Source organism: Lithobates pipiens, unplaced genomic scaffold, assembly GCF_037356315.1.
Source record: "Lithobates pipiens isolate NorthernLeopardFrog02 unplaced genomic scaffold, aLitPip1_a1.2 Scaffold_23, whole genome shotgun sequence".
In the NCBI taxonomy this organism is placed as follows: domain Eukaryota; kingdom Metazoa; phylum Chordata; class Amphibia; order Anura; family Ranidae; genus Lithobates; species Lithobates pipiens.
Window position 1 is genome coordinate 196902114 of NW_027507785.1, and position 130394 is coordinate 197032507.

At 41.8% G+C, this 130394-nt stretch overlaps 1 long non-coding RNA gene across 1 annotated transcript; it reads left to right on the plus strand.

The window, feature by feature from the left end:
* The first annotated feature begins 43789 nt into the window (after positions 1-43789).
* Positions 43790-116038, plus strand: LOC143928105 (uncharacterized). Its single transcript, XR_013262372.1, has 3 exons — positions 43790-43926; positions 92758-92811; positions 115978-116038. It is a non-coding gene; the product is annotated as an uncharacterized LOC143928105 (long non-coding RNA).
* The last annotated feature ends 14356 nt before the right edge of the window (positions 116039-130394 follow it).

The following is a 130394-nucleotide window of genomic DNA, read 5'->3' on the forward strand; positions in this document are numbered from 1 at the left end:
GGTAAACAGGACAAATACAGAGGGTGAATCTTCCTAACGAGATCACAGTCAGCAATAAAAACTGGGTTGTAATCAATCTCCACTCTATCCAAAACTAAAAAAAAAGTTTTGCCTTTAAGTCATACTGTACTTAAGGGTAAAACAGCAAAACAACAGAGTGTAAAATATATTCATATATGATTATACCATCTTCAGTGCTATAGTGAAACTAATCATTAGACATACCGTATGTAAACATTTAAAGACCTGTCCCTTCTGCAATTCACAAGTAATTAAATCCAGGAGATTCGGCTAATTTCCAATGATCATAGTTGCCTTGATTTCTTTTCCAAGTTTTTTTTTTCCACAAAAGTATTGAGTTCTAAAAAAAGAAAGGTGACTTTTGTTCACATTTCATTTCATTTTATTTTGGAATCTCACAAGACAGACTAACTACATATGAAAAATAAGGATTAGTTAATGTATTAGGGGTAGCGATATTCAGGAGATATGACCTTTTCATTATAGTTGAAATCGAGCAAAATCACAAGTTAATTTGTTATCTCAGTGTACATGTTGTAACGCATACAGTTTACCTAGTATTAGGAGTCTATTTATATAACAGCATTATGGCCTTAGCAAAACTATAAGGCTGCTTGAAAAAATGGACAAGCCCATTTATAAAACACAGCTGTATGTTTAAACAATGTGCCCCTCACTTTGCTTACTTCTAGACTCTGAAGCAACCATTTCTATTCTATTTCTAGAAAGAAAGAGTCGCTATGCATTGTTAATGCACTAGCATCCTTGTTTATTGTGTAAAACATCCACAAGCTAGCAATGACAGTCCCCACCCTAGGACCTCCACCTCCCCTCCAAAAGGAGCAGTCCTAGGGAAGGGACTGTCACTGTTATGCTTGTGGATGTCTTGTACAATTAATACAGATGCTAGTGATTTATCCAGTGTGCACATAGGCAGGTAATGATTAATGCTGCCTGTTAATGCTGCCCTAGCAGGAAGTTAGGGGTTAACTGTTTTCTTGGTGGGTTTTTCTGGGTCTGCCCCTCAGTCCTGTGTAATATAAAAGGGAAGGAGGTTCGGACCCAGAGAGAGATATGGTGTGGAAACATGGAAAGGGGAAAGAGAGGAAGGAGTTCGGTTTAGGCCTGGCCCACTTTGTCAGGACAGCCTGATGCCGTTAATGGAGTCTGGGTGACCAATAACATGCCAAAGTTGGAGCTAGATTCCAGACATGGACTCAACCAGTATTGGACCCTTTTGTAAGCAGGTATCCTGGGTCAACCACAAGCCTGAAGTTAGGTACTAGGGATTACGGATGAACTTCGAGTCAAAGTCATGTTCAACTTGAACATTGCCTGTTCGCCTGTTCGCCAAACAGCGAACAATTTGAAAAGCCGCGGAACATCCTGTAAAAGTGGGAGAAATCTAAAGTGCTAATTTTAAAGGCTTATATGCAAGTTATTCTCATAAAAAAGTTTTAAAAACGTCAGTTTTTTCTGGAGCAGTGATTTTAATAATGCTTAAAATGATTATTTTATTATTATTCTGAAACAATAAAAGTGTAATATTCCTTTAAATTTCATACCTAGGGTGTGTGTATAGTATGCCTGTAAAGGGGCGCATGTTTCCCGTGTTTAGAACTGTCCCTGCACAAAGTGTAATTTCTAAAGGAAAAAAGTCATTTAAAAGCCCTCGCATCTATAATGAATTGTCGGCTCCTGGTAATACAGAGAACAGTCATTGAAATTCATTGATAGAAAAAAAACGGAAACCTGCGTTACATCAGAGGCCAGTGGGGTCACCCGCATGTCACTGGGGAAGCCCGGGATTCCCCTTGCATCAGAGGGGGGTGGGGTCAGGTGACAGGTGGCCCCGTCTTCAGCTAAGAGACCTGTCATTCCCGCGGTGTCTCCAGTGGAGACAGGATGAGCTGCGCTGGACATCATCATTGGACCCTGGACCTGGAGAGGAGACATCATCCATCACTGGACCCCGGAGAGATGATCAGCCATCGCAGGATACAGAGAGTGGATTACCACCGCTGGAATCTTTTAAAAAAAAAATATTTTTAACAAAGGACTTATCCCAATGGTGTCTGTGTGTTTTTTTACAATTTTTTACACTTTCTTTGTGAAATGGTAGGGGTACAATGTACCCGTTACCATTTCAAACAGGCGGGACTGGGATCTGGGGCTTCCAGATTACGATAAGCCATCCGCCTACAACCACCAGGCAAGGGTTGTGGGGATGTGGCCCTTGTCCCAGCAACATGCGGACAAGGTGCTTTGGGGGGCTACACCCAAAGCACCCTCCCAATGTTGAGGGCATGTGGCCTGGTACGGTTCAGGAGGGTGGGTGCTCTCTCATCCCCCCCTCTTTTCCTGCAGCTTGCCAGGTTGCGTGCTCGTATAAAGGGTCTGGTATAGATTTTTGGGGGAAACTCCATGCCATTTATTTTTTAAATTTGGCGTGGAGTTCACCTTAAAATCCATACCAGACCTGAAGGGTCTGGTATGGATATGTGCGGGGGGAACGCCACGTAATTTGAAAAAAAAAAAATTGATGCAGGGTTCCCCTTAATATCCATACCAGACCTGAAGGGCCTGGTAATTGAATTTGGGGGGTCCCCCATGCATTTTTTTAATCAATGACTTTCAATGACTGTTCTCTTTATTACTGGGAGCTGACAATTCATTATAGCCGCAAGTGCTTTTAAATGACTTTTTTTCCTTCAGAAATGACACTTTGTGCAGGGACATTTCTAAGCACGGGAAACATGTGCCCCTTTACAGGCATACTATACACACCCCCTAGGTACGAAATTTAAAGGAATATTACACTTTTATTGTTTCACAATAATAATAAAATAATCATTTTAAGCATTATTAAAATCACTGCTCCCGAAAAAACTGACGTTTTTAAAACTTTTTTTTGCATTGATTCATGTCCCCTGGGGCAGGACCCGGGTCCCCAAAACTTTTTATGACAATAATTTGCATATAAGCCTTTAAAATTAGCACTGTAGATTTTTCATGTTCGAGTCCCATAGACTTTAACAGTGTTCGGATGTTCAAATTAATTTATTGCCTGTTCGCATGTTCTGATGCAAACCGAACTGGGGGGCGTTCGGCTCATCCCTACTAGGGATGTTATGAAATGTTGGCACTTTACCTTGGACTGTCGATTGTGTCTGTCATTCTGTTAATTTACTCAAGTAAAATGTTTGAAGCTTTGCATTTGCCTGGTCTGAATTTACTAAAGGGGTGCAACGTAAGTAACCGGCACACATAGTGTACAGCTTTAATCACTAGACACACTGGGGTATGAAGACAAAGCTACAAAGAGTTCATACAGGGTGAAGATACAAGTGGTTACCGAGGGTAACAAAAGTTTCTCTAGCAGCTTTTCATTAAACGTGTACATGTGACAGTAAGGGAGATGTTGTTGCACTCTTTCCGCAGTGATCTATTTGCCATAACAAAGGGAGCAGATTTGCACTACTGGGGCCCTCATCCTGTACACAGGTACAGAAGAAAAAGAGTTAAGTGAAGAACGCATATGGAGTCCATGCTATGTGCCCAGTGGGACCCCATACCTTTACTGGGAGTGAGATAGCAGAGATATGCTGGACAGGTGGAAGGGGCATTGGCTCTGCGTGTCCCTCATAAATGCACAAATAACCGTGGTGATATTTAGTACAACAAGTAGTGATGGACGAACGTTTCGCCCGGCGGTCGTTTCGCGGCGAATTTCCGACATTCGCGGTCCGCACGTTCGAACGCCTTTTTCCGTCGTTCGCCGCGGCGGACTTACGTGTTTAATGTATACAAGAACTTTAACCTTTGGTGACACGTTTATCATGTGATACAGGACAGCCAATTGAGACATGACAGCACATGGACACTTGTACATTCCCCCTAACCTATAAATACACCCGATCCGGTGGCCATTTTACATTCTTTCTTCTGTTACGATAGGGACAGGTTCCTGTGTGGAGTAGGGAGAGATAAACCACTAGCTATTTGGTACACAAAAGTTCTTTTCAGGACTGGTATAGGTGTTAGGTGTTGATAGGTTTGCTGTGCTGCTGATTCTTGCAGCAGCCTGAGTGTCTTTTGTTAGTTTAGAGAAAGGGAAAGGACGGTGTATGCTACAGGGACAGCCAGATTAGTCTTTCATCATCATCATCATCATCATCATCATTAGCTGTTACTATCAAGGTCCACAAAAGAGCTGTTCCAGTAACCACTAATCGTTCTCTTTTTTTGCCAATTTGTATAGGGACAGGAAGGAAGCAGTGTTGTCAGGCAGTGAGGGTAATTTTAAAGACTTGCTGTTATTATTAGTTCCACAAAGGTTCTTTTCAGGACTGGTATCAGTGGTACAGTAATAGGCTTGTACATGTATAATATTCTTTCTTCCAAATATAGAAAGGATATTATACTTGACTGCTGCCCTTCTGCTGCAGTCTGCTAAACATTCACAACTCACTTGTTCCACAAAAGTTCTTATAAGGACTGGTAACTTGGTATAGGGTGCTACGGTACATAGGCTTGAGTGCGGTACAGTCTGCTGTTCTGTAAGGACCGCTATCGGTCCACAATAGATAGGGTTGACGTGCACCACTGCTGACCGCTGCCCTATACTGCAGCAGTCCTTCAGCGGTATAGGGACTGACGTACAGTCTGCTAATCACTAACACACAACCTGCTTGTTCCACAAAAGTTCTTATAAGGACTGGTAACTTGGTATAGGGTGCTACGGTACATAGGCTTGAGTGCGGTACAGTCTGCTGTTCTGTAAGGACCGCTATCGGTCCACAATAGATAGGGTTGACGTGCACCACTGCTGACCGCTGCCCTATACTGCAGCAGTCCTTCAGCGGTATAGGGACTGACGTACAGTCTGCTAAACACTAATACACAACCTGCTTGGTCCACAAAAGTTCTTATAAGGACTGGTAACTTGGTATAGGGTGCTACGGTACATAGGCTTGAGTGCGGTACAGTCTGCTGTTCTGTAAGGACCGCTATCGGTCCACAATAGATAGGGTTGACGTGCACCACTGCTGACCGCTGCCCTATACTGCAGCAGTCCTTCAGCGGTATAGGGACTGACGTACAGTCTGCTAAACACTAATACACAACCTGCTTGGTCCACAAAAGTTCTTATAAGGACTGGTAACTTGGTATAGGGTGCTACGGTACATAGGCTTGAGTGCGGTACAGTCTGCTGTTCTGTAAGGACCGCTATCGGTCCACAATAGATAGGGTTGACGTGCACCACTGCTGACCGCTGCCCTATACTGCAGCAGTCCTTCAGCGGTATAGGGACTAAGAGTTTTGTCACAGGGTCATTTAAAAAATGACAGGCAGAGGAAGAGGCAGGCCCTTCCGCAGGGGTGGTAGGGGTAGGGCAGGAGCAACAGGCTTGAGCCAAAGTGGGAAGTTGCAGAAGGTGCGTTCAATTACTTTAAAGGATGCACCAGACTTGGTTGAGTGGCTCGCTCAGCCTTACTCTTCTGCACCCTCCTCATCCTCTCGATCTGCACCCTCTTCTTCACTCTCTGCTATGTGCACCCCCAAAGACACTACCACCAACAACACGACCACCACCACCACCACCACATACCTTCCGCTTGAGTCACTGGAATTATTTTCCGATCCATATCAAGAGGACATTTCTGATGCGCAGCCACTCTTGGTATTGGATCAGGAAGAGGAGGTAGCAACAAGCGCTACTCAGCAGTCTGACGCCAGTACCCAGATCAGCCCAAGGAGGAGGTTGGTCCCCGGTGTTGCTGCCTACTCCGAGATCTCTACTTATAGCGGTGGGGAAGGTGACGTTGATGATGACGTGTCTAGTGATGTCACGTGGGTGCCCACAAGAGAGGAAGAGGAGGGGAGTTCAGAGGGAGATATGGACCAGCAGATAGGGAGGAGAAGCAGCAATGACTTACATTGCACAGCAGGGACAAAGCAGACTGCAAATGTATCAGGAGCGAGTCATCGACCATGTACGGTCACATCTGGCGCTCCCAGGACACCGGCACATGGCTCCGCAGTGTGGGCTTTTTTTAACGTGTCCGCTGCTGACAATAGCGTTGCCATCTGCAATCTTTGCAGTCAACGCGTTAGTCGCGGTAAGCCCAATACTCACCTAGGGACGACCGCCTTAAGAAGGCACATGAGCAGCCATCACCGAGCCCAGTGGGAGCAACGGAACACACAAAGCCACACTGCAGGCTCTCACCGTCCAGCCTCGTCTTCTACTTCTCCTTCTCCTCTCTCCTCACAATTGTCCTCCACTCCACCTTCCATCACGCCAAGCTCACATTTTTCTGCAAAAAGGCAGGCTTCCGTGGGCCTAATGTTTGAGCGTAAAAAAATGATGACGCCGGATAACCCTCTTGCCCAACGGTTGGCGGCTGGCTTGTCAGAACTCATAGCCCGCCAACTACTGCCATATAAACTGGTGGACTCGGAGGCCTTTCGCAAATTTGTGGCCATTGGAACACCACAATGGAAGGTCCCAGGAAGGAAGTATTTCTCAGAGAAGGGCATCCCAGAGCTATATGGCCATGTTCAGCGGCAAGTGAATGTATCTCTGGCACACAGTGTCGGTGCCAAGATACATCTGACCACAGACACGTGGTCTAGCAAACACGGGCAGGGAAGGTATATCAGTTTTACTGCCCACTGGGTGAACCTTCTGACGGCCGTCAAGCATGTAACCCGTGGCACCCGTGTAGATTTGGTTTTACCGCCACGGATTGCATGCAGGCCTGACTCTTCTTCTCCTCCTCCTACTCCATCCTCCTCCCTCTCCTCCTCAGCTGCCTCCTCCTTTTCCGCTGCTAGCGTCTCTTCCACTGCACCGCCCAAGCTCCCCAGAACCTATTCCACATGCCAGGTGAGACGTTGCCATGCCGTGCTGCGTCTGTTGTGCCTGGAAGCAAAGAGCCACACTGGCCCGGCACTCCTTTCAGCTTTGCGTTCACAGGCAGATGAGTGGCTAACACCGCTCAATTTGACAGTTGGTAAAGTGGTGTGTGACAACGGTGCCAATCTGCTTAGCGCATTGAAACAGGGCAAAATCACGCACGTGCCGTGCATGGCACACGTCTTAAACTTGGTCGTGCAGCGATTCCTTGTCAAATACCCTGGGGTCCAGGACATCTTGCGGCAGGCAAGGAAAATCTCGGCCCATTTCAGAAGATCTTACACGGCCATGGCTCGCCTTGCTGACATTCAGCGGCGACACCATCTGCCGGTCAGACGTCTTATTTGCGATTGCCCGACGCGATGGAACTCAACCTTCTATATGCTTGATAGGCTGCTCCAGCAGAAACGTGCAGTTAACGTCTACCTGTATGAACTCTGCGAAAGAAACGGTTCTGGGGAGCTGGGTTTTTTTTCACCGCGCCAGTGGCTGCTCATGCGCGACACATGCAGACTTCTGCGGCCATTTGAGGAGATCACCAAACTGGTCAGTCGCAGCCATGGCGCCATCAGTGACATGGTACCTTATGCCTTCTTTCTGGAGCGTGCATTGCGTCGTGTCATTGATCAGGCTGTGGAGGAGCAGGAGCGGGAAGATGAGGAAGTCGCAATGCTGGATGAATTCCCAGGGGGGGCTACTCTATCTGAGACAAGTCAACAACAGGAGTCTGATGAGGAGTCAGAGGAGGATGGTGCCGGGGCGGATGAGCAGGAGCAAGAAGAGCATGCTTTAAACCTTTCTGGGATCCCTGTTGTGCGAGGATGGGGAGAGGAGAATGAAGAGGACGACATTATCCTGGATGATGAGCAGGAGCCAGGCCACCACACCGCTTCCACTTTAGTGCAAATGGGGGCCTTCATGCTCCAGTGTTTTAATAGGGACCCCCGTATAAAAAGCATGAGGGTCAAGGACCAGTACTGGGTGGCAACGTACTTAGACCCCCGGTACAAACACAAAATGGCGGAAATGTTACCGCCGTCGCAGAGGGCTGTCAGAATGCAGCACTTCCAGGCCTTGCTTCGAGAAATGCTGCATTCTGCTTTTGCGTGCGCTGGCAGAGGAGCAATTCCCACTCCCAGAGAAGGATTTGCGGGTACCAATCCAACAGCGCCTGCAAGAAGAGGCCGGTTTGAAGATGTGTTGGTGACTTCGGATATGAGGTCATTCTTTCAGCCGACCCATCGACAGGTGTCATCCGGATCCAGCATCAGGGAACGCCTAGACCGTCAGGTGTCCGACTACATTGGGTTAACGGCCGATGTGGACGCTCTGAGGAGTGATGAACCCCTAGACTACTGGGTGGGCAGGCTTGACCTCTGGCCAGAGCTTGCCCAATTTGCAATCGAACTGTTGGCTTGCCCCTCATCCAGTGTCCTGTCCGAAAGGACGTTCAGCGCAGCAGGGGGGATTGTGACCGATAAGCGTACTCGCCTAGCTCACCACAGTGTTAACTACCTCACATTTCTAAAAATGAATGAGGCATGGATCTCGGAGGAATTCAACACATGTGACCAGTAGACCATGTATATGTCTATAAACTATTTTTTTAATCAAGCACACAGACCTTCTTAATTCATTTGGCTCACTTCCTTGACCCAAAAAAGCACACCGTACTATATGCCCCTACCCTCCTCTTTGAAGAGGTTGAGCGGTGTCATATTTCTACTGGGGCTGCTTATGATATCCCTGTGCTGTGCTGACTTCCTCCTGGGGGTTCTTATTATGAAGGGATCACACTATCCCTGTGCTGTGCTGACTTCCTCCTGGGGGTTCTTATTATGAGGGGATCACACCATCCCTGTGCTGTGCTGACTTCCTCCTGGGGCTGCTTACGGTGCTGCTGTCAGTGCTGTATGTCACGGTGCTGCTGTCAGCGCTGTATGTCACGGTGCTGCTGTCAGCGCTGTATGTCACGGTGCTGCTGTCAGCGCTGTATGTCACGGTGCTGCTGTCAGCGCTGTATGTCACGGTGCTGCTGTCAGTGCTGTATGTCACGGTGCTGCTGTCAGCGCTGTATGTCACGGTGCTGCTGTCAGCGCTGTATGTCACGGTGCTGCTGTCAGCGCTGTATGTCACGGTGCTGCTGTCAGCGCTGTATGTCACGGTGCTGCTGTCAGCGCTGTATGTCACGGTGCTGCTGTCAGTGCTCTGTATTACGGTGCTGCTGTCAGATGCCTCTATCACGGTGCATGTGTCATTCCGGTATGTCACGCTGCTGGTGATCATCTCCTGCACCCTCTTCTTTGCCTACCCTGGTCCCTGACCTTCCCTCTCCTCCATTGCCTTCATTAGCTCCATAGTCCTGAATTGTTAGAACAATTTCCCAAATAAAATAAAAATGCTTGTAGTTATCGATCCCAAATTCACCTCATACATGTATTATGTCATTGTCCAGATGGTGGGACTACGTTTTACCCCCTAATAATTACCACGTGGCCGCAAATTCGACATGAAGGTTTGCAAAGTTCGCCTCCCATTGAAGTCAATGGGGCCCGCGGCGAACGTTCGGTTTCGCGAACGTTTGGGTCCGTTCGCATTTCGCTTTCGCGAAACGTCCCGTCGGAAGTTCGTCCATCACTAACAACAAGAGGGTTTAATCAAGTTTAATTGCTTATTCAAGTAAAGGTACCTCATGTATAAGGCAGTGACCCTATTCAAAGTGCCTAGCGTAGCCCAGAAGAACTCACCCGGGGCAGGCCTCTCATGTGACCCTTGATTGACTCCCAATAAGGAGCGAAAAAATGGAGGACGTGACAACTACACCTATCACCCTGTATTATAAACTGGAATGGATTGGCTTTGTCATCAGTAACTGGAGTTTGAGTGATGTGGGAAGGAGCTACCTGGAGTGGAGCTGCTCAAAGTGGAGTGCTGCTTGTTCACTGTCATCTTACAGCTTTTCTTAAATGGGGGAAAAATGCACTGGGAGAAAGAGAGTTCAGTCACATGACCTGTTAAAATCACGTGACCAAGCTCTCCTCCTATCACAAAATATTATCTGCAGTGTTATGCAGAAAACATTCTGAGGGACACCACAGACTCCATACTGTTTCCTGCAATTTTTTAATAACCTGAAAAATGCATGCACGATGTGGAGTAAATGTTATCTGCTTAGATACTTACACAGTCCCACAGTGTCACTCTCTCTCTCTCCAATGTTCTGCAGTCAAGTACTGTAGAATACCCTGAGTATACAGTAATAGTCACAGATTGAAAGAAATGGATGCCTTTCATTGGTTTACTCAACATGCGGCCAGTAACCAAATGTCACCAGACTGTCTTACAGTCAACTCGCATTGACAACATGTTTGCTCCCCAGGGTGCTGCTCCCTCATGGAGAAAAACAGCTTTGTGCGGCCTACCGATTTAAGTTTACATCACCCAAGAGGCTATAGTACAGTCTGGCTCTCCATAGCTCATCTTTCGTTGGCAACTGCTCTACACCAGAGTACAGAAACTCATAGCTTCAGGGAGAAGAGTCTCTGTGACAAAATGCTTATAATTAACCCCGCCACAGCTGATTCTCTGATAACCATCTCACATGTCTTCATGTCAAGCAGACTATTAGCCTTAGAGATAATTAAAAAAAAATGTAGTCACTCAATCAATGTGAAGCCAATATAGGAAGTGCACATAGAGAAGATTCAATGAACACAAAAAAAAAACATAGTTTCCCTGGGTTTAGTAGCACCAAATACAACTGAGGAGATGGAAGTCACTCATTTAAATAAAGTACACGCTTTGAGAAACATGCACACAACCCAAAATTCCACCCTACGCATCCCTATCTTTTATCAAAGAGAACCTTTCTAACTAGCTTGTAGTTTAATCTTTTGCTGCCAGGCACTATCTCTCAATTTTTACCTCAGGTGGCCAAACAATGCACAGCCGTAAAAGAATTCAAAATATCCCCCATCTTTCATGTCATATGTTTTCCTAAAAAAAGGGCCTAAAGAATTTAAAAAAATATCTTTCAATCAACCCATGATAGTTGTACAAAAGTTCATGAATATTATCAAAAATAAAAACCCCAAGACACTAAGTTGTTATAAAAATATATGAACAGAACATAAGCTCAAATATCTCTACTAAATTGAAAGTATACCAATATACTATGTTATCATCTAATACAGTATGTGTACATTTGAAATTGTAAAAATGTGAAAACTGACGGTGCACAAAGCTATGTATAAGCGCATTACACTAAAAATCCTTTACTTCTTCAGTTATTTAATATTAACACAATGCCTTGGAAATTATTCTTAAACCTATAACATGTCAGTTGATGCCTATTTGTTGTAGTGAAATAAGGAACTTATGTGTGTCCTAGTTTTGTATATACGTGTAGCGGTGCCCCCATGCCCCGTGTTTCAGCATCCACACATCACCCTGCTTGGTCAGACATCCATTTTAGGCACACTTTCTCCAGTCAATGAACAGTCTCCTGCTTGTTTTTGTTGTTTTTATTAGAGAATTAAACTTGGATGGGGAAAAGGGACATGGGATGCCCAAATGATGAATCTTTCTTTGTGGAAATAAAGGTAGTTGAATCTAAATTGACAGTATATCCTACTACACATATCCTCCAGCATACTACTTGAGATCACTTGCTTTCCTCTACTATCCAATTCTAGATTCCTGTCACTGTTAGCACATGCCTAGGCCTCACTTTGAAAAAGTCCTAACATTTGCAGGTGGCGTTCTGCAGTCCCTTCTGTAGTAGCAACCATTTTAGATGAAAAGGATAATTGTGCTAACTGATACTTGGTGGACTACTGCTTCTAGAAAGTTTGCTGCAAATCCTACCAACCCTCCTGGCTGCAGCGACTTGAATTCAACAACACCACATTCTCTCCCTCTGGCTCCACATCCAATCCTGGCAAAGCTTCTCACTGTGCTTCTCACTCACCGACCACGGCATGGATCCCTCCTGAATGTCTCCCCCCCCCAAAGTTCACCCCCAAAGAAATGGGGTTCCCTCAAAGGCCACGACAGTCTAACATGCCAGCATCTCAGTTCTTCCATCCAACAACTTCTCCCTCAGCAGGTTGACCATGGATATGCCCCCTGACAATCCTAGTTGGGGATTGACCAGAGCTCCAAAAAACACCCCATGCCACACCAACTCTCTGCCATGCCTCTTTTCCAGAACCTTTTCACTGGAAACAAAGGAGGCGCCAGAGAGCTGAAGCACATGTCAGTCACCTGCTGCTACACTACACCACTCCCCTGCCCCCAGATCAAAAACAAACAGTCCTAGCTCACAGCTAGGCCTACCTAAATGTATCTGTACTGGCAGTACCCACAAAAACAATACTAGGGATGAGCCGAACACCCCCCAGTTTGGTTCGCACCAGAACCTGAGAATGGATTGAAAATTCCTACGAACTTTAGAACCCCATTAAAGTCTATGGGACTCGAACGTTTGAAATCAAAAGTGCTAATTTTAAAAGCTAATATGCAAGTTAGTGTCCTAAAAAGGGTTTGGGGGCCCGACTCTATCCCCAGGGGACATGTATCAATGCAAAAAAAACTTTTAAAAACTGACTTTTTTTGGGAGCACTGATTTTAATGATGCTTAAAGTGGAAAAAAGTGAAATATTCCTTTAAATATCATGCCTGGGGAGTGTCTATAGTATGCCTGTGAAGTGGCACATGTTTCCCGTGTTTAGAACAGTCCCTGCACAAAATGACATTTCTAACGGAAAAAAGTCATTTAAAACTGCTTGCGGTTTTAATGTAATGTCTGGTTACAGAAATACGGATGAAAATCATTGAGAAAAAGGGCATGGGTAGCCCCCCCTGCCCATTACCAAACAAGACAGGGACTGTGTAGGTTTGTTGTGTTAAGTAGAATCTGTTTTTAATTTTGAACTGGTACATTTTTAACCACTTGCTTACTGGGCACTTAAACACCCTTCCTGACCAGACCAATTTTCAGCTTTTGGTGCTCTCACACTTTGAATGGCAATTACTCAGTCATGCAACACTGTACCCAAATGAATTTTGTGTCCTTTTTTTCCCACAAATAGAGCTTTCTTTTGGTGGTATTTGATCATCTCTGGGGTTTTTATTTTTTGCGCTATAAATGAAAAAAGACCGAAAATTTTGAAAAAAAACGCATATTTCTTTGTTTCTGTGATAACATTTTGCAAATTATAATTTTTTTTTCATGAATTTTGGCCACAATTTATACTGCTACATATCTTTGGTAAAAATAACTCAAATTAGTGGATATTATTTGGTCTTTGTGAAAGTTAGAGAGTCTACAAGCTGTGGTGCGAATCATAAAAAATTGATCACACCTGATGTACTGGTGGCCTATCTCATTTCTTGCGACCCGAACAAGTCAGGAAAGTACAAATACCCCCCAAATGACCCCTTTTTTGAAAGTAGACATTCCAAGGTGTTTACTAAGATGCATGGTGAGGTTTTTTATGTTGTCATCTTTTTCCCACAATTCTTTGCAAAATGAAGATTTTTTTTTTTTTTTTCTCACAAAATTTTCAATGTAATATGTTATTTCTCTCACATGGCATGTGTATACCACAAATGACACCCCAAAATACGTTCTGCTACTCCTTCTGAGTATTACGATACCAAATGTGTGAGACTTTTACACAGCCTGGCCACATACAGAGGCCCAATATTGAAATAGCACCATCAGGCGTTCTAGGAGCATAAATTACACATTTCATTTCTCAACCACCTATTACATTTTTGAAGGCTCTGGAGCACCAGGACAATGGAAATGCCCACAAAGTGACCCCATTTTGGAAAGCTAACACCCCAACGTATAATCTATGAGGCATATTGAGTCGTTTGAATGGTTCATTTTTTTTCCAAAAGTTTTGGGAAAATGTGGAAAAAAAATGAAAACGCATTTTTTTTACGCAAAGTTGTCCATTTATAAGATATTTCCAACACATAGCATGTACATAGCAAAAATGACACCCCAAAATACGTTCTACTACTCCTCCTGAGTATAACGATACCAAATGTGTGAGACTTTTACACAGCCTGGCCACATACAGAGGCCCAATATTGAAATAGCACCATTAGGCGTTCTAGGGGCATAAATTACACATCTCATTTCTCAACCACCTATTACATTTTTGAAGGCCCTGGAGCACCAGGACAATGGAAATGCCCACAAAGTGACCCCATTTTGGAAAGCTAACACCCCAACGTATAATCTATGAGGCATATTGAGTCGTTTGAATGGTTCATTTTTTTTCCAGAAGTTTTGGGAAAATGTGGAAAAAAAAAGAAAACACATTTTTTTACACAAAGTTGTCCATTTATAAGATATTTCCAACACATAGCATGTACATAGCAAAAATGACACCCCAAAATACGTTCTACTACTCCTCCTGAGTATAAAGATACCAAATATGTGAGACTTTTACACAGCTTGGCCACATACAGAGGCCCAACATGCAAGGAACACCATCAGGTGTTCCAGGGACAGATAGCATGCACATACCAAGAATTACACCCCAAAATACATTCTACTGAGAAAAGAGTAAACAAAAAATTACCTGTGGTTTTAGCAGCGCAGTTGTCCACAGGATGATAGCACTGGTCCAGGCAGCAGGCAGGGACTTGGTCAGCAAAAGTGAACACAATTTTCCAGGCAACAGGCAGGTATACTGTCCATAGTCAATATTGGCAGCAGGCAGGGATACTGTCCATATACAGTCCAAGGTCAGTGCAGGCAGATATCGTCAGCATTGCCAAAATATTGGTCCTGGTAGTAGGCAGGAACATGGTCCAGCCATTGGTGGGGTCAGTTCATGCGACAGGCAGAGGCATGATGGTATAGGTCCTACTGGCAGCAGGCAGAAGTAGGGCCTTGTTCAGGACAGAATGGGGATAGGGGTAGAGGCTTCTCCCACCCAAATCTCTTTGAAGCCTCCGAGTCTCCAGACCCTAATCTAGGAATGAGAAAACAAAGGAAATTGTCTTCTTCATCCATAAAAACTATTCTGGAGCCCCTCACATATGTGAGACCCCTGTTATGAATCCCACTAGTCCACAGAGGGTACAAGATCAGTCCAAGAGGCTGGCAAAAGGCATGGTCAAACAGTCCAGGGTCAGTTCCAGATCAGGCAGAGGTATGTACAGAATCAGTAGGCAGAAGCGTGGTCGAATAACAGTCCAGGGTCAGTTCCAGATCAGGCAGAGGCATAAACAGAATCAGTAGGCAGAAGCGTGGTCGAATAACAAGCCAGGGTCAGTTACAGAGCAAGCAGAGGCATAAGGGGTTTGAAGGTAAATGGCAGGATGGTTACTATACTTCACTAATAATTCACTGAAGTATGGTAACGGCGGAAACAGTCACCTATGCAGAGGCCTGGTTGGGAAGGGCATTGGGCACAATGATAAGTGGTGTCTCTTCTCACTCCTCGTTTGCTGCACACCCGACATTTTTTCTGATGTCTTCGGCCTGTTGGTCTGGGAGGGATTTTATCAGGAAAGTGGCGTTTAGAGAGTCTGCTAATTACATCGGATCAAATGTTTTGTGGTGGGCCGTTGGGGTATATAAGCGCAGTGGTGATTTCCTCCTGGTAGCCAAGGAAGGGTATGGGTCTTTCTGTGGACTTACGATAAATTACATATGTGTTGTATATGGCCAAATTAAAGAAATACATTGAAATTTTTTTATACCACTTGTATGTTCTTCTCGTGGCAAGATAGGGTTCGAGCATCTGGTCGTTCAAGTCGACACCCCCCATGAACATGTTGTACTCATGGATACAAGTGGGTTTTTGTATTGGGCCATCCCTCCTGGTGATCTCAACAAAAGTGTTGTTGTGGATCGAAGAAAGCATGTAGACATCCCTTCTGTCCCTCCACTTCACAGCCAAAATTTCTCGTTCCGTAAACTCGCCGCTTCGCCTCTTCTTAGCCTTTTGTTGACGAGGCTTTGAGGAAAGCCCTTCCGGTTCGTTCTTACGGTGCCACATGCTGGAGTTTGCTTTCTATGGAGGTTGCGGAACAGGGGTAAACTGGTATAAAAATTGTCCACATACAGATGGTAGCCTTTCTCCAGGAGTGGGTTTATGAGTTCCCAAACAACTTTTCCACTCGATCCGATGTATTCGGGGCAATTAGGGGGATGTAGCTGGGTGTCCTTCCCTTCGTATACCATGAAGGAATATGTATACGCTGTGGCTCGATCACATAATTTATACATTTTCACCCCATAGCGGGCCCTTTTGGAGGGAATAAATTGCTTTAGGCCCAGCCTGCCAGAAAATTTTATCAGGGACTCATCCACACATATGTGTTGGTCTGGGGTAAACAACTGGGGGAAAATCTGAGAAAAATAATTTATTAGCGGCCGAATTTTGTAAAGTTTATCAAAATTTGGGTCATTCCGGGGAAGGCACTGGGTATTGTCGTTAAAGTGTAGGAATCTCATTATCGTTAGATATCTGGTCCAGGACATTATTGAGGAAAAGATGGGCATGTGATAGATGGGGCGGGATGACCAATATGCACATATTTCATTTTTATTGTTTAGTCCCATACAAAATGTGAGGCCCAAAAATGTTTTAAACTCCTCCACTGTTAGGTCTCTCCACTTGTAGGGACGGGCATAAGAGGACGTTGGGTTGCTTTCAATAAATTGTTGGGCATATAGGTTGGACTGGACCACAATGGATTCAAGCATGTCCTCTGTAAAAATTAGGTGGAAAAAGTCCATCAGGGAAAAATTGTGTGTGTCCACCTGGACTCCTGGGTTGGCAGTGAAATGGGGAACGTTGGCTTCTCCTGAGTTAGGAGGAAGCCACAAGGGGTTCTGGAGGGAATAGGGAAGGCTGGCATGGGACCTAACCCTTTGGGGCTGAGTTGACACCCCACTTGTACGTGGCCTTTGCTGAGGTACTGTGGTGCCGGTGGATGGCACTGGGTTGCCGGTGGATGGCTCTGCGGTGCTGGTGAATGGTACCGCTTCCTCACCAGTGCGCCTTCGTCTAACGGGCGGACTATCATCTTCCTCCTCTGAGGCTGTCATGGTACCGCTGCTGAGGACAGGCTCGTAGTCCACGTCAGAGTCACAATCTGAATATGAGGAGGAATCCGAAGCGGAAACCTCCCCATTGCTCTCGTCGGCTGCAAGGATATCATATGCCTCCTCAGCTGAATACAATCTTTGTGACATTTTTATTGATCACAAATGGCACTGACAGGTGACGCTCATCTGGCAGATGACACTGACAGGTGACGCTGATTTGGCAGATGACACTGACAGGTGACGCTGATGTGGCAGGTGACACTGACAGGTGACGCTGATCACAGGTGATACTGACGTGGCAGGTGGCACTGACGACACGTGGCACTGACAACACGTGGCACTGACAAATGGCACTGGAGGCAGATGGCGCTGGAGGCAGATGGCACTGGAGACAGATGGGGCTGACAGATGGGGCTGACAGATGGGGCTGACAGATGGGGCTGACAGATGTCGCTGGCAGATGTCGCTGGCAGATGTCGCTAGCAGATGTCGCTGGCAGATGTCGCTGACAGATGGCACTGGCAGATGGCACTGGCAGATGGCACTGGCAGATGGCACTGGCAGATGGTGCTGGCTATTTGCTCTGGCAAATGGGGCTGGCAGATGGCACTGCGGCTGGCAGGTGGCACTGGCAGGTGGCACTGGCAGGTGGCACTGGCACTGGCAGGTGGCACTGGCGGCACTGGCACTGATGGCACTGGGGCTGACGGCACTGGGGCTGACGGCACTGGGGCTGAAGGATGGCACTGGCGCTGGCAGGTGGCACTGGCGCTGGTGCTGGCAGGTGGCACTGGCACTGGCAGGTGGCACTGGCACTGGCAGGTGGCACTGGCACGTGGCACTGGCGGCACTGTGGCTGACGGCACTGGGGCTGACGGCACTGGAGCTGACGGATGGCACTGGCGCTGGCAGGTGGCACTGGCGCTGGCAGGTGGCACTGGCACTGGCAGCACTGGCACTGGCGGCACTGGCGCTGATGGCACTGGCGCTGACGGCACTGGGGCTGACGGCACTGGGGCTGACGGATGGCACTGTCGCTGGCAGGTGGCACTGGCGCTGGCAGGTGGCACTGGCAGGTCGCACTGGCGCTGGCAGGTGGCACTGGCAGTACTGGCACTACTGGCAGATGGCACTGGGTTGACAGATGGCACTGGGCTGACAGATGGCACTGGCACTGGGGCTGACAGATGGCACTGGGGCTGACAATTGGCACTGGGGCTGACAATTGGCACTGGGGCTGACACTGAAACAATGTATCACTCACAGATCGCTCTCCCTCCTCACACGCTGTCTCTGTGTGAGGAGGGAGAGACACGGCAATGGGAGATGATCTCATATGTTTACATTTGAGATCATCTCCCATTGGCAGCTGCGATCGCTCTGTGAACGGACGCTTTGATTGGCCGTTCACGGTGATCTGTATTTGCCTGTCTCCGGGAGACACGGCGAATACAAAACTTCCGCGATGTGCGCCCCCGGCGGCGCGCATTGCGGAAGTAAACACCATGCCGTCCAGGGACGGCCAGGCGAAGGAACCCGCCCGCTCTAAGGCCGTCATTCGGCTATAGGGCGGGCGGGAGGAGGTTAAAGTGTAGCTCTAGTCCAAAAATCTATTTTTAAGCTTTTTGGAAAACATAGGGAAGGGTTATCACCCCAGTATAATTTTTTTGGGCCGTCTGTCTTTTTTCATCTCACTTCCTGTTGTCTCATTCCGTTTTCAAGTAGGAGACATTTGTAAGTTGGATGTTTGAAAGTAGGGGCCTGCCCTATATGCGCTGCAGAAATTTGGTCCTAAGGTGTTTGTGTTACCACAACACTGTAAGCCCTCACAGTTACTCTTGGTGGGGGCTGGAACGCCCTGCTGTGAACTATTATATCAAGAATTGTAATTACATGCCATTGTTGAACAGTGGTAGAAAAATTGGGCCTTTGGTGGTGGTGGTGCTGGTGCCACAACATTGTAAGTCCTCACAGTTACTCTCGTGGGTGCTGGAATGGGCCCTGCTGTGAAATATTATATCAAGAATTGTAATTACATGCACCTGTTAAACAGGGGCTGAAAAATTGGGCCTTAGGCACTGGTGCCACAACACTGCAACACCTCACAGAAACTCTAGTTGGAGAGCAGGAATGAGCCGTGCTGCAAGGTATTGCATCAAAAATTGTAATTACATGCCCCTGTTTAACAGGGGCTGAAAAATTTGGCGTTAGCCACTGGTGGCGGCGCCCAGAACCAAAAATGTTCTTCCAAGCTATCAGCAGGATCATTGAGGAGGAAGAGGATAATCAGTCAGCATAACAGGATAGTCACTCGGCATCAGCATAGGGAGTCTTGAAGGGATGTGACATTTTAAAAACAATTATTCGGTTACATCAGCTTCAGGTGCTTGATAGTTGGTGGTGATCCAAGACTGATTCATCTTTATGAAGGTCAGTCGATCAACCAAGTCGGTGGACAGGCGCACCCTGTGATAAGTTACAAAGCCTCCAGCAGCACTGAATGTGCATTCCGAAAGAACGCTGGATGCAGGACAGGCCAGTAGCTCAATTGCATACTGTGCAAGCTCTGGCCAGTGATCCATCCTCAAAACCCAGTAACCCAGAGGATTTTCGGTGGGAAAGGTGTCCAAATCTGACTTTGCCCCTAGGTATTCCTGCACAGTGTAAATCAGACGCTGGCAATGGTTGCTGGAACCGATCATACCTTGGGGCTGCGGACTAAAAAATTGTCTGAACGCATCGGTCAGGCGGCCACCTTCTCCACCGCTCCTTCTGTGACTGACCGAAGCCTCAGCAACACGTTGTCCAGGACCAGGAATTTTCCCTGATCATGGCCCACTGGTGTGGGGAAAAAAACCTAGCTCCCCTGACTCTGTCCTGGTGCCATAGTTGCACAGGTACTCATTGATGGCCCTCTGCTGCATGTGCAGCCGCTGCAGCATGGCCAACGTTGAGTTCCACCTGGTGGGCATACCACAGATTAGGCGGTTCTTGGGCAGGTTCAATTCCTTTTGGAGATCAGCCAGCCAAGCACTTGCATTAAATGACTGGTGGAAATGCACACAGGCTTTCCTGGCCTGCCTCAGGACATCCTGTAAGCCCGGGTACCTTCCCAAAAAATGCCGCACCACCAAGTTAAGGACGTGAGCCACACAGGGCACATGGGTCAGTTGTCCTTGTTGGAGGGCGGAGAGGAGGATGGTGCCAATGTCTCAAACCACAATTCCTGGCTTTAGTTGGCATGGCGATAACCACCTCTCAGCCTACCCCTGCAGAGCTGAAAGAATATCTGCCCCAGTGTGGCTCCTGTCCCCCAAGCACACCAGCGCACGCACGGCATGGCATCTTTTTACCTGCATACTTGCGTAGCCCCTTGAATGCCTACGGAGCACTGCTGGTTCAGAGGACAAAGCACAGGAAGAGGCCATGGAGGAAGAAGAAGAGGAGGGGGTGGAGGAGAGAGGTGTGTCACAACCAGTAGTAGCATTTTGGAGGAGTGGTGGCAGAACAACCTCCAACACTACTGCACCTTGTCCTGCATCCTTCTCAGCTGCCAGAAGAGTGACCCAATGCACCATGAAAGATAGGTAACGTCCCTTTTCCATGCCTGCTGGACCATGAATCAGTGGTAATATGCACCTTACCGCTGACCGCCCTGTCCAGCGAGGCATGGACATTGCCTTTCACATGCCGGTAGAGAGGCGGAATCGCCTTCCGTGAGAAAAGTAGCGTTTGGGAACCTGTCACTGAGGAACTGCACATTGCACAAACTCACGGAAGGGGGAAGAGTCTACTAACTGAAAAGACAGCAGTTGAAGGTGCTAGCAATTTAGCCAAGCTAGCATTCAACCGCTGGGCATGTGGATGGCTGGGAGTGAACTTCTTTTGACGGTCCAGCAGCTGGAGCAGGGGGATTTGCCTGGTATAATCGGATGTCAGTGTACTGCTAGCAGAGTTCCCGCAAGTTCTTGGCTGTGACACACCTTAATTCCTCTCATTGCAGGTTTCAGAGAGGACTGAAGGTATAGTGGGGTTGGAGATCCCAGGTGATGAGGAGCAAGGAGAGGTCCGCTTAGTTCTTTGGTGTGTGTCTTTAAGGTACGCTTGCCAACTAACTGCATGGCAGGTCAACATATGTCTGGTCAAGCATGTGGTGCCCAAGCGGCTGACGTTTTAGCCACGCGAGATACGCTTGAGACATATGTTGCAAATAGCAGCGGTGTGATCTGATGCACTCGTTTAAAAAAAGGCCCACACGAAAGAACATTTGGAATAACACGCATAGGCAGCACCCTGCACAGACGGAGCTCTGTGGTGTGATTCGGTCAGTGTGCTGCCCTTAAGCTGGCCCCTGGAGGGCATCCTGGAGATGTGTCTCCTCCTACTCTTCCTCCTCTCTCCTATCAGGCACCCACGTGGAGTCAGTGACCTCATCATCCCCTCCCTCATCATCACTGGAGCAAACCTGGCAGTATGCTGCAGCTGGTGGAACATGACTGCCAGATTGCTGTCCGTCTTGGGCATCCCCTCTCTCTGGGGTCACGCTACTGCCTTCTTCTAGCTGGGTATCATCATCAGAACCTTCAAAACGCTGGGCATCCTCCGGGAGCATTTACCCAACACTGTGCTCAAACAGTTTGGGGGACTCCTCAGGAGGGTCTAGGGAAGGAGAGACGAATGCCATTGAGACGAGGGAAGAGGCCGCGTTGGCAGCTACTTTGCCAGTACCTTGAGCCTGGGTGAGAGAGGATGAGGAGCATGAAGAGGGCTTGGTCATCCACTCTACCAAGTCTTCGGTATGTTGCGGCTCAACACGTCCAGCTTCTGAAAATAAGGACAAGCGTGTCCCATGGCCACGTGCTGATGATTATGCACCGCGTCCACGACCAGCACTGTTGCCTCTAGACACAGAGCCTGCTTGCACTCTTTTATTGACTCGTGACTGTCTGCCTCTCCTTGTTGGCCTTCCAGACATACTAATGGCCTGCAGGGAGATGAGAACACCAGCAATTGGGGTAGCTTTAGTTGCACACCATGCAGATGACACAGTACACCGACTGTAATTACTGCAGATGTCTGCCTGTTGTATAGGATTTGAAGAACACAAGCAATTGGGGTAGCTTCAGGTGTACACTGTGCAGGGGGCACAATACATTGACTGCAACTGCTGCAGCTGCCTGTGGTATAGGACTAGAACAACATGAGCAATTGGGGTAGCTTCAGATGTACACTGTGCAGGTGACACAATACACTGACTGTAACTGCTACAGCTGCCTGTGGTATAGGACTAGAACAACATCAGTAATTGGGGTAGCTTCAGGTGTACACTGTGCAGGTGACACAATACACCGACTGTAACTGCTACAGCTGCCTGTGGTATAGAACTAGAACAACATGAGCAATTGGGGTAGCTTCTGGTGTACACTGTGCAGGTGGCACAATACACCGACTGTAACTGTTGCAGCTGACTGTGGTATAGGACTAGAACAACACCAGCAATTGAGTTAGCTTCAGGTGTACACTGTGCAGGTGGCACAAAACACCGACTGTAACTGCTGCAGCTGCCTGTGGTATAGGACCAGAACAACACCAGCAATTGGGGTAGCTTCAGGTAAACACTGTGCAGGGGGCACAATACACCGCCTGTAACTGCTACAGCTGCCTGTGGTATAGGGCTAGAACAACACAAGCAATTAGGGTAGCTTCAGGTGTACACTGTGCAGGTGGCACAATAGACCGACTGTAACTGCTGCAGCTGCCTGTGATATAGGACCAAAACAACACGAGTAATTGGGGTAGCTTCAGGTAAATACTGTGCAGGGGGCACAATATACCAACTGTAACTTCTACAGCTGCCTGTGGTATAGGACTAGAACAACACGAGCAATTGGGGTAGCTTCAGGTGAACACTGTGCAGGTGGCACAATACACCGACTGTAACTGCTGCAGCTGCGTGGGGTGTAGAACTAGAACAACACCAGCAATTGGGGTAGCTTCAGGTGTACACTGTGCAGGTGGCACAATACACCGGCTGTAATTGCTACAGCTGCCTGTGGTATAGAACTAGAACAACACAAGCAATTGGGGTAGCTTCAGGTGTACATTGTGCAGGGGGCACAATACACCAACTGTAACTACTGCAGCTGCCTGTGTTATAGGGCTAGAACAACACAAGCAATTACAGTAGCTTCAAGTGTACACTGTGCAGGTGGCACAATACACTGACTGTAACTGCTGCAGCTGCCTGTGGTATAGGACCAGAACAACACCAGAAATTGGGGTAGCTTCAGGTGTACACTGTGCATGGGGGCACAATACACCGACTGTAACTGCTACAGCTGCCTGTGGTATAGGGCTAGAACAACACAAGTAATTACAGTAGCTTCAAGTGTACACTGTGCAGGTGGCACAATAGACTGACTGTAACTGCTGCAGCTGCCTGTGGTATAGGACCAGAACAACACAAGTAATTGGGGTAGCTTCAGGTTTACACTGTGCAGGTGACACAATACACCGACTGCAACTGCTGCAGCTGCGTGGGGTGTAGAACTAGAACAACACCAGCAATTGGGGTAGCTTCAGGTGTACACTGTGCAGGTGGCACAATACACCGGCTGTAATTGCTACAGCTGCCTGTGGTATAGAACTAGAACAACACAAGCAATTGGGGTAGCTTCTGGTGTACACTGTGCAGGTGGCACAATACACCGACTGTAACTGTTGCAGCTGAGTGTGGTATAGGACTAGAACAACACCAGCAATTGGGGTAGCTTCAGGTGTACACTGTGCAGGTGGCACAATACACCAACTGTAACTGCTACAGATGCCTGTGGTATAGGACTAGAACAACACCAGCAATTACAGTAGCTTCAAGTGTACACTGTGCAGGTGGCACAATACACTGACTGTAACTGCTGCAGCTGCCTGTGGTATAGGACCAGAACAACACGAGTAATTGGGGTAGCTTCAGGTTTACACTGTGCAGGTGGCACAATACACCGACTGCAACTGCTGCAGCTGCCTGTGGTATAGGACTAGAACAACACGAGCAATTGGGGGTAGTTTCAGGTGTACACTGTGCAGGTGGCACAACACACCGGCTGTAACTGCTGCAGCTGCCTGTGGTATAGGACTAGAACAACAGGAGCATTTTGGGTAGCTTCAGGTGTACACTGTGCAGGTGGCGCAATACACCGATTGTAACTGCTGCAGCTGCCTGTGGTATAGGACCAGAACAACACGAGCAATTGGGGTAGCTTCAGGTTTACACTGTGCAGGTGGCACAATACACCGACTGTAACTGCTGCAGCTGCTTGTGGTATAGGACCATAACAGCACCAGCAATTGGGGTAGCTTCAGGTGTACATTGTGCAGGGGGCACAATACACCGACTGTAACTACTGCAGCTGCCTGTGGTGTAGGACCAGAACAACACCAGCAATTGGGGTAGCTTCAGGTGTACACTGTGCAGGGGGCAGAATACACCGACTGTAATTACTGCAGCTGCCTGTGGTATAGGACCACAACAGCACCAGTAACTGGGATAGCGTCAGGTGTACACTGTGCAGGGGGCACAATACACTGACTGTAATTGCACTAGGTTCAAAAGAAATGAAGACACTGTCTCTGCTTATCTGTCTCTCTGTGAGCCGCCGCAACACACTATGCAAGGCCGCAGAGCAGGTGGCCTTATATAGTGTGGGGCGTGTACTAAGCCCCCTGAGCTATAATTGGCCACAGGCATCCTGCCTGTGGCCAATTATGGCTCTCCTCGCTGCCGACGCTGTGATTGGCCAAGCATGCAGGTCATAGTGCATGCTTTGCCAAGCCTCAGCCAGCAATGCACTGCGATGCCACAGTGCATTGTGGGCCTTGAGCACCACATGAATATGGCACGAACTGCCCATAAAGTTCTGCGTTCAACTCAAACACCCAGCTCATCCCTACCCCCCACCAGAAAACAGCTGGTCAAGCTTAGAAAAAATAATATAGAAAAATGGCTCCTGGGCCCAGGAGCAAGGGCATCCCATGTAATAGGTTGGATGGGGTAAGGGAATCAACTTGGACCGGGCTATAATTACAAATAAGTTACATACAAAAAATAAATATGTACATTTTGTCACGTATATACACTGTACATTACTAATATACAATCCTAGTTACAGGTCCCTGCAGCTAGACATATGAAACACTTTTGAGCCAGAGCATTTCTCCCACGGGAAAAATAATCTTCTCACAGAATTCTTGTCCTCTGGAAGGATGGGGATAGACAGTCATCCCATCCCTGAACACCCTAAAAGAAGACATTACTTATAACACCCTACACTTACTGTACATGCTACCTGTACACTGTACATCACCACTGAAAGGGGGTTATGATCCTTCCAGCAGAAAAAATCACGCCACCACATATAAATTTCTGCTTGTATTGTTTTGTCAGAAGGGAACTACTAACCTAAAAACAGAACAGTCACAACAAACACATATGTATAATTTGTGAACAGTCCTTCTTTTTTTCTTGATAGGAGTGGCCCCTCCTAGGAGAACAGGCTCCAAAAGAGGTGAGCAGAAACAGTACACCCAAAGTGTCCATGATTAGACAGTCCCTCAAACAGGCACACTGGGTGGCAGTTCCTGTAAAATGTCAGAAAGAAATAACTCTGCCACTTCCCTGCAGTTCTTGTGGATGCTTCTATGGTTGCTGTACAGCACAACAGTCCTCCTCACACATAGAAGCGGGGATCCGGCAATCTCCTCCTGCTATCCCCTTCCTCTCTGGCAGAGACCGAATGGCTCCTGGTAGGCCGACTGCCTTTACAAGCAGGACTCGATACCTGTATATGGCACGTCCCAGCTTCCATTCCTCCTGAATGTCCATAAACCGGACCCAGACATCCCTCTCTGGCTCCCGCAAGTGCTTTGGGACGTTCAGAAAATCTCAGACAAGGTCATCCTTCCACTCTCCCCGGGAGTTCTCCACGATGTCCATTATCTGGGAGAGAACATATGGGTAATCCATACCCCACTCCAGAGCAACCCTTCTCTGTATCTCCCTCTGGAAGTGAAAGAACCTGGATAATTCTTTAGGCTTCCTCTTTCCCGGGAAAAACACATGCATCCCGGGGAAGGGGATGCATCATCACCCACTGTCTGGAAGTGGGCACTTTGGTCTGGGTAGTGGAGGGTCAGCTTACAAAGAGTTTAATGCAAGGGACAGGGGTCTATACTGTGGGCTGAGCATCTTCTCCTGCCTCTGACTGGGTCTCTGTGGGACGGGAACGTCCTGTCTCCCACTCCTCCTCTTCAGGAACTTTCCTCAGGGGATGATCACTTATATAGTCCCTTTCCAGTATTCTGGGGGAACCCCAATCTATGACCCGGCCCTTGCTTTCCTCATCCAGCTCTCTTGGAGGCACACCTCCCTCTAGCATGGGTTCCTTCCGGAGAGGCATAGCAAGGGATTTAGAACTGCCTGGCTCTTCAGGGATGTCACCCGGCTCCTGCACACTAGCACATGCAGTCGCCAGGCTCCTGGCCAGGCCACAGGTTGCGGCAGCCTCCTCTTTGCCACATATGTACTTTATCTTCACGGAGAGGGTGCTAGGCCGCAACACCTCTCCACCTTTTGGAAGTGATCCCTGGCCCTCCCTGGCCATCCAGGTTCTCTGTGGCTGCAATACACAAAGTCCTGTGAGCAGGTTCAAAGTGTAGACCCTACCTAAGGTAAATAGTTATACATACATACAGTCTGTGTATGTGTGTGTTTCTTGTATTTTTCAAAATGATTTTCTTATATTTTTCTTAACATTTGAATTTTTTCCATTTGATTTTTTCCAATTTACAGTATATGGTTTAATACTGTTACTACATGAATTTGCATCATACACAAGAGATGACAGGTGCACTTTAAAAAGAGATCAGGAGTAAAGGGGTCTTGATCACCCCCCCCCCCCCCCCCTTTGTCCAACAAAAGTAGACCGAAAGTCCTGCACACCTCCAAGTTTATTCCAAGGGAACTGGTGAACGTGAGACTAATGTTGAACGATCTCCTTTCCCATCTTTCTAAATGCACACATCAGCAATAAGACCAAGAACAGGAGGGGGAGGGGAGGGGAGGGGGGCTCCTGTCTCATCGCCAGAGGTAAATGATGGGGAGGGCACCCATATGTTTGTTTTGTGATCAGCAGATTCTATGTTCACGTCTACATTTGTGCAGAGGCCACAGATTAAATTAAAACAAGCTCATGGCTGCGTTTTTTTATTTAACCCTTTGATTGCCATGCACTATTGTACAGTATATATCTTTGGCCATCTAAAAGAGGGCACAGCTATGACATATGTTAGGGAGACCCTGTACTGACAGAGATACAGAAGCTGGTATTTTTGTATTTCCTTCTGAAAACGATAGTTATCTGGTTTTGAGTCACTGACCTGGAGCAATTACAGTATAGGGTGTGAAGTCAGAACTACTTATCTACATGCTCTTTCCAGATCAGTTACCTAAAGAGTATTTAAGCCAGAGAGAATAATTTGGTAAGCATTTTCTTAAAGTGACCCTGTGAGAAAATTATTAGCCAAGATGCTCTTCCTGAAAAAGAGAGTTAATTCCTCTTCCGCCAACCTCGCTGCCATACAATCAGCGCTGGGGCTACCGGTAGGGAACTAGGCAGCCACCTAGGGTACATTGCCCTTTCCTCAGGGCCGGGATAAGGAGGGGGGCAGTAGAGGCGGACTGTAAAAAGAAAAGGACAATTGTGAAATGTATTATTTAAAAGATGTATAAGTTATCCTCACAAACTAATACTTGTGTCAGAGCTCTTCTTCAGAGGCGGACTGGGCTGGGTGGCAGGATGGCAATTGTCCCTTGATTCACAAAAAAAAGCTGCCACAGCTCACTCACAGTATTAGTACCTGCTTTTTCTACACTGGCCACTACTGCCCACTGCCTGGTTGCTAGGACCACATGGCGTCTAACAACCAGTGATGTCACTTGATGCAGGCTCCAGCATTCAGAGCCAAGGTCAGAGGAGGATGTAACTTCCTCCTCTTCTTCCTAATGCTTAGATCCCCTCACCAACTCCAGCCTCTGTGTCGGCAGTCCCCCGCTCAGAGGGAAGGGAACTGCATTTGAGAGTTTCAGTCTACTCAGTCTGAAGTAAGGCACACTGGGGATGAAACCACATGTCATGAGGGAGCAGGGCAGAGACCCATACAGAAAGGATGGCAGCTGAGCTACTGCTGGAGGAGGATAGATGACACCCACACAGGGATGGGGGAGGAGGTCACATCCTTAGATCTCAGGGGTTCATGCTGGGGCATATAGTCCTTCACTTAGGGAGATATGACCCCTCAAAGGTGAAGAACTGTAAGTCCCAGCATGAACCCCTCAGAGCTGAGGATGTGACACATACCCCCACCCCCCAACTAGTGAAGGATTACAGTCCCAGCATGAACCCCTGAGATCTAAGGACGTAAACCCCCCCCCCCCCCCAAAGTTATCAGTAGTTGGACTTCAACTGCAAATCATATCCTTTTTTAATAGAATACTGTTTTAAAAAAATGTAAGTGGGGAGGAGAAGGGCGCAAGCAGCTGGTCTGGCCTAGGGCACAAAATAGTCTAGCACCGACCCTGCGTACACTACTATGCTGAAGAGAAATCTTCATTAAAAATCTTTGTGGAACCAATACTTCTGACACAATCAGTCCCCTGATCCCTCGCTATACTGACCAGCATATTATTAAAAGACAAACAAGTGATGTGGAAACTGGCTGGAGGAACTACACAGCATAGTGAAGGTCCAAGAGACACACTAGAAGTATTGTTTTCTATGCATATTTTAGACATTGATTCAATGGCATTTGACAGTGGGGTCAGCAGGGATGGTAAGTATTTACTATCTTCTTTTCCAGGGGAATTTTTTGACAATTTTAGAACTTTAAAGAGGGATCAGCAATCGCAGACTGTAAATCTCTACAAACTCAAATTTCCTATAAGAACAGAGGACTATATGTGAATGTATCATAAGCAATTTCCATTTTTTATTGTTGTAATATATCTTTGTTTGTCATCCTTTTTTTCTATTTCAGTGCTGCTGCTCTTCTCCAGCCTCTTTCCAACACTTCCTGCCTACCCTTCCTGTCTAGTTGCAAAATTACATAGTTGGTAAAGGCTAAATAAAGACAACAGTCCATGCAGTTTTCCACATCTGTGTAAATTGTGTTCACCAAAAAACACATCCAAAAATGTTTGCATTTATTTACACTCTCTGCTCATGGAAGGGAGTTGTGCCTTAACAGTTAAGAACCCCTTAAGCAGTTTAAAGCAGGATCCTGTAGCTGCTGACTTTTAATAAAAGAACACTTACCTGTCAATGGGCTCAAGTGCCACCCTCAACTGAGCCGATTCTTCAATCAGCTTCAGGTCCAGGCACTGGCATCCTAACTTTGGGCAGATGGCTTTGCTATTTTTCGCTTCACAGCCAGCTGTCCACTGCACTGAGCGAGCTGTGCTGCGCTTTGTGAATGGTCCTGCAGTCTTCTGGGATCTGTGACATGTCCCGGAGGACTTCATGGAGGGAGGAGAGGGAGAGAATTTCTGATCGGACCGGAAGTGGGAGAAGGTACCTGTCAAAACTAGCCTCCCCCCCCCCAAAATGATATGCGAAAAATGGCAGAGCGAGGGGAGGAGGACTTAAAGAGTAACTTCCCCTTTTGAGAGAAGTTCTGCTTTAAGATTGAACTGCTTCTCATCCAACTTCATTGAGTGACCATGTGTCTTTTTTTTAAATACTGTAGTTCCCTCCAAATAATAAAGTCATCATTTAAATATTTGTATATCATGATCATATTCCCACTTAAGCACCTCTTGTCCACAGAGAATAAGTTAATTGTTTGTAGTCGTTCTCATAACTGTGACCAGAAGCGACCAGAAGCGGACCGCAAGATGTGACCCAGAGGTTTGTAAAGTGGTAGAATAATAGTTTTATCTCTTGAGTACAACCCTCCTTTTTTTTTCCAATAGAATTTATTGAAAAAGATTTTATTACAAAGACATAGTATAAGCAATTGGACAATGTCCAAGTCACTGAGTACCATTTTTTTTTGTAATGTTTACAAAGAAGAAAACAATAATAATATTAACTTAGGTAAAACAGGATGTAGTACAGTTAAAAAGAGTATAGGCATAGGCAATACCATACAGAAATGGTATCAGTATCAATATCAATGGATCAAGTATCAATGGATGAGCAGTTGAAGAGGACTGGATAGATCCACCTTACAGGATTATCATAACATATGGAGGGGGGGGGGGGGGTACACCAGCTTCTTTAAGATAAGGCACCTGGGCCTATATGAGTGCTCGAAAGTAAATGTATGACCATCTGAGTCATTGAAGCAGACAGGTGAGTCGATCTTTGCTTTGTTTTATGTCCATATCCCTGGAAAATTAATGAAAGAGGGAGGATTCTCAGGAGGTTTCCTCCTTTTCATAGAGCATGATGAGTCCCTTGTAGTAGGAGAAAGATCTTTTGAAAGTCTCCTCCTCAAGTTCCTCCTGGGACAGCGTTGAGTTCATAAAGGCTTGCCAGGGGTTCCTTAAAGTATTGTGGTTGAAATCAGTAAGGATTTTTTCCTTATAGAATAGTGACACTAGTTCCCATTTGACTTGTGAAATATTTGGGCATGAGGAACAGGTCCAGTTTTTTAGAATAGCTTTCCTAGGCACTAGGAGAGAAATTAGTATCCAGTCCTTGTGTCAAGTATTGTTGTTTGAGGACCACATCAGGAGTTGTCCCAGTAGACGAAGATTAGAAGGAGAGGGTCTTTTGGGTGTTGAAGCAGAGTAATCCCAGTAAAATAAATGACTTGATCCCAAAAGGTTGAGATATATTTACATGTCCAAAAACGATGGGTTAAAGAGGGTCTTGGCTGGTGACAGAGGGGACATAAAGCAGACTGGGGATTGTTTTTTTCCATAAAGAAAAGGTATGTGGGCCTGATGGTCTGTGCTAAAGGATTTCCAATTGCAGTGCAGAAGAGCCACAAAAGATTATGGGTGTGTCATTGTTGATTCCATAGGGTAGTTAGAGTAAAGCCTTTGAAATCCAGTCCAGGCATATTCGAAGTAAACAGCCTAGATTATAAACCCTGATATTTGGGAGACTGATACCCCCTTCTCTTCTGGGGAGATAGAGTTTTGTTATTGCTATGTGTGGTCACCTTTTCCGCCAGAAAAATTTGGTGATATCTCTATTTAACAACTGGATATCTTTGTGTCTTAGAAGTAGTGGTATCGTTTGGAGGGGATATAGTAGGCGGGCAAAGCCGACCATTTTAAATAAATGGCATCTCCCCAAAAGTGAAAGAGGCAGATCCATCCAGTTTTCCAATTACTGACAAATTGTATTTAATAAAGAGGGATACTTTAGTGTGCATAAGGTAGATGGGATTTTGTCTATTTTGCTACCCAAGTAGGTTATGTGTGATTTAGCCAATGGCCACGATAAAAGGAAAGTGAGATGTCCAGGGGGGGTTCGGTGATAAGCCTAGTGGGAGAATTTCAATCTTATTATGGTTGATGCGAAGGCTGGAACATACAGTCTAAACTCATCAAAGGTTTGTTTTATGGTGATCATGTCAAGAGTGGGGTTAGCTGAGAATATAAGCACATCATCAGCGAATAACGCTGTGCGCAATCCTAATTTCGCTATATGTATCCTGTGTAATGGGGCCTGTTCCGTTAGCTATCTGGAGAGGGGTTCTAGCTCTAGGTTAAAGAACAACAGCGAGAGGGGGCACCCCTGTCTCATTCCTTTATAGAGGCAGAATTCTTCAGTGAGGAGACCTGCCACCACCAGTCTGGCTGCAGGGGAGGTATACATTGAACTGATGAGGTGATTGAAGGGACCAGTAGAGCCCATTTTAGTTAGGACTATCAAAAGCCAGTCAAAAATGACATTATCAAATGCTTTTTCAGCATCCAGAGTGATAATGGCAAAGTCTTTCCCTGGGTTAATTTTGGCATATTCCAAAACCATCATGACTTTCCTAATATTTAATGTGGCTGTTCTTCCTGTAACAAAGCCTGACTGAGCGAGATGTATCAGGGAGGGTATTATATTCGTCTGGTGGCCGCAATTTTTGAAAGAATTTTTATATTTATATTCAAGAGTGATATAGGCCTATAGGATCCTGGCTCCAGGGGATCTTTTCCTTTTTTTGAGAGTAGCTTAATGATAGCTAAGCAGTGTAGGCTTTTGTAAAAAATAAAGAGAAAGTTTAGCAGCGATGTTCCCCAGACGATGTCATTGTATTGACGAAACATGCGTCGGGAGGAGTTTGACGTGCTGACGTCTCTGCGTATCTGGTCTCTTGGATGGGCATCCATACAAAGCCGACCGCTATTTCGCTCTTTTGTTAACTTTTTACTGTAAGTGCAATACTTTTTTATCATACTATTAAATATCCATACGTTATTATGCCATGGTGAGCTTCTCTTTTTTGGGTCTTCCTTGACTGCCTTTGGGGTCTACGTCTGTGCTCTAGTGAGCCGGCTGAAATTTTCCATTGTTGGAGAGAGGTGTTCAGGTGATTTTCACTAGCCTCGTCATGTCCCAGAGAGAGAAATCTTGAACAAGAGGTATTTGATACATCCTCGAAATATAAAGGCCCTGACCAGGTTTAGGTCGCAAACCCAAAAGGCTTTCTAGCTGGTAAGCCTTCAATTCTCACGTGATCACATTGGTGGTGGATTTATATGGTTTATTACTAGCTCTATTCTTTTCACCATTGAAGGCGATTTCGCGTTTGATTTATAGGAGTCATTTCAATTGGACTTATGATACTGCATGCATAGGCAGTGCTGTAGTACTAGCTGCAGCACTGCTTCTGACTATTTGACAGTGACTGTTTAGATCCAAGGGAAGGCTCTGGTCACATGAGATATACAAGGAGAGGAATTTCCTGACTCTGAGCTACTTGCATCTATAAGTAAATCTGCTCTAAAAGGGAGCCTGTTCTGAAAGGGTCTATATTGGAACTACCTGTGCTGGCAGACTGCTTGTACTAGGAGTGTGTCTGTACTGAGGGGTGTTTGCACTGGAGGGGTCTAGACTAGGGTTGCCACCTTTTCTTCAAGCCAAACCAGAACACTGGTGCGGCGCATATAATTTTTTTTTGTAGTATACATTATAGGATTGCAAAAGCATCTTTGGGTGAGCAGCAATGTGACCAACCTACTGTGGGTGTGGCCAAATTGCTTTAACAGTGGGGGGGGGGGCTTAAATGGGCATGGTTTCACAAACTTGCCTAGCTTGTGAACGATCATCCCTTCTGTGACAGCTGGCCTCTCTTCGATTTGGGGGGGGGGGGTAAGAGTATATTTGCTAGAGGGCACTTTGGAAGGGGAGAGGGCTTGCACCAGCAGGGGGTTTGGATATGTGCATGGAGGGCACTTTGGGAGGGGAAAGGACTTGTGCTGGTAGGGAAGTGGATGGGTCAGTTATGTGCTGGGGGGGCTTTGGGTGGGGAGAGGACTTCAGCTAGCAGGGAGGTAGGGAGGTCCATTATGTGCTGGGGGGGCACTTTGGGAAGGGAGAGAACTTGTGCTAGCAGGAAGGTGGGGAGGGGGGTTCATCATGTTACATAGTTACATAGTAGGTGAGGTTGAAAAAAGACAAGTCCATCAAGTTCAACCTATGTGTGTGACTATATGTCAGCATTACTTTGTATATCCCTATATGTTGCGTTCATTTAGGTGCTTATCTAATCGTTTTTTGAAACTATTGATCCCCCCCCCCCCCCCGCGGAGAACAATGCGTGTGGAAGGGAATTCTACATCCTTGCTGCTCTTACAGTAAAGAACTCTCTACGTAGTTTAAGGTTAAACCTCTTTTCTTCTAATTTTAATGAGTGGCCACGTGCCTTGTTAAACTCCCTTCCGTGAAAAAGTTTTCCCCTCTCAAGCATCTCTTCTACAGAGAGAATAAGTTTAGTGCTCACAACCTTTCTTCATAACTAATGTCCTCCAGACCCTTTATTAGCTTTGTTGCCCTTCTTTGTACTCGCTCCATTTCCAGTACATCCTTCCTGAGGACTGGTTCCCAGAACTGGACAACATACACCAGGTGAGGCCAGACCAGAGTCTTGTAGAGTGGGAGAATTATCGCTTTATCCTTCAAGTTAATCCCTTTTTTAATGCATGCCAATATTCTGGTTGCTTTGTTAGCAGCAGCTTGGCATTGCATGCCATTGCTGAACCTATCATCTACTAGGACCCCCAGGTCCTTTTCCACCCTAAATTCCCCCAGAGCTTCTCTACCCTAGTGTATAGATTGCATTCATATTTTTGCCACCCAAATGCATTATTTAAAATTTTTCTACATTAACCCCCTCCCGACCAGCCGCTGCAGTTATGCGGCAGGTTGGCTCCCCTGGGTGAACCGACATAGCTGGAGCAATGACCACCAGGCACCCACGATCGCTCCCCACAGAGACAGAACGGAGATCTGTCAATGTAAACAGACAGATCTCTGTGTTGTCAGGGGTATGGATAGCAATCTTTTGTTCATACTAATTATGAACAACGATCGCTCTCCTCACCCAGGCAGTCCCATGCCCCCCACAGTTAGAATCACTCCCTAGGTAACACAGTTAACCCCTTGATCGCCTCCTACTGTTAACCCCTTCCCTGCCAGTGACATAAATGCCAATGGTCCCAAAAATGTGTCAAAAGTGTCCGATCTGTCTGCTATAACGTTGCAGTTCCAATAAAAATCGCCGTCATTACTAGTAAAAATTAAATAATAATAATAAATATGCCATAAAACTTTCCCCTATTTTGCAACAGCTATAACTTTTGCGCAAACCAATCAATATATGCTTATTGTGATTTTTATTACCAAAAATATGTAGAAGAATACATATAGGCTTAACCTCCCTGGTGGTATGATTATTTCAGATTTTAGGTGCTGAAAGCGGTACCATTATTTTGCATGAAAGTTTGGCGTTTTATATTGTAGGCCTGTAATTCTTAGGATAACTCTCTTAAATCTGTCCATACCAGAGTCTAGTAAACATCCCGGGTATGATAGTTTGAACAAAAGAAATCATAAATTATAATATAATAAATAACTATAAATAATTATACCAAATAATAATATAACAATAATAAAAAAAATATTCAATAATGTAATCAAATCAAAAACACTGAAATTTGCTCAGTTGCAGAATTGTCGCTGTCATTACTTTTCAATATTTGATGACGGATCTCCCCACAAATCGCTATCGCTCAATTCTGCGAGTGATTCCAATTTATTATCACTGTTTTCTAGCTGGTCCAAACCCATTTTGATGTAAAGGGACAGTTTTGATTGCTATGGACAATCTCCAGTTTCCAGGCATAAAGAACAGTTTTTATAATATGAAACTGCATGCAGGGAACTGGGCAGACCACTAGGGACAAAGGGGATGTGAAATAATTACATACAGCAATGTAATCTATAATATTACATTATATTGTATGTATACTGTGTGTTTTACTTTTTGAATTTGGCGCCGTTCTCCATACCCGTGCGTCGCAGCGCTCACAGGGAATGGAGCCCGGCGATGTGATAGATCGAGTGGAGGACGGCTCGCTCGTACAGTGGGGGACATTGCTGGATCCAGGGGACAAGGTAAGTAAGCTCTTCCTGGATCCAGCGATGCGGTCCCGAGTCTAGCTCGGGGTTACCGCTAATGGTACTAAATTTTCACCCCGAGCCAGACTCAGGAATACCCCCAGGGGGGTTAATCTGGGGAAAAATTTGCTTTCTTTACCAAAAATTGGGGATATTAAGTATAGCAGAAAGTACAAAATATTGTGTTTTTTTCAAAATTGTCAGTCTTTTTTTGTTTATAGCACAAAAAATAAAAACCGCAGAGATGATCATATGCCACCAAAAGAAAGCTCTACTTGTGCGAAAAAAAGGATGCCAAATTTGTTTGGGCACAAGTCGCACGGCCGCACAATTGTCAGTTAAAGCGACTCAGTGTCATATCGCAAAAAATGGCCTGCTCATTGAGCAGCCAAATCTGCCGGGGCTGAAGTGGTTAAACCTTATATGCCATGTAGTTGCCCACCCCATTTATTTGTTCAGATCTTCTTGCAAGGTTTTCACATCCTGCGGAGAAGGTTTGCCCTGCCTTGCTTAGTATTGTCTGCAAATACAGAGATTAAGCTGTTTACCCCATCCTCCAAGTCGTTTATGAACAAATTAAATAGGATTGGTCCCAGCACAGAACTCTGTGGGATCCCACTACCCACCCCTGACCATTCCAAGTATTCCCCATTTATCACCACCCTCTTAACTCACCCTTGTAGCCAGTTTTCAATCCATGTACTCCCCCCTATGATCCATGCCACAGTCCTTATTTTGTACAGCAAACGTTTATGGGGAACTGTGACAAATGCTTTTGCAAAATCCAGATACACCCCGTCTACGGGCCTTCCTTTATCTATATGGCAACTCACCTCCTCATAGAAGGTTAATAGATTGGTTTGGCAAGAACGATTCTTCATGAATTCATGCTGATTACAGCTAATGATACTGTGTTCATTACTAAAATCTTGTATATAATACCTTATCATTGACAGCAATGTATTTTGGGCCCTTTTTTTGAGCACTAAAATTTTTTATTGATTTTCCAAGGAAAAAGACAAACCAACACAAGGTACAGGGCAGTACATTTTGCCATAAAACAAGTAATTCTGATTAAAATTCAACATATATGTTGGCCGGTGACAAAGTTCGATCTAGATAAAAACATTTTCCGACCTTCCAGGGATTGTAGAAATAACACGTTAGTTTAGTAGAACAACAAATTACGCCTGTACAGAGGTTCACGAATAGGTACAACAAAGGGAAAGTGTAGAAGAGGGGGTGAAATGGAAAGGAGAAAGAGTAGAATGTAGTAGAGAGGAGAGAAAAAGAGAGGGCAGCCTCCCGCCCCTGGAGCCCCGTGTCGCCCGAGCAGCATCTGCCCTAGTTACCAATGATCTTCACAGACCCAAGACCTATGTAACGTTAGGCCACAGGGATCTCCAACCAGACCCAGGGTTCCCATATTTCGATTGTGTTTATCAAGAGCATTGTTTAATGAGGCAGTCAAATCCAACTCCATTCTTTTAACATCTCTGATCCTGGAGTGCAGCTCGGCTAGTGAGGGGGGCTCCTTCCTCTTCCACCTCAGGGCCTTTTGGGCCCTTTTTAAATATTGGTGCTACATTGGCTTTTCTCCAATCCACTGGTACCATTCCAGTCAGTAGACTGTCAGTAAAGATTAGGAACAATGGTCTCGCAATTACTTGACTGAGTTCCTTAAGTACACTCGATTGCAAGCCATCCGGTCCCAATGATTTATTAATGTTAAGTTTCCCCAAGTCTAATTCTGTCCTCTGTTAGCCATGAGGGTGCTTCCTGTGATGTGTCACAAGGATAAACACTGCAGTTTAGATTACTAAAGCCCCCCGATTGCATTATGAAGACTGAGGAGAAAAAGAAAATTCAATACCTTCGCCATCTCCCCATCCTTTGTAACCAGATGTCCATCCTCATTCTTTATGAGGCTAATATACCTTTTTACTGTTTATATACTGAAATAATTTCTTGGGATTTTTTTTGATCTCCTCCGCTATGTGTCTTTCGTGTTCTATTTTAGGCACCCCAATTGCACCCTTACATTTCTTGTTGCATTCTTTATAAAGTTTGAATGCTGATGATGATCCCTCAACCTTTTATTTGAAGGCCTTCTCTTTTGCTATTATATGCATTTTTACATTTGAGTTAAGCCATCCAGGACTTTTGTTCGCTCCTTTAAATGTATTACCCAATGGGATGCACTGGCTAATGCCCCTATTTAATATGCTGTTAAAGTGAACCCATCTCTCCTCCCTGTTCTTTGTTCCTAATATTTTATCCCAATTTAGATCTTCTAGGAAGGTTCGTGGGGAAATTGGCTCTTTTGAAATTCAGTGTCCTAGTATTTCCCTTATGTTTTCTATTTGTGTGATTTATAGTGAAACCAATTGTCCTGTGATCACTGTTTCCTAAATTGCCCCATATTTCCACATCTGTGATCAGGTCTGTGTTATTGGTAATCAGTAGATCCGGTAACACTTTATTTCTACTTGGTGCTGGGGCAATTTTAGAGAGGAAAGGACTTGTGCTTATACAGAGGTAAGGGGTCTGTTATGTGCTGGGGCACACCTCCCAAAGTACCCCCAGCACATATCCTCCTAACCCCCCCCCCCCACACACACACACACACACACACACTGAGGAGGTCTGTACTGAGGAGGACTGCCAGTTATGCTAGGTGCACTACTGGATGGTGCCTGTTTCAGGTTGTGACTGTTTTCTCTCTCCCAAATTGTGGTACACTTCTTGTCCTTAAAGACACCACAGAAGTAGGTGTAAATCTTCCAAAATTGAGGAGAAATCCCACCTATAATGGTTGGGAAGATTAAGGTTTATAACTTCTATTGGGTTTTTATTACTGCCTGTATCCATGCTCTGGAGATCTAACAGCACTACTTATAATAGGTACCACAGAAGAACAGGAGTCCATGGAACATTTTATTCCGGTGAAGACATCACATTTCTCCTCATTGTGGGAACATTTCTACTGCTTTTGATGTCCCTGGGGACAATGATGATGCATATAAACTGCATGTAAATGAGCTTACATGTCTAAAAGACACTGTACCTTTCACAAAAAGTTATGAAATGGCTCTAATGCTTTGTGATCCACCAGTATGCAGTCCCATAATTGTAATTTGTTTACTCCTCAGATAGTGACTTCCTAAAGTGGAACTATGGTCAAAATGAAAAAAATAATAATAATGTAGCCAACCTAAGACAGCACATATGTTACTGCATAGATTACCAGGTAAAAAAAAAAAAGAAAAAAAAAAGGTCTAAAAATGAAAATTAAAGCAGCTATTTGGATTGGTAAGCAGCAATATCATAACTTTTTTTTTTTTTTTTGGGTTAGATACACTTTAAGCTCCTAAAGTAGAACTAAAGCCTCCTTTTAAAAAATTGTGAGCAGTGTTCTTTAGAATGTTGTGCAACTCAGTTTACCTTTAGGCACAGATCCTGTGTGTCGGGATGACTGAACTCCAGTACATGATCAGGAGCGACGTCATCCTGTATTGGCCAATGAAGATAGCCACAGCACCACATCCAGGAGAAGCCAGATAGAAGATGCCGGTGAGTAACATCAGACCACTAAAGGGAAATTAAATATTGTTGACATTAGTTCTGCTGAAATTAAAGTTCCTTTTAAATGGTATTGGCATGGTTTTACTGTGGTCATAAAGCTGCTTAAAAAAATTATATAAAAGGCAATTATAGTGATAGACAGTGCCGTAGTGTCTAATTCCTCAAATGACCACGAGAAACTACGACAGCCTTTTATTTGTTTCTAACATTTTTACAGTAGCTTGTATACATCATATAAGGCTGTTGTTCATTTATTCAGGGGTGTTGATTTACTTAAAGCAGATCGTCACCCTGGCTCCTTCTGCCTCCCAAAGTTTTCTGATCTTTATAACTTCTTCCCACCTTACTGCTTCCTGGGATGCCCACCAGTCATGTGCAGCCACTGTGCTCACCAAATACAGCCACTGTGCCCATCATGTGCAGCCACTGTGCCCACCAAATGCAGCCATTGTGCCCAGCATATGCAGCCACTGTGCCCACCAAATGCAGACACTTCTGTCCATCAAATGCAGACACTTGTGCCCAGTATATGCAGCCACTTGTGCCCAGTATATGCAGCCTCTTGTGCCTAGTATATGCAGCCACTTGTGCCCATCAAATGTAGCCACTTTTTCCCATCAAATGCAGCCACTTGTGCCCAGTATATGCAGCCATTTTATGCATTCACTGTGTCCACCAACCCCTCCACTCTTGAGGCTCGCGGCTCTGGCAGACCGCCCTGGCACTTACCGCGGCGGGCAGCAGCTCCTCTCCAAGATAGTGCACCAGAGCGGCGGTGACCTCAGCTTCAGTGTATGTCCTCCGCTCCTCTTCCTAAGCACCAGGCATCCAATAGCGCTTTGGCCAATTGGGAAACAGGTCTGACCCCCTGCCTCCTGATTGGTGGGGAAGAAGGTTAGTGTGAAAATAAGAAAAATTATTGTCACATAATTGGGTGTGATCAGGGCGCACTCTCTGCGCTCTGAGCCCACCCTATTTTGAAGCCTATTAGAGCCTCTGACTCTAATCAGGTGCTTCAAAATGTACCACCTCCTCCTGCCCTCGCCATAGGGATCCATGCGTCCGGCATCCTGAAAGGGTCCGGGTGCATGGTCAGGCGGGTGTCGCCCATGCGCCCACAATGCACTGGCCGCCACAGGTTCAGATGGTGTCAAGTATGTGTGGCGGCGACCAGGTGAGGAGTACACAGACAAGTGTGTCTTGCCTACAGTCAGGCATGATGGTAGGTGTATCATGGTCTGGGGCTGCATGAGTGCTGCCAGCACTGGGGAGCTAAAGTTAATTGAGGGAACCATGAATGCCAACATGTACTGTGACATGATAAGGTAAAAGTAGTGCTGTGCTGTATAAATTATAAAGTAAAGTGCAAGAGCGCTCTGAGGTAAATACACCAAATGCTCACTAATGAGAGGCAACACATGTAAACTTCAACACAAGATAAAGTGCATGTGAATTGGCACATATAGGCTTGAGCATATAGTAAAGTGCATAAATCACACATTGGTCATTGTTGATCCTAAATGGACCAATGCGATAAAGTCACAGTGATGGTAAATTACTACAATGAGATAATCCAATACAGTAAAAGATATAAAATTTAAAAATAATAATATATCATAGGTGAATAAATGTGTCCGTGAAAAGTTCCTTTTTCAATATTATAGTATGGTGCAGCATAGATGGTGACTGTATATCAATAAACAAAACACACAAGGGCTGGTGGTCACTTTCTGTGGTGAAGTGCTGGTGACAAATGGCTTCTAGTGACATATGACTTCTTATCCTCTAGGTGTATAGATGTCCCCTTACCTTACTGCTGTAAGGTAAGAGCATGTAAATATATCTTCTCTGAATGGAACCGTTGTGTATCCCCTTGCGGGCGTCCCAAAATATCTTCTCCAGCTCTGCTGGTCTGTATGTCCTATTCACAGTCAGCGTTCCCTTTTAACCTCACTGGAGCGGGTAAACCTCACAATCGTGGCATAGATGGATATGGGGACAAGAGGAATGCCAGTTACCCCTCTGTTGTCAGACTGTCAATGTTTGACATCGGTGTATATATGTATATGGTGTGGTGTGTGTGTGTGTGTGTGTGTGTATATATATATATATATATATATATATACACTCACCTGACATTTTTTTTAGCTACATCTTGCTAGTATTGGGTTGGAGCCCCCTTTTGCCTTCAGAACTGCCTAAAGAGAAAGTAAAGTCTTCTTGTCTAACTCTACCTGCAGATTTTCTGATGATTTCTTCCTTCAGATTTACCAAAACCATGTAATATAGGAGTTTCAATGTGTATGCAATCAGGCAGACCCTTGTACTACATGGTTTTGGTAAATCTGAAGACAAAAATCAGCAGAAAATCTGATCTTAGGCTGTATTCACACCTATGCATTTATGGTGCTTTTTGCATTTTGCAGATTTGCACTACAGAACGTGTTCCATAGGAAACCATGTTAACTGGACTGTAGTGCAAATCTGCAAAATGCAAAAAGCACTAAAAATGCATAGGTGTGAATCCAGCCTTACTAAAGGAAAATACACTTTGCACTGCAAGTGCACTTGGAAGTAAAGTTGCTGTAGATCCCAGGGAAGCATGTAAATAAAATAAAAAAAACAACATTTTAGCTTGCACATGATTGGATGATAAAATCAGCAGAACTTCCACTCATTTCAGATCGACCCCTTAGATTTAGAGTGACTGCACTTCCAAGTGCATTTTCAGTGCACTTTCAAGTGCACTTGCAGTGCAAAGTGGATTTGCCTTTCATAAATAACCCCCATAGTGTGTATGGGGCTTTACATTTTTTTTTTCTTGGGTTTGCAACCTCTTTAAAGTGGTTGTATGCTCAATTTTTTAATTTTTACCTACAGGAAAGCCTATAATAAGGCTTACCTGTAGGTAAAAAAAAATATCTCCTAAACCTGTACGGTTTAGGAGATATTCCCCTCGGTATGCGCCGCTGACTGCAGCGGCGCATGCACACAAGGGGGTTCTCGCCGTGAAAATCCGGCAGCGGCTGACCGGCCGGACTGAAATCTCCCGCGCGCATGCACGGGAGTGACGATATCGCGGCTCCGGCCACTCACAGCGCCGGAGCCGCGATACCCGGAAGAAACGCAGAGGGAGCATGTCAGCTCCCTCGGCGTGGATCGGGCCAGATGTCGGGGCCTCGTTCTAAGGTAAGTATTTCATAATGAGCTAGTATGCGGTGCATACTAGCTCATTATGCCTTTTGCTTTGCAGGTTTAAAAAAATAAATAAAAAATTTGCGGGTTTACTACCGCTTTAATTCTTCGTGGCATAGATTCAACAAGGTGTTGGAAACATTCCTCAGAGATTTTAGTCAATATTGACATGATAGCATTACTTGTTGCTGCACATTTATCGGCTGCCCATCCATGATGCAGTACACTCACCAACCTTTATTACGTTCAAATGCTTGGTAACACAAATTGCTAATGAGCCAATCATATGGCAGCAACTCAATGCATTTAGATATCTGGACGTGGTGAAGATGACTTGCTGAATTTCAAACTGAGGTACCTAATAAAGTGGCCGGTGAGTATATATACTGTATATACATATGGGGCAAACTATGCGCTATGCAGACCACTTGTTTTTTTTTTCTGCCATCACCCTTCTTTGTTTTTATATCAGTGTTCTTATAATCTCTTAAAACGTTAACATCTGACATATTGGAGTGTTAAACCCATTTTTATAAAGCAGCAGTAAAAATGCGGTCATTTTGGTACACAGCACATATTCTCCACCTCACTTCCTAATGGCAGCTCTAGGGTTACAATGTACACAAAGAACTGTAGACAACAAGAGCAATTAAAGGACTCCAGCTCACAACAGGAAAAGAAGGGCCACAGCAGGAATTGATGTTTGTAAATACAAAGTCAAAGCTTCTATTTGCTGTGGAGATGGGACAAATGTCACCCAATCAGCCCACAAAGCCTTATGTAAAGCAGGTGCCCCTTCTCCAGACAGCCTTGAAGCAGGTAGACCATTACAGCCTGTTATCCTCCCTTCTTGTGCTGTAAATCACCAAGCAGACAATTGTTGTGACAATTTTATTGCGAGAGGAAACAGCTTTACAAGAACATTTTCTCAGTCTCAGTCACTTGCTTCAGTGTGATCTCTACAACCTGTAAATATCCTCAGCTCTCTGTCACCTAGACAGAAGAAATAGCATTGATAGAAGCCTTTAACCATTTTTTTTTTTTTTTATCCAGGCAGCCATCTGTTAAACTGTTGCAATTTTTTTGCAAGTGAAACTTCCACATTGAGAAAATTCCTTCAGTCATTCTTCAACACAGAAAAAAAAAAGCCAAATAGGAGGATCCCCTGAGGCACAGAGTTTTTAACTTGGCCAATCCTGCTGGCCTAATGTCTGCAACCTCAGCCAGTGTCGAAGCTGGGAGTGCGTCACGTGGTCACCTCCACCCCTCCTTTCCCTCTGCTGCCTTTTCAGAAGACAGGAAAAAAAAAATCCCCAGTTCATGTAAGGTCTGCAGCTCTAGGAGATGCACAATCTCAGTCTCCTACAGACTCTGTGTTTTCATCTGCCTCTCTAGAGCCTCTGAAGATCAGGAATGTCTGGACAGAAACGCGCCCATATCCTGTAAGTGTGCCCTTTATTGTCTTCTGTTTAGAAATAATAGGAATGCATGATACATTGCCTTTCTTTCATGTGATATCATTAGAAAAGGAGTTACCTAAATGACACGGTTGTGCCAAGTCATCTCCTCTACATAAGGAAAATATCAATAAAGCAATTGAAATGTCTGGCGTATTAACCGATTTGCTGCCAAGCTGACCGGTTATACAAAATATAAAAACCCAAATTCTTAATAGTTATTATTGCAATTTATTATTTCATGATACAATTATTAGGATAATGATTTTACCTATGTTCTGTAAGTCAGCGGATTTAGTTATTGTGTTATTAGGTCTCAATGTTTATGCTCTTCTTATTTTTATCGCCCTTGTGCATATTTACACGATACTTTTATATAATTGGTAGAATTTGCACTTTTAGCTAAATCAGATTTCTTGATATTCGGTTCAATAGGAAAAACTCTCTTGTTTGTTAAATACTCTGTTTATTTAAAGAAAAAAATATATAACTTTCTGTATATCATCATTAAGTTTAATTATTAATTTTCCACTCCCAATTAAACACCCTGTCCAAGTGCAATGCACATTATAGTACTTCTCAATGAATGAAGTTTATTATACACCAGAGAGAACAGAACAAGAGAATGGTGTGTCTTTTAGGATGATGATTAGTGTCATCTAAGGTAATGTTTTATATAAATGAGTGATGTTCGCCATCACTATATACTACTGACATTATCATCAATGCAATAATTGTAATATATATTTATCATGTCATCAGTTACAGAATTGTAAAGTGGCTTTCACATAAGTAGTATACGAAAGAAAGGAAGGAAAGAGAAAAGAAAAAAGGAGAGAGAGAGAGAAGAACAGGGAAAAGGGGGGGGGGAATAAAGAAGGAGGGAGAAAGAGAGAGAGAGGGAGGGAGAGAGAGAAGAAAGAAGGAGAGAGAGAGAAAGAAAAGAAAGAAGGAAGGCGAGAGAGAGAGAGAGAGAGAAGAAAGAAAGAAGGAAGCAGAGAGCAAAGAAAGACTGATGGAGAGAGAGAGAGAAGGAGAGAGAGACAATAAGAAAGGATAGAAGAAAGAATGAGAGACAGAAGAAAGGGGGAAAAAGGAAGGAGAATGATAAGAAAGAAAGAATAAAGGAGAGAGAGAAGAAAGAAGTAGAGAGAGAGAGAGAGAGAAGGAAGGAGAGAAGAAAGAAGGGGAGAGAGAGAGAGAAAGAAGGAAGGAGAGAAGAAAGAAGGAGGGAGAGAGAGAGAGAGGAAAGGAGGGAGAGAAGAAAGAAGGAGAGAGAGAAGAAAGGAGGGAGAGAAGAAAGAAGGAGAGAGAGAGAGAGAAGAAAGGGGGGAGAGAAGAAAGAAGGAGAGAGAGAGAGAGAAGAAAGGAGGGAGAGAGAAGAAATAAGGAGGTAGAGAGAAGAAAAAAGGAGGGAGAGAGAATAAATAAGGAGGCAGAGACAAGAAAGAAGGAAGGAGGGAAAGAAGAAAGAAAGAAAGAAAGAAAGAATCTATACTCAGCTTCAGTAAAGGTAAATGTTGAAAATGTGGGCCTCCGAACAGTAGTAATGTAGTATAGTATAGTGTGTTTGGTCATTGATGGGTTAAAAACAGTATATCCCAGCTCTTTAACATCCCAGCTCTTTAACCTATTCCAGGTCTTGATATCATAAATGATAATTACTTTTCACACACTATTTGCAGGATGCTTCTATTAACTTTCGAAGAATGTTAGTTGACGCATACATTTAGAGTTCTGAAATGTACATACAGTGCAACATGAGTGGGGCATCGTTAATTATATATCAGAGCACATGTATGCACTTGTATGATGAAATTTAGGGAGTGGCTGCATTGAGCAATAATTGAAATTATCATCATAGAAATAACAAATATTGAAGTGTATATAGAGTAGTGTAGAAATGTAGAGTAATGGACTATATGATGTAATATATAGAGTTGTTCTGGTGTTGTGTAGAGTTTTCCCTGTGTCAGCATATGGGTGCTCTGTTTGTGAGGATGCATCTAATATGAATTCATGCATGATATATATATATATATATATATATATATATATATATATATATATATATATATATATGAAATCCAATAGTATAGTTTCATATTATTTACACAGATTAAAAAGACATTTATGGGTATATTGTATGTATGCACATACTGTATCATATACATTAGACATACAAAATGTGTGCGCACAAGTGTTTGTGTATATGAATTTATATATACATATTTGTGTGATGTTACTTTATACACGCCTTTGTGGGGTGTATGAACGGAGAAGGCAAAAATGCTTGTGTATCTAGTCTAAAAAAATGTGTCATTTAAGCGCTTGCTGTTTCAGGAAGAAGAATGGGTACTTCCATCCATATAGTCTAGCTCCCTCCTGTTTCTTTGTCTGTTTAGTGTTACCGTCTGCCATCACCCCACCCCCCTTCCATCACCCAGTATGTTGGAGACACCTGAATGCCGACAGAGTGATCCGCAGAGGTTCAGACTGTCTGGAATTCAGCCATGTACCCAGACTTAATTTTTAGCCATAAAGCAGACAGCACTCTGTGTACTCCTGACTGTGAATCACTGCAAGCTCATTAGATATGAAAATTAGTTGAAACTGTATTTTGGAAGCCTTAACTGATTTACCATTTTCCCTGAAGTTAGCATATTAGCCAATATAGAATAGTTTTCAGGCTGCTCTGGTTTTTCTATAGTAGCCCATTGTCTACAAATTTTAGATTGCTTGTCGACAACTTTTGTTCTGTGTGGGCCTGTATAATTCAGCTGGTTAGAAGCTTTGCTAAACAATGAACTTGGAAGATATTGAGATGTTCTCATTGTTCTCAGTACCATAAATTGCAGAAAAATCATCATATAAACCATATTGTCAAAGATAACTTGTCAAGAGTTTTCCAGCCAAGTATATAGATAACTATATTTTGGTGCATTTGATGATCACATTGTCGTACCAGCTAGCAGTGTTTATCCTGCATTCAGCATGACAGCTCACAACAAATAAGGTTCTACCAGCTGCTGACTGGAAACCTTTACAGTGTCAATTTAAATGCACAATCCTTTCATCCCCCATCTTTTGTAAGTGCCTCCTTTATCAGATGATTACATCCACTGTGCTATAAAGGCTTTCTGAAAATTATAGCTGCTTAAGCTCAGAACAAGTCAAAATAGAGCCAGATGACATTTTCTCACTGCTGTGATCTCATTACCCTATGTCTACTAGGTAGAATTTAGAATCCAGGCAGACAAGGAGATGATTTCAGAGGAGAGTGTATATCAATGTTCAAAAACAATTTACAAAACTCCCAGTGTATCAACGATACATAACTGTTAACTGAAGTACCACCCTCGTACATTGACCTTTTATTTCGTGAACTGAATATTTCCACTTTTCCTGAAAAATAACCAGAACCAATAGTCATCAATATACCTTTGTCTACAAATACTATGTAGCATGGACTTATCTAATATACTGCAAATTTAAACTCTAGATCCATATATATATAATCAACATAATAAACATACTAGCGCTTTTGTTTGAATCCGATATTTTCCCTAAATTTTTATTGTCTACGTACCTTGAAAACTACTACAGTGGAGTACAATGTACTGACAGGTACACTTCTTGCACAGTTTTGGAATAAATGTCATGGTTTTGAGATATTTTTGAAACAATCTTAAATTGTCTATACAACCACAAAAGCTTAACTACAAAAATATGGACATATGTCGAAAATAAACTGGCTTAGTCTTTAGATTAAGCCATACTAGTACAATTTCATTCATTTGCAAATGTTTAATGAAATGGGAAATTCATTGTTCTCAAATGAAATAAAGGTTATCATAGCGGACAGGCTCCCAATCTGGCTCTGTTGGACATCAGATGGTGACCCAGTTTCTGTGCGCAACAGCCCTGAACATGCATTCTCAATGATCAAACAGGTTAAAAAAAACATCTGATTGCTTTTGTTTTGCCTGGGATCAGAATTATGCACCTATCTCCCCTTCTCCTCCATTACCCTATACAGGAGCAATTCTGTGACAAGAACCCCCCTGTTTTGAATATAAACTGTCTGTGGTCAGTTTAGGTAATTTACTGATATTTGCAAAGCATCATAAGCAAAGTATTCATGAATACCTATTTCGTTATAGAACATAGGGGAGTATCCTCATTATGAAAATTAGTCCAGAGTGTGAACTTTTCTTAATTATTCTTTCAGTGTACTAAAGATAACTTTGGTGCTGTATACTAACCAGCAAAATCCACATGAGTAGTTCAAATTTCTCTAATCTAAAGATCATATTTATGGATGTCCAGAGAATCCTAAAGTGCCTTCCTGCCAGTTAATATAATGTGCTAATAGATATGAATAAGAACAACTTTGAAAATGCCATTTCATAACCTTTTATTGCTTTCATTTGTAAAATACCAAGTGTTAGGTTGACTTTGTTCCTTTTATGCAAATGTTATGCTTATTCTCAGCTTTTTTATGTTTTAAATGAATTATGAGATGAGTTGGCTGCTCCAATTACTTTTACTGTCGGCACTTTTGTTTTTCATGCCTCTTAAAAATAAGCAGGACCTTACACAACACAGCAGCCCACATTTGAATATGTCACCAAATTTAAACTGGCTACAGGCATTAGTGAACAGTGAGATGTACAGGCATATGCCAAGCACCACATGTCATTCTCTCTGCAAGATTAGAAACAGGAGCACTTTAGTCTCCTTAGCTCTAAAAAAGGCCACATTGGCAAACTATCTTGTCTATGATCACCTTTGGCTTAGTCTGGTGGATAAGGTCTACATATAAACAGCACTGACTACTTATTTTCATTGTTGTCAAATACCAAAATATCTGTTTATGTTTTAGTTAACTTAGCTTAGCCATATTTCTATTTGGGGTAGCTTGTTTCCATTGAATTTTTCGACTGATGTTCCAAATCCCATGGCCCCCCTTTGGTAAGTTTTCCCCTTTGGATTTTCCCAATTATGTTCTTCACTTTAGCTGTTACAGATCAAATGAAGTCTAGCCCCCTCTGCTGTATTCTCCAGAATTTGAGAAGATGTAGGGAACTGTAGTAGCCATAAACATTAGGTGACAGTTATCTGATCCAGCTGTTTTATGGCCAGAGTGATGATTGGCCAGGCCAGAGTTCAATGGACACCTGTTAGCTTACTGCTCCTAGGTTAGGAAATCTGTCTCTATTGTCTCTCATGATTTAGCATTACTTGTCACATCTGGCCACTCCTTACTGTTTGAAAATATTATAGAGATAAGCATAAGCACTACAAAAATCTGTTCATATGTATGTGTGCAAGAAGACAGTGTTTTAGACCAGTCAGATAATGTCCACTTGGTTAACCACCCTCTTTATTCCATTGATGTCTAAAGAATACCTTCCAAAAATGGCAACAACTACATGCATCTGGGTGACGATAATCAAATTAGGTGCCCCACTTATTCAATGATGTTTTATTTGCTTGAATGATTGTGTAGATATTTCTGACATGTGAAGAATCACACTGTCAATCATTGTTCATGAATTATGAGATTCAATGCAGAATGGGCAAATGTAATGCATTTATTCAAGAGTCATACATGTAGAACTTGCTGATTTGTCTTATTTTTGGAGCAGTGTGCTCATCACTAGAGTTTGGAATTGCAGCACACTAATCTTGCAAAATCAGAAGCTAACAGGTGATTGCTTTTAGTTTTAGTTGCCCTAGCCTTTTAAAATGGAGCTAATGGAAGCTCAATAACTCAAAAAAAGCTCAATAACTCAAAAAAGCTTCATTTTCTCTTACTTAACTGCTCAATGTTAGGTTGCGAGCCAAGGCCGGCATATGTCTTCTCTTGTATCTGCAGTTATGTGAAATTAAATAAAAGTACTGCCTGGTGGGGGAAACGTATAGAACAAAGCTACTTTTCTTTAAATCTGGGCTGATGGCTAGAGAAAACGTTCTGCGAAGAAGCCCTGTGCAGTAGGGCTTCTTCAGTCAAATTCTTGTTTTGTTTTGAGGATGATAAATACGGCTGAATGCTTTATTCCTCACTCCTTCAGAAGACAGCTTACCCTTTTGTTCTCCTGGAATATGGGCAGAACCTCAGCATCCTCACTTACAATACCAGACCAATGGTCCTGCATTGTGCATAATGATGTCAGAGAGCTGCAACTGGTCAGGCAGAGAGGAGAAGAATTGGTCTTCGGAAGAGGAGGAAGCCTGAACAGGAGGACATATGCTTCCAATTCCTCTAAAAAAAACAAGCATTTAACCCTTGAAGTGCAGAGGGGGCCTTACTACCAGGGTTACTTTTTCTCCAGCTTGGAGTTCAGCTTTTAGAGCACATGGAAAAATCAGTCAACTTTATACTTTTATTGGAGGTGCAAAATTGCAAAATAGGATTTCAGCATTAATAGCACAATAGCTGGTTTCACTTGTTGAAGAAAAATATGAAGATAGTAAAGTACACATGAATATATATCACTAAATACTTTGGAGAATAAGTAGTACGATGAGGTAATATGGGAGATGTATAGTTACCCAAGGCAACCAATCAGATTTCAGCTTTCTCCTGCTGAATATGGATGACTTTTTCAAACAATTTATGTACTTTGTACATTGCTCTATGCCTTATTAAGAGAAAGCATGCCTACATTTAAACTGTTACTATAGGTGTCTTTCGTTAAACTGTGGTTACCGTGAACAAAGAGTAGAATCCAGTTCTTTGGCAGTGTATGTGCCTCAAAGGAAAGCCAATTGTAAAGATATGTACAGTACATCTAGAGATGCAATGTATGCAGACACTGGAACTTTTTATACATCAGTATAGGCTAGACAAGTGAAAATGCAAATTTGTGTGTTTTTACATACACAGAATTATATACATGAAATGCAATTTGAAATGCAATATCATGCAAGTTGCTAAATTGAATATGTAAAACCAGAGTGAAAAATAAAGGTAAACAATGAACAGATGTAGGCATCTGACTTTATATAGAAATCTTGCCGCACATACAATTCTTACCTATTGGTGATAGACCAGGGAGAGTGGCAAGGCCAAATGTGACGTTAAAATTGACAAATACAGTCTATGGCGTATATCTTTTTTTTTTTACATTTATTTATTATATGGTTAGTTTGGCTAACCAGATCTGTGAAAGGTCTACTATGAGATATGCTTTATATATTAATGTTTTACCTATAACTGCGGTGTTGTCCTATAAAATACATTTCTCACTGCACAGTTTAATGTCATTGCAAAATTCACTTTATCTAGAATATGTAATATAATATGAATGTGCTTGTATAATGTGGCTGTAGTACAGTGATCCTTCAATATGTGCATCCGTATGACAATATCAATTTTCTTAGAAGCCACTTACTTTCTACAGTGCAAATGAAAATATTGGACAGCATTAAATTTATACTAACAACTGAAACGTGCAGATGGAAAAATATTTTATCTCTTGGATGGCACATAAATGCTTTTACAGTGTCAAAGTTTTCTTGGTAAATACTAAGAGGTGCCATACTATCGTTTATGTCCTCCTGTAACACCTTAACAATCTGTGAAAACTATTTTTTTACTATTTACAGTAGTGCAAACCTAACTCCAGGCAACTTGCTAAATACACTAATGAAATACATATAAGGGAGCTGTTTTACTTGCCAACAGGACTTGTCCAGTTCTGAGATATACATAGCTGTCCCATTGCATAACACAGGCAAGTGGATGGTGCCACTATTATTTATGGGAAACAGCAGCTCTTCACCCCCAACCTGACTGGAGGGCAAAAGAACAGTGGAAGGCTGTTGGGGTTTATTCTTCAGTTCTACTCCTATCAGTATAGTCCTTGTTAGTACATTTGTATGCAGCGTGCCTAATTGGCCACCGCTACTCTCTTGCAGTGAGAGTACTGCTGTATAGGGGACGGCAAAGCCAAGTCAAATTCAGGCAATTACACTTGTTGCATTAAAAATTATATATTTGATGATTTACTACCTAAATGCAATGATTTGTATATTTTATCTGCTTGGAGTTCAGCTTTTAGCTTCCTATTACTAGTATTTTTTTAAATGTTTAATTTCTTTGATTGATCATTAGGAACAATTCTAAAAGAAAAAATGTGTTTATCACATTCCTTTGTGCATTCATGTCTGTAGTTATTTCATCTAATAATCTTTAAATTCTTTTAATAAATCACTTTACAGGTGACCTTGTGATATAAATTATCATAAATTACCAATATTTTAGAGTCTATATTATTTTAAAGAATATAAGTACAAGGCTGCAGAACTAAGGAGATGTGCTTATGTACCTCTAATAACTTGGAAAAAGTTATGAGGTGCATATATGGAGCGATAGGAAGAGGTAAAAAACATGACCATGATTCAGAGCTCTACGCAGTCAGGGATTGAGAGAATAATAGAGAGCTTGTTCTTTTGGTGTATTACGCGCACAAAATGAATTCGGTAAAGTTTATTTCCAGTGGGCCATAAAAGATTAAAATGAACTCTTTCTGCTGGCTCAGCAGTCTTGCTTCTCGCTGTCTGTGTGAGGGAGACTTATTCTGAACAGCTTTTTTTTTTCTCTTTTTGCATGACTGGTGAAAGAAACACAAGGGTTTGGAGTCCTCCTGAAGAGCAAGCTTTTTTTCCATTATAAAATTTGTTTTATTTCACATGGTGTTTAAGCATATGAACTTCTGCAGGGTGTTGCAGGGTGTTGCAGGGCATCAACGCTTACTGCACACGATGACAACACATGTTTCTAATGTGTTGCTTTGAAAAACACTTGTGCTAATAGCTACTGGTTGCTGGTTGCTTTAATGTGAACCTGTGCTTTGCCTGTACAGAACAAAGGAATAAGTTCACACGGGTACAGAGGATACACAAAATGCAGTCATCACGTTCATGCTCCCAGGAGGCACACATGTTCTATACAGCAGTGGCCAGCAGCCTGTTAAAAATGGATCACAGGCTGACAGATGCAGCGGCTCTACAGATCTTCCTGTAAATCTGAGTGTTTCTGCATTTACATGGAATCATTCGTCCTTGAGCACATGGACGGGGCAAGGGGTGGGCAGGAGGGCCTGCTGCCCTGGGCGCAATGGATTATTGCCGGGATGGGGGCTCCCTGTGCCATTCGCTTCTATTACAAGGCTCACAGGAGTAGGGACAGCAACATCACTGCTAAACTCAACCCTAAGGGTGGGGGGGCGCAGTTTGAAGTTTTTGCCCTGGGCACTGGATGACCCTGTCTCAGCACTGCTTATACAGATGTAAAAGCTCAGATGTGCAGGAATGTCCATAAGACCACTGCGTTTACCAGCCCATCATTGACTTTTAATTGGTTGCTGGTCGTAGCTGCATGAAACACGCTCACAAGAGCATGAGCACATGCAGTCCTGCACACTATATGTACCATACCTCCCAACTTTTTGAGATGGTAACGAGCGACATCAATTAGCAAAATGTAGGCATAAGTCACACCCCCTGCCATGCCCTCTTAAAGGAGAGTTATACAGAAAAAATATTAATTAAGCCTACAAATGCTTTTTTTTGCCACTACTTACTATTGGCTTTTGCAATTTACAAATGCAGCCATTTAGAATTTGGATGAAAAGTTTACCACCGGGAGACACTTTTTAAAAGATAAAAAGTGCATTTTTTTATACAACTATATAGGTCAGATCAAAATAAGGGACAAATGAGGAGGAAATAGGGACAGAGGGAGATTGTTTCAAATAAGGGACAGTCCCTCGAAATCAGGGACAGTTGGGAGCTATGCATGGGCATCTGTACCCATATGAATGAACCCAAATCTCCCCCTTCGTTCCAAGCAGCATATTATCACTGTTCTTGCTCTCCCCCAAACACTCTGAGTGCTGATAGCAAGAGTAATCTACTTAGTATACTACTAATACCTAGCATACGCAGTGCTGTAACGCTCTTATTATGACAGTACTTGTGCTTGATCAATGATCCAGCACAGTCACTAAAGCCTCGTACATACAATTTTCCGATAGGAACTGTGTGATGACAGGCTATTGGTGGAAAATCCGACCGTTTGTGCGCTCTATCGGACAATTGTTTTCAGATTTTCCATGGACAAATGTTGGATGGCAGGCTTTAAAATTTTCCATGGACAAATGTCTGTTGACGGATTTTCCAAGCATGTGTACACAAGTCCATTGGACAAAATCCAAGTACAAACACGCATGCTCGGAAGCAAGGATGAGGTGGAAGCGGTCCGTCTTGTAAAATAGTGTTCCTAATGGAGAATTAACATTCGTGACACAGCAAATTATGAAAAATATTTTGGTGAAAGTTACCACAACACCATTATCCCGTAGTTTTTAAGATCAAAGATACAACTATGTTGGTGTCCCTTGTTAATTTTACATTGTATTTTTTAAAATGTAACTGCCTACTCCCAAACTGTCATTTGAAGTAAAACACATACCCAAGTATTATTCTACACAATTTTTTTATTGTGCATTAAAAAAAGAAAACAAATAAAATTATACATGCTATCTCCCAATAGAACTTAACCAAAAAGTGCATTCTATGTATCCAAAAATATAGAAAATATAACAAATCAAATCATTATTCAACCCAAAAATAAAATAAAAGCCTCATGCATGTGTCCTGCTTCTTAATATAGGGGGTCAACAATACCAAGAATTGGTGAAAGAACGGGTCCGTCATCCAGAGATAATTCTGAAAATCATCTGGATTATTCTCCTGGATTTCCCACAGCAAAGGCATATGACATGATTAGTCACGATTAATAAAGCAACCAATTTTTGGTCCAAGAAATCCTCCTCCTCCTGTTCCTGGACTAGACTTGGGTCAAAGCAATAACTCCAAGGCCAATAATAAATAACATGTTATCTCCTCTGATTCCACAACATGGCTGGTTGACGAACAGCCATTCAGAAATTAACCCCCCTGGCAGTGTTCCCGAGTCTGGCTCGGGGTGGAAGTTTTGTGCCAAAAGCGGTAACCCCGAGCCAGACTCGGGACTGCATCGCTGAATGCAGGAGGAGATTACTTACCTTCTCCCCTGGATCCAGCAATGTCCCCCCCACTGCACGAGCGGCTCGTTCTCCGCCAGATCTATCACGGAGCCGATTTCCGTTCCCTGCGAGCGTTGTGCCAAAAGTAAAACACACAGTATACATACAGTATAATGTAATCTTACAGATTACATTGCTGTATGTAATTATTTCACATCCCCTTTGTCCCTAGTGGTCTGTCCAGTGCCCTGCATGCAGTTTTATATTATAAAAACTGTTCTTTATGACTGGAAACTGGAGATTGTCCATAGCAACCAAAACTGTCACTTTACATCAAAAATTATTTTAGACCAGCTAGAAAACAGCGATAATAAATTGGAATCACTCGCAGAATTGAGGGATAGCGATTTGTGCGGAGATCCGTCATCAAATATTGAAAAGTAAATCAAATCCAAACACTGAAATTTGCTCATTTGCAGAATTGTCGCTGTCATTAGATTTAGTGTTTGATGACGAATTTCCCCACAAATTGCTATGGCTCAATTCTGCAAGTGATTATAATTTATTATCACTGTTTTCTAGTTGGTCTAAAATCACTTTTGACATAAAGGGACAGTTTTTGGTTGCTATGGGCAATCTCCAAATTCCAGGCAGAAAAAACTGTATTTATAATATAAAAGTGCATGCAGGGCACTGCACAGACCACTAGGGACAAAGGGGGTGTGTAATTTTTTTATACAGTACTGTAATCTTACAGATTAGAGTACTGTGTGTGTTTTGTGTGTTTTTTTAATTTGGCGCCAATCTCCACTCCCGTGCGCCGTAACGTCGCAGGGAATGGAGATCGGCGGCATTCGGGCACTGTGTGAATCGAGCGGAAGACAGCTCGCTCACACAGCGTGGAGGACATCGCTGGATCAAGGGGACAAGGTAAGTAACTTCTCCCTGTGTCCTCCCTGTATCCAGCTATGCGATCCCGAGTCTGGCTCGGGGTTACCGCTTATGTTGCTAAAATCCCAACCCGAGCCAGACTCGGGATTACCGCTAGGGAGGTTAATATGCATTTAAAAAAGTACACCATGCTGCATTCTTCCACACTAAAATGAACCACAAATGCATGTAAACCCATGCAAACACACTGCAAATAGGCATGAATGTGCTGAAATGCACAAAAAATGCAACTGGATCAAAAAAAAAAAAGCAGTGCAGACTCACTGAAAACGCATGTAAATGCATATGAAGAAACTCACAGTAAATGCAAAAATTGTGGTGTGAGTCCTAAAGCAACTGGATATATCTAGATAATGGAGGTTGTGTATGAACTAGTGGTAGTAAGTCACTGGGGTTAATACTAAAACTGGAGTGCAAAATCCAGTGCAGCTTAGCATAGAAACCAATCAGCTTCCAGTTTTTTTTTTCTTGTCAAAGCTTAATTGAACAAGCTGAAGTTATAAGCTGATTGGCTACCATGCACAACTGCACTAGTATTTGCACTCGCCAGTTTTAGTAAATCATCCCCATTGTGTTTTTGTTTTTTGTTTAAGGACCATTTTTTTAAAAATTAGATCAATCGCCGGTAAGATTAGTTTGCCTATCCCACTACTGAATCCTTAGGCTAAAAGAGTAAATACGCACAGGAGTTTTTTTTTGTTTTTTAATCTTAGTTTACATAGTAGTATGAAGGGCATTAAGTTTAGCGTTCATTTACTAAGCATTTAGTAAGGGTCTGCAGAGCTAAGCTCGGTACATTCGTTTACATTGCTGTAACCTGGCACTGTTAGTTTTGGCACAGGTTGTGTGCTGCTAAAATGAGTGAAAATAGTGAAGTATTGATTCTGTCCATAAGGAAAAACTTTCTCTACATTAAAGCAACCATCTCACATGTTAAATCCTAACTTGAAAGCACTTTTTGGTTTAACTGCCATATTTATCTGTGTATAAAACGCACAGGCGTATAAAATGCACCCCCAATTTTAGGAGGAAAGTTTAAGGAAAAAAGTTAAATTTTAAATAAAGGACTTTGAAGCAAAATTAGGGTCACAGCTCATCAATGCACCCTGCTCAGTGCCCATCTGCAGCATCTAAATTGCCCATCAATGCACCCTGCTCAGTGCCCAACTGCAGCCATTAAATTGACCAACAATGCAGCCTGTTCAGTGCCCATCTGCAGCCTATAAATTGACCAACAATGCAGCCTGTTCATTGCCCATCTGCGGCCTCAACTTTCCCATCATTGCAGCCTCGCCAGTATTGGATTATCCCTGCTGTCTCCGAGGGAAGAGGAGGAGCGAACACCGCTGAATTACACAGTGTCATGATCTCCTGTGTACCCGTCACTCCATCACTGACAGCCACGCCTCCCGGCCCTACTCATATGATAGGCAGAACAGTGGCCCAATACGGGTCCAGGAGGCGTGGCTGTGAGTGACGGAGCACCGGGTACACAAGAGATTGCAGCTCTTGCTCCTCTTCCCTCAGAGACAGCAGGGGTCGGTGTATAACATGCACCCAAGATTTCCCCCTGATTTTAAGGGGAAAAGTGTATGTTATACGCTGATAAATACGGTAATAATTTATTTGCATATTACATTTTTATAGTCTGCGTAACTTGGGGTGTGGCAGGTCTACATACTTTGTCTAAAAGGTGTTCTTTCTTCTATTTCAGACATTTGGAAGGTATGCTAAACAATTACCTTAAACTCCTAGTGTGAAATGGGATGTATAGCAGCATACTGCAGAACTTTCCATGTTCGCTCTTTGCTTGCTGTCCACAGCTTGTCACATGTTTACAATCTGCTTTTGATGTTTTTGGCTTCTTCATTTCCATCTAGTGGATGGCTCCATTATCTTGCATGGGACCAAGTGCTTCAGCCTGTAACAGGGCACTGCTTTATCAAAAGGGCAACGTGGGTAGGCCTGGGATGGGGTGGGTGTGATGAGCACCAGTATGTTTAGCTGGCATGGGGGGCCTAGGGTGGGGCCAACATTCATTGCATTCACTGTGCTATTAGTGGATCAGGGACCAAGTATTGTGACGTGAGTGCTTATGTGACCTTTTAGTGTTCACCACCCTTGTTCCCTGTCCTTCCCAACTGGAAGTTCAGTCTAGCAGCAAAGATCAGTAAGAAGGAGTGACAAAAAAAAGAAGATATTGGGGATATATTCTACAAAGTTGATGCTGTAGGTTGCTTTAGTGTAAGTGGGTACATATGACCTTTACTTGAGTGACTTAAGTGACCTAAACCCCCCCAAAAAATATTTTTATTAGAAAAAACAATCTTTTCTCTTTAATTTCTTGTCTACTTTTATTGTAATATATATTGTCCCTGTTCCTGCAACCCCTTGGTACATCCCCATCATATATCCCAGGGAGCTGCAAGAGTAAGGACTCTTGGTGGCCAGTGAGTGGAGCTGGTAAACATGTCAACATCATCATAGGCCGGCTGCCTGAACCTGGAAGAGACATCTGGCTCACAATGACTGAGAAGTATCAATATGGTGGCCAAGGACTCAGGTTGTATCACAGCAGGACAGAGCTGGTTCCATTGGGCAGGCGAGGACGTGAATCGAAGACAAGGAACCTCCACCATGCTTCATTGTTTCTATTGTACTGCTCTCCAGCCCTTCACAAACAAACTGCCTTTTGCTACAGCCACATATTTCACATTTTGACTCATCAGTCCAGAGCACCTGCTGCCATTTTTCTGCACCCCCGTTTGCAAGTTCTATGCATGAAAACATGGGAACTAGGGTGCAGAAAAATGGCAGCAGGTGCTCTGAATTGATGAGCTAAATTTTGAAATATGTGGCTGTAGAAAGGGCTGAAGAGTTGTACAATAATGAGTGTCTGCAGGCAACAGTGAAGCATGGTGGTGGTTTCTTGCAAGTTTGAGGCTGCATTTTTGCAAATGGAGTTGGAGACTTGATCAGGATCAATAGTGTCATCAATGCTAAGAAATACAGGCAGCTACTCATCCATCCCCAAATGTATTTGCAGCAGAACAATGACCCCAAACATACAACCAATGTCAATAAGAACTATCTTCAGCATAAAGAAGAACAAGGAATACTAGAAATGATGATTTGCCCCCCCCACAGAACCCTGATCTCAACATTGTCGAGTCTGTCTGGGATTGCATGAAGGTACAGAAGGATTTGAGGCAGCCTACATCCACAGAAGATCTAGTTCTCTAAGATGTTTGGAACACCCTACCTGCCTGCAAGGGTATCTAGTAGAATTGAATAATTGATGCTGTTTTGAAAACAAAGGGTGGTCACACCTCAAATATTTATTTGATTTGGATATCTCTTCTGTTCATTTACTTTATATTTTGTTAATTGAGAAAAATAAACTATTGACACTTCTATTTCTGAAATGATTCTTGAGGCATAATGGGATCTGTATACCTACTGTGTCACCAAAAATTAGTGAATTAGAAATCTTAAAATCCCGGATTCAATAGTTATTATTTTTTTCATTTTTTCCCCCCTAGAATACCAGGTGTCAAGCAAGCAAAAGATTTTGCACAGTATATTCAGACAATGCGTGGCATATACTTTTAACAGGACTTTTATCATAATGGTATACTATACATAAAACAAAGAGTTTTCTTAATTTCATGTGTAATACGTTCTGAGATGTCAACTTTGCACAGCTTCAAAACAGTTGAACAAAATTCCTTTCTTCGAAGAACCTGTGAGGCAATGGCGGCTAGTGTTTTTTTATTTTTTGAGGGGCCTGCAAACAACCACCCCCACGGTCCCCGCTGTCACTGTCGGTTGGGCCACCTGCACTATATATCCCCCATGGGCTGTGTCAGTTGGTCAGTCAGTCTACTAGCCCCACACTTACCCCATCTAGGTTGCGGGGGGGCAGCACTCCTACGCGCGACGGGTCTTCTCCTCCTCTACATCACGGCGGTTTCCCTCCTCCTTCTAGGCTTTCAATAGGATCGCCTGTCCTTTCAGCCAATCGGGTGATGGCTCTCAGGACCCGCTTCCTGATTGGCCAGGGGGATCATCAGCGTGGCATCAGGGAATCTAAAAAGGAAAAAAGACAGAGGGTGCACCAGCCGTGAGCATTACCTTCAGAACACTTTATTGTATAAAGAATAAAAAAAGCATACTCACAAACGAGTATGAAGTCAAACATATAGCGTTAAGTTCATCGATTGCATCATCCAGCAAGATCAGCTGGCCAGTTACAATAGTGGGATGTATAGCTGACGCGCCCTCTGTCTTTTTTCCTTTATAAAGTCTCTTCTGGGTTCCTCCTGACCTGTTATGAGTGGCAGCACAGCTGACATGGTGGTTTGATTAGTGAAAATTGTTTCATTCCATTCTTTCCAATCTACCGCACGGCTATCTTTGAAGTGTAGGTGTTTTTGGCTTTTTCCTGTATTGGCAATAGCAAATATTAATTCGCTATTGTCACACAACTAGGTGGACTCGCAGCGCAGTGCTCTGTGTCCCCAGCCCACCCTTTTTTGAAGCCTATTAGAGCCTCTGGCTCTAATCACGTTCTTTAAACACACCCACCCCTCCCCATTGAAATCCATGCATCCAGTGCCCGAATGTAGATTAAGGTGCCGGACACATGGATGGGGTGGCGGCGCCCTTGCACCCCTAATGGATGGGCCGCCGCTGCTGTGTGGTTAGTTTAGCGTTCATACCTGATCACCTTATGATCAATTCATCTGCCAAATGGCTTGTTGAATAGGAATGGTGCCCATTTTGTGGCCTATTCACATAGTAATTTGTAGGCATCTGTATTGGCAGACTCAATATTCCACAAACTAAAAAGTCCAAAACTCTTAGCTTTTTACAAAAAAAAATATTTAAAACCATTTGCAGACTTAAAATACAATAAATAGTGCAAATTTGCATATAGATGGGTACCTCATGGTTCTTAAAACCTTGTTGGATCTGTGGTTCGCATCTCTTCTGGCACAATTTGCCCTATCAATTGAGGGTGTCTACCAACTTCATCCCCGATCACGTGTACTAAATTAATGACTAGCCTGATACAGACCACACATACCCATTGAAAAAGAAAGAGTACTAGAATAAGTAAATACTGCAGCAGCCCCACACCGAATGAGCAACATTCTGTAACACTTTAGTAAAATTAAGATACACTAAATTAACACAGTTAATACAGTAATTTAACTATTTGACGGTACTCAGTAGGCATGCAAGGTACAATAATAATCATTATCAAAACAATAATCATATCAAAAATCCTCTGGGACTGTGACATCATAATGGGCGGGGACATCATCCGGCGATGTCCTTATATAAGTCACTGCACACAGCGTGCCTGTCATTGTGGCCAGAGACAGTGACGAGGCAACAGTTCAAGAAGAGAAAAAGAGAAGAAGAGAAGAGAACAGAAGAACAGAAGGCGGGGGCGACAGAAGACCGGGCCACTGCTTGTAAAAGAGCTAGAAGAAGGCGCGGAGGCCCAGCAAGAAGAACCGAAGAGGGGGACAAGACCCCCGAAGAGGGAGACAAGACCCCCGAAGTCGTAAGAAGAGGACGGCAATGAAGAAGAAAGCTGGGCTCCTCCTCTAGTAAAAGAGCTAGCAAAAGAGCAGAAGATAGGGGAGGAGTCTGGCGAGAAGACCCCCGAAGATGGAAGAAGACCCCCAGGGCTGTGCAATGAACAATTTTAACCCTTGTGTGTTGTGTTTTTTTTTCCACAGGTGAATGGGTAGGGGTACATTGTACCCCATACTCATCCACATAGGGTGGGGGCCTGGGATCTGGGGGCTCCCTTATTAAAGGGGGCTCACAGATTCCGATAAGCCACCGCCCACAGACCCCGACAACAAACGGCCAGGGTTGTCGGGAAGAGGCCCTTGTCCTCATCAACATGGGGACAAGGTGCTTTGGGGTGGGGGGGCCGCGTGGCCCCCCTTCCTCAAAGCACCCTCCATATTGAGGGCACGCGGCCTGGTACGGCTCAGGAGGGGGGGCGCTAGCTCGTCCCCACCCCCCTTCCTGACCGGCCGGTTTGCGTGCTCGGATAAGGGTCTGATATGGACCTGGGGGGGACCCCACAGCGTTTTTTGGCATAGGGTTTCCCCTTTAACTCTATACCAGGTGACGGGGCCAACGACGCCTCCTTCGCTGGTCCCGGCTACCTGGAGCCGTGCTCACAATGAACGGACTTTCCTCCGCGTGTGTGTGTGGGAAAGTTCGTTCATTTCAAAAGTACGCCGGAAAAGTCACATGTGTGGGCAGGTCCGCTCGTTCAGACAGTCCAGTGGACTTTACGGGGGTTTGTCCGCCAGACTAAGTCCGCCAGATAGTCTGATCGTGTGTGTACACAGCATTAATGTGTATGTTGGCTGACAATTCCTTGCCGTTTGCATGGAAGACAAAATCCAGGCACACGCCTTCCGACAAAAGTCTGAGGTTTTGTCTGCGGAAATTCTTTGATCATGTGTACGAGGCTTTAGGCTGCACAGCAGCCCAATGGCCACTTGGACTTCAGTGCTATAGGGTCTGTTTCAGTACCAGCGCCACATGTATATTTGTTTGTCCCAGGGATGATTCACTGGAACTGTTCAAACAATATAACTTTCTGACAGCTCAGACAATTAGAACATGCTAAGGCAATGCAAACATTTCTTTCACATTAAAGATTTGGACTGTCATAGCTGAGTAATCAGCAGAAAAAAATAGCAGAAAGGATCATAGATGTCATTACTGCTCTTTGAACATTCCAAGAAATCTACCAGACCACATCAAGAATAGATTTATTATTATGGACCTGGACTTGGTGAAAATATGGAACTTTTTCCAATTAGTGATCTGTGGTAAGTAAAGATTTTTTTGAAAGTAAAAAATACCTTTTAAAAATAAAATGTAAATTAAATATATGAGTGAGTTGAAAACATCTATAATTTATATTTTAGGGGATACAAGTGTGAAGTTTAACCCTAAAAACAAAACACTATGTAGTTGGATTTGTTCTTATTCCATATGCACATTAATTTATTATTAATACCTATTTTTATTTGTGCTTTTCAACAAGTATTGCATCTCTCCAATAAAACATGACCTCTTGACAATTTGCATCAAAATGTTATATTTTGCTTTATATGACTTACCAACAGACATATACCAATATATATATATTTTTTTTGGAAAATAATACGTTCTCCTTTGAGATAATTATTTTTTTTAAGCTGTTTATTAGTGACATTATTTTTCTGTTTGAAATGACGTCTACAAAAGACAGCTCATATCTCATTCATATCAGATTCAATGACATCTTTGTTACTAAACTTATCATAAATTCAAGAACATTAAATCAGCTCCACATTTTCAATTCTAATTGGGCTTGCGAGGAGGGTGAGAGAAGGAAAATAAGTGAGTCCTTTGTAGGCTGTCTGTCCCTAGTCAATCTTTCCTTTGTTTTTCTTTTCAGTTGTACCCATATTTAATGCAAATGATTGAAGAATATGATAGCAAAAAAAAAACCTTTATAATCAAACATGGTAGAACTGAATATACCGAAAAAACATTGTGAATATTTTAGTGTAAAGAAGGTCACTTGACAATGCTACATTGTAGACCAATGAAAAAACTATTTCACGGCTGACCATGGGAGCGTATTAAATCTTTGAGTGAATAAAAGTTCATACCCATTGCAAATGTATAATGTAAGAGGATTTTTTTTTTAAAAGACATTGATGAGTATTAATGAATACTTGTAGGAGAGTTTAGGTGTAGTAATAGACTTGTGTAATGAAGTTTTGTTCTTTTTTTGCACAATTTACTAGTATTTAAGCATGCTTTGTACATCACTGTAGCTTAATACTTAGAAACATTGTTGCAGTGTTGGGTCCTGGGTTTGATCTCCTCTAGGAGCACTGTTTGCACATTTGGGGGTGGGGGGTTACTAAAACTGGAGCACTCAGAATTTGGTGCAGCTTTGACAATTAAACATGGAAGCTGATTGGATTCTGAGCAGAGTTTTACAGTTAATAACCTCCAGTTTGTATGTTGTGCTGGACTTTGTTAAAAATGAAGCAAATTGCAAATGGTTCATTCCCTAGAATATAGTAATGCCACTTTCTGCAGACTGCTGATAATTATGGAAATGGGATTGTCTGTATTCTGAAATTGCATGATTCTCTACAGAATTATTCAGATGAAACAAAAGTCAATGAATTGGTGACTCTGCTGATTAAGTCACCATTATTTGTATGATTTCTCAGTGTTTTTTTATGCGTGTCTCTGTGTGCTTCAGTTTCCTCACACAATCCCAAAGCATACAAGTAGCCTTAACAGAGTTTGACTAAATTTGACCTAGTATAAAATTTCTGTATGGAAGACAAGTGTGCACATTTCTTTCATAGTTTGCTAAGAAAATCCAATGGATAGCAACAATAAAACAACTATTCAAGGGTTCCATCAGTGAACCTCTATTCAAAGGCACAAGAGAGTCAAGTGTGGGCCTACAGAATCAGTGTTTTTCTTTCTAGTTGAAGTTTGGAACTCATTAGCGTAAGTCTTCTTAGTATACATAAGTTAGTATTTTATGTAATCAGGTGCAGCCAGATTAAAGGAAGCAGAGACTTGCTTTTAGACAGGATGACACATGATTTGAGAGTGAGTAAAGAGTCTCAAATGGCTGAAGATGGAAATAAATAGCATGCACATTCAAGTGACTAGGCAACTGGTGTAACTAAGACAACAAATTACCAGCAATAAGACCATTTGAGCTTGGAGTGACCTGCGTACTACACTCGTGTCTTTGAGAACAGAAGCTCAGTATGCATTTAAAGGCTTAATTTTCCAATATTACGTGCTGCATAGCTTTAAAATATGCCATTAATTGGGTAAAAAAAAGTTTTATTTGCTCATCAAGAATGATGTGGTGTTGGAAGATTCTACCATCAGTAGCATCAAGTAAATGTTCCTAGTAACTATAAAAAATGGTTAAGCTGCATAACTTAATACATGAGGATGAATAGGTAGTAGGGTGGGACACAAGCAAATCTGGTTATGAAGAAGTTACTAAAGTTACGAAAATTCTCGTACTACAGAATACAACTTTGGATGTGACGTCACTTTGTGATGTAATGTTTTGTATTGTATTGTATTCTTTTGTTTCTGAGCCTGCGTCGTCATGGTCTTCTGATTTATTTATTTTTTGGACAAATCCTTTCCTGATTAAATAAAAATCGAAAAATGGTATCATATGAGAACAAATTTTATGTTTATCCCTTGAACTGTCTTGACCAGCTCTCGAAAGCTGTGCACTAACAATCAGATTATCGTACGATTGCTTTGAAAGCAGTATTTTTCATCAAATTTTCGGATTATGTGTATTAGGCATTAGAAATATGCCAGTGTGAGTTAAACATCAATGTTATATAAATCCCTGCCAGTGACGTAAGAGCTTGAAGGCTTAGTGCCAATAAGATCTGCAGTATGCCCAAGGAAACTTCTACAGAATTAAGTACATTTTCCGAATTGTTAAATTAACAACCCATCTACTGGCACACAGCATGTTAGTCTGCATGTTGTGTATCAGTGAATGGGTTGTTAAATACTTTCAAATTTTGAATATATACTGTATATCATAGCACTTAGTTTGCTGACATTCTGATGTTAATCATGGAATTAAACTTTTGCTGAGCTGCTTAAACTATTTTTCCATGAACATGTTCGCAGTCTGCTGGAGTAGATTGTGCAAGACAAATGTAGCTATACTTTGTCCATAGCTATCAAATTAGACTATTTGGCTCCTCAAAAGTAATATTATCCAGAAAGTATTTTCATAAGAAGGGTATCATTTTATTGGCCACTGAACTATGTTCAAGCAGTGACTGTCACATTGGGGTTATTTCAGGCAAACCTTATTTATTTCTATCACTTCCTGCTCTATCCAGCTTCATATATCTACCACAATGAAGTACATGCGGATTTGTCTACACATAACATTTCATTCATGTGGTGTCCAGACCCCCCTCCCCCCTCCTGATACAAGATATATTTTAAAGGAATCTAGGCTGGTGCGTGGCAAGACTTCCACATAGATTCTATATTACAGATGTTATATGACGATTCTGAAGCATTCCAGTACAATGTTTTATGTCTATCCTCTCGTTTTGTTCTAATGATCTCTGAGTTATAAGGGTCTAGCCTTGAGTTTTGGTTTAAACAAATATGGTACATAGGCTAGGCTTATATCATTACCACCTATAGAATATAACATGATTATGTCAAGCCTGATGGCATCGCCATACTATGATGTGAGTCTTACTGATCAAGGGCCCTTTCATCAGCACCTATTAGGACTTTATTCATATTATGGACTTAATTATTAGGACTTATTCATATTAACCTGGGAGAACAGGGTGACAGGGAACAGACAACAAAGATGTGGTGAACACTGCAGCAAAAACTGCATGTGACTAATAGGAAGTTAATGATATGAAATGAGTAAATAAGGTGGTGTTGAGCAAGCAAACATAGGACCTTAGATAAGGAGAAAGAACAGATACCAAGAATCACTTCCTGAATGAGGAGAGGTGCTATGCAATGTCCATAAATACCGAATTAGAACAGAAATTTAGAAATAAATTCAATAGACAAAACATGAAATTAGCTCATTTCCATCTTTACAGAACAATAACTGATACTGAGAATCATATCTAGGGTACAGACCAAGAGATGTTCAACTGTGCACTGTCCATACAATACATACCAAAAGAGCATTAGAGCAACATTAGAATTACACCCAGCAGTCAGACCAAACGAAGGGCCACTGTGCAGGATCCACAGATACAGTGGTGTGAAAAAGTGTTTGCCCCCTTCCTCATTTCCTGTTCCTTTGCATGTTTGTCACACTTAAGTGTTTCGGAACATCAAACCAATTTAAACAATAGTCAAGGACAACACAAGTAAACACAAAATGCAATTTGTAAATGAAGGTGTTTATTATTAAAGGTGAAAAAAAATCCAAACCATCATGGCCCTGTGTGAAAAAGTGATTGCCCCCCTTGTTAAAACATACTATAACTGTGGTTGTCCACACCTGAGTTCAATTTCTCTAGCCACACCCAGGCCTGATTATTGCCACACCTGTTCACAATCAAGGCATCACTTAAATAGGAGCTGCTTGACACAGTAAGGTCCACCAGAAGATCCTTAAAAGCTACACATCATGCCGAGACCCAAAGAAATTCAGGAACAATTGAGAAAGAAAGTAATTGAGATCTATCAGTCTGGAAAGGGTTATAAAGCCATTTCCAAAGCTTTGGGAATCCAGCGAACCACAGTGAGAGCCATTATCCACAAATGGCGAAGACATGGAACAGTGGTGAACCTTCCCAGGAGTGGCCGGCCGCCCAAAATTACCCCAAGAGCGCAGCGACGACTCATCCAAGAGGTCACAAAAGACCCCAGAACAACGTCCAAGGAACTGCAGGCCTCACTTGCCTCAGTTAAGGTCAGCGTTCATGCCTCCACCATCAGGAAAAGACTGGGCAAAAATGGCCTGCATGGCAGAGTTCCAAGGAGAAAACCACTGCTGAGCAAAAAGAACATCAAAGCTCGTCTCAATTTCTCCACAACACATCTTGATGATCCCCAAGACTTTTGGGACAACATTCTGTGGACCGATGAGACAAAAGTGGAACTCTTTGGAAGGTGTGTGTCCAAGTATATCTGGCGTAGAAGGAACACTGCATTTCATAAAAAGAACATTATACCAACAGTAAAATATGGTGGTGGTAGTGTGATGGTCTGGGGCTGTTTTGCTGCTTCAGGACCTGGAAGACTTGCCGTGATAAAAGGAACTATGAATTCTGCTGTCTACCAAGAGATCCTGAAGGAGAATGTCCGACCATCTGTTCGTGTACTCAAGCTGAAACGAACTTGGGTTCTGCAGCAGGACAATGATCCTAAACACACCAGCAAGTCCACCACCGAATGGCTGAAGAAAAACAAAATGAAGACTTTGGAGTGGCCTAGCCAAAGTCCTGACCTGAATCCTATTGAGATGTTGTGGTATGACCTTAAAAAGGCCGTTCATGCTCGAAAACCCTCTAATGTAATTGAATTAGGACAATTCTGCAAAGATGAGTGGGCCAAAATTCCTCCAGGACGCTGTAAAAGCCTCATTGCACGTTATCGCAAACGCTTGGTTGCAGTTGTTGCTGCTAAGGGTGGCCCAACCAGTTATTAGGTTTAGGGGGCAATCACTTTTTCACACAGGGCCATGATGGTTTGGATTTTTTTTCACCTTTAATAATAAACACCTTCATTTACAAATTGCATTTTGTGTTTACTTGTGTTGTCCTTGACTATTGTTTAAATTGGTTTGATGTTCCGAAACACTTAAGTGTGACAAACATGCAAAGGAACAGGAAATGAGGAAGGGGGCAAACACTTTTTCACACCACTGTATACACAGCATACAGACCAAGTGAAGGGTCACTGTGAAGGATCCATAGATACAAAACAAGAGCAGATCCTGAGAATTATACCCAATGTACAGAACAAGTGAAGGGTCACTGTGCAGGGTCCATAGATACAAAACAAGAGCAGATTCTGAGAATTATACCCAACATATAGACCAAATGAAGGGTCACTGTGCAGGGTCTAAAGATACAAAAGACAAGCAGAGCCTGAGAAAAATACCCAACATACAGACCACGTGAAGGCATACAAAAAAAGAAAAGTGCCAGCGTGCAGCCTCCATATATACAGAACATACACAGATTGTGAGCTTTACACCCAACATACTGACTAAAGGCACTATCTACTGTCCATACATACTGTATAGAATAAGAAGAGATACTTAGAATTACTTCCATCAAAACAGGAATTGATACTGTGTCACCAAACTTTAAAATAATAACAGAGTATTGTATCCAGCATATATAACAAAAGCCATGCAAAGTCCATATGCAAATGTTGTCAGCAGTTTGGGAACAGTAACCAAGACAACAGAGTACACATTGCTGTTCCTAAACATATGAAAACAGTGGGACTGTTTTGCAAAAAAAATGAAAGAATGAACAGAATCATATTATACATCATACAGGGAAACCAGGTGAGAAAATAATAAAGTGGGTTCCTCCTGATTTCGGATTTAGTTGTCAATGCTGTAAGCATGGTGGGCAGCTTCGTTCAAATAGTACATTTTAGCGCAATCATTTATAATTTAATTGAAATGCGGGATTTTCAACAAGTGTTTTATGTACTCTACTGTGAATGCTGGTATAAATTATTAGAATTTTTTCTGTACATCACAATTTAAATGTAGAGTTTTACGCTGAAGATTCAATAGTCCGCTCAGTTCAAATAAATTGTGTTAGGATTAACAAAGTGTTTTTGATCCAATGCTTCCCCTTATCCATAGAAATACATAAAAATTATGCCATCATGGCCTTGTTCACATGGATCTCTGTTCTCATTTATAAAATGTACTGACTTCCCTAAAATGCTAAGCATGAACACTGAGATGTTCGGAATCTTCCACTCCAAAATCTTCTGACCTTATCATTGGCTTCCCTATGGTCTTCCATGAAAAAAACAATGAGACTTAATAATCTCAGCAGCTGACAAGTCATATTTTGATGTATTACTGGATTTACAGTATATTTTACTTGTAAAACGGGGGAAATGGAAATACAGAACTGCATATATTATGTGTTTTGATGTGCTATATTCTATAATCAACTAAGCAGGGACTATTGAATCATAAATCACACTATGCATAGGTAATGTTTTTGGTTGGCCATTATATACTTTATTTTAATAAAGGTTCTTTAGTCCATAAGGACATTTTTGGTCTAGAAAAAGAACAGCCTTTGGTTGTATTTGAGATCTTGCTGTTCTTTCATTCTTCTATATAATATATATAATACTTATAAAACGACAGTACATACTCCAAAAATATCACTACAAGAGTTTGATACATTCTCATAATATTCTACATTTCTGTTTGACTTTTGATCTCCTTGCAGGGCTGTGTTTATCTTTTTAATGTGATTCTAGGTTTCTAGGTAATTCTAACTGTTTTTATATTTTTAAGCAGTTTAGCAATGTAGAAAGTATACTTAAAGAGGAACTGCAGTCTACTCACATAATTTGTAATAAAACATCTTTGTCATCCTAAAGCTTCCCTCCAACCACTTTGCATATTATTTTATATATACTGAGATTCTGTACTTACCAAATATGATGCAGAAATATCCCTCCACTAAGTTTTGCTGCAAACATTTTAACTGTGGGCAGCTGAAGCTGCTGTCAGTTCACTTCCTGGATTTACACAGACACGCAAAAGGCACACCTCCAGTTCTGCAGCTCTTATTGGCCCCCTTATGATTAATCTCCCTTCCCTTCCTAATATCCCTATTATTTTGATTCTGTCCCCATTGGAGTGATCTGCCCTCACCACCATTCAACAAAACACTTTTCTTTTTTTTTTGACAGTATGGGAAGGATTAGGTACAAATCAATGACAGGCTGACAGGAGGTGAGGCTGTCTGTCACTGTAAGCATGTACCTGCATGTATCCACACATCAAGCAATTGCATAATTATTATATAGGATTTATATAGCGCTGACTGTTTACACAGCGATTACATGCAGTCAGGGACAGATGACCATCCCTGGATACAGAAAGATTGCAGGGCCAATCATCTGTGCCCAACTATTTGTAGCTGTTTAATCTGGTGACACACGCTTACAGCAGTGGAGAGACGTGGATGCTGTTCAGCCTGACTTTTACAGGCTTCTAGGGTAGGGGCTGTCTGAAAACACCTGGGCTCCTGGCCACAGATATCCACATTATATTTGACCGTGTGAATGAGTTCAGACAGTTTATTGCTTTTAAGCAAAAGGCCCAATCTAATGTTGGTTATAGACAACTCATGTTTCAGTCGATTCCCGCTAAGTCAGCCGTGGCTGACCCTGCAAGTATCATCTGTCTCAAAAAAAATCAAAAGTTGACTGAGCTGAGTGGAAAAATTATGGCCAAACCGTGACTGCACCCTATCAGATGCAGTCACTATTCAGGTATTCAGGCAGTCGCGGGTGCTGCAAAAGTCTGAATACAATAGCTGGCAGTGGAGATTCCTTCATTCACACTGTTTAGCATGGATGAGGAACATCTCACTGTGTAGGCCTAGCTTAAGTATCAGCTATAATGATTGGACTCTATCTGAAATACTCCAAGGGCCAGTTCACACCAGGTGCAATTCCGTGCCCTTTTATCTGCACTAAAAATGCATGCATTAGCATTATTGTTGCCCTCAAAGAGCCGGTTGTATCTGTAAGACTGTATAAAATGTATCTACTCTCTGCCCCCATCATCAGAAGTCACTTACCCCCCCCCCCCCTTTACATCACAGTGCACCCTCTTACCATGTTCTGCCTGGGGGAAGAAGCTGGGGATGGAGCTAGAAAGCAGAGAGGTCAGGAGGAGGACCAGTGAAAGGCTGGAATAAGTTGCCAGAGTCTGCTAATTGCTAAAACCAGGGACAGTGAAGAAGAGGGGGCGCTGCGGCTGCACAGAGAGGCACAGGATCTGTAGGAAGTTCTGACCTCCTCTCTGCTGCCGACTGCTGAGACAAGGTGGGGCAACTAGGGGGGTGTTGCAACTGCAGGAGAGGTGCAAGGGCCACATGAGATGGCCTGGAGGGCCGGATTCAGCCCACGGGCCTTGTGTGTGACACATGTGCTCTAAGGTGATGAGAGCATCTCAGGCAGTTGGAGGAGCTCATTATTGCAAGAAGACATTTCTCAACTGGTTGCAAAACTCCCATGTAAGTAAGGTTGATCATTTACTCTTCTTTGCAAATGAGTGGCAGGTCCAAAGTATCTTTCATGTGTTACTGTCAGGGCAATATTTGGCTTTGAGCCCTGTTGTGATTTGTTCAAGGATGGGCAGATATTTCCCTGACGAATGTTTTTTTAGGTAATTTCCGCCCTGCCCGTGGCTAGCCTTACAGGTGAGTAAGACAGGAAATATATTGACAACCAGATCATTAAAGCAACCACAAGAGATGCTTTGATTCTTCCATGACAAATATACAGTAGATGCTGTCTTATATTTGGGTTTAGAGTAAAGCCTATAAATCTCCCAGATACTTTATGTTTTTTTTTTTTCTTCTTTCTGCCAGTGTGAAAATATAGCTGTATCATGAAGGCTAGAATTTGTAGTCAAGTACTATCCTAACAAGCTTGGTCACTTGGGTAGTTTATATGGCGATTCAGAAGCTGTCATCAATCAGACAGATGAGCCGAAACAGTTGATATGCAGGTATGCACTGCTTCATGGAGAAAAACTAAACCTGTCATTAATTTTCCATTGAATTCAAATAAATCAGACAGTCAGCTTGCAAGGAACAAGGAGTACGAATATTTCAAAGCTGTACTTTGGACTCCTGTCCTTGCTCCCAGGAGGGTTAAGTGTAGGAGGCAGTGCATTGTGGGTAACACCCTGCTGAAAGAAGGGATAGACAAGGAACAAGGTAACACCCTGCAGGGTTTCTGTCTGGCAAAGAAAGGCCTGTTTATTCTATGTTTTAATGCCTAGGCTTGACCTCTGACCTTTTTGTCTTTGTGTAGCCAGGTGCAAGTTTCACTAGAGGTTCATGCACTGTTAACTGCCTAGTTTCCAGAAACTTCTTTAAATGTCTTGTCTGGATTTCTCTGTGGCTGTCAACATTCTTACCTTCCAAGTTATTCTCTAAAATCAGATGTGTCTCCTTATTTTTGTGAACCTGTATTTTTATGCTACAAAATATTAGATAAATATAGTCATATTGCATGCAATACAAATTCCTGATTTAACTAGATCAATATCTGTCAATCCATACAAATAAATCATATTCCATTGTTAATTGTATTAGCAGAGTTACCAAATGTAAATGAATGACTACATAGTCCCTGTACGGAATTAAACCGAAAAATCAACTACTAATTGTCATTTGTCCAAATAAGTCAATTTTTATTATTATTATCTTTTTTTACAATTTTTTTTCAACAATATTGGGCCTCTACAGTCCATAGACTGCAAGAAATTCACACTTTCTTTGTGTGATGTCAATAAATATTATGGGATGGGGGCATTTTATTTTTTATATATTTTTTTTAATCACCTTTAAAATGACACTTTTTTTTGTCTTTTTTTTTGTTTGTTTGTTTTTTATCTGGCCATGAGGACTTTTGTCAAAGAAAATACATTTTTTAGACTTTTGAGAATTCTTGGGGTAGCACAATCAAATATCTTTCACTGATTGCTGTTTTAGCCAGACATGTATTACAATTAAAAAATATGCGTTTATCTGTTAATTTCTTTTATGTAGTTTTGCAGGAAACAATGATTCTTCTGTTTAAACCTGAAACCATGAATAATGTTTTCACATGATCTAGACTTTGCCTATAGGCTCCACACCCACTCAGGCCACGCATGTAAGTGCCCAAACTAAATAATGTTAATGGTCAGCACAATCCAAAACTGATATTTTGCCTCTGCATAGAGCTGACAAGCTAAATCAAATATTGGTTTATTTTAACCCTTGGGAACGTCAGTACTGAAATATCACTAAGGGCCCATTTAGATGTGCGTGCATACGTGTTTTTTGTAGCGTTGGGTAATGCATGATCATGCATTAACGTGTGTGTGTACGTGCATTTTCTAATAATTTTTTAACCTAGGAATTCTAGCACTTCAACAGCTATTTTTGCATAGTTGCCACACTTTTAAAGGGATAAAACATGGGGGGGGGGGGGGGGCGTGCATATATTGGAGATCTACTATGCATGCTTATTTTTCTTTATTTTTATTTTTTTTACACACCCTTTAGGCCTTATTTACACTTGCGTTTAGTGCGCATTTGGATCACTCATAAGAAAGCATTTGACATTCATTGAGGAAACATTGAGTTGTTTTACTAAAGATAAAACTGCACTAATTGCACTGTGCAAGTACAGTTGCTCCAGAGCTTAGTAAATGAGGTAAAGCGTCAAAATACCCAATCGCATGCAAGGAAAATAAAACAGCATTTTTACTTGCACGTGATCGGATGATGGAAGTCAGCAGAGCTTCTGCTCATTTACTAAGCAACTGCGCTTTGCAAAGTACACCGTCTATTTGCCTTTAGTAAATCAACTCCATTGCATCACCAGCTCATGTTTAAACCCCTTAATGCTGGAATACTGCACTCAGTTGCATGCATTGTGGGGAGTTGCATCGCTGCCTCTATACTTGAATGGGTCAAATTTGGCGGTTGGTATTGCACGTCAAGCACAACAGGGGCTATAATTATCGCTGCGGTCACTATGCTTTGCTTCATGTGTACGTGTGTACATCCCAGCTACTGCCTTTGCAGCTAAAGGGAGAGAGCAGCCGAGGAGCAGTAAAATATGGCACAACTGCAGGGTTTTACTGCCACACAACCACAAGTGTAAATGAGCCCTTAAAGTATAACCTTTTTTCTTTTAGTTTTGGACTAGAACACCTGTAAAGTTTTTATTGAAATCCCTGTCCCCATTGGGGAGATTCACCCTCTCTATTTGTACTGATTACAATTAACACCGAAAGTGAAAGAAAACCACAATTTTTTGTTGACCCCAGAACAGTAATAGAGGGGAAATCTTCCAATGGGAACACTAGTTCTGGTGAACCTGGGGGGGCACCAATGGATTCCCTTAATTTGCAGAGATTTCATCTAATTTCCTGTTTTGGCTATGGGATAGGAAGTGTAGGCAAATCTCCCCAGTGGGACATAGATGGCAGAAAAAACTCACAGATGTCATAAGCTTCCCTTACTCTATTGAAAATGAACCATAGATTGCCACAGTTAAGGTCAGCGGGATCGGGGGGGGGGGGGGGGGGCAAGAAGGCGGACTTATGTAAGTTCACCTTATGACCCATACACACGGTCGGATTTTCCGTCGGAAAATGTGCGATTGAATCGTGTTGTCGGAAAATCTGATTGTGTGTGGGCTCCATCTGACTTTTTCCGTTGGAATCTCCGACACACAAAGTTTGAGAGCAGGATCCAAAATTTTCCGACAACAAAATCCGATCATTTAAATTTCGATTGTGTGTAGACAATTCCGACGGACAAAGTGGCACGCATGCTCAGAATAAATTACGAGACAAAAGCTATTGGCTACTGCCCTCTTTATAGTCCTGTCTTACGTGTTGTACGTCACCGCGTTCTGAGCGATCGGATTTTCTGACAACTTTGTCCGACCGTGTGTATGCAAGACAAGTTTGGCACAAAATCCGTCTGAAAAAATCTGATGGATTTTGTCTTCGGAATATCCATCCGTGTGTACAGGGCATTACAAATTTTTCTGTAAAAGTGAACTTACCCTTTAAGCTTTCACAATAAAACCTACTTAATGTGATTGTATCCATATGTACTGCTTGGACCTTGAAGAAGGGGACATACCCTGAAAGCTTGTCCTGAAAAATTGTATGTTAGTGCAAATAAAAAAAGTATCACAGACAGTACTGAATTTTCTCTGTCACAATAAAACCTAGAAACTCATTAGTTACTATGCACAGGTTCACCAGATTCTGTGTGCACCAGTTTTAGTAAACTCACCCACCGTAGGCTGCAAGGCTCTACCTACATTTGTGAGCAGAATTTATAGGAGTTCAGAAAAAGATTAGGCGGTTGCCATTCAATAAAAATGCTTAGGCAATAACATGATGTAATATAATACAAATAGCACAATTAAATCTGCGCAAAGTGCTTACACAAAAAAAAAAAAAATCAAAATACAAATAAAGAATTGTGCACAAACTTAGTGACTCTAGCATACATAAATATCAGAAACTATATATATTTAAAAAAAAGTGTTGCGCTGTTTCTATAACAGACAAAACAAGTGATTAATCAATAGATTGTAAGCTCTGACGAGCCCTCTGATTTCTCCTGTATTGAATTGTAATGTTTTGTAAGATGTAAGAGTTTTCTCAGTGCTTTACAACATAAGGGCAGACAGTACAGTTACAATATAATTCATAAAGGAGGAATCAGAGAACCCTGCTTCTTAGAGCTTACAATCTAGCAGGAAGGGTCAAGTGATACAAAAGGTAAAATTGATAGACAAAAAAAAAATATATATATATATATATATATATATATATATATATACATACAGTACAATATGTGTGTGTAGTTTTTCAGCCTCATATATATATATATATATATATATATATATATATATATATATATATATATATATATATATATATATATGTATATAGTACTATATGTGTGTATTTTTGCAGCCTTAGATATACACATGGATTCACTTGGATTAAATAAATAAATATGTATTCAATGTCTTTTGTAGCGTAAATGGAAGTCTGTCAGTAGCCACACAAATTGTAAGAGTACTTTCTTGTGGAAATGCTTACACTGCAAATTATTGTTGGCAATTAGAGGTTTGCATGCACAGTGTGCTGCAGAAAGATAAGCATCTGTTTGACGCCAGACAGTTGTAGCAGTAATGAGCCCACTGCTAAAAAAAAGTTCTCTGTCCATTTTGAAGTAGCAGCAGACATTTTCATCTGCACAATGTTATGACTTTTATAACATACTATCTTACAAAACTGTATACATTGATAGTGAGCTTTTTCATTTCATGACATTTATAAAACATCTAAACATAAATTAGCATCAGCTGCTTCTATTTTAAGTAGCATATAAAAAACCTAGAAAGTGAATATATAGGTTTCAGGGCTTGGTAAATGCAGCCAATTATTTTATTGTTTGTTCATTTGCTTTTCTTGGTTTTGTTTCCTGCTGCATCCCTAGAGTTTTTCTCTTGGACTTTTTCAGTAAAAGTGAATGCATTTAATAAAACCACATTTTATGCATTTAATATTGGTTCACCATAATATGTGAGACACATTTCTTTATTTCATTTAAATTGTATGTAAACACTAACAATTAACTTTTCTTATTTGCTTAATTTTGGTCTGTTTAACCACTTCAGCCTCTGAAGATTTTACCCCCTTCCTGACCATAGCACTTTTTGCGATTCTGCACTGCGTTGATTTACCTGACCATTGCGCGGTCATGCGACATTGCACCCAAACAAAATTGATGTCCTTTTTTTCCCACAAAGCTTTCTTTTGGTGGTATTTGATCACCTCTACAGTTTTTAGTTTTTGCGCTATAAAAAAAAAAAGAGACGACAATTTTGAAAAAAAAAACAATATTTTTTACTTTTTGCTATAATAAATACCCCCCCCCCCCCCCCCAAAAAAAACTATTTTTTTCCTCAGTTTAGGCCGATATGTATTCTTCTATGTATTTTTGGTAAAAACAGATCCCGGTTCTTGGTGTGTCAGCAGCGATCGTGGGAGCCTGGCGGTGATCGTGACCGCTGGGCACTTGCACCAGCTTCAGGGGAGAACAGCAGGCGCATGCATGCCCCTAGTGGCCACAGGGCGAAGCAACGTAATAATTCCTGTTCTAGGAGGATAACATTGCTCCTAGATAAAGTACAGTCATCCAAGTATTTTCTCCCTAGGGCAGGATGCGTATTAGTGGCGGGATCTCCATATTAACAACTTAAGGATCAAGCCTCTTTTTGAGATTTGTTGTTTACAAGTTAAAATGTCGGTCGTTGCAATACTTTCTGTCACACCGTATTTCCACAGTGGTCTTACATGTGCACTTTTTTTGAAAAAAATACACTTTTTTGAATAAAAAAATAAGACAACAGTAAAGTCAGCCCAATTTTTTTTTAGATTGTGAAACATAATGTTACGCCAAGTAAATTGATACCCAACATGTCATGCTTCAAAATTGCACCCGCTCATGGAATGGCGACAAACCTTTACCCTTAAAAATCTCCATAGGCGATGTTTAAAAAATTCTACAAGTTGCATGTTTTGAGTTACAGAGGAGTTCTATGGCTAGAATTATTGCTCTCACTCTACCAATTGCGGCGATAACTCTGCATATGAGCCTTACCTTTTATTTTTTATTTTTACACTGTTCCTTTAAAAAAAAATTACATTACTTTTACTCCTATTTCAGGTCCTCTTATATATGAGATCTGGGGTAAAAAAAACTCAGATCTCATATTTACACTAAAATGCAATAATCCATCTTCCCCTCACTCATCTTCATACCCAAGGAAGAGCTTCCAATTGCCTCCGCTGATGCCGATGGCCTCCGGTAAGCAGCGGAGGGCACCAGAGCGTGGCGGGAGGGGGGCCTCTCCCGCCGCCAAGAAAAGTGATCTTGCGGTGAATCTGCAGCAGAAACCACTATTATCGGAAACCGTCCCGCAGGCTCGAGTAGAGGATACCGGGGTTATGGCAGCTAGCTGCTCCCACAACAACGATATTCCTCTTAAAAGTTAGGATGTATATCGGCGTGCGGTGGTTCAGAATTGGTTAAAATAAAGAAAAAAAGTCTAAGGAAAGAAAAGTAATTCACCTCCCTATCTACATTTTTGTTTATAGGTTTAGATAAACTTCAAACATTACTGAAAAGAAGCACATCAGGTGCAAGGTCTATTGACCACAATCTTTTGCTAGAAAGGCCTAACACCTTAACCACTTGCCGACCAGCCACCGTCATTATACGGCGGCAGGCCTGCACAATCCCACGAACCATCGTAGCTGTACATCAGCTCCTTTAAGCGGAATAGCAGGCGTGCGCACACCTACAGCACTGAGGGGGTACCGATGCTTATGACCGGTTGTCGCAATGACCGCCAGCCATGCGCGATCACTGGCACAAGAGGCAGAACACACAAAAACACACAAATCCCTGTTCTGTGAGGAAAGGGGAGGCAGATTGTGAGTTCCTAATAGCTAGGAACCATGATCTGTCATCTTCTATAGTCAGTCCCCTCCCCCTATAGTTAGAACACACACTAGGGAACACAGTTAACCCCTTGATCGCCCCTAGTGTTAACCCCTTCCCTGCCAGTGACATTTATACAGTAATCAGTGCATTTTTATAGCATTGATCGCTGTATAATTGTCAATCATCCCAAAAATGTGCCAAAAGTTTCCGATGAGTCCACCATAATGTCGCAGTCTTGATAAAAATCACAGCTCGCCGCCATTACTAGTAAAAAGAAAATATAATAAAAATGCCATAAATCTATCCCCTATTTTGTAGAAGCTATAACTTTTGCGCAAACCAATCAATATACGCATATTGTGATTTTTATTACCAAAAGTATGTAGAAGAATACATATCGGCCTAAACTGAGAAAAAAATTAGCTTTTTAAAAAAAAAAAAGGGAATATTTATTATATCAAAATTGTCGCTCTTTTTTTGTTTATAGTACAAAAAATAAAAACCGCAGAGATGATCAAATACCACCAAAAGAAAGCTCTATTTGTGGGAAAAATGTTAATTTTGTTTAGGTACAGGACAGCGTGATCGCGCAATTGTCAGTTAAAGCGACACAGTGCCATATCACAAAAAATGGCCTGGTCATTTAGCAGACAAATCTTTCTGGGGCTGAAGTGGTTAAAGTACATGTCCTAGTTTTGGATAGTGAAAAAGGTTTAGAAATGTCCTATGATTTTCTTTCCTACTGACAAGAGTTTTACCAGACTGGAGGTGTGGGCAAGGGTGTACAATCAGGGGTCACGGGGTCCCAATTGTGCCCCCCTTCTATGCTCCAAGGGGCCCGTGCTGCCTCCTGGTCACATTAACATGCTCCCAAACTCAACACAATCCCAAAGTCCTGTATGGATCCCTCTCCGGTGCTTGCCATCCACACCCCTTCACTCTCATTAGCTCTGGCTCTCCATTTAGCTACATTGCTAAGTTCTGCCCACAGCCACTATGGAGGATTATGCTGCACCATTTCTGGTCAAGAGATATGACAGTTAAGTGGGCCAATTGGGTTTCTAGGGGCACTATCTGCACAGGGTGTTGGCACTTGGGAGGTGCTGCCCGCAAAAAATGTTGGGTGATTACGGATTATTCAGCCACTGCCCGACAATTTTTGCTGGAAGGAATTTGAGTCTGTACTAAGGTGCGGAGGAAGGGGGTAGCATGTACCCAGGAAGGGCAGTCTGTACTAAGAGGGGGACCTGTACTGTACCTAGAAGTGGTCTGACTCAAAAAGGTCAATACTGGGAGGGGTCTACACTGAGGAGTTGAATTGGCAAGGGGGTCTGCACTGGGGGGGGTAGGGGGCTGTACTTAGTGGAGAGGGGGATCTGTACTAAGGGAAGGGGGTCTATACTTTGTGAAAGGGGTTGTACAGAGGGAGGGGGTCTATACTTAATAGAGAGGAGGGTTGTACTAAGGGGGTCTATACTTTTTGAAGAGAGGGGTCTGTACTTAGTAGAGAGGGGGTCTTTACTGAAGGAGGGAGGTTTGTACTAGAAGAGGGGGATCTATACTTATTAGAGAGGGTGTTTGTACTGAGGGGGTCTAGACTTTTTGAAGAGAGAGGTCTGTACTGAGGGGGGTTTATACTTAGTAGAAAGGGGGTCTTTACTGAAGGAGGGGGGTCTGTACTAAGAGAGGGGTTCTATCATTAGTGAAAGGGCTATACTTAGTGGAGGGGGTCTGTAATTAAGTAGGAGGGTCTGTACTAAGGGAGTGGTGCACTGTGGGAGTGGGTCTATACTTAGTGGACAGGGGTCTGTACTGAGGGAGGGGGGTGTGTACTGAGGGAGGTGGTAACATTTAATTAAGTCAATCCTGATCCTTCAGACATCCCTGCCTGTTATGATGCTCATTATTTGAAAGTATTTACACATCATCCTCATGTAAAGTGCTGCGGAACTGTTGGCGCTATATAAATCCTGGGAACTTTTTAGAATTGGCTTGACAATGCAAGAATTTTGAGCAGGTTGTGGGGCTTTTTCTGAATTGCTGCATCTTCAGAATCATAATCATTATAATCCCTGATGTACTCCACTTCCTACTCTGCCCCTAGTTTTAGGGATTCAAATTCAGAAAAAGTTTCCAGGTTTGGTCATCACTACTATTTACACTGGAATGATAAAGTGTTACCAAACCCGCAACAGTAAAATGTGTCTGTATGTGCAGAATAACATGCTTGTTATACCCACGGTGGAACTTAAGGGGGTAATTCTCTGTATTGTGTGAAAAGGCTCTTTGATCCTGTATGAACATATCCTCCCTCTCCTGCAGGGTCTCTCTTGGCAAGGCCAGATAAGACACAGTGAGGGTAGTACTGCTCCACATACTCAGTTTAGTCTCTATTGCTGGAGAGAACATTTCCTTGTTGATCAGAGCTAACCAGGTTACACAATATTGACATCACACATGTGAGCATGTATACAGATCCTAAATGACAGCCCAGCCCCTCCTCCATGGCCAATAACTAAAAAAGAACACTGTGGGTGGGATGCCACATCTTGACTAATGGATGATCCGCCTCCCATAACAGCAGGAGGACAAAGGCTATAGTGGAAATCTCCTCCAACCTGAACACTCCGCATTTGGGTGGACCCTGCAGTTTATCATGTGACCATGGTATATAGATCAGCCAAAAGGTATATAGTGGCAGTATTTTAATGTAAAAGGAAGATTTAAAAGCTTTGGGAACCGGGGGAGGGGGGCTGGGGGGGTCAGATTAACTATTTTAATATTACTGGGTTTAGTAACACTTTAATAATTGGATTGTTTATGGTATGTTATATTTTTCTTCAGATTAAGGCTTCATTAAAAACCTTAGCTAGTTAATTCTTAGAGCAGGACCTTGTCCTTAGAGCAGGACATTGTGATTAGGTTGGTAGGTGAGGGTGTAACCACAGGAACAAGAGTCCAAATGTTTGCTATGGGCCACTGGTTACAGAACTGCTATATTTCAGGAAGGAACTCTACCTATCCTGTTCTGAGATAGAAAACCATATAATTTGTTGCTTATTTCAGCTGCCAAATAGTATGAAGAGCTGTCAGCAATCAGTCAACCTCCATAGATGTGTCTGAAGAGACATGCATAATACAAAACTACTAAGGTGTGGCCTTTTTTACAGAATTCTGGTAATGAGAGAGTTGAAGCTCTGTTACTGTCTGTCAAATTATATGCTAAGATTAATAGCAGGTATGGTCAGAGCTATGAATGCAAAGATCACTGTAATGGCCCCATGCCATGGGGCCCTGTGATATGCATATACACCCTTGTTTGTGTTCAATTACTCTATGGTACCTATTGCTAAACTTTGACATTTCAGGTTTTTTTCTTTGCATGTTTAACAATATCATCTATTTTATGTAATTTATTAAAAAAAAGCTGAACATATCAATTTGTTGTTTTTGAGTGTTAAGAACATTTTCAGTTTGGGGAGTTTGGATCTGCTGTAATCCATTGTTTTTAAGACCATGGAACTTCCCTTTGCTGGCAGAATTTTTTTATTTACTTTTTTGACTGTTTTGAGTCAAATTTTGCCTTTATCATTGGTATGCATTTAATCACTTGCTTACTGAGCAATCCCCCTCCTGTCCAGACCAATTTTCAGCTTTCAGCACTGTCGCACTTTGAATGACAATTGTGCGGTCATGCAACACTGTACCCAACTTACCTTTTTATCAAATAGAGCTTTCTTTTGGTGGTATTTGATCACCTCTGCGGTTTTAAATTTTTTGTTAAAAAAATTGAAAAAGACCACATTTAAAAAAAAAAAAAATGTTTTAAATATTTTGTTATAAAATTTTGCAAACAGGTAATTTTTCTCCTTCATTGATGTACACTGATGAGGCAGTGATGGGCACCGATGGGTGGCAGTGATGGGCACTGATAGGTGGCAGTGATGGGTACTGATTGCTTACACTGATAGGCCGCACTGCTAGGTGGCACTGATTGGCATTGGCACCACTGGTGGGCATTGATATGTGGCACTTGTGGGCATTAATAGGTGGCACTCATGGGCATTTCTAGGTGGCACTGGTGGGCACTGTGGGCACTGGCAGGTGACAATGACAGGTGGCACTGGCAGGGGGTACTGAATGGCACAGAGGAGGCAGATGTGCCTCCTTCCTCTTCGGGACCGATGTCCCTTTAACATAAGCCGCTGATCGGCGCTTTTTTTTTCTCACGTTGTCACCGATCACCGAGCTTTTGTTTACATCATGTGATCAGCTGTTATTGGCTGACAGCTGATCACATGGTAAGGGGCCAGGACCAGCCCCTTAGTAGGATCGGAGTCTCAGGGACTCCCCAGGGGCGTGTGAACAGGGGAGAACATCCTATGAAATCCTGGAAATTGAGGACCGCGCTGTAGCCATCATTCGGCTACAGCCCGGACCTCAAGTGGTTAATGATTTAACCGTTATATACTTTTTAAACATTTTTTCTGACAGTTTTCTTTTCTGTGCTAAGTGTTTAAATCTGATCTGAACTGTCCAGCTAAGACTGTGTTATACTATCATCCCTGTAATGAAAAATGTTAGCGAGAAACCAAAAATACCCTATTTCAAAGCAGATGTTTGGAAAAATGCTGGAAAAATGTCCTTATATCTCACCTTTGACAATTGTGATCTTTTACAACAGTGTTTGTGACAACTGAACATTTTTTTCACATTGAAAGTAGTTACTACAGTGGAAATAGTTACTACAAATAGTGAATAAAAATCTCCATAATGGAGATGTAGACAATAAACTCCTTTGATAGGCCCTAACCATCCAGAAAAAGGTTGTGTCTGGAGCTCTACTTTAAAGTGTATGTAATTCCTAACAATGAACATTTCTTACTGTTACAGCATTCTTCGTGTGTCCCTCCAATCTCCACTTAGCCTCCTTGGTCCTGGGTGAACAAAATGCTGACCTTAACAGCCTGTCCTTGTTTAAACGCATCACAAATCCATACATGAGAGGCCTCTCTTGTTTGGACGAGCCTCTCTTATTTGCTCCCATTTGGTCTGTTAAAGGAAGCACTTTGTTGCATCTGCTTTATAATTGCAAAAAATGCCTCTTTATCTTGCCAGAAATTCAGATCTGATCTGTGTTTTCTGTGTTACATCAAAGAGCCCTCCTAGTTCTTACCATGGACTAGAGAATAATTAGCTTTTATTATGTAGAGATCTGAGAGTGGAAGTGTCTGATTACTTTGGCAAAGGGTACTAGAGGTGACACCTCTCACTGCATAAAAATGTAGTGTGTTGTCAGCCACAACAGAACTGAAAGTGATTGTACAGGCAAATGTATTTTTTAATTAAAATAAAAAAGATGATATTCTTATCTGCTCTGTGCAGTGGTATTGCACAGAGCGGTCCCTTACCTTCCCTTCTGGAGTCCCTCACTGGTGCTGTCTGTTCCTCCTTTACTGCAGGTGCCTCCAAAGCAAGCCAATCGCTGAGGGGGCACCCATCCGGGTGTACTCCCAAGTCAGACTGTGTGCGTTGTTAGATACACACAACACCAGCAAGCCCCCTCTGTTTCCAAGTTTTATTTAGAAGGAAAGTATAATGCCTATTGGTACAAGTTTACAAACTCAATGTTTAGCTGATTTTTAAATCTATTTATAAAAAAAAAAAATCTAAAGCCCAAACAAAAATATTTTTTTGTATATATAGGGTGACTGAATTGCTGTGCTCAATGATGATGCTTGCAAAGACCTTCCTTACCCATCCTGCTTTCTATTCTGTAAACGTTCCATTCTGCTGTGTTCAGAGTCATTATTCCTGGCCCTGGAGACCTGGCAATTTTCTCTGCATTCTTATGCACAGGTGGCACTGCACATGTTGAGCCAGACACAAGGCTTGATCTATATAACTTTTACTGTTCTCAGCAACTTGTAGCAATTTCAGCCTGAGCAAAGGGAAAAGTACAATAATGTTTGACAATGCTCTTTACCCCAGTCTTGCATAGGGCACCCAGTTATAGTGTCCTACTTGAAAGAGCGGTACATTGCTGAGCCCTGAAGTGCCCTTTGAGAACACAAACCAACTCTCCAGAGTACAAACACTCCGATGATTTCCCCAAGATGGCTCTTTAAATTGCCCTCTATACATCAAATAGAACAGTGGCTGTCAATTTATGAACTAAAGGGGGCCTCTAATGCAGTTACCACAACAACATTATCCTACAGTTTTTAAGATCGAAGATACAACTGTGTTGGTGTCCCTTGTCAATTTTACATTGTATTTTTAAAAATGTAACTGCCTACTTCCAAACTGTTATTTTAAGTAAAACACATAGACAAGTATTATTCTCCACAATTTTTTTTATTGTGCATTAAAAAAAGAAAACAAATAAAATTAGACATGCTATCTGCCAATAGAACTTAACCAAAAAGTGGATTCTATGCATCCAAAAATATAGAAAATATACCAAATCAATAAATTATTATTCAACCAAAAATAAAATAAAAGCCTCAGGCATGTGTCCTGCTTCCTAATATAGGGGATTAACAATACCAAGAGTCGGTGAAAGCAGGGGTCTGTCATCCGGAGTTAATTCCGAAAAAAATCTGGATTATTCTCCTAGAGCTCCCTCAGCAAAGTCATATGACAATTGGTCACAATTAATAAAGCAACCAATTTTTGGTCCAAGAACTCCTCCTGCTGTTCCTGGACTGAACTTGGGTCAAAGCAATAACTCCAAGTTCAATAATAAATAACACATTATCGCCTCCGATTCTTCAACATGACTGGTTGACAAACAGCCGTTCAGAAACTAACTGAAAAGCACCAAATGAAAGCACGAAAAGAAAATTGTGAAATGAAAAGTGTGAAATGAAAAGCGCAAATCAACACTCACCAAACATCTACTAACACGAAATTAGCTGAAGAAGCCCAAAGGGTGGTGCTAAAGAGCTGAAAAACAACCTAGCACATCACTATGTACGTATTTGTTGGCCAACAATTGTGTGCCGTGTGTATGCAAGACAAGTTTGGGCCAATGCCCTTCAGACAAAAGTACACGGTTTTGTTGGCCAACAATCCGATCGTGTATACGAGGCTTTACTTCAAGCAGATAGCTCACCTCACTTCTGCTTGCTACTTGTTAACGAGCCATGACTGTTCACCCACTGTCAACAGAGTGTAGGGCACTAATTTTACAGTCAGTCTCCTTAACATGCTTGTTAAGCCACTACACTATAAACATACAATCCCCCTGTAAAATAACATTATGTGCGCTAGTGTCTGTGTTTTATTAAAAAGATGCCAATCTGTACCTTATATCAGAGCATCTCCTGGCGCTCACGTGAGTCCTCGGCTCTCTCCTCTCCCCGGCTGACAGCTATAGTGGGAGGGGCCGAGAACTCCCAATGATGTCAGCTGGAGAGGAGGGGAAGAGTGTTTATAGTGCAGTTACTATAGCAGCAGGAGGGGAGGGCTGGGGAGTGGACGGAGCTGACAGGGGAGGGGGGAAAGGACGAGGGAGAGCAGAGAGGAGAGCTGCAGATGATGGAGACATGTAAACTGACTCCGGTGTCAGGGCCCAGCAGCCATGATAAACTGTGGTCAGTTTATGGGGGGGCAGAACCAGGCAGGATAGGTAATAGAAGGGGCCAAGGTACACAGCACAAGTACTGTGCTGTTATTCGTGTTTTAAGAGGACAGGATCTGTTTTTTTTAGGGTCAAAAACATTACAAACATGGAGCCAGGAGATCAAAAGCAAAATAAATAACAGCTCTAAATACGGATTTGGCAAAATTGTACCTTGAATAACTAGGACACATCCAGGAGCCCCTTGTACAGAACAATGACCAGGAAAGAGTTCCTGGGAAGCTACCCTGACTAACCACTGCACCTGTACCTTTCAAGAGGACCAATCACATAAATACAAAACTGAGCACTGCTTGCTGGTTTGGAAGCTCTTCATGCATAGCTAAGCCACCAGTCAGACAGATTTATCTAACATAACACAGCTATGAGATAAAAGGAGGGCTGTATTCCTTCTCTGCTAATCATTTTTCAGTGTGTGTAATCTGAGCTCCCTGCTCTTCAGAACTATTTCACAACCAAAGCTGTTATCTAAATTCTAAAATCAACGGCTATTGTTTAGAGCTCACCACGTGGTGGCTGCAAGTGCCTAAAACATGTTTAATATTTATTATTTTATATTTATGAAAGGAAAAATCATTTTAGGCCTGAATAATATAGAGTAAAAATAACAAAACTGCCCTTATATATTCCTTAAATACTCCCTTATTTGTTATTTAATGTCCCCGAGCTGCAGTATGTGAATTAGTGCAAATAAAGGTTAGACTGCTGTTGTGGTGAAAAGTGCAGTGTCCCTCAAAAAATAAACTATGTGAACCTAGCGCTGTCTGTGAAAAATGTTCTATACAAACTAGAGCTTCACGATCCTGAAAAAAATGAGAATCACAATTTTTTTGCTTAGAATAAAGATCACAATTCTCTTACGATTCTCATAGCGTAACATCATCTTTCATATTATACAAAAAAATTGGGCTAACTTTACTGTTTAATTTTTTTAAAATTAATTAAAGTGTATTTATTTTCCCAAATAATTGCATTTAAAAGAATGCTGCGCAAATACAGTGTGACATAATATATTGCAACAACCACCATTTTATTCTTTAGAGTCTCTGCTAATATATATATATATATATATATATATATATGTTTGGGGGTTTTCTAGCAAAAAAAAATGATTTTAACTAAGAAAAAGGTTTAGTCTTTAAAATGGAGTTCCACCCAAAAATGGAACTTCCACTTTTTTGGAATCCTCCTTAATTAAAGGACAGAATAGGCACCGGAAGTGGCATAGAGGGGGGCTCTGGTTTAGTCTTTAAAGTGGAGTTCCACCCAAAAATGGAACTTCCACTTTTTTGGAATCCTCCTTAATTAAAGGACAGAATAGGCACCGGAAGTGGCATAGAGGGGGGCTCTGGTGTCACATTTGGCACCTTTCAGGGGGGAGGAGGGAGCAAATACTTGTCTAATACAGGTATTTGCTCCCACTTCCTGGCATAGATCACTGTGGTGATCGCGGTGACCTATGCCACTTCCGGCGCCTACTTTGTCCTCCCCCACTGTCTTCTGGGAGACACACAGGTCCCAGAACACAACAGGGACCAGTGAGGAGGCGCAGCATGACTCGCGAATGCGCAGTAGCGAACCAGGAAGTGAAGCCGCACATCTTCACTTCCTGATTCCCATACCGAGGATGGTGGCAGCAGCAGCCGAGAGCCAATAGACAGATTGGCTTCAGCTGCCGAAAATCATGGGCTCCCTGGACAGGTAAGTGTCCATATATTAAAAGTCAGCAGCTGCGGTATTTGTAACTGCTGGCTTTTAATATAATTTTTTTTTCAGCAGACCTCTGCTTTAAGAGGTTAAACTTCCCTCATTTACAGACCGAAGTTCATTCCTTTGATCTTAAAAATAAAACATTACAATGTTTATAGTCAGCTGAGGGGCTGTAAAATTTGGAGGACTGCTTGTTTTTTTTGTTTTTTTTGACAGCTGCCGGCTTGAGCAGAGAACTCTGCATAGAATCAGGTAAATGCTTTGTTGAGATTGCGAGGGGGAAAGAATCGCAATTGCGATTCTTAATGATTAATCGTGCAGCTCTAATACAAACTTACATATTCTTACTCTATATGAATAATATATAAAACATCTGTGTTTATACATTAATATATCTATACATATCACATAAGATTCCACATATATATTTGGTGCTGACAATTAGTCCTTTAAAGTGCAATTCATGCTTAAGTTGTCTTGTGCCTTTAAGGTGCAATGCAAAATCATAAGGTGCTGTGCTCCCCTTCCTCGTTTTCTCTTGTATTCCAACAGGATGACTGCTCTCTCATATTTATTACCATAAAATAAGAATCAGAAGATATCCATTGCGTAATTCCATTTTATAAAAAAAAAACTATTTTCAAAAACAGATTGAACACTCACATATAACTTTCTTGGATTAAACGCATGTATCACTGTTTTGTAACTCATTAGTCATGATCTGTGCTTCAAATACAAGATATGACATCACTGGAAGTCCCCGCCTACCACGTTTTTTTCACTGAGAGCCAGTGAGTGAGGGCATAAGAGGAAGGGGAGCACTGCACCTTATGATTTTTCATGGCACCTTAAGGCACAAGACAACTGAAGCACAAATTGCAATTTAGACACTTTAGCTCAGGAAGGTTCGGTTCACCATCCTTCCTGACCAGGCCATTTTTTTGCAATAGAGCACTGCATTGCTTTAACTGACAATTGTGCCGTCATGCGACACTGTACCCAAAATAAATTGATGTCCTTTTTTTTGCCACAAGTAGAGCTTTCTTTTGGTGGTATTTGATCACCTCTGCGTTTTTTATTGTTTGCGCTATAAATAAAAAAAGACAGACAATTTTGAAAAAAATTTTTTTTTTTATATTTCTGCTATAAAACATATCAAATAATAAAATAAAATAAAAAAATGTCTTCATCACGTTAGGCCAATATGTATTCTGCTACATATTTTTTGTTAAAAAATCCCAATAAGTGTATATTGTTTGGTTTGCTATAGGATATATTTGTTGAATATTTTTTATTTATTTTTTTACTAGTAATGGAGGCAGTCAGCGATTTTTTGCAGAACTGCGACATTGCGGCAGACAAATCTGACACTAAGTGACACTTTTTGGGGATCAGTGACACCAATACAGTGATCAGTGCTAAAAAAAATGCACTGTCACTGCACTAATGACACTGGCAGGGAAGGGGTTAACATCAGGGGCAATCAAAGGGTTAAATGTGTTCCTAGGGAGCGCTTTCTAACTGTGGGGGGGGGGGTGCTTTGACTGGGTGAAGACAGAGATCTACTTAGCAGAAACACATCTTCCCCTCTGACAGAATGGCGATCTGCCTTGTTTACATTGTTCTGCCTGGTTTTGCCATTCTGTCGGTCTCTGGAACAATCGTCAGGTTCCAGACATCGGGTCCGCCAGACCTGCTGATTGGCTTCCGTTGTGTCCAATTATAGTGAGAGTGGGTTTCCGTCAGCGCACCCGAGACCCAAAAGAAAGGGTCTCGGGTGCTCTTAAGGGCCACCCTGCCGCAGTATATGTACCTGGGAAGGTCCTTGATCGGTTAAAGGACTATTTGTTGGCACCAAATATATATGTGTCACTTGAATTAATTTTATGTGATATGCATATGTATGTATATATATATATATATATATATATATATATATATATATATATATATATATATATATATATATATATATATATATATATATATATATATATATATTCATTTTTATGCACAGATGTTTTATATATTTTTTTAGTAGGAATATTTTTCACAGACAGTGCTGGGTTCACATATTTCATATTCCTTAAATAGCATATGCCTGGTTTCAACATACTACTAGTTTTACAATCTTTTGTAAAAGTGTTCTGCCTGCAAATCTTTTAACACACAATTCTTCATGTATTTGTCAGCTGATTAACCTGAACAAGTAAAGTCCTTGGTCCTTGATGTGTTTTCCTTTGCAAATGTGAGTGCACTGGGAGTCTTCTGAGAGTGAGCAATATTTTACCTGTGAGGGAGGATTATACAGTGTTAGAAAGAAAGTGAAAGAAAATGAGCGGTATTGAACCCAAAACTTAAACTGTATTATATTGCGGCTTTCCAATCATTAGATGTGGTGGCTGCATCCGTTTTTGTTTCTTTGGCTTTTTCCCTGTGTTTTCATCTGGTGATTTGGCCATTAGCACACCTCCTGTATTAGTGAGACACCACTCTGTATGAATGAACACAGGAGACACAGCAGACAGCAGCATTGTTAGTCTGGGGGGCAAGTAGTGTTATGTCGCGTACACACGATTGGAATTCCGGCCAGCAAAAGGACGATGAGAGCTTTTCATCGGAAAATGCGACCGTCTGTAGGCTCCATTGGAATTTAGCTGGCCGAAAATTAGCAAAAATTTGAGAGCATGTTCTAAATGGAAATTCCGATCATCTCTAGCAATTCCGATGTGCAAAATTCCTGCGCATGCTCGGAAACAATTCAACACATGATAGGAAGCATTGAACTTGATATTTTTCTTGGCTCGTCGTAGTGTTGTACGTCACTGCGTTCCTGACGGTCGGAATTTGGTGTGGCCGCGTGTAGGCAAGACAGTTTGAGTGTAATTCTGCCAGAATTCAATCGGGAAAACTATCAGAGCTTTTTCCGACCATAATTCCGAACGTGTGTACGCATCATTAAATGTATTAGCAGATTTAATGACTAACAAATTGAAGCCAAACTCCAGCTCACACTTTATAATCCGTTCCAGCCTTTTCCTTTTAGAATAAAAGTTTTACATGAACAAATAAAAGCTGATCATTTTAAGCACCCCTGTAAGGGTTTGTCCATGTAAACTGATACATTCTACTGGAGAGTTTGCGCTATTGAAAAACAACAGATTTGCTGGCTGGATCACCAGATGAAAATGGAAGAAAGAAAGTCTGAAAAGAAATTGAACTCAGCCATCCCATGGAAGAATTGGCAAGCTGCAATATTTTACAGCTGCGGTTTTGGGCACCAGGCATTTGCCCAAAACTGTAGAGCCAGTAAACTCCCCACCATGTTATCCTATGTGTTCATGCACGTATAGGCTGTTTTCAGCATTTTTTGGCAGGGGCATTTTCAGACTGGAAAAAAAACAAAAAACAGAACTACTGCATTTTAAGATACATTTTTCACTTGTAAAAATTCTCTAAGTCTGAAAAATGCAGAAGAACGCTAAACATGGAAAAACCCTAAAAGCCGCTAAAGCAAAAACGCTGCAATATGCAGCAAAACTCAATTTTTTTACGTGGCATTCTACAGCTAAAGCTAATGGCGTTTTTATAATTTACTTAAATTCTTTACTTTATGGTATTTTTTTTTCGAGAGATTTTTTTGTTCAATTGCAACAATTGCCTGATTTTCTGGGCAGACCAGTTCACTCCCCTTTCCTAATTTTTATGAGCAAAGTTGTTCTTTGAACTTTTAGCCAGTCTCTTGCTCTAAAAAATGCAACGTCTTTCCCTTATAATAATGTTCCCTGCCTTACTGTGTAAATGACATAAAGGCTGTGTCGTCACATCATGTGTATAAATACATAAACCTCGTGTGCCACCATCCATGCCCAAGAAGAGATATAAGATTTTCCTTTTTGTATAAATTGCACATTTACATCCATCACTTAATTACGTCTCTGTACTCTATCAATTACATCATTAGGGATCCCTGTTGGTTTTCTCTGTGTCTTATTGGGTGCTTTAAAGGCATGGGGGGTGAACCCATAAAAATATAAGGACCAGTTTGGCAGTCACAGGGCCTTTTACATTTACAGGTAAAAGAATTGAGCCGGCATCTCTGTAGTCCATATAGCGATTTTAATGGTTGGTTACAAAACGTGACAAGCAAAACAGCTGACGTGTTTCAGCAACAGCCTTAGTCATAGCCTTTTACTTTTACCCTTTTCTTAAAAAATAATAAAGAATTGAAATTCTCAAGAATATGAGCTACAATAAGATCTACTTCCTACACAGTAAATGAAACATCTACAGGTTCAGTGATAAATAACAGTAAATTCTTATGGCTGCCCGTAAAAGCAAATAATAGCAGATTCTGATAATTGTGAGAATGTACATCATATATTATTTGTTATGTGTCTTGAATACAGAAGAAAGAAGGAATACCACTGATTAGAAGAAGAACTTGAATATTTTCATATATACATTTCTTTGTGTGTTACCTTTCCAGCAGGTTGGACTAGAATGACCTGTAGTCAATCTGTGTACTATTTCTATAGATGTTCTAAAAATAATTTTAATTGCATAACTAAACTAGCTTTGTCTTTTGTAGGTAACACTCTGGTCTATCCACTTATGAAAGGTCTCACAACTTACTCTACCGGAGGTGAGTAAAAAATATACATTTTATACAAGCTTTTTAAAGATATGAAAGACTTTTAAACAGAAGCAACTATACTATACATTTTCTGCAGGCTAGGTGTAGATATTTCAGATTCTTCCACCAATGTTGACATTTACAGTTGTATCTAGGAATAGTAATCTTCATAGCACGACCCTGGCAGACATGCACTGGTTTTTGTTATCTTCTTCAAACTCTATGCTTACATTCACCTATTACATAACAATGTAAAGCCAGCCATAGATGGTTCGTATCTTGGCCCATTCAGCAGGGACCAGCTGAGATTCGATCCATGTATGAGCAGACTTAGGCCAGCCATACGTGGTGCAAATTTCTTTGCAGGAAAGAGATTTGCATGATTCCCCTATCAACACAGACATTGCTAACAGGGGAATTAGGCTTTGTCTCCTCCCGGCAAGGGAGGGCAGGGGAAGCCTTCCTCGCTGGGAGAAGAAAGTGATTATTATGAATCTGGCAGGCTGGTTGTACCCAAGTTGATTGATTGACTTGGTACTATTAGCCTGCCCATTAACGGTTAGAATCTTGACCTGTTCCTGCTAAACCAGCCAAGATCCTAACTGTGTACGGCCGGTCTGATTGTACCCAGGTCGATCCATCAATTAACTTGGGTACAACTAGCATGTCGGATTTTTAGAATGTTGTCAGCGGCCATGGCCCTCATTGACATTGACTGTGTCTATAGGGAAATCAAGAAATTTTCTTTCCTGCAACCGGAGTTTGTAGGAAATAAAATCATATCATCTAAGGCCTGCTTAAAGTGGAAGTGGAAGTGGATTTAAACAATTAAAAAAAAAAGGCATGCCGGGAATGCTAACTGCACATTGGCTGTGCTCTCAGCCAAACTATCAAACCATCCAATGGCTGGTGTCATAACGAATCACATGTGCAGCACCATAGCAGTTGAAGATTAAACAGAGGCAAAGATGGCAGCTTCCTTGGCTGAAAATGATAGGGGAGTTTACTTCCACTTTAAGTCAATGAAATGTAAGGCCAATTGAAAATGATCAATAAAATATTCACTTTATCATTGCACTGCTCTGGGCCCTATTTACCTCCAGAGTTTTTTTCTAATTTATGAACCCTTAAAATGTAAAGTTGTGATGTCAAAAGGAAGGAAACAAAATGATAAAAATGAAACAGATTGTGAAAAAAAAGTGTAGAAATAGAAAAAAAAAAGTTAAAAAATGTATCCCATTTTAAAAAAAGGGTTTCTAGTATTTCACAATTACAAATAATATAAACACCTGCACTAGATAAAAATACAAAGCAACAAATATTGTTGTCTAATAAAAAATAGCAACTACTGTACTCAGTTTATAAGTAAACACGCTAAGAATTTTGTTTTCTAATGGATAAAAGTATGCTTATTCTGAACACTGAGAATTAGGCAAATATTTAAATCCTAACTGGATGTGTCAGTGCCATTCTAAACTTGATAACATATAAATTAGTCATGTTTTTATATACACTCTTTCACGGAAATATTTTGTGAAAGAGTGTAGTGTTACTAACATGAACAAAATGCATCTATCACTATATAAAATAAATCTATACATAAAAATGAATTGACTACATTCATGAACCCCATGGTGTATAAATAATCCCAATCCCCACTCCGTAAAATAATCAGTATCTACATTAAAAAAAATAAACTACGCCATAATCTCCACAGTGCATAAATGATCTCAGTCCACACAGTGGCAAAATAAATTATCTGCTAATCTATGGCACATATCAGTGTGCAAAAGTCTGTGAACATCAATGTCGTCTCTTAACATGGAAATATTGTGATTCAACACAGTGGGGTTGACTTACTAAAACTTGGGAGTGCAAAATCAGGGGCAGTTCTGCATAGAAACCAATCAGCTTCTTGTCCTTTTTGCCAACGCTTAATTAAACAAGCTGAAGTTAGAAGCTGATTGGCTATCATGTACAGCTGCACCAGATTTTGCACTCTCAGGTTTTCATAACTCAACCCCAGTTCTTGAACTCCCACTCATGTCAGGGTACACTCACAGCTTGTGTTCCTCAAGCTGAAATGCCACCCACCTTTTTGTTAATTATACACAATACAAAGGATAATGTTCATAATTAATCTCCCGTAGAAACATCTCTTCACAATACGAACCCCACATCAGAGTACAGAGGAGAAAACAGAAATCACTTGTAGCATACTGGAATAGACATATAGTTCCAATAATGGGGAAACTGACACCAGTAGAGACAAACTACAGACTCAGGTCTAGTCACTGTCCTGCTTTCTGCAATAGAATTGACAGAATATGTATGTATATGAACTAAAAGCAGCATTACACTCCAAAACAAAAGACAATAATATATTGCATCCTTAAGTATGGCAGCTAAATTTTCTTTTCTTTTTTTATGCTTTTTTTTATACCTTTTTTTGGTGATATGGCCAGTAACGCACTTCCTGTCTAAAGGTGGTTCCACTCTGGATGGAGAAGAAACTTAGAAACCTTTGGACAGCAGCATTGTCATTCTGGGGAGAAGGTAGTGTTAGGCCGCGTACACACGGGCGGACTGTCTGACGGACTTGGTCCGCTGAAACGTGTTTCAGCGGACAGTCCGCTCGTGTGTGGGCTTCAGCGGACTTTTTCAGCGGACAGTCTGGCGGACTAAGTCTTTCAGAATTTCCGTAATATTGTCTGTCCAACTTTGGTTTCAGCGGACAGTCCGCTCGTGTGTAGGCAAGTTGGACGGACTAAGTATGGCGCATGCTCAGAAAGGATTTACACGGCCGAAGGTTGCATTGCAGTGTATTGGACGTCGTATTTCTAGTCCCGTGGTACGTGCTGTACACATCATCGCGCAAGCTTTCAGCGGACTGTCTGTTCATCGTGTGTGGTCAAGTCCGTTCATTCAAAAGTAGGACGCACTGTCTGTTGGATTGTCTGACAGACTTAGTTGGCCAGACAGTCCGCCCGTGTGTACGCGGCCTTAGATGCATTAGCGGATTGAGAAGGATTTGATTTAAACAGGCCATACACTGTTAGATCAGCCTGAAAATATTTAACAGATTTCTCCATCCATTCTATATGGTGCGCATGGACAAATCTCTCCCTCCTCTTAATGTATTTTGATGGCTAGCCCTGTCAGCTGTCAGAATACTTGAATAACTGTTGAGAATATTCTGCTCAGCTCCTTTGATTCTTCAGTCAAGTGGATGTTGAGTGGGACATGGTGACAGGGCCACCCACTGATTGAATTTCTGACAGTCAGGAATCAGCTAACATTTTTTAGGCAACTACAGAAGCCAAAGCGTCTGCCACATATAAGAATCAGTAAGCTGCCATTTAATGCATATTTGTTTTTGGGTTTAATACCACTTTAAAGTAGTTGTTAAGCCACTATAATCTATTCATGCCATCCCCTCTGTTATATAACAATATGTGTCCCTGGGTCTGATCTATATAAAAAAAATGCAGATAATAGCTTATATCAGAGCATCTACCGGCCCTCACGTGAATCCTCCTCAGCTCTCTCCTCTCCCTGGCTGATATCAGCGGTAGTGCTCAGCCCCACCCACTAAGCTGTCAGCCAGGGAGAGGAGAGAGTCGAGGAGTCATGTGAATGCTGGTAGATACTCTGATATAAGCTATAATGTGCATTTTTTTTATATAGATCAGACACAGGGACACATATCGCTATATAACAGAGGGGATGGCATAAATAGAATATAGTTTCTAAAGGCAGCAGGAGGGGAAGGGGCAGGTACTGTCACGAGCAGACAGGCAGGGAGGGGAGAGGACAGAAGAGCTGGGGATGATGGAGGCAAAGAATCTGACCATGGCTCAGCAGCCATAATAAATCATGGTCAGTTTACAGGCGGAGGGCAGAATTAGGCAGGATCAGCCAGGTTTTTAGGTGATACAGGGGATCAAATTACACAGCACAAGCACTGTTTTTTTTAGGGTAACAAACACTGTAAGGATTTTTTTTCAGAATTCATTAGAAGTGTAGTACAGTACAATATGCATAACATCATTGTTAAAAAAAAGGGAAAGGTTTGATCATGTTGCCACTTTTACTTTATAGGCAATATAGTGTTGCTGACATCTGCGAAAGCTGGCCAGACATGGATAGAAATTCAGTCAGTTCAGCAGGGACTGATCAAATTTCGATCCATCTATGGCTGTTTTTGCTCAACAGAATTCGGTCTAATGAACTACTTCTCTCAAGTGGGATTGTTGGAAAACTTTCATTCAATCAGCACTTGCAGCCAATCAGCTGCAGTGCTGGTCAGTGTATTCAGATAACAAAGGGAGCTTAGTTGTCAGGGAGGATTCCTCCTTCTAGCTTACTTATGTGTATCCGTTTGTTTCCTCCTTTAATTGTTAATCCTTTAAAAATCTACCGGCTGATAAAAAAAGAAACAAAAAAAAAAAATCAATGTATAGCAGGCTATAACTGTTCTCAGGGTCTTCATAAAGCGAATCCAGCATGTTTTCCTTTGACCTGGTGAAAAATAATCCATGTACTCTAGTGATCAAGAAACTAAATAGGTCCTGCTATCTGCCTGTAGGGAAAGTTAAAAAAAGAGTCTTGATATATGAGAACAAAACAACCTAGTATCTCACACTTAATAATCAGCAAAATATACAAATGTATTATTGCTAAAGGTGAAATAAACCAAATAAAATTTGTACAGCTTAGTGTAAATGCCCAATCATTATTTTTAAATTACTGTAACAGAAATGCAGATGGTTTAACTAAGTGGTATAGCTAGGAACTAATAAATATTTCCCTTGGAAATTGTACACTGAACATAAAAAAGTAATTTCTGTTCAGGCAGTATTCTTCCCAATAGCTAACATTTGTATCCGTAATTCCAGTGCCAGCTGTAAGAGAAAAGTGGGTCACAGAGCACTTGAGCTGAGCCCCATCCTCATTGTTCACTGCATATGTGAAGGCTCCAGAAACGGTTACATTAATCCACCACATTACAGTACTTCACATCCTTCCTGTCCTGAACTGCCCCATCTGTGCCATTTTAGCATTTAATTCTGTTTGTTAAAAAAATACTTAAACCCTGCCTGTCCTTTTGCTCCCTTATTTAAACATTCACTCTTCACATTCCGAACAAGTTCATGCTTATGACTGCTAAGAACATCATGATGAAGCAATAAACTTTACAGTTACGCTAAATTAAATGGATTATGGTATAGCTTTAATCTTTATACCGTTTTGTTAGATGTGTCTTCTTAATGGCCAGTGGGTCATTGCTTACATCATACACTCATTTAGTGTGGGTCTCCTCTGGATCCTCTCTATTAATTAAATTTGACTTTGAGTCCATCTGTGCAGACACTAAGCATCTGATGTGTCCTATATTGCTGCCCTGGCTATTATTTTTACGCAAATTTAACACAAGCAAAGCACTATTAATGATCTTTAACTCATGCAAATACAGCTATTTCTAGCCTACAGCAAACGATTCTTACCAGATTTATTTGCCTGCTCTGGGGTACCTCCTTTATTAGATATGATAACATGCATGTAGAATATAGCTTCTGGATGTCAACGGTGGTTCTTTATAAGGCTGGAATCATCTGTATAATTCCAAGGTGGCTGTTTATATAAACTGGAGAAAAATACTTCTTAGACAAAGAAAGAAGAAACCAATAGTGTCTATCGGCACATATTCAATTTCTCTGGAGAACAATCTTGTCTCCCATTTTTTGAAGTAGTCTCTAATTTGAAGGTTTTAAATTCTCGTCCAACCCTCTCTGACCTAGCAGAGATTTATTTTTTCAACTGAGCAAAAAATAGATATTAAGCAAAACTACTCATTTTAAAATGAAACACAAATAATTTGTTTCAAATTTTCTAATTTGTTTCATGACCAGTGGTATCAGCATTACCATGCCAGTTTCTCAGATCAATCACGAAAGGATACACAGGCAGGTCCCTGTGCTTCCCTGTCTACAAAATGAAAATAGATAGACGGTGTCTTTGATCACAGAATAAAAAAAATAAAAAAAATTCTTTAGTAGGGCATAGAGAGAGTAATATTGATAGAAACCAGTTATAATTACCCATTGCTTTCATTGGTTGGACTAATCTGAAATAATGAAATCTGATTTGCTGCAAAGGCTTATTTGAACTTGAGATTTTACATAATTATCATGAATTATTAGTGTTTACTATGCAATATCACTTGTAATTTTTAGCTTTAAATTATGGAAGTCAAAGCTTTTAGTGATGCCACCCCCATCAAATCATTCTCTGCAGCTATTACCTTTTGTACCACCCCCTCCATTTAGAATGTAAGCTCTATGAGCAGGGCCCTCCCGTACCTTTCGTATTGAACTGTACTGTAATTGTGTTGTCCCCCGTATACATTGTAAAGTGCTGCGTAAACTGTTGGTGCTATATAAATCGTATATAATAATAATAATGTTAGCCAATCTAAAAAATAATAATTGTGGAAAAGAAATGGAGCACTAAATGTCCTTTGCAATTATCAGATTAGTTAGTATAATACATCTACAGTTATCACAATAAATTTAATTTCATTTAAAAAAAAAAATAGCTTTTTTTAAATTCATTTAGCAACATATACCACAAAAAAGAGGATTTTCTTAAAAATCGTATGAGTTGTCATGCAAACATTGACAGTTTACAATATTTAATCTTAAATAAATGTATTTTTATTTACATCTTCTGTTAGTGATTTGCGAGGGGAACGTCTTGAAGACTGGTAACACAAATAGCTACACAACACAGTATTAAAACTCCATAATGTTACCTAATGTTAAAATCCTGTGTATGCCTTACAGTTAAATGAAACAGGCATATTTTATTATTTGTAATAACGGCAAAGTGTATTGTTTTGTATAGCATGAGAAATAGGTATAATTTCCTTATGTAACCCCACTGGGGAGATTTTCCCTAATTTTCTGTCCCTGTGACATTCCTACGAGACATACGGTCAAGGATTTTCACAGGGACCAGAAGATATGCACAGCAATAAAAGCATTGCCAGTTCTGTGTCTTCTCCACTCTACTATAAATATGTTTTGTCTGCTTGCCTATTGGAGATTTCCTTAAGAGGGACATTTAAAAACAATAAAAAAAAACACAAATTCTAATCCTCCAAACTACAGTATATTCAAAATAATAGGAACATTTAGGCTGGAGTTTAAATATATAACTTTTTACTACAGTTACGTTCATATTAATAATACATCAAAGGTCTATGGCAGGGATATGCAATTAGCGGACCTCCAGTTGTTGAAAAACTACAAGTCCCATCATGCCTCTGCCTCTAGGTGTCATGCTTATGGCTGTCAGAGTCCTGCTATGCAGCATGGGACTTGTAGTTCTGCAACAGCTGGAGGTCCGCTAATTGCATATACCTGGTCTATGGCAATTCCTAGCAACACTTTCATTATCCTGCTTACAAATAAATATCTGTTGAATTGAACAGTTTCTAAATGAGTCCAGTTTTGGTAGTTTTTGCCACATGCTGATCCGGAATTAAATAATAGTTCAGAATACATTTTGCAATTGACAGACCAGGGGGTAATTTACTAAAAAGAATAGAGACTGTTAAGTGACTGTTCACTGAATTTTGTAAATAATTTAAATCTGTTTTCAATTAATAAACTAGCCATGTGCTAGCAAACATCCATAATTTCATGTCTTTGGTATATGATTGAGAATTCACAGCTGAACACGGCTTTACTCTATTTAATGATACCAGCTTTACTAATGGAACAGCCCCTGCTATTTTACCAAATTTCCCCATGTGTACATGTCATACAGTTTCCAAGGATGTAAACCATGATGTAAAATCATCGGACATTGAATACACTGCCTCTTAAAAAAAATGACAAAATTAAAAGTGTAGGTACAGCTAGCAGGTTTTTATTATAAATAGAGTAGGAAATGGTTAAAACCCCTCTCGAGTTATTTTTTCTTGTGTGACCAGCTGGTGAGATTTCCCTTTACTACACTGGAGGCACAATAGAAAATCAAGGAACACCTCTCAAAAGTGAACAGAATTCCCATCTTAGAGATCTGTTCCAGGAACAGGTGTCTCGATCGAAGGATTTTTCCTTGCCTCTTCCTCCGATTACAGCTTAAAATGTTTGGATCTCCTCTCAATTTCTATATCTGGACAATGGTCTCCAAGAAAATGAGAGGGTTGAAACTCCCAAGCTTGGACACAAACAGCAGTTACAATTTGGCAAGCAACCCAGTCTTCCCCAACTCTGTGCAAAAATAAAATATTTTTTTTTTTACATATACTTGAACAAAAAATTGAAAAAAAATATTATATTAGACAAATGTTTATGCATTTTGTTCCTAATTAAATTAAGTAGCCTGGTGGCTTTGCAGTTTCATACAATTCAAATATTTTGGAAGACTATGTTCTTTTTATGACATGTTCTTTCTATGTTCTTTGTCACATGACTCCAGTGGCGTTCCAACAATACGCTCCTAAGTATGCATGCGGTGGTGATGTTTTACCATTTATCTGTCTTGCAGTCTGTCATGTATACAGTTGAAACCTGCGAACGTGTTGTGAGTGCGCATTATGAAAGATTTTTTGAGCATGACCTCCTTTTAACAATTCTCGTCTGAAATTCACACTTTCCTAGTACTGTCCCTCTGTCCCCCAAACATACTGTGTTAATTCCAGGGACGCACAATAATCTGCTCATTTAAAAAAAAACAGAAAATATTCCAGCAGCTTCGTTAGTGATTGAAATCCTTCCTTCCTTTGATATATTGTGGAAAGTGGTTTTCTGATGTTCCCGACATGCTGTACGAAAGCCTTCTATAATGAACTGATCTTATCACCCTGTCAGACTGGCCTGTCTGCTCAGCACCCTTCTCTTCACTATCCCTGATCCTCTTCCCAATTAATCCCATATGCCCCTCTCAGAACATTATCTGCCTGCTTGCAGCAAGGAAGCTGGTTTTATCTCATAAATGCAGTTCTTCATAATATATTCACTGGGAAAAATAGGCATGTGGAATTTTCAAGAGGAGGTGCTTTGTTCATTAAACAAAAAATACATTGTATGAATAGTCTATGGTAAGAAAACAAGCATTAGCTTGTACAGTTTTGTAAGATTTAGTCTAATGAATTCAGGGCTGGTCTGTGATAAGTTATTAGAAAATGTTTATGTAGAGGATATACTCATGCATTATCACATGCTTCTACATACTGTAAGACAGTTTCGCATTTTGGAAGACACATAAACAATTTTTATGTGCCATGTTTCAGTTTAAATGTGTGAACAGGCAAAGAATCACGACTGAAAATGTTCCTATTAAAGTGTTACTAAACCCAGGACCCTGCATTCACAATATCTGGTCTCCCACAGTACACAGGACATGGAAATTCAATTATTTTAGTAAATATAAACTGTTAAATACCTTTTCTCAACAGCAGTATATAGCAGTCTTGTGATTTCTATCAGTGTCTGGTTAAAGCTTGTAGGAGCAGTTTTCATTCTCCTCTCACTGTCCTCACTGCACTGAGGCTACATGACACCTGACCCTCTGTCTGGACAGTACTGATTTGCCCTGTGCTGGTCACATGCATCCTCCCAAAAAATCACATGCACCCTCCCCCCAAAAAAACAAAAAAAACCTCTTGCAATACACACCAAACTGAGCACGTGCCGAGTGCCTCCAAGGCTCCGTACTATCAGCAGATGGATTAGAGACAGTGATAGAAGGGGAGGATCAGAGAAGACAGGATCAAACAGCCTTTTTACACAATGTGGATGATTAACCCCTTAGGTTTTACAGTGAATATAACAAGCATGTTCTACTGAGTATACAGACTGATTTTACTGTTGTGAGTTTAGTAACACTTTAAGCTCTGAAACTGTTGCCTTGCAGAGCACTGGAATGAAAATGTGTGAATGTGGTATATATATATATATATATATATATAAATATATATATATGGATTGTTCCATTTTTCCAAAGATGTGATTTTCATATGACTTTGCTTATGCCCTGAGTCTCAGTGATGTAAAAAAAAATAATCAAGAAGATTGGATAATATTTAGGGGTTGCACACATTGATCACTTTTATCAAAGCAAAGTCTGTGGGCTTCACTTGATAAGAAGTCATGTACAACAATACTGGATGAAGAAAGTCCCGTTCAAGGCTTTCTAGAAGAACAACGAGTGAAAATGGTTAACTACATCCAAAATGTCCTAAAAGATGGAAGTCATCCAAGAGAAGACTACAAAGAGTTATTACAATTCTCACTCCTGTACCTAGGAGGTTGGTCTAAAAACGACTTCAGGATCCCAGGGGCACTGCATCAAGCAAGGTGGGTGGCAAAAGCAATATATGCACTTAAAATTGTCCTCTTCACTAAACAGTTGAATATTCCTCAATGACAATCGGAATTAATGAAATGGGTTGCACATTTTGTCAGCCTCATATATGTTCGCTTTTGGCATGAGGCAATTGTAAGTTGATGGGCTCCAAAGAATGATTTGGATATGCTACAGCTTTTGAGCACTTGCCCAGATGCAGACATCAAAAAATGTGCTATAACAGTTGCTAAGAGACACCTTTGGTATCTGTCAGAAACAAATGTAGGATTGGCTTTTTTGGACAAACGTATTACTCAGGCTGTTAAGAAAAATATGACTAAAAATGTAGAAACCAAACCTGCAAAGAAAAAGGAAGTGAAACGATTAGAGGGCAAAAACATGTTTTTTGAAGGAAAAGACCTGAGCCGTTTCGTTACTAATAAAAAAAAAGACACTCTTTGAATTGTTTGGGATCCACAACGTGACAGAATACAAGGGACTGCATCGTTCAAATTTGAGTAATATAACACATGTTTTGCCTATCATATTAATCTTAGTGTATAGTTTTAATAGTATTTTAAGTTTGTGATTTCTAGTTTTCCCAATAAAAGTAATTAACATTGAAAAATCTTATTTTTTGCCTACTTTTACAAAACAGATCAAAGTGTGCAACCTTTCAATATTATCCAATCTTCTAGAAAATTTGCATATATATCTTTTACATCACTCAGACTCAGGGCGTAAGCAAAGTCTGCAAAAATTTTACAGTTTATTCTTTTCCATTAGAAATTGAAACACCCTAATATATATCCAGTCTTCTTAAGATTTGGAAGAGGGACACGTTTTAGTACAAAGTATGAAGGCAAAGGACACAGTGTTGTCAACTCCATAGTTACAGGGACCTTGATGAATAATTTTCAAAAAATAACTGGCTAAAACCACAAGTGCTTTTTGTCATTACTAGATTTCATTCATACTGGCTTGGTAAAGTAAATTCAGTAATTTAGAGGATGGATGAAAGATTTAGTGCAGTATAACATTTTGAAAGTCAAATTTCATATGCACGAATATTATAATTACCGCTGAAAGGATGGAATGACGAATATTCTAACCAGAGAATTAAAAACAGTCGAATGATTGAGGAGGCTCCATGGTCATCACTACCCTCCCTGAGGATGGGTGTCCAGCCCTAAAGGGTTTGCAAGAAGTCCCACTTGTTGGGCACACTGTATGGGTTGAAATGCGTCAGTGGTTATACAGCAGACATTATGTACTCTGGTGCCGATACTATCAAATGTTTGCATTGCTGTATTAAGTAATATGTATTATGTCCCTTAATCAGAGCTCATATTTTAAATTGCCACATGAGATCAATTTTTCTTAAAGACTTTTTACATATACTCTTTTCTTTGTCTATGCTGCTAAAAAAAAAACCTTGCCATGTTGTGGAAAAGACTGTATTGGCTTTAAAAGTAGGACAGTCCCTCCAAATGAGGAACAGTGGGATAATTCAAAAAAAATGCAAAATGAGACAATCTAACGCAATAATAACAAAAATATAAAAGGAAATACCATATTTATTGGCGTATAACATGCACTTTTCCCCCCTGAAAATCGGAGAAAAATCATGTGCCGATTCCTAGCTGCCTCAGAGCGGAAGGCGCGGGAAAGCGCCACCAGATTATTTAGAGCCCTGATCTCCTGTGCACCCAGTGCTCAGTCACACACAGTCCTGCCTCCTGGCCCAGCATTGGACCACTGTTCTGTCTATCATAGGGGCCAGGAGGCAGAACTGTGTGTGACTGAGCACCAGGTACACAGGAGATCTCGGCTCTGTGTAATCTGGCACTGGTGAGGCTGCAATGGTGGGCAAAGGCAAGGCTGCAAATGTGCACTGAGCAGGCTGCATAGTTGGGCAATGAAGAGGCTGTAGATGGGCACTGAGCAGGCTGCATAGATGGGCAATGAAGTGGCTGCAGATGGGCACTGAGCAGGCTGCATGAACGGGCAATGGAGAGGCTGAAGATGGGCACTGAGAAGGCTGCAATGGAGATGTTGCAGATGGGCACTGATCAGGCTGCAATGGAAAGGCTGCAGATGAGCACTGATCAGGCTGGATTAATGAGCAATGGAGAGGCTGCAGATGGACACTGATCAGGCTGCAATGGTGAGGCTGCAGGTGCGCACTGATCAGGCTGCAGGTGCGCACTGATCAGGCTGCAGATGGGCACTGATCAGGCTGCATTGATGGGCAATGGTGAGACTGCAGGTGGGCACTGAGCAGGCTGCAAAGGTGAGGTTGCAGTTGGGCACTGATCGGGCTGCATTGATGGCCAATGGTGAGGCTACATTGGTGGGCACTGATCAGGCTGCATTGATGGGCAATGGTGATGTTTTTTTCCTGAAACTTCCCTCCTAAAATTAAGGTGCCTATTATACGCCTGTGTAGTATATTTGTTTTAATACGATTACACTGCAGGTACCTATCAGTGCATTCATGCTCAAAGCATATCAGGACATACTGGAGAGTGCAAAATCTGGTGCAGCTGTGCATGGTAGCCAGTCAGCTTCTAACTTCAGCTTTTTCAATTAAGCTTTGACTAAAAAAAATGGAAGCTGACTGGTTTCTCTACAGAGCTGCACCAGATTTTGCACTCTCCAGCTATAGTAAATGAACCCCACTATATTTATAATCAAGATATGAGGATAGGGTTTAGGAACTAGGTGGGAATTTTATGTTGCCACCTAACTAAAGTAACTTGAATGTAGACACCAACCAAATTGTGGTACATTGCCTACCAAATTTCCAATCTATGTTTATGTATAGCCAAGCTCATGAAAGAAAGAAATATGCATAGCACATTGCATCTTTTGAGGGATTTAAATTATTGGTAAGCTCCAAGGTAGTAAGAATGAGCATACTCTTGTTGATGGTCCACCTTTTTAAAGTAAAACTTTCCATATGAACCCAAAAATTACATTAAAGGGTCAATCCTCTTAAAGCTGCTATTTCCATGTTTAAATCACCTGACATTTATTTAAAAAAATCTTTAGGTACACTTCTGGTGAAGTATACGTGTTTGAATTCCTGGATGTGCACATCTGCTCTGGCCATTACAAGGAGCAAAGGCAAAAGCTGCGCTAAAAGCAAATAAAAATGAGTCTGTGATAAAGCCCATATACAGTAAATTAAATAAGAATAGTTGTCCAGTGAATAAACAGCAAATGTATATATAAATTAGACCATGAACAGTGATCCAATGTGAACTCAATCAGTGATGAAATCCCTTAATCACACAGAAGCACCCTGTGAAATAATCCACCACCGCATAAATTAAACGCTTACCAGGGGGCAAGCTACAATGAGCTTGTAGGTATTATGGTCAGCAATGCAGCCACAACTCGTCTCCACAATAATACACCAGAGGCATGCAGGATAGCTCAGTCCATGAGGCAAACGAGGCAGTCAGCAACCTCTCTTCTCTACACTGGTGACATCGGTGGGTGGTTCAGCTGGTCTAGACCCGCCCATGGTTTCCTCCTGCGATCGACCAGCTAGAGGAGCAGTACCATTCGGCTGTTTTCCATCACGCCCACCTTAATGTCTTCCTACGGAATTACAGCTGCATGATAAGAGGGCGGAGACTGTCACGAAGTGAATTAGAGAGAGAGGGGCGGCATTTACTGAAGCCGAGTCAGGATCGGAGGAAACCATGGGCGGGTCTAGACCAGCTGCGCCACCCACCGATGTCACCAGTGTAGAGAAGAGAGATTTTGCCTCATGGACTGAGCTATCCCGCATGCCTCTGGTGCATTATTGTGGAGACGAGTTGTGGCTGCATTTCTGACCATAATACCTACAAGCACATTGTAGCTTGCCCTCTGGTAAGTGTTCAATTTATGCAGTGGTGGATTATTTCACAGGGTGCTTCTGTATGATTAAGGGATTTCGTCACTGATTGATTTCACATTGGATCACTGTTTATGGACTAATTTATATTCACATTTGCGGTTTATTCACTGGACAATTATTCTTATTTCATTTACTGTATATGGGCTTTATCACGGACTCATTTTTATTTGCTTTTAGCGCAATTTTTTCCTTTGTTTCCATTTGTTTGAATTGTGCATATCTCACACGTTTTATCTGGTGTTGTTCACATTGATTTTTTATATTTATGTAATACTTTCTAGCGCAGTATCTTTTGTGTTTTTTTACATTACAAGGAGCAGCCACTCGCATTACTAGAATTTTAAATGATTTTCGATTATGAATAATGCAACAGTAGACAGGAACACCCAAAGATAGGTGGAGCATACATTGGTAGACAGGGCACTCAAAGGCAGGCAGAAACACCCATAACTCCCAGGTGGCAGGGAACAGGTTTGAGAATTATAGCAGGCAGATGTGTGAAGAAGTCCCCAAGACATATCGAATAAGAATCCAGAGGCAGTCTGGTTCCTTTGGGTGCCTGTATGGCTTGTAAATCTATTAGTAATTTCTCCCAGTATAATGTTATAAGCTATCCAGTTGTGTATGTATGCTCCTGTTTGGCTACTCATTATATATTATTAGCAGTTTGAGATTTGGCATGTTCAAGCCAAAAATCCTCAGCAAGCAAAAATATTAACACAACTCTATGAGCAAACTGATTCTTTGAAAATGCACATTTTCATACTGGAGCAAGAAAGGGGGTATTCATTGCATACATGTTGGTTTTAAATAATTAAAGTAAGTGCTGCAATACTTTGCATAGGGGTAATTATATCATAGCTACTGTACACAATCCTAATGAATTTTTCTGTACTCTGGCCAGGAGTATGCACAAGTTAGTCACATGACATTTGTTCATAAAGCATCTAAAAAGTTCATGCTCTCCATGAGTGCGATATAGACAGAATCTGTTATTTCTATAATATACATGATGCAATAGGCAATATGCTTTTCAGTCTTCTATCTGCAAAGTCCAATTCAAAGTATGCTTTGTAAGAAGCATTGGTGTATGTAATGTTAGCACTTATCACTGTTTTTTAAAAAAAGACAGCTTCTAAAATGCTTGCATTTCTTCCATTTTGTTAAGGAAATACTGTAAATAATTTAAAGGGAAGCTTAGAGTGGTAATAACCCTAAGTGAGCACAATTAAATAATCATTCCCCAGCAAACTATTTGTTTAAGAATCTTACCCTAGCACTTGAAATGTGCAACTTTCATTACTGCTGGCTTCTTCTCTCTAAGTGCTGCTTCCCTGAACGTCTATTTTACACATTGGACAGTGAGGTCTTGAGTCAATGCTTAAAAAAAATGGAGGGCTTACTATCACTTTAATATTTTGGTGTCAATTTAAAAATGTTTTAATGTCTGGACAGAAATGGCTTGTGAAGCTGTTGAAGAGTTTATAGAAAGTATAGGCCCAAAAATTAATTTGTTTCACATACTGTAAATGTTTTATGCACATCACACTGAAAAGTGCTTAACTGCAAGGCTTGCTGCATATGGCTTTATTGACCACTTCTTTATTCATCATTTTACATTGACAGCCAGGCAAGGCTGGAGCTACATGACACATTGGCAGGTGGATTGTGGCCAGTCTCTCTAGTGGCAATAGTTTATTTTCAAAAATAATAGTTTTTAAACTTAAAAAAATAAAAGAATGATATATATATATATATATATATATACAATATACATTGTGTGTTACCCAAAGAGGCAGCACAAGTAATTTCCTTTAAGGCATGCTGTCTCGTACCTAAAATTCCAGATAGAGCCATCTGTTTAGGAATATTGTTGTTCTTGTTTTTTTTTTTTTCTTGTTTTTCTTGTCTTGTTAATGTCAGTTTGAGCTGGTAATCTCTGTAAATGATGGGATTTTTACAAGAGATAGTATGGAAATACTAGAATGCACATGAAAAAAGCTAAGGGCTCTTTCTCCTTGCTGCTTAAAAAACACAAAATAATTCTATGCAATATTTCTTATTACTCTAAATAATATATATATATTTTCAGATAATAATAAATAACAAACAATAAACATATCTGCAAAACCATTATACATTCCCATATGTTGCCAAGGGTTTAGCAACCAGCAAAATCCTTTTAGCATTTCTATCTATTTTGAGACATAATTAATTGTTTGAAAAGATTTATAGGATGTACATATGTCAAAGTGTACAAGAGATGTAATGCAGGTCAGAGAGTGCTTTTTAGAAATCGAGGTTTTTAAAATTAAAAAGAAATGGGTTTTTAAAATTAAAAAAAATGGGTTTTTAAAAGTGTAAAAATGCTTTTTTAACTTGGATAGGAAACACTGCAGCATGTAGTGGATTATGGAAGCATCTCTTTCGCTAGATTAAAATGTTAAAATTAGGTCTCCCTGTAAAGAAAAGACTTCATATTTATCAACTCTGCTCTGCTCCACCAATGCCACAGGTCTTCATTGTCTTGAAGAGCTAAAGCTTATTTGAGGTAATTTTAGATGCCTATTCCCCTATTGCATTTTGTGGTTTAATCCACCATCACTAAAGAACACATTAGTGACGTAGGGGCCAACAAACCACAGTGCTCAGGAGGCATCCAACCCACCAACAATAGTGTCAGATGCTGACAATTCTACACTCATTGTAGCTCTTCAAAATAGTGAAGTTTGGTAGCACAGGCAATGGGACCCTCGTATTAAGCCATTTTTTTGTACAGGGAGACCCTATTTGAAAGTTTATATACTAGCAACTGTGTCACGCTATTCACTTACTACCTACTCTCATTTGTGAACACAACTTTATCTTATTAAAGTGGTAATAACGTCTTTACTTTTAAAATCTGCTGAGACCTTGGTGTCACCCATGCCTGTCAGGAAGTAATGTGATCTGAGCCACATATGTGCAGCTCAGATTACATTTACGCCCCGCTCTGTGTGCCACTATGATGTGACTCCCATGTGCACACATGGTAGTGACGTCACTGCAGCCTGCCTATTCAAGCAGCTGAAGATACAAAACCCAAAAGGAACACGGGGCAAAGATGGAAACGCCGGGGAGCCGTGACATGTGCCGTGCATACTACCTAGTACATCATTACTTAAACCTGCAGGGGGGGCCAGCATTTTTGTTTTTATTGACTTTAATGTATGACTTTATCATCACTTTAACTAAGCTCAATAAACACTTACCTTTGGAAGTTAACTTTTTTTGTAAAATGTTACCTGAAAGGGATCTTTGGCGCTTTCTTTTTTTTTTCATTTTTCTGTACTATGTTTTGATGATGGCATTTTAAATATGGGTTTTTAGCTCATTCTTAAAATTATTATCTGTACATTATACAGACTTTTCTGAATAGTTGCTGGGGAAAATCTTAAATTCAGTTAGATTACAGAATAAGCCATCAAGGGTTTGTGTAGTGTTTAATTAATCACTTTGGGTCTTGGCTGACTATAACCTTACATGTGCCTTAAGATTACCATATTCTTCAAATGTGGATAAAGCATGTTTATTCTACAGAAAGAATGTTTGTGAAACTTCTTCCTGGATATTTTGATTTTGGGGTGTGCACAAGGCAAGTGTCTAAAAAAACTTTGCTCACAAGAACTTCTACAAGCACCAGTGTACAACATTGGGTCTTTTAGTAAGGTAATGAAAATATATTTAATTTCAATATTCAAAGCTCTCTTACCAATAGCAACAAGTCAGAAATTGTTTAATTTGATATAACTGAACTAAAATATGGTTGTTGAGGCTTGTTGTTCTTTGTATGAACATTGCTCCTCCCATTTCCTTATGGAATAAGCCTATCTCCACCAGAGACAGGGCCTACTTACCATTATATGATCTGAAAGGAGAAACATGGTCTTGCCACCTCGTGCTGTCAGTATTTCTTCTAAGAATCCAGAGGGCTTGACGACAGATGTAAAGATAAGGTTTGGGTTTGCTCTGAATCCTGTATGTTTGAGATTCACAGACCCGGCAAAATAATGTGTGAATTCACCATAGTAACCATAATGCACTGCTTGGCCCTTGAACCTAGGTCACCTGGCTTAGAAGGGCAAATAGAAGGCTTTTAGATGAGCCAGTCTCCTCACTATAAAAGTGAGGTCGCAGCAGCCGTATTGACAATGTGCTTTAACAATAATAAGAAAAGCACAGGAAGGGCTGCCAACAAAGTACATCGGGAGAGACTAGTATAAGGCTTGTAGGCACTGGCAGGTCTGGTAAAGTACTTACTGAATACCTTGTAGGTAAGCAGAATTCTGTGCATCTTGGAGAATTAGGGGATGGGGGAAGGGAAGGATATGTATCTTTTTCATCTTTTGTTACATCGTAATGCTCTTTTCATGCAGCCTCTGTACTGTTTGTGTCTGTCCACGTGCACTAAGGTGATAACGGGCTGCATGTGTTTTTATCATAGCACATATTTTTTTATTGTTTCTGGCTGCATTTATTTTTCTTTTCACAGACCTTTTTATAAAGTTGGCAATAGTGGAATATGCCTTGGCAATGTGTATGAGCACAGAGCCTTTAGGACAGGATGTATTGTAGATGGGGGGTTGTGAGAGACAGGGGCAGATAATTGTCATTTAATAGAAAAAAGGCCCTCAACAAGTATCAGCTAGCCAATAAAATAATAATAATACTTCCAAGTAATATTATTATGTTACAACTTATATGAGATTTAGTGTTTGGGTTTAACATCTACTTTAACACACTATGCTTGTGTTCTCTAAATTTCAGTGCTGGTGTACATTTTCTTAGGTGCTGTGTGCACAAATCTGTACACCCAAAATCCTTTTAAGGACCAAAATCTGTCAGCAAAAACTAATGACTAGCTCTTCAACTAGGTACTCTGTTCTGTTAATTGGAGTAGTTTGCCTTTTTTTAAATTACAACTTTTAGCTTGCTGTGATTAGAATGGATCAGTTAGTTGTTGCTGACAGTCTGTTCAAGAGCTGCCTTTCTTTACAGCACCTCACTGCATCCTTTGAGAAACTGTGCACCCAAACCACTGCACATTGAAGGCCCTCTCTGACATGGCACATGCTGCGGGCAAGCTAGTACTTCAGGCATGTATTGGGCCACCTCCATCCAGTGGTACAAAGAGTATAAACTCTTGTAAGTGTTTTAGTTACAGCCTTGACTTCCCTGTCCCCGTTTGCTTGACCAGGGTAGTGACAGACTTACCAGGAAAAAATAAAAATGAATAAAGCAGTTGAAGTGCCAAGTTGGCATACAGGTGATGGGTGTGTGGGATGTCTGGGGACATTTTTGATTTATTCTTGGTTCTCCATATATGCTTCCTGTCCTAATCCCAGGTTTGGTCCTGGTTATCTATATCTGCTGCCTGTCCTGGCCTTTAGGTTTTTCTAGTTGTATCATTTTGCTGCCTGCCCTGACCTCTGGCTGATGCATGGGGTACGCAAATGGCTGTTACTTTTTTCAATTTAAAATAAATCAGATTCGGGTGCTGCTGCTGTATTTAGGCCAAATTAAATGTAAACGTGTGAGTGATAAGCCCAGCTGATGTATCCATAGTTGTATTATGTATATGACATATATTAATTAGAACATATAGATGTTAGGTGGGCAGCAATAACTTTGAAAAGTTCTTGCAAAAATGCAAACAAGTTCTGTTAGTGAATATGCGGTAAAAATAAAGCAAAATACCTAACAGGTAGCAGTGAGAAAATCTATGGGAACTGATTAATTAACACTTTAGAAATATGATTTCTAAAGTGTACCTGTGAGGTGGTGTAATGCTGCTTTACTGGCTTTTCTTCTGATAGCAGCTTCCAGCTACCAGGTAGCCACAAACTGAGGGACATTCAGCTTACCTCTATCCGACCCTTGAGTAATTTCTCCTTCCACTCACACCAACTATGGGGCACTATTTCTTCCACTGAAACCAACTATTTCTTCCCCTAATACCAAAGATCAGGCATTGTTTGCTCCCACTGGGCAGTCTGCCCCCCTAAAGTCTGAAGGACAGTAAAATTATCCTTTTATCAGAAGGCTTGCAGACCCCTGTTGTAGAAGAAATTACTTTGGTCACCTTGTAGACCCATTGTCCCACTTTCCACATCTTTCTAGCAATGTGACAGGGGAAGTACTGGCAAATGAAAAGTGCAGGCAATGGCCAGGATGGGGCTATATGCCAACCATACAGGCTTTGAATATAAAATCTTGTATAAAGCACCCTGCTATTTAAGGTGCTCTGCAAGGAAATGGAAAGCTCATTCAGACAGCCAAGGTGTCTGCTAACCAGAAGAGCGTCATTTTATCAGCATTAAACCACAATACAGATTTTCTTTAATAGTAATAAGTGGATGAGAGATAAAGAGAGCAGTATCAGTGACCCTTTGCTGACCCCTTTGAGACATTACTTACATATTTTCTGTTAATAAAAGTTGGCAACGGTTTTTGCATATGTTCATTGTGGTTACTAGGGCCATAAGAATGGCATGTGTGTATATAATTCCTCAAAGAATGACTTAGAAAAGGTTAAATAACTGCTCAGTTAAAATCATTAGAAATTCCTAAAAACCTTTCTGTGGGAAACTGGTATTTTAACGTTTGCTTCTTCTTTGGAAACAGAAAAAAATCTTCTCCTCGAGACTTGAAAATGGAATACAAAGAGCCTATTTACAGAGTCTTAAAATATACACCCAGGCTTCTGACCCGGTAGGGGAGCTTCCCCTGTAACTCGATTTTTGGCCTCTAAGTGTAAATTCAAACAGGGGCAGGACACAGTTGTGAGACATTAGTAGCGCCTGTTTCTGCACAAAAATAACATTTAAAATATAACCTTAAACCACATAGTCATTTCGTGCAGCTGACATGGCACATTTAAAGATAAAACTGACATCCATTGCTTTTATTGAGGAAGACCAGAGGCATATGATCTTCTAGGCTTCTTGGTTATTTCATTACATCTGTAATATATGTGATTATATTTCATTCTTTGAAAATATAGTTTATACATTTCAAGGCGCCAACATTTCACAGAGCTTGGAACAATGAAAGTTACGAGACTTGGCAAATCTCTTTTAAGTGTTACTAAACCCACAACAGTAAAATCTGTCGGTATATGTAGCATAGCATGATTTTTATACTCACTGTGGAACTTAAGGAGTTAATCCTCTACATTGTGTAAAAAGGCTGTTTTATCCTGTATGCACAGATCCTTCCCTCATGCACTGTCTATAGGGGGGAAGCCAGCTAACACAGGCAGGGTAGCCAACCTGCACATGCTCAGTTGTGTCTTTTATGCTGGAGAGAATAAATACTTGTTCTCAGAGCTAGCCAGGTCACATGATATTGGCATCACACATGTGGGTGTGTATACAGGCTGAAGTGGAAATCTCCTCCTACCCGAACTCTCAGCATTGCAGTTTATCACTGAACGTGGTATACAGATCAGCCAAAAAGGTATATGGTGGCAGTATTTTAATGTAAAAAGATGATTTATAATCTGGGGGGGGGGGCAGAATAACGATTTTCATATTACTGGGTTTAGTAACACTTTAAATATGCCAGGATTTAACACAAAATTGAATGTACATACACAAATATACAATCAAAAAGTTCACCTACACTTGATTATGGGATTGTGGATTTAGTTCCATGAAGAGGCATTCTTACTGCTGCACCAGAATTTCTGCTTTAACCTGTTAACAGAAATCAAAGAAATGATCCACAGATGTAATTGAATGCAGGCTTCTTCTTTTGAAATTGAGAAGTTTTTAAAAGGGTGACCAAGTCCTGAGCTCATCAATTTGCTTACAAATTCCAAACAAGTGACATTTCCAGCTTAAAGGAACCACCTCTACTATTGATTTGTTAACAGAAGGACACAAACCTTACTCATTACTTTTAGATTTTATACTAGTGGGGAGACTGGTGGCTTTGGCATTCAACACATTTATGGAAAAATACAGCAAGCTGGAATTTGTGCCAGGTAAACAGTGTCACCCTGTATTGCGTTTTCTTATTGGAACCAGCAGCTAGCTGGTAATATACAATAAAGTTCTGCAATATCTGTAATGACCCAGATAAGTAGGATCTCTCATTATTGAAAATTGGGTGGAGCTTAGACTCAAAATATCAGGTCTTAGCTACAAGGTGAGCAATATTAGTCCTTCATTAAAGCTGAACTCCCGAATAAGCAAATATTGTCTAAATCTATACTGTAATCCAGTGTGAAACATTTCCTCTGTGCAGGAGATTTCTGTGATAACTCAGTGTCAATTCACTAGTTCTCTCTCTTTGTGCAGGGTGACTGGTCTTGTTTCTGCCTCTCTTGTAGTTTTCTGCAGTCACATTGTAGTGGGTGGGGCCCTTTTTAAAGCTCTGATCCTTGCACATGCTATGTGCAGCACAGTGATGATGCCACTACTACTTTTTCAAAGTAATCACTTAGTTTCCGTTTGGAGCCCATAAGTAGATTTAAGTGGAATTTCACATGAGTGGAAGATGTCAAATTTAAAATGTTTACACCCAATATAATAAAATGAAACCTGGGGGTAAAGCAGAAGAGGTTAACAAAGGTAATGTAGTTTTATTCAATACATTCATTTTTAGAGGTTTAAAATAGCTTACAGATTTACTTTAAAGGAAATATAGGCTGGTCATTCCACTTCTCCTTCTGCATATCTTTTGCAGACCAATGTCTCAGATAGTTGTAGTTAGAATGTCATAATGCTCACCAGCTATTTCTCATGACATGTTTTCTTTAAAGGTAATTCAGTAAGTCAGTAAGTCAGTACCCATAACTTCCTGATATGTCACAACATACAGCAAAAGTATAATTATTCACCGTTTTTTTATCAATACAGAGTCCTTGAGGAACAGTCCAGTGACTTACTCAAGCTGAGATGCTACATGTAGCTACAGGTAGGAGAAAGTTTTTCCCTAACCACTTGCCGACCGCCTAACGCCGATCTACGTCATCAGAATGGCACGGGCAGGCATAAGCACGTAGATGTACGTGTTTTGCCTCCCGCGGGTCGGGGGCCCGATCGGGCCCCCGCCCGGTGCCTGCGGCGGTCGGTTTTCGTTCGGGAGCGATCCCGGACGAGGGGACGGCCATTCATTCATGGCCACCCCCTCGCGATCGCTCCCGACGAATGGAAATCCCCGGTGACATCACTTCCTCTCCTGTAATGTAAACACAGGAGAGGAAGTGATGTATTCTCTCCTCCGTGTCGGTATTTTTCGTTCCGACACGGAGGAGAGCGGATCAGTGAGTTGCACCAACACATCCCACACACAGTAGAACATGCCAGGCACACTCACACCCCCCCTTTACCCCCCGATCACCCCCCCAATTACCCCTGCCCCCCAGTCACAGTGACACCAATGTCATTTTTTTTTTTTTTTTTTTTTTTTTTGCATTGGTGTCATTTGTGACTGTAATAACTGTTAGGGCAGTTAGGGTTAGCCCCCTTTAGTTCTAATGTACCCCCCTAACCCCCCCAATAAAGGTTTAACCCCATGATCACCCCCCGTCGCCAGTGTCACTAAGGCTGGGTTCACATTGCAGCGGTTTATGAGAACGAATGTGATTCGCACCGCACTGCAGTGCAAATCACATCCGATCTCTGTGCGATTCGAGTTCAGCCATTCGCCGCACCCGCCGCACCCGCCACACCCGCCGCACCCGCCGCAAATTCGCACGGGACCCTTTTTTTGGCCCGCAGCAGAATCGGATCGCATGGGTGTTCACACCATGCGATCCGAGTTTGCAGATCGCACTGCGATATGCGAACTGATCTGGGGGTGTCAGTAACATTTCACTGACACTCCCAGCAGTTCGCATAGGGCAGTGTGAACTGCCGCCGGGAGGCATGCGATGCGGGAACCCGCCGCGGATTCGCGGCGTTTCCGCATCGCTCCAGTGTGAACCCAGCCTAATAAGCGATCATTTTTCTGATCGCCGTATTAGTGTCACAGGTGACGCTAGTTAGGCAGGTAGGTATTTAGGTTCGCCGCAGCTTTTTATAGCGCTAGGGACCCCCATATACTACCGCATAAAGCCCCCTGATTGCCCCCTAGTTAACCCTTTCACCAGTGATCACCATATAACTGTTACAGGTGACGCTGGTTGGTTAGTTATTTTTTTATAGTTTCAGGGCACCCGCCATTTATTACCTAATAAAGGTTTAACCCCCTGATCACCCGGCAGGTGTCATTTGTGACTAATAACTGTTAGGGCAGTTAGGGTTAGCCCCCTTTAGTTCTAAGGTACCCCCCTAACCCCCCCAATAAAGGTTTAACCCCGTGATCACCCCCCGTCGCCAGTGTCACTAAGGCTGGGTTCACATTGCAGCGGTTTATGAGAACGGATGTGATTCGCACCGCACTGCAGTGCAAATCACATCCGATCTCTGTGCGATTCGAGTTCAGCTATACAGATAGTATGGCTGAATTCGTGTCGCACCCGCCGCACCCGCCGCAAACTCGCACGGGACCCTTTTTTTGGTCCGCAGCAGAATCGGATCGCATGGGTGTTCACACCATGCGATCCAAGTTTGCAGATCGCACTGCGATATGCGAACTGATCTGGGGGTGTCATTAACATTTCACTGACACTCCCAGCAGTTCGCATAGGGCAGTGTGAACTGCCGCCGGGAGGCATGCGATGCGGGAACCCGCCGCGCATTCGTGGCGTTCCCGCATCGCTCCAGTGTGAACCCAGCCTAATAAGCGATCGTTTTTCTGATCGCTGTATTAGTGTCACAGGTGACGCTAGTTAGGCAGGTAGGTATTTAGGTTCGCCGCAGCTTTTTATAGCGCCAGGGACCCCCATATACTACCGCATAAAGCCCCCTGATTGCCCCCTAGTTAACCCTTTCACCAGTGATCACCATATAACTGTTACAGGTGACGCTGGTTGGTTAGTTATTTTTTTATAGTTTCAGGGCACCCGCCATTTATTACCTAGTCTCACTAGTGTACCCCTAAATTTAGGGGTGTCTACTTTCTAAAATGGGGTCATTTGGGGGGGGGGGTTTGTGCCATCTTGGCATTTTATGGCCTTCAAAACTGTAACGCCCTTAGAAAGCCTGAAGGCGGTGCTTGGTTTTTGGGGCCCCGTACGCGGCTAGGCTCCCAAAAAGTCCCACATATGTGGTATCCCCGTACTCAGGAGAAGCAGCAGAATTTATTTTGGGGTGTCATTTCACATATGCCCATGGCATGCGTGAGCAATATATCATTTAGTGACAACTTTGTGAAAAAAAAAAAAAGTTTGTAATTTTCCCGCAACTTGTGGCAAAATATAAAATATTCCATGGACTCAACATGCCTCTCAGCAAATAGCTTGGGGTGTCTACTTTCTAAAATGGGGTCATTTGTGGGGGTTTTGTGCCATCTTGGCATTTTATGGCCTTCAAAACTGTAATAGGTAGTGAGAAGTGAACTCAAAAAATTACGCCCTTAGAAAGCCTGAAGGCGGTGCTTGGTTTTCGGGGCCCCGTACGCGGCTAGGCTCCCAAAAAGTCCCACATATGTGGTATCCCCGTACTCAGGAGAAGCAGCAGAATTTATTTTGGGGTGTCATTTCACATATGCCCATGGCATGCATGAGCAATATATCATTTAGTGACAACTTTGTGAAAAAAAAAAAAAAAAAAAAAAGTTTGTAATTTTCCCGCAACTTGTGGCAAAATATAAAATATTCCATGGACTCAACATGCCTCTCAGCAAATAGCTTGGGGTGTCTACTTTCTAAAATGGGGTCATTTGTGGGGGTTTTGTGCCATCTTGGCATTTTATGGCCTTCAAAACTGTAATAGGTAGTGAGGCGTGAAATCAAAAATTTACGCCCTTAGAAAGCCTGAAGGCGGTGCTTGGTTTTCGGGGCCCTGTACGCGGCTAGGCTCCCAAAAAGTCCCACATATGTGGTATCCCCGTACTCAGGAGAAGCAGCAGAATTTATTTTGGGGTGTCATTTCACATACGCCCATAGCATGTGTGAGCAATATATCATTTAGTGACAACTTTGTGTAAAAAAAAAAAAAAAATTTTTTTTTTGTCATTATTCAATCGCTTGAGGCAAAAAAATAAAATATTCAATGGGCTCAACATGCCTCTTATCAATTTCCTTAGGGGGTCTACTTTCCAAAATGGGGTCATTTGGGGGGGTTTTGTACTGCCCTGTCATTTTAGCACCTCAAGAAATGAGATAGGCAGTCGTAAACTAAAAGCTGCGTAAATTCCAGAAAACGTACCTTAGTTTGTAGATGTGACAACTTTTGCGCAAACCAATAAATATACAATTATTGACTTTTTTTTTACCAAAGACATGTGGCTGAATACATTTTGTCCTAAATGTATGACTAAAATTGAGTTTATTGGATTTTTCTAATAACAAAAAGTAGAAAATATCATTTTTTTTCAAAATTTGCGGTCTTTTTACGTTTATATCGCAAAAAATAAAAATCGCAGAGGCAATCAAATACCATCAAAAGAAAGCTCTATTTGTGGGAAGAAAAGGACGCAAATTTTGTTTGGGTACAACATTGCATGACCGCGCAATTACCAGTTAAAGCAGCGCAGTGCCAAAGTGTAAAAAGACCTCTGGTCATTTACCAGCAAAATGGTCCGGTCTGAAAGTGGCTAATCTCCTCTTTCCTAATTTTCACATTTAGGTGCTTAGATTGCAATATTGTACCTTTGTAGCAGGTCACAGGATGAGAGCCTCCAGCAGGGGCCCTTTACGTGTCAAGCATTTGTCAACACAGCTAAAAACTGCACAGGAACTGGGAGTTCCAGTACTGTGCCATCACTGAGCCAGTATCTCAGTCCTGGAAGTCGTAGCTAACCCTGTATATTACTTGAGCCAGGAAGGTTGCATCCTTGATGAAAGAAAGCAGGTGAAGGCACTGTCAGGGGAAAAACTATTATTGCTGTGAACAGAAACAACTACCTGCAACTGTTACATGTACACATCCAATAACATGACGGAAAAAAAATCTGATGCTAGGTCCACTTTAACCATTTGCTGACCGCCCTATAGCAGGTGTACTGCTACAGAATGGCAGCTGTGTGCCAGATCACGTATATATACATGATCCTGCACTTCCACCTGCAGAGGGTGCACACATGCTGCCGACAGGCCTGTTTTGCTATTATTGTTCACAGCAGAAGCTGATCTGCCGGTGCCGGGCACATGTCCGTCGGCTCCTGTCAATCATCAGGCAGAGACTCAGAAAGGAGCTCTGCCTATGTAAATGTAGCACTAACCCCAGAAGGAGCTGCTGGTTTTATTCGGGCTTACCGTTACCTCTTCTGCTCGCCTCTTCAGAGGCAGCAGTGTCTTAGCCCCATTAACACCTGAGCATTCTGTAATACATCTGACTACTCCTGACTATGCTCAGCATGCAGAACCCCATTGTTTGTATCCTAGTCTGTTCACATTTCAATGCTCTTCTTTTAATACTCAATGGCCTACCCTCAAATAAGTGCTCGCACTTTTTTTTAGTGTAATCATGTGTTTGGGGCCCCATAGATTTCAATAGAAGTGTTTGTAAATGTGTGATGTTCATTTTGCGTGCCTGAAGAACTGATTTCTTCCTCTTGCCCAGCCCAGGAAACACATGGATGAAGCTTAATACACATGCAAGAATGTGTGCTCAAAGCTTGTAAAAAAAAGTTTCAATATCACCAGGAATATGCTCTGCTCAGATGTGAATGCAGGCTTAGCTCTAATTAGACCTGTTATTTTTCAGGAGAAATTCCAGACAAAGGGTATATATTTCAGATTACCTCACAACTTTTTGAGATGGGAATGAGGGATACCTATTAGTAAAAGTATGTAGGTCTAGGACAAACCCTCTGCCACACCCCCTTAAAGGAGAATTGTATGAAAAAAATGATTGGTTACACTCACAAGTGCTTTTTTTACCATTACTATTCCTTTATATTGGCTTTTGGAATTTACAAATGCAGCAATTTAGAAGGATGAAAGGTTTAGCACTGGGAACTACTTAAAAGTGCATTTTATATAAATCTTTATAGATCAAACTTAAATATTGGACATATGAGGAGGAAACAGGGACAGACGGACATTGTTCCAAATCAGGGACAGTCCTTCGAAATCAGGGACAGTTGGGAGCTAAGGGTTAGGCACAATTAGCATTTCTAGATATGCCCTAAAACATATCAAATCTTCACTGAATGAGTTTATGTCTACTTTAATATTTTGCAGATAAGGCAGGGGAGCCAGGCCAGAGAACAGAGCCTTCAGAATAGAGAGCCTGCATGCCTGTACATTTTGTTACTGTGTTCAGGGCTTGCTGCTTACAGGTCAGGGTTGCCTGGGATACCTAAGCCTTGTTGCTATGTGTGTTTTCATGTTACACCTAATTCTTGGTGGATTGTATTTAAAACAAGCTCTATCTGAATGTGATTATGAGAAAAAGCCAAGAAATTTACTCTGTTACCCCGACCACAATTAAAGCAATTTAAGCAAGATAATATGATCTGTACTAATGCAATGTTATTTACTCAATCCTTTGTTGAATGACACCTGGTTGGTCCTGCCTATGCATCTCTTCCTGTCAGTAAACTGACCATGCTAATCATGGCTGCCGATGCATGACAACATGGGCAGTTGACGTCTTTTGTCATGCTGATGACTATATAGGTACGCTATATAGTGTACTCTATATGCTTATAAGAGCTCAGCATGTCTGTAAGTTCCATGGTGTATGGAAAACTCCATCCTACCCTTCTTGCCTCCAGCTGCTCCTCACCGCCCTTCCACCCTGCCTCCTGTCGTTCCTCCATGCTAATCCATCCTGCGTCCCATCGCTCCTCCCTGCCCTTCCCTTCTGCCTCCAGCCTCTCCATCCTTCCTCTGGTAATAGAAAGGTGGCAATGTTATTTCTGACAATGACCCCACTCTGACATGCCGACTAGAAGGTCAGGAAGGCATAACGATCACATGACCTGCACTTTAGAAGCAGGAATTCAAAACTGGCAAGTTAGTTAAACAAATGATTTGTGGTAGCCTTAGAGTCAGTTCATACTGAGGCAGTACGACTTGCAGCGCGACTGCCTCAGGCGACCGGCATCCGACTTCAGCAGCGGCTTGCAAAATGACTTCTGTATAAAAGTCAATGCAAGTCACCTGAAGTCGCCCCAAATGTAGTACTTGATTCACTCCGATTAGAACGGTTCCATAGTACGGAACGGGACGCGACTTGTCAGGCGGCTAAGTCGCCTGACAAGTCGCCCCTTTGTGAATCGGCTCTTACATATAAAAAAAAGTTTTTGTACCTTATTTACCTTTACAACCATTTTAAGTCCTTGTTCAACCTGTGTGTGCCCACATGATAGCAGCTATGTTAAGAGGTACAAGATTAGTAATAAAAAGGGATCACAATTACATAAAGCTTCATTTTGTATCACAGTCAGACTTTATTGCTGAAATGACAATTTAGCTACCATGCAATTGAACACTCTTCTTATTATTATTTTTCCTAGAAATCTCTTTAGTCTGGGTGGGAAGGTTCTTCAGAAAGCCATTGCTATATTAAGTTGGGGCAACTCTCTATGCTTTTTATCAGTTTGGTTGACCATCGCTTTTCCCCCTATTTCATTAAAAGTATTTGACCTGACCTTATCTGTCTCTCCATATTAATCAACTGCTTTGCCAGGATTTTTTCACCATTTCTCTACCCGTTCTGACAGGAACAGAATTTTGCCTAGAACCATTTATCCTTCAGTTCACTCATTTTATCTTGGAGGTTCAACGTAGAAACGTTCTCACTAATTAATTGTACAAAAATCAGACTTAAGCCTGTCCATGACTATATTAATTTCACTTTATTATTATCAACCAAAAACGGCATCTGTATGATTGCCAAACAACACAATCAATTATTTGGCACTCATGGCTAATCTCAAAGTATTTTAAAGTATATGTCAACCCCAAAACATTTTTTTTCTAGTTTTGGACAGAATGGGGAAGGATTAGAACCCCTGTCTTGAATTACCTACTATCCATAGCTCCATTACAGAGATTTTCCCTCAATTTCATTCCTGCTGCTATTTGTTTCGCCATTTGTTTAGTCAAATATACAACCATGAGAAATATCAAGGTTTTCTAGGCTTTACCTACTCTACTAAAGAAAGGGAGTTTCATTTTTGTCTGTGTTGCACTTGGGAGAGTTAAATTCATCGTTAAATAGTTAGTAAGGTTGAAAAAAAATCAACAGCCCATCTAGTTCATCTAACACAAAAATAAATTGGAGACCTCCATATACAGAAATCTATACCCAAATTTGATCGGGAGGAAGGCAACATCTCTTAAAGCAGGGTCCAATTTATTCCAACAGGGGAAAAAAAACTGCCCTGATTCCCTAAGGCAATCAGATATTTCCTGGATCAGTAATCTCTGATGTTATATATGCTTATTCTATATGCTAATAGCCAGTTACAGTACAGTATGTTCTGTGCATTTAGGAATACATCCAGCTTATATTTTCCAAGTTAAACCTCTTTTCTTCCATTCGCCAGAAGTGCTCTCTTGCCCTTGACAAAGTAGAATTATTTTTCATCAAGTTTACTCTATGGACCATTTATGTATTTATACATCGCCCTCACACACCTTTTTTCTTTAACATTTAGTTCTGCTAATATTTCCTCATAGCTGAGGTCCTCCTGGCCTATTATCAGTTTGATAACTGGTATTCTTTGTCAGTGTTGGGACCCTTGCCACTCCTGCTATGAACACCAGTACTGACTGTTGTTTATAACATACTCTGCCTGCAGTTCAGTCTGCTTATTAGCACTTTTGAGTCCATTTAACATTCTACCATTTTACCCAACACTGATGAAGAGGATTATGTGGCCCCAAAACCTGTTTTGTCCTATTGCACTTGGATTTATTTTTTAACTCTGGTGAACGTCCTCTCCTGGGGGGTCCCAAACAGGCTCAAGTAATGACTTTGGGGTGGATTTACTAAAACTAGAGTGTGCAAAATCTGGTGCAGCTGTGCATGGTAGCCAGTTAGATTCTAACTTCAGCTTGTTCAAAGCTTTGACCAAAAAAACCTGGAAGCTGATTGGTTTCTATGCAGAACTGCACCAGATTTTTCACTCTCCAGTTTTAGTAAATCAACCCCACTATCCGAATTTGGATAAACTGTGAAAATCCATGCCCAACAACCCTCTGCCACTTCCTGAAGGGTGACCATGGCTATCTACTTGGAAATACCTCTACACTATACAACCCCTCTGTTTTTTTTGTTTTGTTTTTATTTAAGGCTACTTTCATACATCTGCATTTTAGTGCAGAGCATTAAAAAAAAGTCCCATGCTACATGCTGCACCTTCCTGTTAATGCATGTAAAATGTGTTTAAAATACACTGCACTGCAACCACTTGGCAGGACAAATGCAGAGGTGTGAATGTAGCCTTATAGACTTCCACAACAGCTGCAGTGTATAGTTCCCTTTATATTCTTTCCACAGCTTGCATCCGTACCCACAGCTGCCAAGTATTTTCCTGTTGCTAGGTTCTGCTCATACTTCCTGAGCACTGTGAGCTCAGTAGCAGACCATCCATTGGCTGGCTGGCTAACAAGCTTGTGGCACTGAGATGAAACACACCAAACCCTGTCTTTCTAACTAAAACCACTCAAATAACGGTGGCTTTAGTTAGGAAATAATCTGGAAACTGAAATGGATTTGCATTCCAACCTCAGAATTTCATGGTGGTATGTACAAGTAGGATTCCATCCATCACCCTTGGAGGGGATCCCACTGAGTTTGCAGCACATGGCTATAGAGCAGCGGGTGTTACAATCCTTAGCTACTTTGTACCAAGGGGTTAAAAGAGGTAAGCTCAACTCTGCACCCACCAGTTAGAATTGTTGCTTTCCTGAAATGAGACATTTCTGTGCTAATTGTATGAATTAGTATAATGCAATTTTATAGCAGTGGGCCTCAGTGCTGTACAAGGAACACTAAGGCGTCATCTTGTATGTTTTTACCTTACATAAACTATTCATCAGGCTAAAGGCCAAGATCTGTCTGAAAAGGTCCCTTTTTCTCTTTACATGAACAAAAACAGCTAGAAATTGCAACGTAAACCACAGTCTGTGGCTGCCAAAATCAATTCAGCTAATTCAGGTTGCTTAAATGTATATTCAGTATTTATTGCCTGAAGTTTTTTATGTGGATGGTAATTATGTTTTTTTTTATACATGCTTATTTAAAACTGATATTCACTCCAGGGTAAAGGAAGGGCTACATGTGGTAGCAATTGTTGTCTCTGGTCACCCAGAATGTGGTTTGCTGTAAGGTACTTACATCTTAAGTCATGTTCATATTCCATTTTGTTTTTAAAACTAAGTTCAAGGGTAGAGAAAGAAACTTTAGAAAACCACAAAAAGTGGAAAACTAAAAGATGTATTGTTCTCCAAATGTAATTTTAGCAGCATTCTGGACTACAGTGTAAATCATGTTAGCAAATAAACTCTTTTTATAAATTGATATTAGATAGATAGATATATAGATATACCTTTCTTTTAATAAAACTAGATACTAAAAAGACCTATTTTCCAAGATACAGCCAGTGTGCACATAAATAAAATCAGTTATATAAGTTATGTAAAGTATTTTGTTAAATTCAGTCCTTGATGACCACTAAGGCCCATGGCACACAAGCAATCCTGTCCTTGGTGACAACCTACCAGCGAAAGAATCACCATAAAGAGCAGAGAATGCTCATCTGTTTCCATGTGTAGCTCCCTCACTGGTCAGAGAAGTGAACCATCACTGATAAATGATTTTCTGCAGCATATCCATTTTCCAACAGGCACAACTCCTTGTTCAACTTGCTAGCAAGTGAGGGATGTGTGGAATTAGATGAGTATTTACTTTGCATATTTTAGTGATCGTGACACTAGCATGTTTCGCTAGTGGCAGGATTGCTAGTGTGGAACAGGTGCATCCGAGCTACTACCTCCTGTGCAATGCCTGTTGAGCCTCAAGAACACAACACTCAGCCTGTGAAGTCTCTGTCAACCTCCAAGTAACCCATGCAAAAAAGGGAGAAAGGCTGGTGCCATGGAAGGCAGCTAAAACATTGTTTTATTATAGCATGTGAACAACAGTAAAAAAAACAACAGGTTTCAGTTCACAGAATTGCAGGTGATATAATTACCCACTTGTCCATTGATTCACTTGTAACTGAGTGCCCGTCAAGTTCTTTCTGACATGTTAGTTGTAGGCTGTATGAGTTGATGCTATTAAAATTAAGCATCTAAAAAAATATGCAGATGATATTCACATGTACTCAGCCACCTTTATTTAGATTTTAAGTGTGAAATATGCAAACCTGCAGTAAGAATGCCACATTGGCACTTACTTACCCCACAGCTATAATATGGTTTAGGGGTACTCTTTTTTAGTGGCTGTAAAAAAACATTTATTATAGGTCACTGAGGTTGATTTTCTAAAGGAGTCGAGAATGTTCACATTGAAAAGTAAATGCTTACTTAGCAAATTAAATTACCGTATGTTCAATTTGAATGCCCAGTCTAGGAATTTTGTTTGCACATGATTAGATGATTGACATTTTGGTAAACTAATGCCGCGTACACACGTAGCCGACTATCCGCAGACTTAGTCCAGCGGACGTCCCGCCGGACTGTCCGTCGGACTTTCCGAACGGGCTACTTTCCCACACACGGCACTTTTTCAGCGGACTAATATGGTGTACTAAGTCCGTCGTACTATCCGCCCTACTTTTGAAATGAACGGACTCGCCCACACACACGGAGGAAAGTCCGCTCATTTTGAGCGCATCTCCAGATAGGCGGGGCCCGCGAAGGAGACGTCGCTGGCCCCGCCACCTGGTATGGACTTAAAGGGGAACCCCAAAGCCGAAAACATTGGCGTGGGGGTCCCCCCTAGGTCCACATCAGACCCTTGTCCGAGCACACTACCCGGCCAGCCAGGATAGGGGGGACGAGCGAGCACCCCCCCTCCTGAGCCGTACCAGGCCGCGTGCCCTCAACATGGGGGGTGCCTTGGGGAAGGGGGGCCGCGCGGCCCCCCCACCCCAAAGCACCTTGTCCCCATGTTGATGAGGACAAGGGCCTCTTCCCGACAATCCTGGCCGTTGGTTGTCGGGGTCTGCAGGCAGGGGGCTTATCGGAATCCGGGAACCCACTTTAATAAGGGGGCCCCTGGATACCGGCCCCCACCCTATGTGAATGAGTATGGGGTACAATGTACCCCTACCCATTCACCTGTAAAATAAAGTACAAAAAAACAAAACACACAAGGGTTAAAATAGTTTATTGCACAGCTCCGGGGGTCTTCCGTCTTCGGGGGTCTTCTCGCCAGACTCCTCCGCTATCTTCTTCTAGCTCTTTTACTAGCAGAGGAGCCCGGCTTTCTTCCTCGCCGCCGCCCTCTTCTTCCGACTTCCCCAAGGCACCCCCCATGTTGAGGGCATGCGGCCTGGTACGGCTCAGGAGGGGGGGCCTCTTGCTTTTCCCCCCCTTTCCTGGCCGGCCGGATAGCGTGCTCGGACAAGGGTCTGATGTGGACCTGGGGGGACCCCCACGCCAATTTTTTTCGGCGTTGGGGTTCCCCTTTAAGTCCATACCAGGTGAGGGGGCCAGCGACGCATCCTTTGGGGCCCCTCCTACCTGGAGACGTGCTCAAAATGAGCGGACTTTTCTCCGGGCGGGAAAAGTCCGCTCATTTCAAAAGTACGGCGGACTGGCATACGCACGGCCGGATTGTCCGCCGAAATGCAAGTCCGGCGGGAAGATTGGAGTGCAAAACTACTTTCTAAGTCCGCCGTACTTTCGGGTCAAAAAAGTCCGCCGGAGGCTACACACGGGGGGATTGTCCGGCGGACTTGAGTTTGCCAGACTTTTCCACCTGATTGTTTGATCGAGTGTACGCGGCATAAGTAATAGTTGTCTATACCTGTCCACCTCACCTGTTCTCTGTCAACCAGCTTTAGGACATGTAACGTACGTGTCATGTGACATGGTCATTTGTTTTGCTGACAATTAACCACTTCCCGACCAGCGCACGACGATGTACGTCGACAGAATGGCACGGGCAGGCATATTGGCGTACAGGTACGTCCAATATTCAATGCCGCCCTGCCATCGCGCTGGTCGGGACCCCCGTGAGTCCGGTCGCGGGACCCGCGGACTCGATCGCCGCGGGCATCCCCACGATCGTCTCACGGAGCGGCCGAATGGAGGAAATGCCATGTAAACAGCATTTTTCCATTCTGCCTAGCAACTAGTGACGCTGATCTCTGCTCCATGTGATTGGAGCAGAGATCAGTGTTCACTAAATGAAAGCCAAACCCCCCCACAGTTAGTAACACACCCCTAGGAACACTTAACCCCTACACTGCCACCCACTGGTTAACCCCTTCACTGCCAGTGTCATTTACACAGGAATCACTGCATTTATATAGCAGTGTTTACTGTATAAAGGACAATGGTCCCAAAAATGTGTCAAAAATGTCGGATGGGTCCCCCACAATGTCGCAGTCACAATAAAAATCGCTGATCGCCGCCATTACTAGTAAAAAAATAAATAATAAAAAAATGATGAATAAAAATGCTATAAAACTATCCCTATTTTGTAAACGCTATAACTTTTGCGCAAACCAATCAATAATCGCTTATTGTGATTTTTTTTACCAAAAATATGTAGAAGAATACGTATCGGCCTAAACTGAGGGAAAAAAATGTTTTTTTATATATTTTTGGGGGATATTTATTATAACAAAAAGTAAAAAATAATGCGTTTTTTTCAAAATTGTCGCTCTATTTTTGTTTATAGTGCAAAAAATAAAACCCGCAGGGGTGATCAAATACCACCAAAAGAAAGCTCTATTTGTGGGAAAAAAAGGACGTCAATTTTATTTGGGAGCCACGTCGCACGACCGCGCAATTGTCAGTTAAAGCGAAGCAGTGCCGAATCGCAAAAAGTGGTCTGGTCTTTCACCAGCAAAATGGTCCGGTCTGCAAGTGGTTAAGTAACACAATACAGGAGGCATATCTAACACTGTTTGGTGGTTCACATGCACTTTTGTAACAGTGAAGATTTCACAGCAAACGTGTTAAAAAAAAAGTCATTCATTGATGGAACTACACTTTTTGTGGAACCACACTTTTTTGCACCAGCACAAATTTGTACTGGAAAAAATACTGAATGACTTTGCAATAGAGGTGTGGAATATTGATATTTTAATAACTTAAAGTGCAATTTGACTTTTGTTGAGAAAAAAAAACAATCCCTAACAGGTGATCTGTACCAATTGCAAGGATTTCAACAAACTTTGTTGCAGATTTCTACTTTTTTTCTGCTCTAAAGAAATACCTGTTTGCTTCACGATATCTTTTGCAGACTGATTTTGAATGGGAGGTTCTGGTTCATTATAATAACCTGGTGCACAATCAGTCTTCTGATGATAAAAGGTGGCGTCCCTTTAGAATTATTTACCCATGGGGAGTATCTTGCCCAAACCAAATTTCCAATTAGGGGTGCCTAAAATTTGACTTGTATTTTAGCGCAGACTTCTGGTATAATCCGTGAGCCAAACTTGGAAGCAAAGAATTCAATTTATGGGGTGTTCCATATGCCAGTGATGTACAAAACACCCCCAGGATGTCATATTTTATTGAATTTTACAGAACATTACAGTGCCTGCAGATTGAAAAGGAACGGTCATTTTTAATTAACAGTAGGTTACAATGGGGTTGAATTACTAGATTTGGAGAGTGCAAAATCTGGTGCAGCTGTGTATGGTAGCCAGTCAGCTTCTAGGTTTTTTTGTTAACGCTTAATTGAACAAGCTGAAGTTAAAAGCTGATTGGCTACCATGTACACCTGCACCAGATTTTGCACTTTCCAGTTTTAGACCCCTTTCACACCAAGGGCATTTTGCAGGTGCTATAGTGTTAGAAATAGCGCCTGCAATCTGCCCTTAAAGTGCTGCTCTATTGTTTCCAGTGTGAAAGCCCGAAGGCTTTCACACTGGAGCAGTGCGCTGGCAGGACGTCAGGAAAAGTCCTGCCAGCAGCTTCTTTGGAGCGGTGAAGGAGTGGTGTGTTTACCGCTTCTCTACTGCTGCTCTCCATTGAAATCAATGGGGCAGTTCCGGCAAAATGTATTGCGGGTTGTTTTAAACCTTTCTCGCCCGCTAGCGGGGGGTAAAAGAGCCGTTCTTCTTGACTGATGGACAGAATCAGATT